This window comes from Telopea speciosissima, chromosome 2, assembly GCF_018873765.1.
Source record: "Telopea speciosissima isolate NSW1024214 ecotype Mountain lineage chromosome 2, Tspe_v1, whole genome shotgun sequence".
Taxonomy (NCBI): Eukaryota; Viridiplantae; Streptophyta; class Magnoliopsida; order Proteales; family Proteaceae; genus Telopea; species Telopea speciosissima.
In genome coordinates, this window is record NC_057917.1 from 16,940,517 (window position 1) to 17,082,492 (window position 141,976).

The window sequence follows — 141,976 nt, forward strand, 5'->3', positions numbered from 1 at the left end:
TGTATGTCAGGGTTTTGTTTTGAGGTAGAGAAATAGCATATCATGTTTCTTCTATGGCTTTCGAATGAAGAAAAATGTTTCTGATTTTGGATGAGTTGAGAAAACCACAACCAACAAGTGATGGACTCTCAAAGGTCAATCCCTATTATTGTAGGCTAGGTTCTTTCAATGTTGAGAGCTTTGTAAGAAAGGTAAAGAAGTGAAAGACTTGAGTAGATACTAGAGGGGTTAAGGAGTTTATTTGTCTTGAAAATTAAGCATGCCATATAATGCAGTGATCCACATTGAAATGGTGCTTTCCTGATCCTATAATGGGTGGTCATTTTTATCGTACGATTTATGTTCGGAACATTCCTTGTGATAAGTTAGACCATAAAATTAAAGACATATTTGGCAAGGTTTTAGTTTGATATTTTCTAGCATTCTTCTTGGAATGTGACATTAAACTTCATTATTATTGAGTGATATTTTGCAGAGTACTCATCTTTTTCTGTGTAGCAATTAAGTTTGGTGTAGAATGTTATACACTCATCTTGCTGTTCCTAGAGTGTTGTCCTACAACACATTTATTGACATTGGATGCTCCTATTGGTGGGTGTTATGCAACCTGATCGGATTGTGATAAGGAGTTCTCTGCTAATAGCTAAGCAGTGGAAGGGTATCTGATGCCGATGTTATGATAGATTGATAGTTAATGGTTCTTAATGTTATATTACAAAGTATAAATTATTGAAAGGTAGAGTATGCACTTCAAATTTTAGAAGCAAGCAAATAAGAGATATGAAGAGAGAAGATGCTCTCAAAATTTATATGAGCTAATGTGTATATCTAATATTATATTCTACATACATGTATTCCTTTTCCATGTACAAAGTGAAATCCTAAGGCAATTCCCTAGAATAAAAAAAATGTGGGTGCTTATGGAAGACAAAGTGTGTTACTGGTTGAGGATATTGAGGAGGGTGACTCTAGTATTGATCAAACTTCAATGATAGTGATGGGTCATCCCTCATTTAGAACGAGCATGACGTGAAGCTTTAGGATGGAAAGGAGAGGTATGCTAAAGCCAAGGTAGACAAGGACGATGCACTGAGGCAGCAGCGCGGCAAGGAAGAAAACTGAAAACCGCGGCAACGAAGGAAAGTAAGAATTGAGGCACTAAGGCAGCACCGCGGCAGGGAAGCATAGCTACTGCTTCTCAAAAATTCAGTAGCTAATCCAAGGTAGGCGAGGCGGCAGCAGCACTGCTTGGAAGAAAACTTAACGGGTTAAACAAAGGTAACCTCCACACCTTCTATGGATATTGCACTCTTCCAGATTCTGTTTTCAAATAATGTTTCTGCTGAGTAGTTGATCGAGTCCTACTTCGAGTAGGATTACACTTTTAAGACCTAAAACCCTGAATTCGGTACATGCTATTGTATGTTCTGTTGGTTCTGAAATTAATAGTGTACACTGATCTCCTATTGGGTTTATAAATTTTGCAGTCTGTTCTTTAATCTGAGTTTTAGTTGACTGATTTTCCCCTTTCCAAGTGTCACTATGAATCCTTTATATTACATTGCAACTTGTAAAAGAGCTGTCATCAGCTGATCCTTGTGATCTATTTGGATGTTTAGGATCCCATCTTCTTCATCCACAACTAATTAACACTCTCTCATATATACTGTCATTTTGTCAAGCAAGGAAGGGTTCCCATTGATTAACCATCATGAATGAAACTATTCCCCTTCTTTGGTTATAGAGGGATTTCATATAACTCGTCCAATTAGTTTGGTTCTCTATTTGATTTTATCCCTATTATGTGGCTTCATATATTAATTAGTCTCTATTTGCTTGTATTTTATTTCATTGAGTTCTAAGAGCTAGATTCATCTTATGTTCTATTTGTTTCCTGAAAACCAAAGTCAATTTGATTGGTTGATTAGTTCATAATGTCATTTGTTTAAGTTCAACTTAGCAGCTGAAGTTTCATTGTTGGCTGTTGATACCCACCATTCAGACTTTCCTCTTTCTTTTTCTTTTTCATGTTTTACATAGTGAACAATCAATGGGAAGCTTACTTGTTTTTTGTTTTGGGTAAGGGGAATTTTACTTGATACTTTATAGGTTATGATAGTCTACATATGAAAATATTGAAAAAGGCTAAACAGATCAACCCTCCCTTTTAAACTCATTTAAACATTATTAGGAAACTTAGGAAGAACAGACTAAGATTTAATTAGAAGAAGTAATCAACCAAAATCTGAAAAATAGGGCTGAATAGAGAAAACGTTTGATACCCACAGCAGAATAATAGAAGTAGCAGCAGTAGTGGGCAAAAGGAGCCAAGACTGAGTTTGAGCAGCCCTCTTAAAGGGTGGCATAAAACCCCAAAATCTTGTACAGAACAGAACTTAGGAGAGACACCAATAGAGGATCGATTTTTGCAGAAAAACCCCAGGTTATAGCAGGGCTCGAGTGGACTGAAAGCTGGAGTTCGGAGCTTGAACTTCAGCAGCACAGATGGAGGTCTTCTTGCGTAATAGCAGCGGTTTGGCAGCAGTTAACTTGATGGGGGGAAACAGCCTTCAATTAACAGCAACAGAGAACACAACACAAGAAAGAACTGCTAGCTTGAGAATTTATGCAATCAAATTTTCCCCAAAAATCTACTGAAACAATCTCCACTCTCTACCATGAGTTCATTGAAAAAAAAAAAAAGGAAACCCATTCAAGCAATTTATGCAACCAAACTACATACAGAAGAGCACTTATCGTTTTCAGTTTCAGATCTGAGATATAATATTAACCTAAGACAAAAGATGTATCAAAGGGGTGTTGATCCATACCTTTTCAGTTGTAGGGTGCTGATTAAAGGGGTGCTAATCCACTTCTTGAGACAAAATGGGAAACAAATTGGATCAATCTTCAAAGAAATATCCACACAGAGACAGTGAGAGCTAGGGAGAATATGAGAGAGAGAGAGAGAGAGACAGAGAGACAGAGAGAGGGAAAGAGTACAACTAGCACATTTGATGGGCATATATGTAAAAAAAAAAAAAATAGTGTTTATGCATATAGAAGCATGAAATAGTGATGCCAGAATGGAATCTTTTATGCAGTCTAATTCTTATAATTATCATAGGTTTTAGGCCTGAGTTGTTCTGTTATTCTACATTTTGATAGTTTCCAAAGCTGCTTCTGATTTGATTTCTTGTGTTGATAGTCAATTTATGATTGGTTTTAGGCCTTCTCTTTTTTATAGGTTATTGAGAAAGTTAGGGTACCATCATATGGATAAGAGTTGGATTCATAAGTCACGGGATCGTGGATTCCGTGCGGGCGATATATATGAAGCTGGTGTAAATGGCTTCCTAAACTTTGCTTTTTCCAAAGTACCCATAGGAGAGAAGATTTTATGCCCATGTGTAAATTGCATTAATCAACGATTGGGAACATGGGATGAAGTGTTTGACCACTTGATAGTTGATAGTTGATGGAACATGGGATGAAGTGTTTGACCACTTGATACTTGAAGTGTTTTGACATTCTTGGGAAGTAATATCGCTTCTGCACAGTAAGAGACCATAGACTGTGTTGGAATTCTGGGTAATTGTTGTGTTGTAAAATCCAGTACTGTTGATAGCATTAGAGGATCGAGAAGATAGAAGATGGTTGAAATTGTATGATCTGTGTTAGATTTGTTTTTTTGGACCTCCGGTTCAGCTTTCTCTGTGTATTTCAGTATTTGTGTGCATGTGTGTGCATGTGTATGTAAATGCATTTATTTCCTTGATTTTCATTGAATCTAAAATCGCTAGGCATTTGGGTATTCTCAGCATTTTCTGATTGAAGCATGATTCTTGTCTCTATGTAAGCAATTCCAAGGTTTCAGTAGGAAGTAATGCTACTTTTTAATGCTTACTTCTCCTTGAGACAAGCTTTAATTATCCAGTTAAGAACATCTAGGAAAGTTGCACAATTCAAGGCTTTGAGTGTGGGCTTGAGTGTGAAGATCTGTGAAGAGGTTTTATTTATACAAGCCAGTGAAGGATGGTTGATTGGATTGTTTATCTGTCCCTATAATTTTTTGTTTACTTTGTTATTGGTACTTGTGCATACCTCTTGTCACCTTCAGTCTTACTAATTAGTTTATATTGCTATTTGATGGTTTTGTGTAGGATGGAGATGGTGTTCAGGTCTTGGAATTTCACTTTTGGGCTTGGTTTCCTCACTGGGAGTATAACTTTGGTGGCTTCAGAGATCCATGAACTAATATTATTTTACTTGCTAATTGGGTTATGAATTTTTTATAGAAGGGGGTCTCTTTGTGGTCTTTTTGCAGTATCAGAACCTTAGTACTATGGATTTTGTGTAGGAGGGGATCTTTTATCTTTTTGTAGTATTGGAACCTTAGAACTATGGATTCTGTGTAGGAGGGGATCTTGTCTTTTTGCAGTATCGGAACCTTAGTACTTTAGACTCTGTTTTTATTTTATGTTTAATGGATATTTTACATAGTTCAATATATCTTGGCATTAGTAAAATCATTATTTTGTGGGATTTATGTGTTCTATATGAAACAAGTGGTCGAAAAGATTAATATGGATGAATGCATTATATATGAAATAGGTGGCAGAATGAATCTATTATATTTGAAACAGGTTAATGGAATAGATACAGAAGCTATTCTTAAATTTTAAAAAAAAAAATAGCACCTATAGCGGCGTTTTTAAAAACGTCGGCAAAAACAAAAAGCCAGGCCTCATTTACCGGCGTTTATTAACAAATGCCTCAATATTATTGCCTACAGCGGCGCTTTTATAAACGTCGTTTTAGTGTACTAAGCCCCGGCATTTGCTACAAACGTCGCAACAATTAGGAATTCAATGCCTACCTCGGCACTTTTAAAAACGTCGTTGTAGGACATTTTCCACGACGTTTATTAGAAAACGCCGCGGTAAAGGCACTTACACAGTCACTCTCAAAAAACGCCGTTGTACAAAAACGGCGGTACCTTCGCCGACGTTTCTACGGCACAAAGTAGAAACGTCGTTGAATGATACAGTGGCGTTTTTGGGATCTATAGCGGCGTTTAAAAACGCCGTCGTAGACCCAATTTCTTGTAGTGGGTCCCACATGGACTTGACAGTCTCACACTTTTCATACTGGCTAATAAGATCATAGTGCACCATACTTAGCATAAGAAAGCATGCACTACGATCTCTCTTAAACCAATTGTAGTAAGCCTTTTTTTCTTAACGGTGACGGGTGGTAGTACCGACTTCGGGTAGGGCCATCTCAGTGGTCAGGTGTTCTAGGTAATCTTGCTCATTAAGCAAGAACTTGGCCTTTCGGTGCCACATGTCATAGTTGGTACCATCCAATTTTTTGCCTTGGTTAAGGTCGACAACAATAGTCTTAGAGGTCATCACTATAATGTGCAAGGGAGGACATTTAGTATACATCCATAAATTCATAAATTCGTTCAAGAAACCCTAATTAAAATTAATGGTATCCTTCCCCACACGGTGAGACCAAAAACTTCGCTAAGCAGGTAATGTGTGAGTCTGGGGATGTATAACTTTAACTGATTTCGAACTAATGTATGAGAAAAACAAGAATCTCCTAACCACAGTTTAATGTGCCATACACACGGGTGTGCAAGGGACTCACATAAGAGACCTAAATTTAGTACTTGAAGTGGTATACCGAGTCGGTATGGGGTTGTGATATGTAGTGCAGTAGCTCCCATTACATGGCTTCTAAAAAATTATTAAAAATACAACCGGCTCTTTACATTCAAGATCCCTACTGCAAACTACTGGCTAGCACTGCACTTTATATCACTTCCAGATACCAACTCTAACGCACATCTATCCAAAAAGCACATCACTTGACAAGTACCAAAACCATCCCATGAGAAATAAATAATAATAAAACACATGGTTGGATGGGATGGGATGTTTGACAGCGATACCCTAACGGCAGCGTCAAACAGGTCTGTACTGCAATGGGGGGAATCATAAGTTTCTTTATTAATAAAGTGGCCTTGGGCGTTCTCCAATACACATGGGAAAAATATGGGACGATTTGGGGCAACACCCTATCTCCCATTTTTCTCCCATGGATCTCACAAAATGATTTCTCACTAATTGGGGGTGCACATGACATAAATAAAATACAGCCAAAAATGAGAAACCCTACAATGGAGATCCATAAAATTTGTTAGGGGCCACAAGAACAAATCACTAATACAAGATATTCTTCAATAAAGAAACCACATAATAAGCTATCATTGACAAACCCCAATGCATGCATAACAAAAATAAAGCATATGTATATAATAAAAAAAACATACCACATGCATGTAGTTAAGACCATATCATATGCATTTTGTTAGGACCAAAACCCCATATTATGCATATAGTTATAACAAAAAAACAAACATATATGCAGTGCTTTACAACTGAAATAAAACAAACAAAAGAATATGTTTTTTTTTTTTCCTTCTTTCTCTCTTTCTTCTCTTCTTTCGATTGTAACGTGCTGCTGCAGCAACTTCTTCCTCCTTTTTTTTTTTTTTTTTGGTTTGTTATGGCCGGCAGAGGGTGAAAAAGAAGGGATTTAAGAAAATCAATCATGATTTTTTTTTATACCAAACAAATCATAATGCAATCATTATTTTTTAAAAAAAAAAAACAATCATAATTACACTTCACATCTTCCATTAAAACCCTTTTTTTTTAATCTTCTTTTTCCTCTTCCTCTTCACTTTCATACCTATTGCAGCAGCCGTGCTTGGCCGCTGCCGAACATGGCTGCTGCCCCCTTTCATCTCTTTTTTTTTTTTTTTAACCATGTATAGCCAGGTTAAAAAAAAATAGTCATGGAACGCCGAGCATGGCCGCTGCCCACTCTTAACCTTTTTTTCCCTTTGAAATAAAAAAAAAACACCTGCAATCGACTCCAGCGCACCTTGCACATGGCAGCAACAATAGCCGTGCGCCATGGCTGCTGCCAAGGAGGATCGATCGATAGGTGAAGGGGAAGAGAAACAAATGCAAACAACAAGCCCTAACCGGCTCTGATGCCACTGTTAGCATATTAGCATTCCATTAATCACAAAGGTTTAGGGATTACCTGAACTGAATAGAATCGCAGCGGAAGGGATGATCGAATGCGGCTTGTAGTTATGAGCAGATCACGATCACGAACAATTTCGAAAGGTTTCTCCACGAAGAAGAACTCCACACCACAAAACCCAAGGCAACGATGGAAACCCTAAGAAACGCAGAACTTGAAAGGGAGGGAGAGATCTAATTAATTAATGCACACTTAGGTTTTATGCCTTATATCTATATATAGGCTAAAACCCTGGGATAAGCCAATCAGAGGAGGGATCGGTCACTAATGTGACCATCCCTCTCTCTCTCTTGTCTTTGGTTCAGCCGGCCTGCCCCATGTGGGCGGACCAGCTGGGCCTTACGCCCATCACCGATTTATAATTTTCAGTAAAAAAAGCTATTTTCATTACTCATTTTCTTTAAATAGGTCATAAACAAGAATAAAAACGATACCAAAAAGAGTCAGAATACAATCCAAAGTTCCAAACCAAGAGCTTAAAAAAGGGAATATACATCCAATATCGGCGGTCCTGATATAAAAACAACGAGAGAGAATGAGGCTTGGAGGGCGACGCAGGGAGCGTGTGTAATTCAGTCGCGATTAAAGAGGGTGAGAGAGGGTTTAGAGAGCACCGCAGGGAGTATGTGAAATTAAGTTGCGACTAAGAGTGGGAGAGAGAGAGAGATGCTTGGCCCAACATTAGATATGGAGCCAGTAGAACCGTAGTCTCTCAAGAAGCTAAGTTTCAAGTCCCTGAAAAGAGCTCTCGACCTCTTCTCTCCTATCCATGGCCAACACGCGGCCTTTGATCCTGAAAGGTATTGTTTCCTTTGATTCTTTTAATTATCTAAATGCATATCGAAGTCATAGTTCCAGTCCATAGTTCACCGGATGTTTTCCTTGAATTTGATTTTACGGGCTCGCTGTCTCGGTCTTGTTCTCAGCGTCACCCCCCCCCCCCCCCTCTTTTTCTGTTTCAGCATATTTTAAGTTTCAGTAATTAGTATAATTGAAGTACTGATGTAATATTTACCCTTCTTGACTGGCTTTTTCCTTTATTCCAGCAAGAAGATACGGATCAGCTACAAGGTCAATGATATTTTAAATAATTTATTCCGTCATTTGTTTCAAATTTAATTCATGCCAAATAACTTGTTCTAAAAATAATGTATATGATGGATATCCCATGAAAACGAAACGGATCAAAGCAAGTGGAGGGAGAAACCAATGAAAACCTAGCGTTTTGATCATTTCCTGAAATATCATAGGTGCATAGCCTACACATGATCCTAGCCTTTTCACAGTGAGTTCCATGAACATGTACAGTTTTGCATTCCTTTCAATGCAAACTCCTCCACGATCAATCAGATTTTCTCTAAAACCCTAATCACACACTCAAACCAGTAGAGAGGGGAGAGAGAGAGAGAGCAAAACTTATATCTGTTAGGGTTTCACAATGTGTGTATATATATATATATATATATATATATATATATATATATATATATATATATATATATATATTGTGAAACTCTTGCACATAGTGTTTAGGTAATTTTCAAAACTACCCCAGGCCTTTCCTATTAGGAATCAACATTCTTTTCCTAACAATCTCCTCCATCCTAATATGAGATCTTCTCTCATATGAGGATTCAAATATTATATCATGAAAAGAATTCATGATCCACAGCTTCACACATATGGGTTGAACTTAAAGGAAAGGGTAGGATCCTATTGGGATTCCACTCAGCATGCCATGTATCTTAAGTATACTATATTCTAAATACATGGTTAACCAAGACAGGTGCTGCTCAGTAGACGTGACAATCAATACTCAAAGAGAGTGGTAAATGCATGCATAAATCCCCCACTGGACATATCGCATGATTTACTATAGGGTGTGTGTAAAATACTGTCAAATTCCTAATGAACCAAAAAGTCATTTCAGAGATTTTATCAACCTATTTGGACCAAGAAGAAAATATTTTCAACCAGTTTGAGAAAATAGATGCCAGCTTTATATATATAAATGCTACCAGATCCGGATTTAAGTCCAATCTAATACAGAAAATCTCTCTCTTCGATATTTTACCAAAAGAATGGGCAATGGATCCCATGTTGGCCATTTCTTTTGAGTACAATCAAGTACTGCGAATCTAGTGCACCAATATATAGTCAACGAGACATCAACCTTTGGTACATCAAAACACACAATGCGTAACTGCATCGAAAAGGACCCCTTATGTCTAGGGACTAATCATAAACTACTTAAGAGGTTCATTTTCTTTATAAACTGATAATACACTACATTTGAAATTCTCGAGTGGTCTAGTTCAATGTACACATTATTTGTACGCTCAAACTTGTGTCTTGAAATCAACATTCCTAAATGCACACAGTATGACCACCATATGGACAGAGTGTTAAAATTTGTCCCTAGAGGTGAATAGTCTTAGGTTGACAAGCCTATGGACACATTGAACTCGAAATATATAATAATGCTCATCAAAATAAATTAAACAATTTAAATTAAATAACCAAGTTTGTACATCTAAGACAATCTCCCATATAAACCTTATGTCCATGTTCTGAACATGTTTATCAAAAACAATAGGCGATAAACCCCTTGTTAAGGGATCAGATAGATTCTATGCAGAGTCAACCTTAGCTATGGTTACATCATCAAGTCTAATTTCACGAATTAAGTGATACTTCCGCTCCACATGCTTGTTCCTTTGATGAGCTCTGGGTTCCTTTGCTTGTGGTATAGCTCTCATGTTGTCACAAAACAACGAAATGGGATGCCCAACGAGCTTAGGGACCACCCCTAGGTCTGTCAAAAATTTCTTGAGCTAGACCCCTTCCTTGGCCACTTTACTAGCTGCTAGGTACATAGCTTCAATTGTGGAATCGATTGTTAACTTCTGTTGGGCGCTCTTTCAAATTATAGCTCCACCACCCATCAAAAAAATCATACCAGATGTGGACTTTCTGTCATCTTTGTTAATTTGAAAATATGAGTCTTTGTAACCCGCAATTGACAACTGATCACAACCATAAACTAGGAAGTAATCTTTAATCCTCCTTAAATACTTGAGGATCCCCTTGATAGGAGTCCAATGTTCTTGTCCTGGATTGGATTGATAACAGTTCATAATCCCTACTATATGACAAATGTATTGTTTAGTACACATGTCATACATGAGACTCTCTACAACTGAAGCATAAGGGATTTTCTTCATAGCCTCAATGTCCTCAATAGTTTGAGGGCATTGTAACTTAAGAGTGATTCCATGTTTGAGAGGAACATTTCCTCTTGGAATCCTACATGTTGAACTTATCCAACACTCTGTGAATATAAGTGGATTGTGATAAGCCTAACATCCTATTCTTGTGATTTCTTACAAGTTTTATCCCTAGGATGTGATTGGCTTCACCAAGATCTCTCATTGAGAACATCTCGAATTATCACACTGTTACAATTGAAAGTAAACCCACATTATTCCCAATGAATAAAATATCATCCATATAGAGGACAAGAAAGCAGATGCTACTCCCACTGACTATCTTATAAACGCATTGATCATCTATGTTTTGTTCAAACTCAAACTTTTTGACAATTTGATCAAAATGGATGTTCTAGCTCCAGGAAACTTGATTGAGTCCATAAATGGACCTTAATAGTCTACACACTTTGTTTATTTCCCTGGGGAAAGAAAACCTTTTGGCAGATGCATATATATGACCTCATCTAAATGTTCATTGAGGAAAGCAGTCTGTGTATCCATTTACCATATCTCATAATCATAGTGTTCAACAATCGATATTAAAATCTTGATGGATTTAATCATCGATACTATTGAGGTCTCGTCATAGTTTATACCCTCTTTTTGAGTGTATCCCTTGGCCACCAGTCTTGCTTTGAAACATTCTACGCTACCATCCACGCCTTTCTTCCTTTTGAAGATCCACTTGCATCCTATGGGATTAACGCCTTGAGGTGGATCCTCTAGAGTTCAGACATGGTTAGAATGCATGAAATCAATCTCAGTATGCAGAGCTTCCAACCATTTGACAGAATCAACATTCTTTAGAGCCTCATAGTAAGTATGGGGATCTATGTTTGAAGAGTCAGACACCATGTGGAACTCTTCCACTTTCTAATCTTCTGTAGTAAGAGTCAAACGAGCTGGAGGCCTAATGGTCCTCCCACTATGTTGAGACTTTTAGGGTTGTTCCTTAAGTGGGTATGTCAACAAGAGGTACTATAGGTGCAGAAGGTTTTTGGTCATTATACACCTCTTTTATGACCACTGGATTTGATTACATGAAACATTTCATCTTGAAGAAATTTTGCATGTTCACTCACTATAACCTTTTGATCAACAAGGTTATAAAAATAAAAACCAATAGTAGTTTTAGGGTATCTTAGAAAGTAACATCTATATGTACAAGATTTTCACTTGTTTGTTTGCTACTTTCGAACATGTGCAATACAACCCCACACCCTAATATGTTGTAGACTAGGCTTGTGCCCATACCATAACTCAAAGGGTGTTTTGGATACAGACTTTGTTGGAACTTTTTTCAGGATTTAGATGGCGGTCTCCAAGGCAAAACCCCAAAATGATAAAGGTAGTTTTGAATAGCTAAGAATGGACCGAACCATATCTAATAGTGTTCGGTTTCGTCTCTATGAATGCCATTTTGTTGAGGTGTTCTTAGGGCAGTCAACTGAAATATAATCCCATCTTCCTCCAAATAGTCCCCAAATTCATCTGATAAGTACTCTCCTCGATTTGATCCGAGGCACTTGATACAGTCACCCAATTGCTTCTCAAGCTCAGCTCGGAATTCTTTGAACTTTTCAAAGGTTTTCGATTTGCGGAGCATTTAGTATATGTATCCATATCGAGAGTAATTATCAATGAAAGTTACGAAATATTTGTATCCATTTCTCGCTTGAACATTGATGGGTCCACATACATCGGAATGTATTAATTCTAACAAAATTTTGGCTCTTTTACCCAAGGTTTAAAGTATCGGTATCGGGAATTGTATCGGTCGGGCAATTTTAAGAGACGTATCGTAACGATGTATAAACGCATGAAAATGTTTAAAATACACATGGAAATACACTTTTGGACACAAAAACAATATAAACAAGCAATATATAACATATATCATGTATAAATGCTAAAATAGTGAATAATTATAACCAAACAAGTGCCTTAAATTGAAATTATTATAAAAGATGATGTTTCTTATATGTTGTAATCGTCTATAGCCTTGAAGAGTATTGGATGATGCAAAGGATGATGTTGTAGCACTCCTTGATTCATTTTTTAGTCCAAAAGTATGAAAAATCAAGATTAAATGTAAGATTTTAATCTCTTGGTTGAGAGTTTTCCTTCATTTTCTGTTAGAATATGAGTTGCATTGATTGTATGAGTGAATACGGCTTTTTTATGGAATATATCAATGGTATTGATACGTATCGATATGTATCAAGTCGTATTGGTCGATGCATATCAATACATATCAATATGTAATTATGTATTAAAGCACCCACATAACCCTTTACTGAACGTATCAATATGTATCGGTCGTATCCATAGCGAGTTGGGTTGGGGTAAAATTATTTTTCCAACTCAATGGGTGGTTTCGATGGGTTTTAGACCTATTTTGGGGCTGAAACTTGGGACTCAGCCTATTTTAGGCCATTTAAACACAATAGCATTATCAGATTTTGCAAAAACAAAGTCCAAATAGGAGTTTTACTTCGGACCCTAGGTTGGTAGGCAATGACGTACTACAATACTCTATTCTACACATAATTTAGTAATAGAAAACAATCAAAGCATTCAATTAATGTAAAACAATTTAAATAAGCATTAGAAATGTTAATGTACAATACATCAATTTGTTTAACATATTACATCTATGATCTATCATCCCATAAAATGTGCTGCATTCACTCATTCAGTACGATTTGGTCCACATATTCTTCCCATGTTATAATGTTGCTGTAGTGTTGCACATAGTTTGCCACAGTACTTATATAAGTGTTATCATCAACATATTCAAAGTCCCCTATCTTAGGGTATAGAAGAGTCGGTTGCCATGAGGCATGAGATCCACTGCTATTATCATACTGAGGCATGTATGGGTATGGCTGGTTTGGGACTGGGAATATATCCACAAAACTTGGCCCAGTGCTTTGATTGTCAAATTCAAGTGCTGACTGCCCAAATTGACCATAGCTACTATAGTCGGAACCGGTGCTCTTCTGGCCATAATCATAGTCATGATGAGGCTGAAATCCATGTGCAAAATGAGACAGCAACAGCTCACAGGGGAAAAAAAAGGGTTGAAATCTGGATCGGGTCGAGATCTCGACTCGATCGAGATTTTGCTCAAGATGGTGTATTTTTTGAACTCGCCTAGCTTCTCGTCTTGACCACCTCAAAAAGCAAGAAACTCGTCGAGATCTAGTGAGTTCTTTTTCCGTGGTCATATCGTATTGTATCGTCCCATATCGATTGATACATATCGATACAATCCAAGACAGTCCATTTAAAAAAAAAAAAAGAGACGTGTCGGTATGTATCATATCTGTACCAGCGGATATCGATACCTATCGGCCAATATGATATGATACATACCGATACTTTAAACCATGCTCTTGTCCTTGTTAGGAAAAGGTTTCTTGGTCATTTTTCCTTATAAATAGGATTTTATAGGTTGGATAAGATTTTACCTCTAGACTATCTAAAGGTCCATCCTTTACTAATCTATTTATCTTTTCTACTCCAATATGACCTGACCTAAGGTATCAAAGATAAGTACAATTATCTTGAGCTGATTTTGTTTTTAAAGGCATACTAGAGATTTCATTTTGTTTAAAGACAGATTTTAAGAGATTTAATCCGTTATCTAAGAAGCCAATAGTAATAAAAGAACCATTCAACTGAATAGATAACTTAGTTCCAAATCAAAAAGTATATCTATCCATAACTAGCTTTGAAACGGAAACAATATTTCTCATAAAAGTAGGAACAAAAAAATAATCTCTCACAACTAACTGTTTTATCACAGTACAAACTAAAATTTCCAATGGTCTTTGCAGCGGCCTCAGCTCCGGTACCCATCCTGAAAGTCTAAGACAAACCTCATCCTTACCAGCTTGAACCCTTGCATTATATTGCAAATATGAGTGGTAGAACCAGAGTCCATCAACCACGAATTAGATGGTTCTTTTGACAAATTAGATTCATATAGGACAAAGGTTTCATAAATACATTCTTTCGGCGGCTTCTTCAAAGATGCCAGGTAAGCAAGACAGTTCCTCTTCCAATGTTTGTCCTTTTTGCAATAAAAATAAAGCCCCTTTTTAGGTTTTTTGCCCTTCTGAACTCTTTGGTTTACCACCTTAAGGGTCTTACCCTTGTTGGTCTTTTTCTTTTTACCCTTAGGCTTAGAGGAAGGAAGTTTTTTTTCTGTCATTAAGACCTCCACCTTCTGTTTCTTTAATGTTGTCTCTACCTCTTGCAATATGTTGTCAAACTCTAGAAGTTTTACGTAGATTTTGTTCTTATTGTAATTCACATCAAAAAATTCGTAGATATTCTGAGGGAGAGAGTAGAGTATAACATCTGTCTTATAATTCAGTTTAAAAGATATTGCTAGGGTTTCAGTTCTTGGAATAAATTCCTCGATTTCATGACATGGTCAATCCCTGGAGTCATCTTAGTGCTATGGAGGAGAGTGACTAGCTGATGATGCAACTCTTCTAACTCCTCCATCATGTCCTTGGCTAAGGTTAGATTCTTAACAGAATTAGTAATGGTGTTATTAATAGAACTCAAAACTAGGAGTTTGGTCTTAAAGTTATTTTGATGAAACAACTCATAGGCTTCTTTTAAGTTTCATGGAATTCTGGCTCATCTTGCGCAATGACAGACAATAGACCTTTGACGGTTAGGAGTAACTTAATGTTCATCCTCCAGTCAACATAATTAATGCCGGTCAAAATTTGGTTTTTATGGAGGGTAGGGTAGTTGATTTGGGTTGACATGATAGTATATTTACATGATGTACAAAATAATAAATTAGCGTGATCTAAAACCATTAAAAGGAAGGGGCAAATCCTAAATCAATTGGTACCCATACCCTAATCTTCCCTCTAAGCTTTGAGGTGTGTATTGGAAAAAATAAATTCTTATGTACATTACTTAGCCGAACGGAGTTCATCACATGTATGTTTGCTGAGCGGACTTTTCTGTCCATCACGAAGGCTTCCAATAAATTTAAGCCACTTGAGTGTCATACCCATTCCTATCAGCTGACACACACTCAAGCCAATTGTATATCCTTTGTCTCGGAATGAATTATGACATCGTGGGTCTGATGTCCACTATTGTAATATATCTCCCATTAACCATATCCTCTACCTATAACATAGGAGATGATTGCAGACCATTCCTTTAAAGTTTAAACTATTGAAGCATTATCCTATCGATATCTGCAAGAGTAGGTCAATAGGACCTCTACACCCACGACTAAGGGAGGCCACGGGGATCCCACCAGTTAGGGTTTTCCACATCACACTTGCTTTAATAAAAGTGAAACAAGAACGCATACATATACCACCATTATACAGCCATCCATATATCCATCCATCACATGAAATAAAAGAACTAGTGGTTATAGAATTGCATCTACAATCAACAGGAGTTTGCATCTAATGCAAATTTACTTTGTTTGCAAGATGGGCGGGAGTATAGCCCCAATTGTCATTTGCACACGACATTAATTATGCGATAATGCAAATGAAAATAAATTACATCCACTATAAGACGTTCTGGGAATGGTCGAAGCCATACCCAATCGAAAAAAGATGTTATCCAAATGCATTTCAAGTAATTGTAGTAAAATCTGACTAGTTGACCCTTTTGCTTTTCCAGCAATACGAACGTATTTAAGTAATTGTCGCTCTGTCAGACCATAATGAAAATGCAATTTTTGTTTTTCTTCTAGACAAATACGATATTGAGATCCTTTCTTGGAACGAGATTGGTTTCTAGAATCACTTCCGGCTTTAGGCCTTTTACTAGTTAATCCCGGTAAAGCACCCTTATAGGGAAATAATTTAAAATAAAAGGTCTTGATCACTTGAAGAAAGCAACCAACTCCTTCAGTCTTCTCTCGATCATTACCATTAAAAAGACTTTGATCCACGATCACGATCTCATCATGATCAAATAAATTTAAAAGCTAATTCTATTAATTACAACCTCTTTAAATAAAGAAAACTCAGAAAACCAACCCACTACTTGGGCTGCCTAAGGGGAATTACATCCTTTACAAAAAGAGAGAGGGAAGAGAGAGAAAGCAGGGAAAAAAAAAACTATATACATCACCACATGCATGTCATATCATTCACATAATGCATCTCATGATTACAATTTTGTATCCCATAACCATAGTCATCATAATGTACATGATCCTCACAATTTAATTTCAATATATGCAAAAAGTAACAGTTACAAAAACACATGTGCATAAACTAACTTTTGATATATGTTTAATAATGACATCTCATGTCAAGACACAATACAAGTCTTATGTACATCTAAAAAATAGAGCATGGTGTATTTGGATTTATAAAATCCCAAAGTACCAAAAATAATGTTTATGTCACTAAGTAGACCATCTTTTTTAACATCAATGTATAATAAATGTGGTAAAACATAGGTTCACTCTAATTTTTACAGCTCCAATTTAATATCCTTATAGGCTTATGTATAAAAAAACATTTTTTAAATATCCAGCCCATAAAATTAAGAATGTGGGTGAAGAGAGGATCCTTTCACTCATCTTCTCCAATGGTCATCTCCTTCTTTTAAACAACAAAACCCTAATTTTTTTTTGGTTTGAACAAGTGCCGCCTTGAAGGGCCACACACACCACAAGGGCACGACCACAGGCAGGCACGATCAATAGCTGCATGCATCATGGGAACCGCAACAAAGGGAGATCGTGCTATCTTTTTAGCATCTATGTTCATGTCACTAAGTAAACCATCTTTTTAACATCAATGTATAATACATGTGGTAAAACATAGGTTTACTTTAATTTTAACATAAACAGAATTTTTAGAGGTCCAATTTAATATCCTTATAGGCTTATGCATAAAAAACACTTTTTAACTACCTAGCTCATAAAATTAAGAATGTCGGTGAAGAGAGGATCCCTTCACTCATCTTCTCATCATCTCCTTTCTTCAAACAACAAAACCCTAATTTTTTTTTTGTCTTGAATAAGTGCCGCCTTGAAGGGCAACAACACACACCACAAGGGCACGACCACAGGCCGCATGTGCCAAGGCAGGCGTGGCCAAGGGCTGCATGCATCATGGGAATCCCGGCAGAGGGAGATCGTGCCCCACAGGGGTGTGGCCAGCAGCTGTGTGCGCCACAGGGAGGTGCAGGTAGATGGTGGCACGCAAACCCGTACCTGCCTCTAAGGGAGAGAAGACTAAGTCGCCGGCCGGTGATCGACAACAACTTTGAGAGAGATGACCGGCAACGACATTAGAGAGGAAGGTCGGAGAAAGAGAGAGAATGGGAGAGGAGTGACGTTTGTAGTATTAGAGGGTTCAAGGACAAGTATGGATCCCAGACGTGCCATGAGTCCCAAATCTTTTTTATTTCTTGCGATTCTTCAGAAAGTGTTTTGTGAACAAAGAAGCAATTTTTTTTCTGTTTCTTTTCTACTCCAGATGCCCGATTCACTCTAGGAGAGTTCTAGGAGAGTAGAAAAATGATTTGGACATTCAAACGTGTTTCCACCCTTTTTCGACCCATGCAGAACAGAAAAACACTAGAAACACTTGCTAGAGTGTTGCCAAATGGAGCCTAAGTTACCAAATATGATTGCGGTATTTGATTTCTCAATTTACTTATGTAGTTTGAATTCCCGACGACAGAAAGTTGTCCTGGAAAAAAAATCTCTAGTACTGTATATTTATTACAACTCTTTTGGGGGTTGCAGGTAGTAATAGCTCTATCATAATTTTTCTTATTTCAAACTGTTTCTTTTTAATGACAACAGCATTATGCCTTCTGACAATATGTATGGTTCAATGAAAGATGCACGCTGAATATGGAGCAGTCAGAAACTTGCCAACCCAGCCGACTAGTCAAGTTAGTTCAACTCGACAAGATCAAGCTTCTGGAACTTCTGAAATACTGGCCCTTCCAGGTACTGGCTCTTCTCTCTTTGTGTATGTATGAGTATGGGTAACTGGTAATGATAGATTATGTTGATATCGAAGAGACTAAGGGCAAACCCCGTAAGAGAATGGCTGGCAACAATATGGGACATCCTCCCTCACCCCCCCTCCTGGTGGGCTGTCATTGCCTATTTGCCTCTTCTTTTACAATCGCTTATTTACACCTACGAAAGTTCTAATGATGAAGATGCAATTATGAGTTCCTATAACAATCATCTTAGGTTTGAAGTTATTATATATACATGTTCATTAACTTAAATGAATTTAATAAATATAAAATGTCAACTATATATATTTTCTTTTACTATCTTTGTTTCACATATCACGACCTATTTTCATGAAGTACTACCTTCTCTTTAGCCTTTACCATTTTTTGTGTGGAGCTACAAAGGAGAATAATGTAATTCTAGATTGGTAGGAGACCAACTAGAACCAATAACCAGGTGTAGACACCTTATTTTTGTCACCCTCCTGGCGATGACGACATGTGGAGGACCGGCGGCTTCTGTCTCAGACATGGCAAAGATAAGAAAGATGCTTGGACTTGGCCCATTCAAAACCCAAAAGAAAAGTAATGAAGAGAGTGTGTGGACTTGGCCCATGGAAAAGCCCATTGGTGCCAAGTCCATAAGGAGATGCCACATGGCATCCAAAGGGAACTAAATGAAAAGGGGAGGGTAAAAAAGGAAAACAAAAGAAGAATAAAACCTAAGGGGAGGGGGGTAAAATAGGAAAGCTATTTAAATATCTCTAAACCTAAAAGAGGGAAGGGGTAAAGTGGGAAGTGAAAAGAGATAAAACCTATTCCTAGGTTAGGAAAAGGGTAAAACAGTAAAAGCCTAAACCCTACATAGGGGCTTTAAAAAGAAAAGAAGGGAATGTTTGGTGAGGGAGGATAGCCATCATTCACCAGGGGATTCTCCAAAAAAAAGAAAAGACCCAGAAAGAGAGGAGGGTCAGTGAGGCAGAGTGAAAACCGAGAGAGAAAGGAGAGAAAACAGGAGCAGAGAGGGAGAGTACACTAGAACAGAGGCGTGACAGAGGATGTAAGAGAGAAAGATAGAGAGAAAAAAAGGAAGGGAGTGAAAACAGAGAGTAGAGATAGAGAGGAGAAGTGATTTAGGAAAAAGAAAGGAGCACTGAGACTATTGCTATTACAAGGAAGTAAACCTAAAATTTTGCTGAGACAAGAATTCCTACGAATGAAGAAGAAAACATTAATGTCCAAATACTCTCTTTTTCCCCCCAATTTACAAGGTTTATTTATAGACCTTAAAGTCTTGTTCCACTTCTTTACAGCTGGAACCCTTTAAGCCAGCTGGGCTTATTCTTTTGTCTTATTGGTCTGCTTCCAAAGTCTTCCTGCTGCATACGTGTCTCATAAGAATTCTGTAGTTGCTGGTCTTGATCAATAGCCTCATTAGTTATGCATGTATCAATGCCTACCCCATCAGAAAACACCTTGTCCTCAAGGTGTAGGTGAGGATATAAGGACTGAAATTCAATTGCATCTTCCCAGGAAGCCTCCTCAAGTGGTAAGTGCTACCACTGAATCAGCCATTGTTCTACATCCCCAGCGGCATGTGGAAGTACTCGCTTGCCAATGATGGCCAGAGGTTGAATGGCTGGTTGATTGTTGAAACTATCCATGGGTAGAGGTAGAGGAACAAGATTAGAAGTGCCAATACCTTTGAATGGCTTGAGGACGGATATGTGAAAAACTGGATGGATCTTAGAATACGGAGGTAAGTCGAGTTTGTAAGCCACTGCACCTATCTTCTGCAGAACTTTAAATGGTCCAAAATACTTAGGACTAAGTTTGTTGGATAGGCGGTTGGCTAGACTGGTTTGACGATAAGGCTGCAATCTGACCAACACCAAATCCCCTTCTGCAAAACTCAAATCCACTCTATGTTTATCACCTTCCGCTTCATAGAAGCTTGACTACTCGGCTAAGTGTTGCGCAATCGCTATAATATGTCGACCGGTGCCCAAATCCAGATCAAGTATCTCCAAATTAGTGCTACCTCGAGTATAAACTGGAATTGAAGGGAGAACTCTACCAAATACAGCTTGGTAAGGAGACATCCCAATTGAGGAATGTACTGTGGTATTATAATGGAACTCGGCCAATGCCAAAAATTTATACCAGGAATGAGGATTATCAAAAGTAAATGCCCTCAAATACTGTTCTAAATCGCTATTAACCACCTCGTCGACCATCCGTCCGAGGGTGATAGGAAGAACTCATCTTGAGTGCAGTTTTATGTAACCAAAATAATTCTTTCCAGAATTTACTGAGAAACACCGTATCTCTATCACTGACAATAGACCTAGGAAATCCATGGTGTTTGCAAACCATGTCGAGAAAAAGGGATGCAACCTTAGCTGCAGTATATTGAGTAGGCAACCCTCCAAAATGAGCAGCCTTGGACAATCTATCAAGGACCACTAAAATTACTGTGAAACCGTGAGAAGAAGGCAAGTGCGTTATAAAATCCATACTCAAATCTTCCCAAATGAGCTCTGGAATTGGCAATGGTTGTAAGAGACCATAAGGAGCTGCGTTTCTTGCTTTAACTTGTTGACATATCGCAAATCGGCCGACAAACCGCTGAACCTCTCGCTTTCATGTGCTTCCAAATAAAATTGGCACTCAATCTTAGAAAGGTTCTAAGAATGCAGCATGACCCCCCACTGGAGAAGCATGAAATTCTGTGAGTAACTTAGGCTTGAGTTATGATTGATTCTCCACAAACAACTTCCCCTTGTAATAAAGAACCCCATTCCTGGTGTGCCATAAAATATGTGCTTGAGGATTAGTCTCAAGTCTCCACAGCAGTCCTCATTTCAGTGATAAAAGGATCGGTGGAATGCTCTTCCTTCAATTAATCTAAGAGCTCAAACCGAGGGAGGGACAAAGCCATAAAATTGGACTGGTGCATGTCTGTCAAATGAAGTCTGGATAGGCTATCTGTGATAGAGTTTGAAAACGATAGGATTTGAGTTGTCCCTCACACCTTCTCTGGTGGTGTTGGGTGTTTGTATTTATAGAACAATTTGAAAGTCTTTATGACTGTTATAAGAGATAGAGATATACATGAGTTTGTTATCTACAAACTAGGATGGAGACGTTTGAAGAGTTTTGGTGTTTGAAGACTCCTCTTTGAAATCCTTAGATGACCGTTGAGGTTGTGCGTTATCACACCCCCTCAAGCGCAACTGGGACTCTTGAACAGTAAGCTTGTCCCTGAGAAATCTGAACCTTGAATGTGATAATGGCTTCGTCATTATATCAGCCGTTTGATCTTGGGCGCACAGGTACCGAACATCTAGTGACTTTTTGGAGACTTGATCACGAACGAAATCATAATCGATTTCGACATGTTTTGTCCGGGCATGAAGAACCGGATTGGCAGCTAAATAGGTCGCTCCAATATTGTCGCACCAAATTAACGGTGGATTTGGTAGCGTATAGCCCATATCACGAAGAAGGAATTGTATCCATATCAGTTCAGAAGCCGCATTTACAATACCCTTGTATTCGGACTCAGTGCTGGAGCGTGCAATAGTCGGTTACTTTTTGGAACTCCATGAAATCAGATTTGGACCAAAATAGACACAGAAACCACTGGTAGATCTACGATCATCAAGACACCCTGCCCAGTCAGCATCAGTGTATGCAGTGATGTCCATCTGTGGAATGGCTCTAAGTGAGAGTCCATAATTGATTGTGCCTTTGATATACCAAAGAATACGTTTGACTGCCATCCAATGGTCCGTTGTTGGACTATGCATAAATTGGCACACTTTGTTGACTGAGAATGACAGGTCTGGCCGTGTCAAGGTAAGGTATTGCAGGGCACCAACCGTGCTTCTGTATAGGGTTGCATCAGAGAATTCAGACCCTGTGTCCTTCGTGAGCTTCGAACCTAACAGAGCCATATGGAGAAATATTCTTCAATACTGGTGTGGGCATTCTATTAAGTAAATAAACTGTCGTGCTAAACGCATGATCCCAATAGGTTTTGGGAATATTGGCTCTTGTCAAGAGCGCAAGTCCAGAATCAACAATGTGCCTATGCTTTCTTTCAACAATTCCATTCTGTTCTTGTGTGTGTGGACAAGAATATTGATGCAAAATGCCATTTGCGGCCAAATAATCTTTGAATTTCCTGAATTCACCTCCACCATCGGACTGAAAGCTTTTGATTTTAACTCCAAAATAGTTCTCCACCTGTGCTTTAAAAATAAGAAAAGTAGAGAGAGCTTCTGATTTGGCAGTTAGTGGGAACAACCATGTGTAACGGCTATAATCATCCATAAAAGAGATATAATATTTAAAACCAGTGAGAGAAGGCAGTGGAGATGGAGCCCATAAATCTGAATAAATCGATTCCAATGGTGCATTACAACGAGAAAATGAATTACTGAAAGGCAAACAACTAGACTTGCTTAACTGGCAAGGTTCACAAAACTTAGAAGAGAAAGAAGAAGAGTCCATAGGTAAGGCATGCTTTGAGATAATTGAGGACACTATACGTTAAGCAGGGTGCCCAAAACGATCATGCCATACTGTTGTAGGAACTCTTTCACCAACACAGCCAGTGGTGGAATTGGAAGGACTTGAAATAGATGACCGAATAGCAGAGAAAGCTGATTTATTTGAAGCAGTTGCACCATTGAGAAGGTAGAGACCATTCTTACTCTGGCAGCGCATAAGGAGGTTCCCCGAGTATCAATCCTTTACACAACAAAAATTAGGGTGAAACTCAAATATACAGTCATTATCTTTGGTAAATTGAGACACAGAGAGTAGATTTTTCTGTATATTTGGAACATGAAAAACATCTTTGAGTGCAAAGGAAGATAAAGGAGTGCGCAAAGTAGAGGAACCGACATGAGAAATAGGCAAACTTGAACCATTTGCTACCCGAACTTGATCGGTGCCATTATAGGTGGAAGGGATGGAGAGATTGGCCAGGTCAGATGTGAGATAATGTGTAGCGCCAGAATCTGGATACCAGGAGGCATCAGGTGCAACAGTTGGTGAAGCAGCATACATAGCAGTAGGTTGATTCTGTTGTGTGATATGTGGATTGAACCTTTGATAGCATCGAAGCGCTACATGACCAGGTTTATTACACACTTGGCAGTGCACTGTGGGCCGACTTTCCATGTGATCATAGTAGAACCAACCACGGCCTCTTCCACGGCTGCGTCCTCGTCCTCTGTAGGAGGAAGAAGGAGTTGTATTATTCTCTTTTACAGCAACATTGGCACTGGGTGCTGTTGGAACTACTTCAGTTGCACGACTTTGCAAGACAACTTCTTGGTTGTTGAGAATGCCAAGAAAATCATCCAATGGTAGGGGTTCAAGTCATGAAGTGATCGACGTTACGAACCCATCATATTCAGGACCTAGGCCGTTTAATATACTAAGCACCATTTGATAATCAGGAACTGGGTGTGCCGCGGCAGCAAGATGAGCAGCCAACGTTTTGGCCTGTTGAACATATTCAGCAACAGTAGATGTTCCTTTCTTCATGGATCGAAGTTGGAATTCAAGTTGCATGACCCGAGCTTGTGATTGGGATGCAAAATGCTTCTCAAGAGCATTCCAAACCTCATGAGAGGTGTTTAAACCAACCACCAAAGAGAAGATTGATTCAGTGAGAGTAGAAATGAGGCAACAGAGGAGCATTTGGTCTTGTTTTTGCCATGTCACATATTCTGGATTGGCCACGGTTGGGGAGGCAGCAATGGTAGTGTCGGCAGCGGTAGTCGGCGCTGCCATGATAGTGGCGGGTGGACATGGATACGTTCCATCAATGTATTTGAGATAACCATGGAGCCGAAAGAGAGGTAAGAATTGAGCTCGCCACAACAGATAATTATTCTTATCAAGCTTGATCTGGAGAATATGAGAGGTATTTCCTTCGAAACCAAAAGGAGTTGATGGAGAAAGAGAGGTTAGGGAAGACGAAGCAGAGGAAGCCAATGAAGACAAAGTGGCCATGACGACTCTCTCTTCTTTTTTTTTTTGAAATTTGAAAGGAGAGAAAGAAGGGAGGATCGTGTGCTAAGCAACTAGCAGGCTGATACCATGATAGAGTTTGAAAACGATAGGATTTAAGTTGTCCCTCACACCTTCTCTGGTGGTGTTGGGTGTTTGTATTTATAGAACAATTTGAACGTCTTTGTGACTGTTACAAGAGATAGAGATATACATGAGTTTGTTATCTACAAACTAGGAGAGAGACGTTTGAAGAGTTTTGGTGTTTGAAGACTCCTCTTTGAAATCCTTAGATGACCGTTGAGGTTGTGCGTTATCAATCTGCTAGTCCATTTTCCCTTCCCGGTTTGTATACTATTTCATATTTAAATCCCAACAACTTGGTCAAGTAATGGTGTTGCTCTGGGGTTTGAAGGGCCTGAGTCATTAGAGCCTTGAGACTCTTATGATCGGTGCAAATAAGGAAAGTAGAGCCCAACAAATATTGTCTCCATTTTGCCACAGCAGCTGTGATGGCATACAGTTCCCTGATGTAAGTAGAGGCTGCTTGCATTCTGGGACACATCTTCCTACTGAAGAAAGCAATAGGCTGGCCTTGTTGTAGTAACACTGCTCCTATACCACACCCTGAAGCATTAGTCTCTAATACAAAAGGTTGAGAGAAACCCGGCAAAGCCAACACTGGAGCTTGAGTCATAGCTGTTTTAAGACACTCAAAAGCCTGCTGAGCCATCTCACTCCACTGAAATCCTACCTCTTTCTTCAATAGATCAGTCAGCGGAGAAGCAATCTGAGCATACCCTTTAATGAATTTTCTATAATAGCCAGTGAGGCCTAGGAACCCCCTCACTTGCTTTTGATTTGCAGGGACAGGCCAAGTAAGCATAGCAGCCACCTTTGACCGATCAGGCTCAACTCCCTTTACAGAAATAACATGGCCCAAATAGTCCACACTTGATTCAGCAAAATGACACTTGCTGAATTTGGCATACAAACAGTGTGTTTGTAAACAGGCCAAAACTTTTGTCAAATGTAATACATGCTCCTCGAAGCTCTTGCTATAAATCAAAATGTCTTTAAAAAAAACGATGACAAATTTTCTGAGAAAAGCTTGTAGTGTTCAATTCATGGTGGCCTGAAACGTGGCAGGGGCATTTGTCAAGCCAAAAGGCATTACAAGGAATTCAAAATGACCATGGTGAGTTCGAAAAGCTGTCTTATCGACATTCTCCTTGTGCATTCTCACTTGATGATATCCAGCTCTCAAATCCAACTTGGAGAACACTTGAGCTCCATACAACTCATCTAATAGTTCATCTACTATTGGGATGGGAAATTGGTCTTTAATAGTCACTGCATTTAACCCTCTATAATCAATGCAAAACCTCCAACTACCATCCTTTTTTTTAACCAATAGAACAGGAGAGCTATAGGGACTGGTGCTAGGTTGTATGATTCCCTGAGTTAGCATTTCAGCGACTAACTTTTCAATTTCATTTTTCTGATAATGGGGATACTGATAAGGTTTGATATTGACAGGCTTGGTGTTTGGTTCGAGAACAATTTTGTGATCAGTAGGTCTCTGTGGAGGTAACGTAATTGGTTCAGCAAATACCTGAGCAAACTGTTGTAGAACCTCTATAATAGCTGAATTTGCTACTGTCAAGCTAGGAGCTGCCTCGTGTTGCGTCTGCTGCTGAGCAATCAGTGATGGGGATGACTGATGCAAAACTTGGGTAGTGTCATGTTCGGAATGAATAGAGAACATTGCCAAGCAACAAGATATGTCATCCTTTAAGGATAATTTCTGTAGTTGAGATTGAGAAATTTGTGCAAGTAATGTAGTATTGTCTCCCTGCAAATGGACCTGCTTCTCATTCCACTCAAAGTCCATTGTTAGTTGTGAATAATCAGTGATTATCGGCCCCAAAGTCTGCAACCACTGTACCCCTAATATGACATCAACTCCTTGCAAGGGTATGACAAATAGATCAATGAAAAATGTCTGGTGTTGCAAGCAAATTTGTAATTTCTCACACAGGCCACTACAAGAAATGTACTCCCCATTGCCGACCAGAACCTTAAAATGAGGAGAAGGGGTGATTGGAAGGTCTAGAAATTTTGCAATCCTTTCTTGAATAAAATTATGGGTGCTACCCCCATCAATGAATACCTGTACCAACTTCTTGTTAATGCAGCCTTGTAATCTCAGAGTCTGAGGATCACAGTGTCCCATCAAGGCATGGATACTAATAGCTGGATCAGGGAAACACTCCTCTTCTGCACTTAATTCAGCTGGCACAAATTGCAGTCCCATATCTGAACAATCTTGAGCTTCCAACCATAGCATTGTGCCCTTGTTCTTGCATTTATGCCCCAGCTGGTACTTTTCATCATAGGTAAAACATAAACCCTTTTCCCGTCTCTCTTGAATTTGAGCAGAACTAAGCCTCCTCACCGGAATTTGTGATTGTGGAGGATGTTCTAATTGTGTTGTTATTTGTTTAGACCCTTGCAGAGTTGAACTTGAACCATTCTTGGACTGCCAAGATTTGTTGGATTGCCAAGATTTGTTGATGTCATTGATTCTATCTTCTTGCAGCCTAGCCAAACCAATAGCATGATGTAGAGTAAGAGGTTGATGTGCAAGAACTTCCCTCCTGATCTCAGGCTTAAGCTCAGATATGAAACAACTCCGCAAGAATTGCTCAGAGAGACCATAAACTTTGCTAGATAATGATTCAAACTGAGACTAGTAATCCAGAGCAGATCTGGTTTGAGCTAATTTGCTCAAAGCCCCTTGTGGATCCTCATATGCAGAAGGACCAAAACGAAATTTGACTGCGAGCTCAAATTCCTCCCAAGATCGTAGCATCCTGCTATGAAACATCCATTGGAAGGCCTGAAGGGGTCGCCGCTGCATCACTTTCTCTGCCTTCTTTCTTATTTTGCTTTCTATCTTTTATTGTTTTTCTTCTTTTTTTTCACCCTAGTCATGGCCATCGACCTCACCTACCTTCATTCCATCTCCATTTTCTGAACCCATCGATTGAAACCCATCTTCCATTCTTCTTTTCTTTTCCACTAACTTAAGCCCCACCATCCCATCTCTTCTCCATTTAAATTATTGTTTCTCCTTACTTTCTTATCCCACTTTCTCCTATCTACCCCTTTGACAGAACCCATTTCATTCCCTGGATTCTAAAATCTTAGTCCAATGATCTGATGTCACGAATGATGGATCGAGGAGAAGCGAGCTTGCAGGATTCCAGATTATATTTCTTATTATAGTTCTGTTTTGCTTTGTGTTGGACAAGTGTGTGTCCATCAAACCCGGTTCGGTCCGGTTCAACCCGGTTCATCTTTGTATTGAACATTTATACATTTTAGTTTAATATTGTCACATGTGATATAAACTTTTTGAGCATTATGTGTCCGTAAGTTATACTTAAAATGGTAGTCACGACTAGGGTTTGGGCTGGGCACCCTTATCATATGGTCGTCGCATTGGATATGCCTAGACATGTGATGTCAGGGTACGAATGCGAGTGCTCACATGTTTGATGTGTGCATTGGCGAAGAATCTACTTTGTTGATTCCCTCGTGTATTACTGCCAGATGTAGGAAGGGATAGACATGTGTCACCGATACCCTGTATCTGAGGGAACCCTGTCACTGCAAAGTGTGATCGCATTCTTTGGTTCATCAATGACTGAGACTCAAGCGAGACAAAGCCGGTGTTCTGGGAATACGTGAACACTTTGTGAGTGAAGGAGTTATCCAACACGGTCACCACTGTCCGATTGGGGAACACCACGATAGAGACTGTCTGGCATGGTCGGATCGTAACTGGATCCAGATCGTTTTGGAAATGGTTTTGCAAAATTTATTTTACATAAAATGATACATTATTTATAGTTATTTCAAATAAAGTATTTTATCGAGTTTTATGGGACCCGATCGGATGCACAGACGCTCTTATATGGACATGTACTATGGATTGGGGTTTGACAGTACATGTGTACATGCCCTAGATTCTATAATGATGGTGTTGATTAGCGGGGGGGTTGTATATGATAAATTGTTATCACATAGGGAGTTATTTGGAATTTGCTAATTTAATTGGCTCTTTATTTAATTAATGAATTTGGTGCTAATTGTAATTATCCATTAATAATTAAATAAAGAATATAATTAATACTTTCCCTATTAGATTCTGCTTCTTCACCTGTGTATCACTTTGAGTTTAAACAGAACTGTCAGACTGAGAGAGAGAGAGTCAGACTCTCACTAGGGCTCTATTAAATCTATCTAGGATTTAGTTAAACCCTATTATTATAAATAGGGGACCAAAAAACACAGAAGAAGAAGCTCTCCACGTTTTTGGAGCAGACACTCTCTCTTCTACGTTTTTGGTTTCTCTCTCTCCCTCTTGTGATCTCTCTTCTTCTTCTTGCTTCTCTCACCTGTGTTTGGAAGTTAGGGTTTGTGAAACCTTAGATCTGTGCTGAGGAGTTTGAGGGCATCTGGGACTGGCGTGTAGAACCTTGGTAGCACCATTGGAGGTTCAGATCTGTTTGCTTGGAGCGCTCGCTGGAGGAAGAACCACTGTCTATTGGAGGAGCAACACTTGAGGCTCACCAAGTTAACAGTTCTTCATTAATTCCTTCAGTTTATTGATTATTAATATTTATGGGATGCGAAAGAAACTCGAATCGACCTTTTCCGCTGCGCATTCGAGTTAGGGATGGATCCCCCTTGCCATGTGATGGACTAGGGATGAGTTTCTTCGTCCCTACTGTGATAATAAATTTTATGGGACACATGAAGGAAGGAGAAACCCTAACAGGGATGCACCAGGGTTCCCATGGGCGACCATGGGAAGTCCTAAAAATTAAAATGGGGCACCCATGGGACACCATAGGCTAACCCAGGGCGTGCAAAACCCTAAGAATAAATATCTTGGTCTCCCTAGGGAACCATGGTTTGATCCCTGGACCGTTGTTTGGCCGACACTTTGTTCCCTTTATTTTCCTTGTAATTTAATCCCTTCCCCCATTTAGCTATTGGATTGTAATTAAATTCCCTTCCCCTCTTGATCCCTAATTTGTAATAAGTTCCTTGGATTCCAAGTTCAGCCGGTTAGCATCTTGGAGCTCCAAGAAGACCCCAGGTGAATTTCTACCCCATTTCATTTTTATTTACTTTCTTTTGATATATATGCTGCCATGCCCCCAATCCCCTATTCCTCTGTTTCCGATTGAATGTTGTGATCTTACGTCTGCTTTGTTACCCCTATTACATGTTCCCCTCCCTCTGTTTGGAAGTACCCATCTCACTTTTGATCTGAGTATTTGATCCCATATTATCTTTATAATTTCTGATATTAGATCTCATACCTTCTATTTCTTTTTTTTTATTATTTGTGTTCTTGATATAGCTGAAATAGCTTGAATGTGAAAGTCATTTGAAATTTCGCCATTAATTCTGTGATGTTCGAATCGGGGCGGGTAATGCATGATGTGGCCCTTTGGGTCAAGCCAATCGAGCTGGGATGCATGATGTGGCCCCCATGGATCAAGCCAATCGGGTTTTAAAAGTTCGGTTTGAGATTGCAGACTTTCAGATTTTAAAATCAGTATGTCTCGGATTTGGCTGAACCATAGGGTCCATTTCAATGCCCGTCTATTAAAATGATTAATCCTAAAATTTAAGTCGGTCCATCGGAAATGGGCATAGTCTTAGATATTGGGCCATGTGATCAATTGGGTCGGGTTCTTATTGAATCGGGCCCCGAATACCACGATCGAGTCTTGGTTAGTCTTAACTTTGGTTTGAGGTTTATTTGTCCTTTGGGCCCATATCCAGGCTGAACAACATTTGAGCAAGGATCCATGCTATGGGGGAGTTCTAATAATTTAAGTTTTGGTTTTCAATATGAATGAATCGGAATGTGGGTTTGGGCCTAGATTCAGGCTGGGCCTCTGATATTAATAAGTCATTTAATCATAAATTGGGCTTGAGCCCGGAGCTATGAGATATGGATTGATTTAATTGGGATTGCGGGCGTGAGCCTCTTAAATAATAAAGCCGTGTGAGATCGATTTGGGTTTTTGGTTCGGGTCTAGAAGTGGACTTGGACTTCCCCATCGGCTGAGGATAAGCCATGTATGGAGAGTTTGGGCCCATTCCTTTGGGCCTATGAGTGCATTTCTAGTATTGACTTAGGATTATATAGGTACCTCCCTCAAATTCAAATCAATTTCGGATCGAGGTTATGGGATTCCAAATGAATTTTAAAAAACCATTTTGGGTAGAATGTAGAGTTTCATGTGATCTTGACATCATGCCGTGAAAACCAATGAGCCTATGACTTGTATCGGAATTTTAAATTCCAATCTTTCGGCATAGTTCTCATGTTGGTCCCCCACCCCAATTTGGATCACTTGAGACCCTATTTAGGAATCGTTTAGGTCGTGGGTGTCCAAGCACTAGCCCAATGACCAATTATGGATTTAGAGCGTGTGAGAGAGAGGGGGTCCACCCGGTGGCCGTGGGTTGAAGCACCAAGCATATTGGGATCCCTTGGGACGTAGTTACACGTTCTTTAGGACGGGAGTTGGGCTAGTCCGTCATTTAGCCCATGTATGTTTGGAATGTCTTATCTTCGGTTGATGCATGCTTAGAAACTTGTTTCATGTTTTATTGTAAGTCTCTCCATCCCATGCTTGATTAGATGAATCTTTTTAGTACTTCATACCCAATACTTTAGCCTAGAATAATTTAGAAATTTGGTTTAGGATGTAATTCTTTGTACATAGATACCTAGTCTTAGGTGCCCAGTTTTAGGATGACTTAGATCTAGAATAACTAGCTTTAGGGATTGCAAGCAAGCTTAGGCATAACAATGGTCTAGAGAAGGACGATCGGCTTTGGGCCGGACTGGGTGCCTAACACCTTCCCAGTCCGTAACTTGACACTTGCCCTATGATCTGGATAGACCACGACCTTTATCCATTGAGTCATTAGTCATTCCCCAGTGGGGAATATTTATGGGTCCTAGACCCTGTCTAGGTGGCGGCTTCCTATTTGCACGTTTACCCTCTGAGGAGGGATCTGGGTCATTGGTTTAGGTTTCACCGGCGAGATCTGGTTTGCATCGAGAACCAACCTCTTGACGGGGAATAGGGATTTTTCGGAATCCATGGTTCTTACACCAGGATCTACTATGGATTGGGAAAATCGACTAGGTCAAATTATGTGAAATTAGGGTTCCGGTTTGATGGGACCTAGGGTTAGATGTTAGGGTTAAGTTAGGAGAGTGTGGATTATATGGGAGAGCAGAGATGCTGAAAGTTATTGTTAAATTAGATGACTAAATCTGAAATTATTGAGGAATCCTAGTAGAAATAGGATTGAGGGGTAAAAGGGTAATTTTATACAATCGGCTGGATGGATGGTAATGAAATTTGAATCAAGTCTCTTTTACGATTGAGGAAGATTTGATCAAAATTTCAGCAGGTTCCAATGGTTAGGTTTGGCTGGGTAGTATTCTCACGAAAATCACCTTGCATGTGACCTTCTAGAAGAGAAGAAGAATAATTGCAGAATTTCAATTTCAGACTTCTTGTTGAAAATATCTTGGACCATGCAGAGAAATTCCAATAACTGAATATGTTTCTTCAACAGATCGGCTATGGCAGAATTGAAACTTGATTGGAGATCGATGGAGGGGGTTGGGGAAGGGGATGGATATCTCAGCTCACCCTAGGCATGTCATCGAACCAATCTCAGGATTTTTAACAAAGGCTAAAGCCAATATTTCATTTATCAAATTCATGTACAATGCTGGCCTCCCTTACAAACTTATATAGAAGACTCAAAAATAGACTTAGACACTAAAAAAGAAAGACCTAACCCTGTCCTTAACTAAAGGTAACCTAAATTGACTAAGAAAGGGAAATTATAAAGAAAGCAAACTCAAAATAAGACTCTAACTAAATTAAGGAAGTAAATCTTGTTTGTCTATTTTCTACCCATATTTTAGGCCCATTAAATTGGCCAATTACAAAATAAACCCATGCACCTACATAACCCAACCCCAAGCTTATTTTCAATAAAATAAACCCTCTAAGTGACTTATTTACATCAGAGTTAAAAACTAAAATCTTGTGTGAATGTATGATCCCATTGTTTCAACAATTGGAAAGAACATGAAATCAACCTCCAATCGGTTGACATACATCCAAGTCATGTACACACCTATATCATTAGTTAGAATCATGGAATCATGAAAGATGATCCACTGTTGCAGTGCCCTCTCACTAACTGTACCCTAACGTATCTAGATAGAGATAAATATAGATGATCATGTGATAATGAGTTTGGCAATGTCCTGTCGATGTATGCGGGCTCATATCATACAACCTCTGCACTAACCTATACGAATTAGATTAAGTGGTGGAATTCATCTGTCGTTCCAAGACAATTTGACTTCTTCTAGATCTGAGATTATTAATGAGTTCATCAAATACAATACGCGATTAAAAAGTTTCCTAAATAAAATAGAAGCTCGTTAAACCTATAATCCACGATCTACTTCATAAACTGAGCATCAAACACACTACCCAAACCACAAAGCTTTAACCAATCACACCCTCATAGTCAAATTCAAACAAATAACCATGTATACAATCTTAATCCAGGAATAGATTGCCAAACAAGAGATGAATAAGTTTGAACCCCCCCCCCCCTTTCTATCAAGCTATTCCAACATGAGATGAAGCATCTACTTGCACAATCCAGCAACACAATCTCAACCCAAATAGCCATGCCTCTTGTCAATCGCATCATGTGTATCATAAACCATATAATTAGGCATCCTATCCAACAAAACCTCCGTTAAAAAAAAAAAAGATTCACAGACAGATGAAGAGAACGGTCATATGGAAATGTATACTTATTCCTCGCAAGTCATATCCACCCATAACCTTGAGTAAAATTAATAATATCTCTTAGTAAAGAATAAAAATTCAAGGACTTTACATTGATTTAAATAACATTAATTCAGCTGAAATAAAAGGACAATCTGGAAAAGGACACCTGAATATCATCAAATCAGAGAAATAAATAAAAATATAAATGAGACCCCCCCCCCCCCCAATGATATGAAGCTCTTAAGACCTATAATCAATGATCTAATTCATAAACTAAGCATCAAACACACTCCCCAAGCAGCTGAGCTTTAACCAATGACACATTGCGAATCAAATACAAATAAGTAACCATGTACACAATCATAATCTCAAAAATAGAATGCCAAACAGAGATGAATAAGCTAACATTATCAATAAAAACCCCCTTCTATCAAGCTCTTCAAACATTATATGTGACATCTACCTGCTCAATTCCAGCAACAGTCTCAACCCAAATAGCTATTCCATTTGTCAATCACATCCTGTAAATTGAATCTCAATGAAGAAATCATATATTGAATCTACATTTGAAACCCATACCATATTCCAAACACAAACTCAAACATCTAAGCCATATAAACGAAGCAAGGGAAGAGAGTTGATTTAAAAAGGAACCAGAGAGCCACAACAAAAAGTTCTTAAACCCCCTTTCAATTTCTCTAACTAAATCTACAACAGAGAAGAATGTCATAAAAATAGAAAAAGAACTACTGAAATTTAAAAGCAATTCAAATACTGAAAGATTTTAGATGGAGCAGATTAATTGGTGGAATTAATCTCACGTTTAAGGACAACTTGACTTCTTGTATGGTAATTTTAGCTCACACTTTGCTTGGGATTTTTTTAGACCCCATGGCCCATCTATCCCAAGGCACAATCTTGTTTGGTCAAAGGCCACATTCCTAGACTCTCTTTCAATTTCTAGAGAACCATATACTTTTGCATCCCATCGAATCCGTCCTCATTCACCGCCACATCCTTGTCTCCCACTCCTACATCCTTTGTAGGAACGGTTTTGAGGACGTTGATAACCTTTTCTTTTCTTGCCCCCTAGGTTCCTCTATTTGGAAAAAAGTTGTACAATCCATTTGGCCCCGGAGCAGACGGCACCTTCCCTTCGCCCAAGAGTGGCTTTGGCTTGATATGTCCTTTTTTAGTAGCTCTATTTGCGACACTTTTGGCAAGCTTGTTTACGGGGCTACTATCTCTCACATCTGGATAGAGCGGAATCTTTGTAGATGGACTTCCAACTCCCGGTCCATTGACTTGATTTGGAAAGCCATCTGTTTTTTATATTAGCTCTAGACTTCATATGCTTCCCCATAGATCTCGTATAGACTCCCCAAGGAACAGACACATTGTTATTACTAGGGGCTTAGATTCTTTTCTTTCATTCTCCTAGCTAGGTTCCCAAGGCCTGGAGCTTATGTTTTTTATAGTTCCCCTCCCCCTTCTCTTTCCCATGTGTATCCCCCACCCTTTCTTCCTCCCCTGCCTTTGGGGTTTTGGTAATAAATTTTTTTATTCACCAATAAAACAACTTAACTTCTTCAAAACCTAAGATTATTTATGAGTTCATACCATATAGGATGCATCCAAAAAGTTTCCTCAATCAAATCGAAGCTCGACAAACCTATAATCAACGATCTACTTCATAAACCGAGCATCAAACACACTACCCAAATAGCAAAGCTTAAACCAGTCACACCCTACGAATCAAATTCAAATAAGTAAGCAAATACACAATCTTAATCCAAGAATAGATTGCCAAACAAGAGATGAATAGGTTAAAAATAGAAAAAATTACACTGTCACCCCCTGAGGTTTGTATTAAATACAGAACAATCTCCTATATTTTTAAATTATACAGCCACACCCCCTGAGGTTTGGTTAATTGTTACAATAACCCCACTCCATTATATTATTCCCATTAAGTCGTATGATATTGATAATTCATGATTTAAAATGATTAATATACCCTTAACTGCTTAATTTTTTTTTAAAATTTTACCCTTGAAATAGACTTAGTGGGACCCACCCCATCACCATCCCTCCTCCTTCTTCTTCTTCTTCTTCTTCTTCTCTGCAACCCCACTCGTCCCACCACCACCTGCAACCCAACTTACTTGCCCGGCTGCCCCTACCCTGCAACCTAACACCACCACCACCACCACACCCCACCCTCCCTTCCCTCTCCCTTTGTTCTTTCCTCGTCTACAACTCTGCGGCCCTCTCAAATTCAGAGTTTCTCGTCTTTAACGAATCAGAGACTCTCTCTAACTGAGTCCCCTCTTACCGTAGCAGAAATTCCAAACGGATATGTGAAAGGTCTGCTGGTTTGAAATAATCTGCGATTTCACAAATTTTTGGTCAAGAAGATTTGCCCTAAAAAGGAAAGGGAAAATTGAAAAAGTTTGTTGTCTCTTCTGGTTTAGTGAGGTAAGAAATGCAGACGGCGACACAGCTCTTGTCCAGATTCATCATCCCTATTCTTCAAGACCCATCTCTAAGATCCATCTCAAATGCCAAAATCCAATTTTCCGGATTGTCCTCAGATTTATCTCTTCTAGCCTGTCAAAAGGTTTTTTTCAGAACCAACAGCAGCAGATCTGAGACAGCCCTGGCACTTTTTGACACCTACGAATTGCCCAAACCCCAAATCTCAAAGCTCATTACCATGTACCCATCATTGCTCTAACATGGGGATTTAAGGCCCTAATCTTGCAAATATCCTCTACAGGGACCGAGCATTTTGGATTGCAGCTTGGAAGACCATGCCATCCGTTTGGTCAACTTCCTTAGATCGACCAGATTTGCATTTTTTTACTCATGTACGCCGTGTCGCCGTCTGCTAACCACCCCGACCAGTCAGAGACTCTCTAACTGAATCCCCTCTTCCCGTAGCAGAAATTCCTCCCTTGCAGATGGCCGGAGAAAACAGTGGAGTTTCTGGAGAAGAAAGAGGGTTTTGTATATAAAGGTCAAAGGGCAAAATTGGAATTTCTCACTGAGTATTAACAAGATATTAGAAAAGGGTAAAGTTGGTATTTAAAATGTATTATTTAACACCGTCCACTTACCGTTCACTTAGAAGGTGTGGTTATATAATTTAAAAACACAAGGGGTTGTTCTGTATTTGATACAAACCTCAGGGGATGAGAGTATAATTTCCCCTTAAAAATATCAATGAAACCCCCCTTCTATCAAGCTCTTCCAACATGAGATGAAATATCTACTTGCACAATCCAGTAACACAGTCTCAACCAAAATAGCCATGCCTCTTATCAATCACATCATGTGTAACAAAAATTCTTAAGCCTTTTAAACAAAACAAGGGAAGAGAGTTGATTAAAAGAAGAACTTGATAGCTGCTACAAAAATTCTTAAGCCCCTTTTTGACTTCTTTAACCAACTCTGCAACAGAAAAGAATGTCATAAGCCCAGAAAAAGATTTGTGAAATTCAAAAGCTATTCAAATAGTTAAAGGTTTTAGATGGATTAGATTAAGTGGTGGAATTCCTCTGTCGTTCCAAGACAACTTGATTTCTTCTAAATCTGAGATTATTAATGAGTTCATGCAGTATAGGACGCGACCAAAAAGTTTCCTCATAATAAGGGTGGTAGGCGGGATCACTGTTAGCAAAAACACGTTTAAAACTCCGTTTAAAATATGTTTCCCTTTTTTACTATTTTAAACATGTTTTGCCGTATGTTTAACTGTCACCCAAACATACGGTAAAAAATGGCAAACGGCAAGCATCACATTTTAAACGCGTTTAAATACCTTTAAAACACATTCCCATTTTTTTGGCATTTTTTAAGACCTTAAACTTAACTGACCATATCTTTCTCTTTCGAACTCTAATCGGGCTGATTCTTTCACTGACGTAAAGATGACTCGAAGGGCTACATTTTTCATGGTATCACCTTCAATTCAAGATCAATGCACGAATACCAAAAATAGAAGCATATATTTTAAATAAAAATTCCTCATTTTATATGAGAATAGTGCCTTTTTTGGTTTCTTTTTTTGAACTATAAACGTTTAAAACTCGTACCTTCCGTTTTCCATTTTTAAGCGTTCTCTATTTTTTGGACAGTTTTATTTGACCATCCGTTTGTAATTTTTTACCGTTTAAAATCCGTACCGTAGGATTCCGTTTTTTGTCATTCCCCTTTTTGCTAACTATGGACGGGTTCCAGAATGTGAACCCAACTCAGGGTAGCGATCCAGCTATATTTGTTAGGAGCTCCATCTTTACTTGTTTAGCAATAGCAACTTAGCAAAACCCCTCAACCCACACCACAACCAAAGAAAGAAAAGCTATAGACTTAGCAGTAGCACCAAGTGCTCCTGCTCGACCAAAGATCTGTTAGATTTAACCTGATGGTGTAGCGGAATCAGATTAGGTCACACACTTTTTGTTCATATTCAAGAGAAGGGAGAAACAATTTCAAAACAAAATCATTATCACCTTTAGAGTCGCAAGTGTAACTCCTCCTAAAGATAATAGGTCTTCTAAACTTGGGCAAACTTGGAGATTGATATTTGTTCAACACTTTGAAGCTTGTGATCAATCCTTACAGCTTGAAGTAGAAGACAACTCTCCAAAAACCTTGGGTTCCAAAGCCCAAGTTTCACTCCTTGCACACACCATCATAAGAGATGGGAGAGAGGAGAAATCTTGTGAAGGAGGGGGGGGGGGGGGGAGAGAAGCCACCAAAAAACTTTGGAAGGCTTCTCCCCCTTTCTCTTTTATATTTTTAGTGACCCATTGGGTCACAAGGTTGCCTTCCATATTGGTTTTGGTCTAACCTTCTATTTTAGTGATTTAGTGAATCTCTTTTTCTTGCAATTCCAATTTGCTATCAAAGTTAAAGACAAAGAATCTCAAAAGGGATGCAATCTTTCTAATTTATGGCTCATGAGATATTTTCATAGTATCTCTTGCCATAATAGAATAAAATAATTAATCATAAATATATTATTCTCTCATGTGATGTCATGTGTCCAATAAACTCTTTTAATGGCACACAAGCCCTTACACTTTCTTAATATCCCATAATAAACTATAGGGTATGTACTTTGAATGCTACTAATCCCCAATTCATTATGTACGTTAATTGAGAGAATATGTGATTTTGATCAGACGACCAAAAATTTGAAATAAAAAATTCAATATATTAAATATATTAATTTTTATATTAAAAACAAATTTATAAAACATTTTGAATAAACATGGGATCTAGATTTTATGTCTGACCAATCACTGACTTTCTCTATCGTGGATATTCACCGTAAACGGGCGTAAACGGGCAATGGATTCCATGTAGAAAATCGTCTTTGCTTACAATGCAGGATTACGAATCTAGTGTACCGGTTTATAGTCCTAATGGACATCAACCATTGGTTTACCAAAATCTGTAATTTTACAATGCAACAAATGAATCTCTCAGGTCAAAGGGCCATCGAGTGGCGGGTAAGTGTATCACTCATACAACTTGTAGCACTACATATGTTATACGTACCAGATTCATGTCCATACACGTTCTCGACGTGTACCCACATCCATGTACCAAAATCACTATTCTTTATGACATGCGATATGACAACCATATAAACGGTATGTCCAGTCTCATTCTCACTTGAGACCAATTTTAGGTTAAGACCTATGGAACATTCTTGTGAGTCCAAATAAAATGTAAATATTAAATTCAATAATTTAATAATCCGGATTTGATGGACACATTTTCAACAAGATCATCAATACATATAACAATAAGTAACAGCATCAGTAGTACCAGCAGAATAGAATGAGTTCACACACGTTGATAGAGGATGAAAATCCATCCATTGTAGTATTCAATTGTTAGAATTCTGAGAGCCTGATAGAGTCAAGAAGGGGCAAAAATAGAGACGAGTCTTACCGGCTACAGTTGATGAGATCATACCAACTGCGAGAAGAAAGGTTGCAAGGTCTAAAGACATGGAAAGCATAGGGATGAGCTTCCTTGCCCTCTGAAGAAATCTCTTCAACATAGCACTTCCCCATGAAAGAATCCTCCTCCCCACTTCTGCGAGCCTTCGATTTTTTTACATTGTATTATCTTGACTGTTGGTGGGTACGATGTCTTGTATTTCATCGCTTGTTTTGTGGGTTGATTCCGAAGGGACGTTAAGATGTCGAAGGCTTCGATTTTTAAGGACTATATGGGTATTTTGGTAAAATTTCTATATAGAGTTTTGCTGTAAATATTTAATGAGGGTTCTTTCTTTTTTAACACAATCTGAGAGAGGTGTGAGGACAAGTGACAATAACCCTATTATTCATTGATAGTGAAACAGATCTTATCTCACCATAGACGTAAGCAATCTTACTGAACCACGTAAAATCCTAGTGTTCATTGCATGATTGTTGTTTACGATTTGTATTATTTTCTTCATTGCATTAGGTTTGTTTTCAACACTTGACATGCTGAAACAAAGGAATCAAAGTTGAGAAACAGAAAAAATGGAGAGAGAGAGAGAGAGAGAGAGAATAGAAAGCAAGAGAGCTTTTTTGTTCGATTCTGATGCCGATGGATGGTCTAGAGCCAATTTGATTTCTACATAAATTTTATAAGATGAGTATTTAATTAGGATTACATGTAGGGGTTTTATTCTATTATCGTGTCCCACATGACCAATTAAGTGTTAATGACTTTCTAAATGCCTCATTGCTTTGTTTTGGTTTTGTACACTGACTTAGATTCTATTCTCTGTGATACCCATTCAATAACCAATTAAGGAAATTAGAGTCTTCGTACCAAAAAAAGAAGGAAATTAGAGTCTTAACCCAATTGCACTCCTTGATGGGAGATAGTGTAAAAATTCAGGGTTCAATGTCCTCCCTCTCTTTATCCCAATTGCTATTGATCAACAGTTCCCATTATTGAAATACTCCGAACAGGAACAAGAAAGAGACACCTTGAGTTTCCACGTTGTGTATTAGAGATGATCGTCAGTCATACCTCACAAAGATCAAACAATGGTGAACATTATGTGTTACCCTACTCTAATTTGATAATTTGTGATTAATTTGACATTGCATAGGCAAGATCCTATTATGTATGTTTATACAACAACAACAAACGTAGTCTTATTCCAACTTAACGGGGTCAGCTACATGGATCCAAATAAAAACAAAAAAGGGAAAATTGAGATGAGATGAGAAATACAAAATGGAAAATGACAAATGAAGGTTGGAAGATAAAAAGAAAAATGAAACATGTACAGGAATGAGTCACAACCTAGTAAGTCAGGAAAATCTTAGTTAAATAGGGTCTGCTTGCCCTCCAATAGACTTTATCCAAGATCATAGGCTATACAAATCCTTCTCCTATTATTTGTGATGATATGAGATGTAAATCTCGCACTTGGTATCGAAGAATTGGTTACGTCGATATACTCTTAAAATCACATATTGTGAAATCAATTTTGGGCCATTGAGACCCACATGAAGATTGTCGCCCAACCATTATTAGGGAGGTTTGGAAGCTATTGCCATGCATATGCGGGTTCCTGTCCTTCATTCAAATTCCCAGCTAGTCAGGGGCAAGTTTGACAGAAGACCTTGTGACTTGTTGCATATTGTTCAGCCACCGACCAACAAGGGCTTTTTGATGTCACTAAGGCTGTGTTTGGTATGCATTCTAGGTAGATTTCACATTCTTGAACGATAAATAGCTAGAATGCATACCAAACATAGCCTAACTTCTACTCTCGGCCACTTTTGTGGCATGCATGTTATTAAAAATAATTTATTGAAAGAGTTACAAGGACGGTGGGTTTTTTGTTTTTTTTCGGAAAATAAAATGAAACTTAATTAAACAAAAAGGAGGTTACATAGTTTTTCAAAACCATACTCGGAGATAACAAGATCATTTGTCACAAAAACGAAAGATTTATCCTTCTTAACAACATTTACAGTAGATAAGTGCTTTATAGAAGAGTGAATGTCCCACAAAAAGGTGAAGATCTCCCATGTCCAATTAAAAATGTCCTTTGCAAGTTAAAGAAGAGTGAATGTCCCACAAAAAGGTAAAGATCTCCCATGTCCAATTAAAAATGTCCTTTGTAAGTTAAAGAAGAGTGAATGTCCCACATAAAGGCAAAGATCTCCCATGTCCAATTAAAAATGTCCTTTGTAAGTCATCGAACCACATCCTCACAGTCCGTCTAGACCTCCAACCTCAGGGCTAGTCAAGCTTTCGATGAGTCTTAAATCTAATAGAAGTCCTTTTATTTCTGCCTCCTAAGCTGTCCCTGTGAATTCAAAGTCAATACAGGGGCGGTGGGTTTGATTTGGGAAGAAGATGATGAAAGTATGGTATCGCTTTTATGGATATAGACCATAAGAGTGGTGTATTAAAACTAAAGTGTTATTGCTATGGGCTTGGGCTTGGGCTTGTTTGATTTATTCGTGTGACATAAAAGTTGAATTCTGTTTACTTTGAAATTGTTGATGAATATAACTTATGGGCTCGGCCCATTGAGAAGCCTACTGAACTATTAGGTCTCATTAAACCATAGGGTATATTATATGGGCAGCCTGATTCTTGGCCCATAACGAACCTGTATGGTTCATTGACAGGCTAGACCCGGGTCGACCCGATTCTTCAAACCCATTTGACTGTAACTTACATAAACCGTTTCTTGTTCATAGAAATTTTCAGGAATCTGTTATGATGCTTGATGGTTTCTTTGTGAAAGTATCTTTAAGAATTAATCTTCAGAAATTATTTTAAGGGATTTCTATTTTGATCAATTAAGGCCTGATTTGGTATGATTCCTATTTCAATTTTAGATTGATTTCTTGAAATAGTCAACAAATAGTTTTTGGTCAAAAATTTGAAATTATTTTGATTGTATCAATATGAAATATTTCAAGAATAAAAAAAATCCATTTAATAGTTCAAATTCTGAAAATAGATTCTCTATATTTCTTTGGGAAGGACGGTGGTGGTGGTGGCAGGGTAGTGGCGGTGGTGGTGGTGGTGGTGACGGTGATGGCAGGGTAGTGGAAACGTGGAAGTAGTGGCGGTGGCGGTGGTTGTGGAAGAAGTGATGGTAGTTGTGGTGGTTGTGGAAGTAGTGGCGGTGGTTGTGGTGGTGGTAGCAATGGCAATGATGGTGGTGGTAGCGGTGGCAACGCCAGTGGTGGTGGTGGTGGTGATGGCAGGGTAGTGATGGTGGTAATGGGTAGTACTGGTGGTGGTGGCGGTGACGGTGGCAATGGTGGGAGTGCAGTGGTGGTGGTGGTGAGACCATTAGGAGAAGAAGGGTGGTGTTTTATTTTTAACATGAAATTACTACTTTGCCCATGAAATTAGCCATGTGCTCATTCAAGAGCAAGAGTGCCAAATCAAATGAAATAGAAATTCTGAAACAGCTCCTCAGCTATTTCAGAATTTCTATTCCACTTGATTTCTATTTCACTGAAATAAGGTGCGAAAATCAAACCAAACAATTTCAAAAATAGAAAGCACCCCCTGAAATTGAAATAGAAATCATACCAAATCAGGCCTAGTCATTAGGCCCATGTGCTCTATTAAATAAATTTTAAGCATTATTGATTTTATTATTTACAGACCTAAGGGCATGCTTGTTTTACTGATAAGTACACTTTTAAGGAGCTGTTTGGATAATTCCATTAAGGAATAAAAGTATATTCGTCCATGTCATTGAAATTTTCCTATACAGGATTAAGAGAACTTCCACAAGATGAGGTTATGGAATGTAGTGCCCGCAAATTTGAGTTAAAGATATGGGTGCTGGTCTTCACAGGTTGATGTGTGATAATGGCAAATCATAAATAACATACATTCTATAAAGGATAAAATAGAATACATAAACATAAATGATACAATGGAAGACAAAGGCTATCTTTGGTATCATTTTTCTTTTTTATTTTTGCCTATTTAACATAAATCATTAATGAAAATCATTTTTTATCAAAACATAAAATCGGTTTGGTAACCAACAGACATAAAATGGTTTTTTTTTAAGAAATGGGTTTGGTATCCCTATGTGCAAAATGGTTTTTGGGGAAAATGGGTCAAGAGATGTTCCCTTCACCCACCTTCCTGATACTCTCTCACCTCTCCTTCTTTAAAATCAGGAAGAACTTCAAGTAAAATCAGCAACGATAGAATGATCTACAAATCGAATTGCAACTAAAAACACCAAGATCAAGCATACAACAACAAACTCTTAATTTATTTAAAACCATCAGAGAGATCGAGAGAGAGGAAATAATATGTAGGTCACACAATCGTTGGGGAGATCGGTCAGAGCTGTTGCTCAAGTATTATAAGTTTCTCTATTTATCAAATATGTGAATGATAAAAGAAGTTGAGAATGAGTAGGAATACGGAAAGTAATTGGAGAGATCTTATTTTGAGGAACTTCCCTTTTTTGTTTGACTTGGGAATTGAATATGAATAAGGAAGGTTGTTACGTACTGCTATTCTTTGTTTTAGCAGTAAAGAATAGAGGGGGAGAAGGAAATAAGTAATCCTCTAGATTGAAGAATTTAGCCTCCTCCCTGCCGACAACATCTCCGGCCGATCTCCTCGATGATTGTGTGACCTACATTTTCAAGTTCGTACACTCCCCTGACCTGGAAAGCTGCTCTCTCGTCTGCCACCATTGGCTCCGAGTCGAGGGTTAGAATCGACATGGCCTTCTCCTCCTTTCCTCCTTGAAATTCTAATTGGGTTATTTTTTTTCCTAAAAAATATAAAAGCCATAAAGAAAGGGTTCCATGGGCAGAGGTGTAGGGTTGAAGAGGAGGAGGAGGAGGAGAAGAAGGAGAAGGAGAAGGAGATGAAGAAGAAATGCGGGTGGAGTCGCATGAAGAAGAAGATGAGGGGGCGCGTGGAGTACAGGAAAAATAAGATGTTGGGGAAGTGGCGGATGGTGTGGCAGCAAGAGGAAGAAGAAGAAGAAAATAAAAAAAGGAGGGTCGATCTTCTAATTAAACTAGAAATGACACTCCTACCCTTTGGTTTTTACGCTTAAGAGCACGTGCTTATTAAAGTCCCCGCAAAAATGACAAAAAGTGATTTTTGGCCAAAACACATAAGTGGGTCAGGACCTATTTTTGGTTTTTGGTTTTTTTCAATCTTTTTCAAATAGAAACAGGCTCCATAAACGATACAAAACACAACCAAAAATGTTTTTTAAGGCAAAAATAAAAAATAAAGATGGCCTAAAACATTATGAACCATCTACATATATTGGCTTTGGAGGGCCCCCAACATCTACTAGATTTAACCTCACATAATCGAAATCAACCCATTATTGGTGGCACTACGAATATGTGCTCAATAGATGATACAACCATCTTCATTTGAGGAGACACCACAAGAGTTCAAATCAAATAGGAAATATAATCCGTTCTTTGTGAATTGCATTGGAGCAATAGATGGAACACATGTAAGCGCATTACTTTCACTTGACAAAAAAGTACTATATAAATCAGGTAGAGAGAATGAAGTTACCCAAAATGTATGTACTACATATTCATTTGACATGTCTTTCACCTTCTTTGCACATGACAATCAAATATCATGGGAAGCCATGAACACTCCTCGTTTTGAATTCCCCCATCTGCCACTGGGTGACGTTTTATATGATAATTGTAAAGAAAACTATCAATTTTTTTATATGACTTGACACTTTAAATTATAACTTTATATGTTTAATTTTGTAGGAAATACTATCTTGTTGATTCTAGATACACACATACAGCTGGGTATATGGCACCTTTGAGGAATATTTGATATCATCAACATGATTTTAGGTGTAGAAGACCAAAAGGAGTAGAGGAGTTGTTTAATTTTACACACTCGTTGCTAATAACCGTTATTAAGAGAGCATTTTGGCGTCTTGAAGATGTGTTTTCCCGTTCTAAAGAAGAAGTCTTGGTATAGTTTCATGACACAAGTTTGGTTTACCAAAAAAAAAGACACAAATTTTTTATGGTGATTGCCTGTGTAACCATACACAACTTTATTAGAAAGCAAGCGGCATCAAATTGACTTTTTGATAAAGTAGAGAGGGGAGAGTTCGATGATGAAGACGATAGTAATAATTATGATGATGAGGTTGTGAACATTGCAAATGTGGTGGGTGGCACGTAACAACAACGATGAGAAACATATTGTAAAGAAATTGTAGATAAAATCGAGTAAGCGTAACGTGATTGAGGATGAACACAATGTCTATTGTGTTTTTTATTTTCATGTAACTTTTTGGTATCTTTTATTAAAAACTATCAAGTATTTGAACAAAAAAATTTAGGGCAAATTACATGCACCCCTGGTGTTTGAAACAATAACAAAACACCCCTTGTAGTTTCAACTTTTACATGGATCTCCCCTGGACGATTGTGGGGCCTACAAAAAAAACCCTTTCCATTAAGTTGAAACCGTTAGGTGTAGTTAAACATTTAAAAATGGTCATATTACCCTTCAAAATTGGATATTGACCATTTTACCCTTATGAGACATAACCCATAACCCAAATCCATCTCCCCCAAGACCAACGCTCCATTGTTATCTTCTTCTATCTCTTTCTTCTCCGGTGAACTGCTAAGAAAGAAATCATCATTGGGGATCTGCTAGTGAGGGAGCTCCACTCTACTGCTGCTATAACTTCTATCAAAGTCTCTCAACTCTGTCTTTCCCTTTTTGTTTTTAGAAAAAAAGCTACCAAGCTAGCATGAGAGCAAATAAAATCCAGAAGTTAAAAACTAAAAAAGAAATTTAGAAAAAAAACAAGTGTTTGTATGAGAGAGAGAGAGAGAAAGAGAGTACACGCGTAAGGGCGAGCATGTGAGTTGTCCTCCATGTTATTTGATCCTCCAGCAGAAGATTTTCCATTTCCTGGCTGCACTTGGGGGAATCTCTCTCCTTATGTTTAGGGATGTAGTGAAAAGGAAGCCATTTTCTTCTGAATTTTGGTTGATTTGGTGATAATTTCAATCCGTCGTCTCTTTTCCTCTTTGGGGAGAGATTTCTGATAATTAGAAAGCTTTCACCATTTTTTTTTGCTTTTTGTTTTTGATCTGCTGTGTGATTTTCTATTGTACTATTGATTTGTTTGCAATTCTACAATTGTATCAGGGAGTGAGGAGAAAAGGTTGCAGAGATGGTGAGAGGGAAGACTCAAATGAAACGAATCAAGAAATCTACCAGCAGACAAGTTACCTTCTCTAACTACCCTGCTGCTACTATACAGGGGTGAGCAGTTCCAGGGATGTGTGTTCAGGTGGATTCAAAGGTGTACGTCTTTGAAATTCACAAAAAAAAATTGAGAGAAAGAGGGCGATGGAGAGACCACCCTTTGCCGGATGGTGGTTGGGCAAGGGGAGGTCCGCCAGAGATGGTTTGGTCTTCTACAACTTCATCGAAGATGGTGTGTAGCAAAACCCCAAAAATCAATTTAGAGATTTTTTGGTTTGGAGAACGAGATGTAAATAAGGGTAAAATAGTACTTCATTTTAGTCATTGATGTAAAAAGGGTAAAACTATCTTTTGCCTTTCAAAACTAACACCTTACTCACATCTGCCAACCATCAGGGGGAAACACGTAAAAGTTGAAAACTACGGGGGTGTTCTGTTATTGTTTCAAACACCAAAGGGTGCATGTAATTTGCTCAAACTTTTATCATGGATTGTATGCCATTTCACATGGATAGTTTATTATTTTTTCTCTCCTCCCTTGACCATGCAAACCCTCTATGGATGATACCATTTCCTATTGGAGGTGTGGAGAACTCTCTCCCGCTAAAAAAATCCAATTGTGAATCTCTTCCTAGAAATTGAATTACCAACTGAATTTCTAATTCTTGAAATACTTCACATTGATGCAATAAAAACAATTTCAATTTGTTGACAAAATCCATTTGTTGACTATTTCATGAAATCAATTCAAAATTGAAATAAACACCATACCAATTCAGGCCTATTCCTAATAACTACCGGTTTAAATTTTCAAAAAAAAACTATTTGCATTACTTATTTTCTTTAAATAGGTCATAAACAAGAATAAAAACAATACCAAAGAGAGTTAGAATACAACCCAAACGCGGAGCTTAAAAAAAGGAAGGGATTTTTACAATTACCACCCCAAAAACTTTCAAACAACTGCTACCCTCTCCTATTGCATACTAATGGCTAAGTGACCCCCACCGTTATAGACCCGTAACGGAGGGGGTTAGTAGTGATACTGTGTCGTTATCATAAAATATGTAGGACCAAAATGCCCTTTGTCCAAAGTGAAATATAACAATCTTCAAAGGTTCCTCTTCACTTCCTCTTCACTTCACCTGTTGCAGCAAACTGGAGGAAGAAGAACTTCGTTAGCGGCGCTACAACACCCATCCCCTCTTCTCAACCGACTCTTTGGTTTCACTATCTCCATCGTCTCAGGTCACATTGCAATTTCCGGTGAAGTTAAGGTAATACATTCATGTCTTCTTCTCCTTATTTTCTCTCTTCGATTAGGGCTTAACATCACAATGTCTTGCTTCACCGGAAGTGCATGTACCCTTTTGCTGTTTGTTGTAGATGAAATTACCTTGCCCAACATAATCTCACAATGCCTAATTTTGTTATCCCTTAGTTTCCCCTGCAATTTTCGGTGAAGCCTCTGACCTAATTTCAGAGAACTCTTTGCATCCAAGAAATTTGGGTGATTTCCGGTGAAGCTTATGACCTATTTTCAGTACCCTATCTGGGTTATCAACCAATTTGTCATGGTTTTTCAATTTGTTTAGATCAAATTTTATTGACCAAATGAGCATGAGACAAAGGCTTGATGATAATGGCTGGATTGAAATGGTGGTCACATGACTACAGGGGAGGAGAGTTAAACATGAAATTACTAAATGGAATGATAATCTATGGCTTGTTCTCCTAGAATGTTTATAGGTAAGATGTCATCTAGGAGTGTGAATACTGGCTGTGAAAAGGTGGGTGAGGTTCTAAAACTTGGAATGTTATTGTCGGAGGAGATCTGGCGGGAGGATTTCAGAGTCAATGGACATCCCAGATAGGCTGTATTATATTTGTTTTAGCAGAGACAATGGTGGTTGTAGATTCTTCAAATGGGCAGTACCCATTGGTGAAACAAGCCAATCTGTGCATGCTAGGGATGCACCAAACAATGAGGGTGAAATAGAGCAGCAAAGAAGTGAAGAGATCGGTAGTCTGAATATTAGATTGAATACTATGGAGAAGACTGTAGCAATAATGAAGATCACAAATCAAGTAGTAATAGTTCTGATTGTATTGTACTATATTTGGAATATAGTGATTTAAGTCTGGGAACTTCAAAGTCATTTTGTTGAAGTCTATTTTGGTTAGTCTTGGGTTGTAATCATGGATGTTTTTTAGTTTTGCGTTGTAATGATGGATGTTAATTATGGTTGAATATTGTAGTGAAGTAGTATCTTGTGAACTGTTGTTTGTTATAAGAATATGGGTAGAATTAAGCATCAATGGTATATGGTCAATACTCTCTTGAGCATACTTCACAATTCGTACCATTTACTTGTAATGAAACACCGAAGGCTAATGGTAATTGACACTGACAAAGGCTAGCAGACCTAAGCCCAAGCCAGATTTCCCCTGTACAGAGCTTTCATAGCTTGGCTTCTCACAGATTTCCTCTCTCTATTTTCTAACTGATAGTTATGGATTTTCAAAAGTCTTAATCAGTAACTGTTGTCCTTATCAGAGGTAGTACTCATACAGCAAGTTAGGTACACTGGTTTTACATTTCTACACTTTATGAATTACAATTTCAATAAAATTTAGAAACCTCTGATCTTACATCTACATCCTAATAGGATAAAACAGATTGATAAGAAGAAACTCAGTCCGTTGAAAAGTCTGTCCTGATCCGGTATGCCGTTTCCCAATTCGGTATGCCGGATCACAGAATATATCCGTTGACCAATGGCTAATTTATAACAGTCATAACACAATTCGGTATGTTGGATCATGATTCGGCATGCTGGATTGTGATTCGGTATGCCGGATCAAGATTCAACACATTCCGTTTACTCTCTGTGAGCAAATCTTGAGATTGTGCTAAGCAGGCCAAAAGAGATTCGGCATGCCGGGTCTGGATTCAGTATGCCGGATCAGCTGTTTTTTAAGATTGTTATATTTCACTTTGGACGAAGGGCATTTTGGTCCTACATATTCCGTGACAATGGCACAGTATCACTACTAACCCCCTCCGTTATGGGTCTGTAATGGTGGACGTCACACAGTCATTAGTATGCAATAGGGGAGGATAGCAGTTGTTTGAATTTTTTTTTGGAGAGGGGGGGAGGAGTAGTAGTAAATATGAAAGTTTTTGGAGTGGTAATTGTAAAAATCCCAAAATGGAAAATGCATCCAATACCGGCGGACCCGATATAAAAATAACAAGAGAGAATGAGGCCTGAAGAGGGGGACGAAGGGAGCGTGTGAAATTGAGTCGCGACTAAAGAAGGGGACAGAGGGTGAGGCAGCGACGCCAAGAGTGTGTGACATTAAGTCGCGACTAAGAATGGGAGAGAGAGAGAGAGATGCCAGGCCCAACATTATATATGGAGCCAGTAGAGCCGCAGTCTCTGAAAAAGCTAAGCTTCAAGTCCCTAAAAAGAGCTCTCGACCTCTTCTCTCCTATCCATGGCCAATATGCGCCCCTGATCCTGAAAGGTATTGTTTACTTTGCTTCTTTTAATTATCTAAATGCATATCGAAATTATAGTTCCAGTCCATAGTTCACCGGATGTTTTCCTTGATTTGATTTTACGGGCTCACTGTCTCGGTCTTGCTCTCAATGTCACCCCCGCCCCGCTTTTTCTATTTCAGCATATTTTAAGTTTCAGTAATTAGTATAATTGAAGTACTGATGTAATATTTACCCTTCTTGACTGGTTTTCTCCTTTGTTCCAGCAAGAAGATACGGATCAGCTACAAGGTTAGTGATATTTTAAACAATTTATTCTGTCATTTGTTTCAAATGTAATTCATGCCAAATAATTTGTTCTGAAAATAATGTATATGATGGATATCCCATGGAAACGAAATGGATTGAAGCAACTGGAGGGAGAAACCAATAAAAACCTAGCATTTTGATCGTTTCCTGAATTTTTATAGATGCAAAGCCTACACATGATCTTAGCCTTTTCACAGCGAGTCCCATAAACATGTACAGTTTTGCATTCCTTTCTATGCAAACTCCTCCAAAATCAACCGGATTTTCTCTAAAACCCTAATCACACACTCAAACCAGTAGAGAGGGGAGAGAGAGAGCACAAATTTTCTGGAGAGGGAGGCTTCGATTTTTTGTGTTGTGCATTGTTATATCTGTTAGGGTTTCACAATGTATCTATATATATATATATTGTGAAACTCTTGCACACAGTGTTGCCTTTCCTATTAGGAATCAACATTCTTTTCCTAACAATCTCCTCCATCCTAATCTGAGATCTTCTCTCATATGAGGATTCAAAAGTTATATCATGAAAAGATTCATGATCCACAGCTTCACACATATGGGTTGAACTTAAAGGAAAGGGTAATTTCATATTGGGATTCCACTCAGCATGCCATGTGTCTTAACTATACTGTATTCTAAATACACGGTTAACCAAGACAGATGTTGCTCAGTAGACGTGACAATCAATACTCAAAGAGAGTAGTAAATGCATGCATAAATCCCCCATCGGACATGTCGCATGATTTACTATAGGGTATCTGTAAAATTCTGTCAAATTCCTAATGAACCAAAAAGTCAGTTTAGAGATTTTATAAACCTGGTTAGACCAAGAAGAAAATATTTTCAACAAGTTTGAGGATGCTAGCTTTATATATGAAAATGCTACTGCATCCAGATTTAAGTCCAATCTAATATAGAAAATCTATCTCTTCGATATTTTACCAAAAGAATGGGCAATGGATTCCATGTTGGGCGTTTCTTTTGAGTACAATCAAACACTGCAAATCCAGTGCATCGATATATAGTCAAAGAGACATCAACCTTTGATACATCAAAACACACAATGCGTAACTGCATCGATAAGTACCCCTCAGGTCTAGGGAATAATTATGAACTACTTAAGAGATTCATTTTCTTTATAAACTGATAATTCACTACATTTGAAATTCTTGAGTGATCCAGTTCAATGTACACAGTATTTGTACTCTCACACTTCTGTCTTAAAATCAACATTCCTAAGTGCACACAATTTGACCACCATATGAACAGAGTGTTCAAATTTGTCCCTAGTGGTGAATAGTCTTAGGTTGACAAGCCTATGGACATATTGAGCTCGAAATATATAATAATGGTAATCAAAATAAATTAAACAATTTAAATTAAATAACCAAGTTTGTACATCTAAGACAATCTCCCATATAAACGTTATGCCCATGTTCTGAACATGTTTATAAAAAACAATAGGTCACAAACCCCTTGTCAAGGGATCAGAAAGATTTTATGCAGAGTCAACCTTAGCTATGGTTACATCATCACGTTGTATAATTTCACGAATCAAGTGATACTTTCGCTCCACATGCTTATTCCTTTGATGAGCTCTAGGTTCTTTTGCTTGTGCTATAGCTCTCATATTGTCACAAAACAACGAAATAGGATGCTTGACAAGCTCAAGGACCACCCTTAGGTCTGTCAAGAATTTCTTGAGCCAGACCCCTTCCTTGGCCATTTTACTAGCTGCTAGGTACTTAGCTTCAGTTGTGAAATCGACTGTTGACTTCTATTGGGCGCTCTTCCAAATTATAGCTCCACCACCTATCATAAAAATCATACCAGATGTGGACTTTTTGTCATCTTTGTCAATTTGAAAATATGAGTCTTTGTAACCCGCAATTGACAACTGATCACAACCATAAACTAGGAAGTAATCTTTAATCCTCCTTGAATACTTGAGGATCCCCTTGATAGGAGTCCAATGTTCTTGTCCTGGATTGGATTGATAACGGTTCATAATCCCTACTGTATGACAAATGTATGGTTTGGTACACATGTCATACATGAGACTCCCTACAACTAAAGCATAAGGGATTTTCTTCATAGCCTCAATGTCCTCAATAGTTTGAGGGCATTATGACTTAAGAGTGATTCTATGTCTGAGAGGAACATTTTCTCTTAGAATCCTACATGTTGAACCTATCCAACACTATGAATATAAGTGGATTGTGATAAGTCTAACATCCTATTCTTGTGATCTCTTACAAGTTTTATCCTTAGGATGTTATTGGCTTCACAAAGATCTTTCATTGAGAATATCTCGAATTAACACATTGTTACAGATGAAAGTAACCCCACATTATTCCCAATGAGCAAAATGTAATCCACATAGAGGACAAGAAAGCAGACGGTACTCCCACTGATTATCTTATAAACGCATTGCTCATCTATGTTTTGTTCAAACTTAAATTTTTTGACAATTTGATCAAAATGGATGTTCTAGCTCCGGAAAACTTGATTGAGTCCATAAATGGATCTTAATAGTCTGCAGACTTTGTTTATTCCCCTGGGGAAAGAAAACCTTCTGACAGATGCATGTATATGACCTCATCTAAATATCCATTAAGGAAAGCGGTCTGTACATCCATTTACCATATCTAATAATCATAGTGTTCAAAAATCGATATTAAAGTCTTGATGGATTTAATCATCAACACTATGGAGGTCTCATCATAGTTTATACCCTCTTTCTGAGTGTGTCCCTTCACCACCAGTCTTACATTGAAATGTTCCACACTACCATCCACGCCTTTCTTCCTTTTGAAGATCCACTTGCATCCTATGGGCTTAACGCCTTGAGGTGGATCCTCTAAAGTTCAGACATGGTTAGAATGCATGAAATCAATCTCAGTACGCATAGCTTCCAACCATTTGACAGAATCAACATTCTTTAGAGCCTCATAGTAAGTATAGGGATCTATGTTTGAAGAGTTAGACACCATGTGGAACTCTTCCACTGTCTAATCTTCTGTAGTAAGAGTCAAACGAGTTGGAGGCCTAATGGTCCTCCCACTACGTTGAGGCTTTTAGGGTTGTTCCTTAAGTGGGTATGTCAACAAGAGGTACGACAGGTGCAAAAGGTTCTTGATCATTATACACCTCTTTTATGACCACTGGATGAAATCATTTTATCTTCAAGAAATTTCGCATGTTTACTCACTATAACCTTTTGATCAACAGGGCCATAGAAATAAAAACTAATAATAGTTTTAGGGTATCTTAGAAAGTAGCATCTATATGTATGAGATTTTCACTTGTTTGTTTACTACTTTCGAATATGTGCAATACAACCCCACACCCTAATATGTTGTAGACTGGGCTTGTGCCCATAACATAACTCAAATGGTGTTTTGGGTACAGACTTTGTTGGAACCTTGTTCAGGATTTAGATGGTGGTCTCCAAGGCAAAACCCCAAAACGATAAAGGTAGTTCTGAGTAGCTAACAATGGATCGAACCAAATCTAATAGTGTTCGGTTTAGTCTCTTTGAACGCCATTTTGTTGAGGTGTTCTTAGGGCAGTCAACTGAAATATAATCCTATCTTCCTTCAAATAGTCCCCGAATTCATTTGATAAGTACTCTCCTCGATTTGATCCAAGGCACTTGATACAGTCACCCAATTGCTTCTCAACCTCAGCTCGGAATCCTTTAAACTTTTCAAACGTTTTCGATTTACGGAGAATTTGGTATATGTATCCATATTGAGAGTAATCATCAGTGAAGGTTACACAATATTCGTATCCATTTCTTGCTTGAACGTTGATGGGTCCACATACATCCGAATGTATTAATTCCAAAAAATTTTTGGCTCTTTTGCCCAAGGTTTAAAGTATCGGTATCAGGTATTGTATCGGTCGGGCAATTTTAAGAGACGTATCGTATTGGAGATACATATCGAATGGTGTATAAATGCATGAAAAATGGTCAAAATACATATAGAAATACACTTTTGGACACAAAAAACAATATAAACAAGCAATATATAATATATATCATGTATAAATACTAAAATAGAGAATAATTATAACAAAAAAAAGTGCCTTAAATTGAAATTGCTATAAAGATGATGTTTCTTATATGTTGTAATCGTCTATAGCCATGAAGAGTATTGGATGATGCAAAGGATGATGTTGTAGCAATCCTTGATTCATGTTTTAGTCCAAAAGTGTGAAAAATCAAGATTAAATGCAAGATTTTAGTCTCGTGGTTGAGAGTTTTTCTTCTTTTTTCTGTTAGAATAGGAGTTGTATCGAGTCTATGAGTGAATACAACTTTTTTTTGGAATGTATCAAGGGTATCGGTGCGTATCGGTATGTATCAAGCCGTATTGGTTGATGTGTATCAAAACATATTAATATGTAATTATGTATTAAAGCACCCACAGAACCCTTTACTGGACGTATCGATACATCGATATCTGTCGTATCTATAGAAGAACTCGTCTCGAGTACAGGTTTCGATCAACCAAAATAACAAGTTGGGTTGGGGTAAAAAAAATTTCCCAACTCAATGGGTGATTTCGTTGGGTTTTAGACCTATTTTGGGGCTGAAACTTGGTACTCAGCCTATTTTAGGTCATTTAAACATAATGACACTATCAGATTTTGCAAAAACAAAGTCCAAATAGGAGTTTCACTTCGAACCCTAGGTTGGTAGGAGACGATGTACTACAATACCCTATTCTACACATAATTTAGTAATAGAAAGCAATCAAAACATTCAATTAATGTAAAACAACTTAAATAAGCATTAGAAATGTTAGTGTACAATACATTAATCTGTTTAACATACTACATCTATGATCTATCATCCCATAAAATGTAATGCATTCACTCATTTAGAACGATGCGGTCCACATATTCTTCCTATGTTATAATGTTGCTGTAGTGTTGCACATAGTTTGCCACAGTACTCATATAAGTGTTGTCATCAATATAATCCAAGTCCCCTAACTTAGGCTATAGAAGAGTCGGTTGCCATGAGGCTTGAGATCCACTGCTACTGTCATATTGAGACATGTATGGGTGTGACTGGTTTGGGACTGGAAATATGTCCACAAAACCTGACCTAGTGCTTTGATTGTCGAACTCAAGTGTTGACTGCCCAAACTGACCATAGCTACTATATTTGGAACCGGTGCTCTCCTGGCCATAATCATAGTCATGTTGAGGTTGAAATCTAGGTGCAAAATGAGGCAGCGGTACCTCATAAGGAAAAAAAAAGGGTTGAAATTTGGGTCAGGTCGAGATCTCGACTCAACCGAGATTTCGCTTGAGATGGTGTACTTTTTTGAACTAGCCTAGCATCTTATCTTGACCACTTCAAAAAGCAAGAAACTCGTCGAGATCTCGCGAGTTCTTTTTCCCTGATTGTATCGTATTGTATCATCCCGTATCAGCTGATACATATCAACACAATCCATGACAGTCCATTTAAAAAAGAAAGACGTTTTGGTGTGTATCGTATCTGTACCTGCCGATATCGATACGTATCGACCAACATGATACGATACTTATTGATACTTTAAACCATGCTTTTGCCCTTGTTAGGAAAGGGCTTCTTGGTCATTTTTTCTTATAGATACGATTCACAGGTTGGATAAGGTTCTACCTCTAGACTATCTAAAGGTCCGTCCTTTACCAATTTAATGTATCTTTTCTACTCCAATATGACCTAACCTAAGGTATCAAAGGTAGTATAATTATCTTGAGCTGATTTTGTTTTCAAATGCATATTAGAGATTTTATTTGCTTCAAAACCAGGTTTTAAGATATTCAATCCGTTATCTAAGAAGCCAGTAGTAATAAAAAAACCATTGGACCGAATAGGTAACTTAGTTCCAAATCGAAAAGTATATCCATCCATAACTAGCTTTGAAACGGAACAATATTTCTCATAAAAGTAGGAACATAAAAATAATCTCTCAAAACTAACTATTTTATGAAAGTACAAACTAAGATTTCTAATGGCCTTTGCAGAGGCCTCAGCTCCGGTACCCATCCTGAGAGTCTAAGACAAACCACATCCTTACTAGCTTGAACCCCTACCTTATTTTGCAAATATGAGTGGTAGAACCAGAGTCCACCAACCACGAATTAGATGGTTCTTTTGACAAATTAGAATCATAAAGGACAAAGGTTTCAGAAATACATTCTTCCGGCGGCTTCTTCAAAGATACTAGGTAAGCAAGACAATTCCTCTTCCAATGTTTGTCCTTTTTGCAATAAAAATGAGGCCCCTTTTCAGGTTTCTTGCCCTTCTGAACTTTTTGGTTAACCACCTTAAGGGTCTTACCCTTATTGGTCTTCTTCTTTTGCCCTTAGGCTTAGAGGAAAGAAGTTGCTTTTCTGTCGTTAAGACCTCCACCTTCTGTTTCTTTAATGTTATCTCTACCTCTTGCAATATGTGGCCAAACTCTAGAAGTTCTACGTAGATTTTGTTCATATTGTAATTCACATAAAAAAATTCGTAGATATCCTAAGGGAGAGAATAGAGTATAAACTCTGTCTCATAATTTAGCTTAAAAGAAATAGCTAGGGTTTCCGTTCCTGGAATAAATTCCTCAATTTCATGACATGGTCAATCCCTGGAGTCATCCTAGTGCTATAGAGGAGAGTGACTAGCTGATGATGAGCATGGCTATTCTATCTACCATATATCTCTTCCAACTCCTCCATCATGTCTTTGACTAAGGTCAGATTCTTAACATAATCAGTAATGGTCTTATTAACAAAACTCAAAACTAGGAGTTTGGTGTTAAAGTTATTTTGATGAAACAACTCATAGGCTGCTTTCAAGTTTCATAGAGTTCTGGCTCATCTTGTTCAATGTCAGACATTAGACCTTCCGCGGTTAGGAGTAACTTAATGTTCATCCTCCAGTCAACATAACTAATGCCGGTCAAAATGTGGTTTTTATTGAGGGTAGGGTAGTTGATTTGGGTTGACATGATAGTATATTTACATGATGTACAAAACAATAACTTAGCGTGACCTAAAACCATTGAAAGGAAGGGGCAAATCCTAAATCCATTGTTACCCATACCCTAATCTTCCCTCTATTCTTTGAGGTGTGTATTGGAACAAATCAATTCTTATGTACATGACTTAGCCGAACGGAGTTCATCACATACATGTTTGCTCAGTTGACTTTTCTGTCAATCACGAAGACTTCCAATAAATTTAGGCCACTTGAGTGTCATACCCATTCCTATCAGCTGACACACAGTCAAGCCAATTGTATATCCTTTGTCTCGGAATGAATTATGACATTGTGGATTTGATGTCCACTATTGTAATACATCTCCCATTAATCATATCCTGTACCTATAACATAGGAGATGATTGTAGTCCATTCCTTTAAACTATTGTAGCATTATCCTATCGGCATCTGCAAGAGTAGGTCAATAGGACCTCTACATCCACCGACTAAGGGAGGTCATGGGAATCCCACCAGTTAGGGTTTCCCACATCATACTTGCTTTAATAAGAGAGAAGCAAGAACGCATACATATATCACCATTATATGGCCATTCATATATCCATCCATCACATGAAAAATAAAAGAACTAGTGGTTATAGGATTGCATCTATAATCAATAGGAGTTTGCATCTAATGCAAATTCACTTTGATTGCAAGATGGGCGGGAGTAACATAGCCCTAATTGTCATTCGCTCACAACATTAATTATGCGATAATGTGAATGCAAATAAATTACATCCACTATAAATATTACAGGGAAATAATTTAAAATAAAAGGTCTTGATCACTTGAAGAAAGCAACCAACTCCTTCAATCTTCTCTTGATCATTACCATTGAAAAGACTTTGATCCACGATCATGATCTCATTATGATCAAAATAAAATTAAAAGCTAATTCTATTAATTACAACCTCTTTAAATAAATAAAACTCTGAAAACCAACCCACTACTTGGGCTGCCTGAGGGGAATTACAACATTTGCAAAAAAAGAGAGGGATGAGAGAGAAAGAAGGGAGAAAAAACCTACATATATCACCACATGCATACCATGCCATTCACATAATGCATCTCATGATTACAATTTTGTATCCCATAACCATAGTCATCATAATGTACATGATCCTCACAATTTAACTTCAATATATGTGAAAAGTAACAGTTACAAAAACACATGTGCATAAACTAACTTTTAGTATATGTTTAATAATGACATCTCATGTCAAGACACAATACACATCTTATGTACATCTAAAAAATAGAGCATGGTGTATTTGGATTTATAAAATCCCAAAGTACCAAAAATAATGTTTCTGTCACTAAGTAGACCATCTTTTTAACATCAATGTATAATACATGTGGTAAAACATAGGTTCATTTTAATTTTAACATAAATAGAATTTTTAGAGCTCCAATTTAATATCCTTTTAGGCTTATGTATAAAAAAACACTTCTTAAATACCAAGCCCATAAAATTAAGAATGTGGGTGAAGAGAGGATCCCTTCACTCATCTTCTCCAATGGTCATCTCCTTCTTTCAAACAACAAAACCCTTTTTTTTTTGTTTGGTTTGAATAAGTGCCGCCATGAAGGGCAACACACACCACAAGGGCACGACCACAGGCAGGCACGGCCAATAGCCGCATGCATCATGGGAACTGCAACAAAGGGAGATCGTGCCATCTTTTTAGCATCTATGTTTATGTCACTAAGTAAACCAGCGACAGGCAGCCTGATTCTTGGCCCATAACGAACCTGTATGGTTCATCGACAGGCTAGACCCGGGTCGACCCGATTCTTCAAACCCATTTGATTGTAACTTGCATAAACCGTTTCTTGTTTATAGAAATTTTCAGGAAACTGTTATGATGCTTAATGGTTTTTTTGTGAAAGTAATTTTAAGAATTAATCTTCAGAAATTATTTTAGGGGATTATTTCTATTTCCCATGTGATCTATTAAATAAATTTTAACCATTATTGATTTTATTATTTACGTACTTAAGGGCATGCTTGTTTTACTGATAAGTACACTTTTAAGAAGTTTTTTGGATAATTCCATTAAGGAATAAAAGTGTATTCACCATGTCATTGAAATTATCCTATGCAGGATTAAGAGAACTTCCACATGATGAGGTTATGGAATGTAGCACCCGCATATTCGAGTTAAAGATATAGGTGTTGGCCTTCATGGGTTGTTGTGTGATAATGGCAAATCATGTATAATATACACTTTACAAAGGATAAAATAGACTCCATAAACATAAATGATACAATGGAAGACTAAGGCTATCTTTGGTATCATTTTTCCTTTTTATTTTTGCCTATTTAACATAAGTCATTAACGAAAATCATTTTTTATCAAAACATAAAAACGGTTTGGTAACCAATAGACATAAAATGGTTTTTTTCAAGAAATGGGTTTGGTATCCCTATGTGCAAAATGGTTTTTTGGAAAAATGGGTTAAGAGATGTTCCCTTCACCCACCTTCCTTATAAATCTGTCAGCTCTCCTTCCTTAAAATCATGAAGATCTTCAAATAAAATCAACAACGATAGAATGATCTACAAATCGAATCGTAGCTAAAAAATATCAAGATCAAGCATACAACAAACTCTTAATTTATTTAAAACCATCAGAGAGATCGAGAGAGAGAAAATAATATATAGGTCACACAATCGTCGGGGAGATCGGCCAGAGCTGTTGCTCAAGTAATATAAGTTTCTCTGTTTATCAAATAGATGAATGATAAAAGAAGTTGAGAATGAGTAGGAATATAGAAAGTAATTGGAGAGAGATTATTTTGGGGAACTTCCCTTTTTTATTTGATTTGGGAATTGAGTATGAATAAGGAAAGTTGTTACGTACTGCTATCCTCAGTTTTAGCAGTAAAGAATAGAGGGGGAGAAGAAAATAAGTAATCCTCTAGATTGAAGAATTTAGTCTCCTCCCCGCCAACAACATCTCCGGCCATTCTGCCCGAAGATTGTGTGACCTATATTTTCAAGTTCCTACACTCCCCTGAAGGAGAAGGAGGAGAAGCAGAAGAAATGTGGGTGGAGTCGCATGAAGAAGAAGTGAGGGGACGGGTGGAGTACAGAAAAAATAAGATGTTGGGGAAGTGGCGGATGGTGTTGCAGCAGGAGGAAGAAGAAGAAGAATACAAAAAAAGGAGGGTCGATCTTCTAATTAAATGAGAAATGGCATTCCTATCCTTTGATTTTTAGACTTAAGTGCATGTGCTCATTGAAGTCCCCGCAAAAATGACGAAACGTTATTTTTTGCCAAAACACATAAATGTATCAAGACCTATTTTTGGTTTTTTTCAATCTTTTTTAAATTGAAACAGGCTCCATAAACGATACCAAACACAACCAAAAACGTTTTTGAAGGAAAAAATAAAAAATAAATACTATACCAAAGATGGCCTAAAACATTATGAACCATCTACATATATTGGCTTTGGAGGCCCCAACATCTATTGGATCTAACATCACATAATCGAAATCAACTCATCATTGGCAGCACTACGAATATTTGCTCAAGAGATGATACAACCATCTTCATTTGAGGAGACACCACCAGAGTTCAAATCAAATAGGAAATATAGTCCGTTCTTTGCGAATTGCATTGGAGCAATAGATAGAACACATGTAAGCACATTACTTTCACTTGACAAAGAAGTACTATATAGATCCGGTAGAGAGAATGAAGTTACCAAAATGTATGTAGTACATGTTCATCTGACATGTGTTTCACCTTCCTTACACATGACAATCGAATATTATGGGAAGCCATGAACACTCCTCGTTTTAAATTTCCCCATCTGCCACTGGGTGACGTTTTATATGATAATTGTACAGAAAACTATCAATTTTTTTATGACTTGACACTTTAAAGTATAACTTTATATGTTTAATTTTGTAGGAAATACTATCTTGTTGATTCTAGATACACACATACGGCTGAGTATATGGCACCTTTCAAGAATATTTGATATCATCAACATGATTTTTGGTGTAGAAGACCAAAAGGAGTAGAGTTGTTTAATTTTACACATTCATCGCTAATTAATAACTGTTATTGAGAGAGCATTTGGCGTCTTGAAGATGTGTTTTCCCATTCTAAAGATGATGTCTCGGTATAGTTTCAAGACACAAGTTTGGTTTAACCAAAAAAAGACACAAATTTTTTGTGGTGATTGCTTGTGTAACCATACACAACTTTATTAGAAAGCAAGCGGCATCAAATTGACTTTTTGAAAAAGCGGAGAGGGGAGAGTTCGATGATGAAGACAGTAGTGATAATTATGATGATGAGGTTGGAACATTGCTCGGATGTGGTGGGTGGCACATAACAACAGCGATGAGAAACATATTGTAAAGAAATTGCAGATCAAATCGAGAAAGCATAATGTGATTGAGGATGAACACAATGTCTATTGTGTTTTTTATTTTCATGTAACTTTTTTGTATATTTTATTAAAAACTATCAAGTATTTGAACAAAAAATTTTACAGCAAATTACATGCACCCCTGGTGTTTGAAACAATAACAAAACACACCTTGTAGTTTCAACTTTTACATGGATCACCGTTGGACGATTGTGGGGCCTACAAAAAAAAACCTTTCCGTTAAGTTGAAACCGTTAGGTGTAGTTAAACATTTTAAAATGGTCATATTACCCTTCAAAATTTGTTATTGACCATTTTACCCTTATGAGACATAACCCATAACCCAAATCCATCTCCCCCAAGACCAACGCTCCATTGTCATCTTCCTCCATCTATCTCTTTCTTCTCCGGTGAACTGCAAAGAAAGAAATCATCGTCGTGGATCTACTAGTGAGGGAGCTCCACTCTGCTGCTGCTATAACTTCTACCAAAGTCCCTCAACTCTATTTTTCCCTTTTTGTTTTTAGAAAAAGAGCTACCAAGCTAGAATGAGAGCAAATAAAATACAGAAGTTAAAAACTAAAAAAGAAATTTAGAAAAAAAAAACAAGTTTTTGTATGAGAGAGAGAGAGTACGCACGTGAGGGCGAGTATGTGAGTTGTTTCCATGTTATTTGATCCTCCAACGGAAGCTTTTCCATTTCCTGGTTGCACTTGGGGGAATCTCATTCCTCATGTTTAGGGATGAGGTGAAAAGGAAGCCATTTTCTTCTGAATTTTGGTTGATTTGGTGAGAATTTCAATTCGTCGTCTCTTTTTTCCTCTTTTGGGGAGAGATTTCTGATAATTAGAAAGCTTTCCCCATTGTCGAGGCTTTTTTTTTTTTTTTTTTGCCTTTTGTTTTTGATCTGCTATGTGATTTTCTGTTGTGCTTTTCAACAAAAAAGAAGACCTTTCTACTACTATTGATTTGATTTGCGATTCTACAACTGTATCAGGGAGTGAGGACAAAAGGTTGCAGAGATGGTGAGAGGGAAGACTCAAATGAAATGAATCAAGAACGCTACCAGCAGACAAGTAACCTTCTCCAACTACCCTGCTGCTACTATACAGGGGTGAGCGGTTCCAGGGATGTGTGTTCAGTTGGATTCAAAGGTGTAGGTCTTTGAAATTCGAGAAAGAGGGGCGATGGAGAAACTAATCTTCACCGGATGGTGGTTGGGCAAGGGGAGGTCCACCAGAGATGGTTTGGTCTTCTGCAACTTTGCCGGAGATGGTGTGTATCAAAACCCTACAAATCAATTTAGGGATTTTTTGGTTTGGCGAAGGAGATGTAAATAAGGGTAAAATAGTACTTCATTTTAGTCACTGATGTAAAAAGGGTAAAACTATCTTTTATCTTTCAAAACTAACACCTCACTCACATCGCCAACCATCTGGGGGAAACACGTAAAAATTGAAAACTATGGGGGTGGTCTGTTATTGTTTCAAACATCAGAGGGTGCAAGTAATTTGCTCAAATTTTTATCATGTATTGTATGCCATTTAACATGGATATTTTATTATTTTTTCTCTCCTCCCTTGACCGTGCAAACCCTCAATGGATGATACCATTTCCCATTGGAGGTGTGGAGAACTCTCTCCCCCTAAAAAAATCCAATGTGAATCTCTTACTAGAAATTGAATTACCAAATGAATTTCTAATTCTTGAAATACTTCAGAATTTAGATTGATGCAATAAAAATAATTTCAATTTGTTGACAAAAAATTCATTTGTTGACTATTTCATGAAATCAATTCAAAATTGAAATAAACACTATATCAAATCAGGCCTATTTCTAATAGCTACCGGTTTTTATTTTCAGTAAAAAAGATTGTTTTCATTACTCATTTTCTTTAAATAGATCATAAACAAGAATAAAAACGAGCAATTATCTGCTCCCTCTTTCATCGATCTAGTTACCTCCTTGCGTGGTTCCCCTTTTCTGGATAAGGCTTCTTTAGTTAATTTTTTTTTTCCAATTTTTATTATCACTTGTTATTTCATTTGGATTGTAAGAAACAAAGTACTTATGTGCAATGCTCCGGCTGACCCTCAGATGGTCATTAACAATGTTTCAAGCGATTATCGGATATGGATATCACCCCACCCGAACAGCAACAATCTAGCTCCTCCCCTTTAAGATTTAATCTATCTTTGCCACCTATTAATTCCAATATATCTGGTTTGCTGGTCGCAGGAAATTTTGAACTAGATCTTAATTTAGCCCGGTGGACTTATTATGGTTTGATAGATGGTTAGAGTGTTCTAATAGATGCAGGTAGATGCGCTACAAAGGATGTGAAGGAAGCGAAACTTGTTGCTTTGTGGGAAGGGTGGCATAGAACAAGACAAGTAGGAATACAGATTAGAGATATATGGCTTCGCAATATTATACTTTTTAACTTTCTAACCTTTCAATCCCCATCCCCTATATCTTGGAACATATTACCCCTCTTTCTTAACTTGGCTGAGGTGACTGAACACTTTCATAATTTAACTTTCCACATGTATAGGAACAGTAGTTAGGACATCCCACAGTTGTAATTTCTCATTTGGGTTTGGGTATGCACCCAATATTTCTCGTACCCCCCTAAGGCTCTGAAAAGTCCACATACCACCCCTGCAAATTCCACGTACCACCCCTACTTTACCCCCCCAATTCCAGATAAGTCCAAACCGTTAAGTTTAGCTGTTAAGTGCTAAAAAGTTGACCATTTTACCCTTTCTTCTATGTTTATATATTTGAAAAGACCTAATTGCCCTAACCTATTTATTCATAATATGAAAAGACCTTTTTGCCCTAACCTAATTTGACAAGACCTTTTTACCCCCACTATTTGTTCTTAAGAACCTAACCCAATCTAATTACCAAAGTGCCCTTGCTAGGGCATAATTACCAAAATACCCTCATCTTCCCCAAAATCCATCTTCCATTTCTGAAACTTCTCTCAAAATCCAACACAAACTGGTTTTTGTTCTCTGATTGGAATGACTGGAATCTCTATCTTACCAAACCGGACCTCTCCCCGGTGGAGGGGAAGGTCAGAAGCAGAGCTCAGAACTCAGAAGTGAATTATAAGGTTCAAGACTTTTCTTTTTTCTCAAGTTATTAAGTTCAGAAGATGGAGGAAATCATGGTGAACTATGAGATTAGCACTTGTGGCTTTGTGTAGGCTCTTGTCATGGAACCCTACTCAGCTGATTCATAGGGTTTCGTTCGTTCCTTCTTTCACTTCAGCTCTCTTCTTTTCTTCTCTACTTTTTTTTTACTATTTCTTTTGCCTGAAAAATGAGCATGGGTACTCGGGAGTTGATTGTTGGAAATTTGGAACCGGCGGGGAAGAGGAAAGGTGGCGTCAGGACGAAACAGGCAAAAATAGGATCGTGCCGTGGGAGTTAGACCAGAATCTGTCCGTCAGAGTATTCATAGATTCCGGCACTGAAGTTCTTTAGTTGTTGTTGTTCTTAACTTTACTATGCTCAGTTCACTTTTTGAGATTTCTTCGCTGGAGGTGATGGGGTTCTTGTTAAAAGAAGCTCCGAAGTGTCTCTGCTGCGAGAATCAGTGGTCGTACGCTGTTTTCTGGAAAATTGGTTGCCGGAATCCAACGTGAGTCTGCTGCATTTAGTTTCTCTTTTGTAATTTCTTCTGTGTTTTTTGCTTTTGGTTGGTGGACTGTGCACTTTCCGTTTTTTTACTTTCAGCACTTTGTGTATTGGAGAAGCGACTATGTTTCTGCTTGTTTGTTTTTCACTTTTTCTGCTGAGATAGATTCATATCTATTGTCCCCTTGCTATTTCCCTTGCTCTTTAATCATTACTATTTTTCCCTACTATTTTTTCTTTGAAACATTGATGCCTTTTTCTTTTTTAGGAATGTTATATTTTTGTTCTGCTTTGTCTTTGAGAACCTATTAGCCTGATGGGTATGATACTATGGCCACTGAAATAACTGAGAGGTTATCTATTGATTTGGATTTTTTAGTAACTGAGTGCCATTAGTGATGTATCTTTCATGCTTGATTCTTCTTCTTGTCATTATCTATTTCAAATCTCTATCGATAATGCAGTCTATACAGATGGATTTTGGGGAAGATGAGGGTATTTTGGTAATTATGCCCTAGCAAGGGCATTTTGATAATTAGATTGGATTAGGTTCTTAAGAACAAATAGTGGGAGTAAAAGGGTCTTATCAAATTAGGTTAGGGCAAAAAGGTCTTTTGATATTATGAACAAATAGGTCAATGCAATTAAGTCTTTCAAATTTATAAACATAGAAGAAAGGGTAAAATGGTCAAGTTTTTAGCACTTAATGGCTAAACTTAACGGTTTGGACTTATCTGGAATTAGGGGGGTAAAGTAGGGGTGGTACGTGAAATTTGCAGGGGTGGTACATGGGGGGTACGAGGAGTATTGGGTGCATTATAGGGGGTACATGTACTTTACCCTTTGTGTTTAATATACATTTTTTTCTAATTTCATTAAAAAAAAAAAAAAACGATACCAAAGAGAGTTAGAATTCAATCCAAACGCAGAGCTTAAAAAAAAGAAAAATACATCCAATACCGGCATACCCGATATAAAAATAACGAGAGAGAATGAGGCCTGAAGAGGGGGACGTAGGTAGGGGTGTCAATTCCAAACCCGCACCGGTAGAACCAACTTGTCCCGACCGATGAAAACCCAAAACCGACACGACCGAATATAAATGTGCCGGGCTTGAGACCGGCCCGATTGATATTCGGTCGTTCCCAGTCCGTGGTATGAGACCGACCGAAACATATTTCCTCTTGATACATATATATTATATAATGATATATTATAGGGTTTTTTACAATTACCATCCCAAAATCTTTCGTATTTACTATTACCCCCCCAACAAAACTTTGAAAGAACTATTACCCTCCCCTGTTGCATACTAATAACCAACTGGCCCCCACCGTTACAGACCCGTAACGGAGGGGGTTAGTCGTGAGAGTGTGCCGTTGTCACGGATTTTTCAGGACCAAAATACCCTTATGTCAAAACGAAATAAACTTCAAAGGTTTATTTTCTTCACTTCCTCTTCACTTCACCTGCACTTCATCGTCTTCACTTCCTCTTCACTTCACCTGTTGCAGCAAACCAGAAGAAGAACTTCGTCGGCGGCGCTAGAGCACCCATCCCCGAACTTCGTCGACGGCGCTAGAGCACCCATCCCCGAACTTCGTCGACGGCGCTAGAGTACCATCACCAAACCGGAGAGCTTCTATTTGTCTAACCCAAATTCACTGGAGGTGTGTTTCTCCACATTAATACAACCCCACTTGAAGAAGAACTTCGTCTCAACCTCCGAGTGGCCACGATTTCTTCCACCATATAAAAGGATAGAGAGGTGCCACCGTTAAAGGAAGAAGAAGAACATCGCAGATCTACTTTAGATTTTGACCAACAATATCAGGTGCATCTTAAGAACAATAGCTAATTAGTCTAACATCATGAACTAAAAGCATAGCTACAGAATAAGGTATTAAAAATCAAAGCATATCAAACAAGAAAGCAAAGCTAATCAAGCAGAAAATGCGAATATAAGAACATTACAAAAGCAAAATATGATCTCAAAAGGAGTATCCACTTAAAATAGCCCCAAAATTACATAGATAAGAAAGATCTAAATAAAAATTCAGTAGATCAGGGGTACACAAAATCAAAAAGTGTCCCTGCTAGTTTCATCATGTACTACTGTAAAACCTAATTCAACCAAGGAAAAAAAAAGAGGAATCCGCATCGACCTCAAAACCCTAGCTTAGTACGGCGCCAGTGCCTGCGTTTCGCGTTATACCTGAAACAAAGTGAAAGCAGAGATTGTTTGAGAAAATCCGTAGATAAAAGGGAAAATTAGTTAGATATTCAAAGCGGCATAGATTATAAGAAAGAACGAAGGCTGAGACGAAGTTCTTCTTCCTCCGATTTGCTACAACAGGTGAAGTGAAGAGGAAGTGAAGGTATCCCCTTGAAGAAGGGTTTATTTCACCACTAAGGGCATTTTGGTCCTAGAAAATCCGTGACAACGACACAGTTTCACTACTAACCCCTTCCGTTACGGGTCTGTAATGGTGGGGGTCAGTTAGTGATTAGTATACAACAGGGGAGGGTAACAGTTGTTTGAAAGTTTTTAGGGGGTAATAGTAAATAGTAAAATTTTTGGGATGATAATTGTAGAAAACCCTATATTATATGTTAAAAATGAGCAATAGTCCAGACCCATCTCATTTAAATTTAATGCAATAAGGCCAAAAGGGCACAACCCTTAAATCCCATAATATTGCATCCCTCTGGCCCCACCACCACATCTCGATTTGCTTTTTTTTATTTTATTTTAAACAATCCCTAACACTCCCCACTACAGCTGTGTCTCCATTCTATTGAAAATGACCCTCTCTGTGTCTCTCTCCCTCTCTCTCCTGTCTCCCTCCTGTCTCCCTCCCCTTCCAACTTCTCAAAGACGAAACTCTAAAAGCTCCCTGATGCAGATTTAAGACGGAATCGACTGTGTAGTGTGCAACGAGCCATATTTAACACCATTGTTGGTTATAGCCTCCCCCAGTCTGCCATCACCTTCGTATGCATAGCGTGAGAGAAAGATAGGGCAATATGGTTTCTTTTGAAACCTTGGTTTCTCATCTCATGTCTTCTACTCTTCCAGCAATTAATGGTGATTTCAAGCCAAGTTCTTGAACTTTTGCATATACTTCCGGTGTCCTCAAAGTATCCTTACCCTTGCCGATGCTGGCTTGCTTGCTTCCGTCTTCTCTCTGATTTTGCAATTCCTTTTGTGCAACTCTTTGTTTTAGCAAGCGAGATGTTCTCCCGTAAATTGGCGACGATTTGAAGAGTTTGATTTTGGCTTGCATCGATTATGGCCCGATGACCGACCGACCGATTGCTATTGTGTCCATGCCTAACCTTTCAAGGCCCAATGACATAAAAGGTCGGGAACGGTGCTAAGATTAAAAATGGTGGTGCCCGTTTAAGCCTGACCGTCACCGACCATCACCGACCGGTTGACACCATAGTTAGTGTTTTAATGAAAAACATCCCGTATGCCGTATAAGTCGTCAGATACGGGAAAAAACATGGATTTTAAGGTCTGACGTATTATACACGAATAAAACATGTATTATACACATATAATACGTTTAATTATATATACAAAAAAAAAAAAAAAAAGATAAAATCAATCTTAAACGTTAAACCAATCTAATACTAACCGTTGGATTCTATCTTAAATGTTACCAAACTAGCAAACCCTCGTCTCTTCTCTTCTCCAGTGGAAAACCAACCAATGACCAAACTCAGCGGCTGATTCTCCTTCATTCTTCTCTGTCTCTTCTTCCGGCGAGGCGGCGACTGTGCTTCTTGCGTTCTTCAGGCCGGTGATTGCAATGGCAGTTTCCTTAAGGTATTTTTTGAAACCCTTTCCTCTCCATTCTTCTCCATCTCTTTGCTGTCGGCTTTAGTTTTTAACGGTTTTCCAATTCTAACGATTGGTTGCTGCTTGCATTTTCTTCAACGATTGAACTAAAGCCCCACCGTCGGGACTCAAACCTGTTGGTTACTGCCTACATTTTCTTCAACCAACCTGAAATCTGGAAGGCTGAAACTACTTCGTTAAGTTTCCCGATTGGTCACTTGAGGATCCCTCCCTCACCATCTTTCTCTTGCGGCCATTACATTCCTGTCAGAATCTCTTTCATTTCATTCAATTGTGCATGTAATTTATCTCTGGTTCTCTAAGATGGGGAATGTGGTCTGTGAATCAGAATTTCTTTTTATTCGTTTTTCCTCCCTCTTCTTGACTTTCATAAATATAAAAATCTCTTCTCTTTTTTTTTTTTTTTTTTTGCAGTGTAGATCAGCTGCTCCTCTCTGCTGCTACTACTCTAACAAGCTTGGTTCTCTCGGTTGCTAATACAAGAAGCTATAGCCGAAACCCCCTTGTATATCTTCTCTTTTCAGCTCTTGTGTTGCTTGTGACAGTTTAATAGATTAGAAAATTGTTTATTATGATATTTTGTACAATTTTTATCTATGGTTTTTGAATTGAAATCTTGTCTTGTGTTTTTTGTTTAACATTTTTCTCTTGTATACAAAAGCCTATGTATATAATCTTAAGCAATATTCATTAAGATTGTAATGTGGTAGTCTATCTAATTCCTTTCAATCATCCCTTTTGATTGGTTAGTTTGGGTTCTACAATAAAGATTGTAATGAATCTAGGCTTGTTAACCAATCAAACTATATATTTAGGCACACCAGTAAATGCTATTATTATGTTTATTAGGTGTACAAGTCTGTTGCATAGTGAATATATGCCCGCATTTTTGCTCCCGGATTTTTACAGAGCAACCATATTATACACGTATTAAACACGTACCGCATTATTGTCGTACCATTTTATTGCGCTGGATTTTTTGAAAAGTATTATTGCCTTACAGTCCATTTGACTACCGTACGTATCCGTTCCCATATTGTTGCCGTTCCCGAACTTACTAACTATGGTTGACACTCCTAGACACAGGGAGCGTGTGAAATTGAGTTGCGACTAAAGAGGGGGGAGAGGGTTTGGAGGGCGATGCAAGGAGTGAGTGAAAGCAAGTCGCGACTAAGAGTGGGAGAGAGAGAGAGATGCCAGGCCCAACATTAGATATGGAGCCAGTAGAGCCGCAGTCTCTCAAGAAGCTAAGTTTCAAGTCCCTTAAAAGAGCTCTCGACCTCTTCTCTCCTATCCATGGCCAATATGCGCCCTTTGATCTTGAAAGGTATTGTTTCCTTAGCTTCTTTTAATTATCTAAATGCATATCGAAGTCATAGTTCTGGTCCATAGTTCACCGGATGTTTTCCTTGATTTGATTTTACGGGCTTGCTGTCTCGGTCTTGCTCTCAGCGTCACCCCTCGCCCCCCATTTTCTGTTTCAGCATATTTTAAGTTTAAGTATTTAGTATAATTGAAGTACTGATGTAATAGTTACCCTTCTTGACTGGTATTCTCCTTTGTTCCAGCAAGAAGATACGGATCAGCTACAGGGTCAGTGATATTTTAAACAATTTATTCTGTCATTTGTTTCAAATTTAATTCATGCCAAATAACTTGTTCTGAAAATAATGTATATGATGGAGATCCCATGGAAACGAAATGGATCGAAGCCACTAGAGGGAGAAACCAATGAAAACCTAGCGTTTTGATCGTTTCCTGAAATTTCATAGATGCAAAGCCTACACATGATCTTAGCCTTTTCACAGTGAGTCCCATGAACATGTACAGTTTTGCATTCCTTTCTATGCAAACTCCTCCACGATCAACTGGATTTTCTCTAAAACCCTAATCACACACTCAAACCAGTAGAGGGGAGAGAGAGAGCACAAATTTTCTAGAGGGAGGCTACGATTTTTTGTGTTGTGCATTGTTATATCTGTTAGGGTTTCACAATGTGTATATATATATATATATATATATATATATATATATATATATATATGTATTCTTTTCCTAACAATCTCCTCCATCCTAATATGAGATCTTCTCTTATATGAGGATTCAAAAACTATATCATGAAAAGAATTCATGATCCACAGCTTCGCACATATGGGTTGAACTTAAAGGAAAGAGTAGGATCCTATTGGGATTCCACTCAACATGCCATGTGTCTTAACTATACTGTATTCTAAATACATGGTTAACCAAGACAGGTGTTGCTCAGTAGACGTGACAATCAATACTCAAAAAGAGTAGTAAATGCATGCATAAATCCCCCATTGGACATATTGCATGATTTACTATAAGGTATGTGTAAAATACTGTCAAATTCCTAATGAACCGAAAAGTCATTTCAGAGATTTTATCAACCTAGTTGGACCAAGATGAAAATATTTTCAACAAGTTCGAGACAATAGATGCCAGCTTTATATGTATAAATGCTACCAGATCCGGATTTAAGTCCAATCTAATATAGAAAATCTCTCTCTTTGATATTTTTCCAAAAGAATGGGCAATGGATTCCATGTTGGGCATTTCTTTTGAGTACAATCAAACACTGTGAATCCAGTGCATCGATATATAGTCAACGAGACATCAACCTTTGGTACATCAAAACACACAATGCGTAACTACATCGATAAGGACCCCTCAGGTCTAGGGACTAATCATGAACTACTTAAGAGGTTCATTTTCTTTATAAACTGATAATATACTACATTTGAAATTCTCGAGTGATCTAGTTCAATGTACACACTATTTGTATGCTCACACTTGTGTCTTGAAATCAACATTCCTAAGTGCACACAGTATGACCACTATATGGACAAAGTGTTAAAATTTGTCCCTAGAGGTGAATAGTCTTAGGTTGACAAGCCTATGGACACATTAAGCTCGAAATATATAATAACGCTAATCAAAATAAATTAAACAATTTAAATTAAATAACCAAGTTTGTACATCTAAGACAATCTCCCATATAAACCTTATGTCTATGTTCTGAACATGTTTATAAAAAACAATAGGCGACAAACCCCTTGTCAAGGGATCAAAAAGATTCTATACAGAGTCAACCTTAGCTACGGTTACATCATCCTATGCAGAGTCAACCTTAGCTATGGTTACATCATCATGTTGTATAATTTCACGAATCAAGTAATACTTCCACTCCACATGCTTATTCCTTTGATGAGCTCTAGGTTCCTTTACTTGTCTATAGCTCTCATGTTGTCATAAAACAACGAAACGGGATGCTCGATGAGCTTAAAGACCAGCCCTAGGTTTGTCAAGAATTTCTTGAGCCAAACCCCTTCCTTGGCCACTTTACTAGCTGCTAGGTACTTAGCTTTAGTTGTGGAATCGACAATTGACTTCTGTTGGGCGCTCTTCCAAATTATAGCTCCACCATCCATCATAAAAATCATACCAGATGCATCATGGGATCCGCAACAAAGGGAGATCGTGCCATCTTTTTAGCATCTATGTTTATGACACTAAGTAAACCATCTTTTTAACATCAATATATGATACATGTGGTAAAACATAGGTTCACTTTAATTTTGACATAAACAGAATTTTTAGAGCTCCAATTTAAGATCCTTATAGGCTTATGCATAAAGAACACTTTTTAAATACCTACCTCATAAAATTAAGAATGCGGGTGAAAAGAGGATCCCTTCACTCATCTTCTCGTCATCTCTTTCCTTCAAACAACAAAACCCTAAATTTTTTTTTTGGTTTGAATAAGTGCTGCCTTGAAGGGCAACACACACCACAAGGGCACGACCACAGGCCGCACGTGCCATGGCAGGCGTGGCCAAGGGCCGCATGCATCATGGGAATCATGGCAGAGGGAGATCGTGCCCCATAGGGGTGTGGCCAGCAGCTGTGTGCGCCATAGGGAGGTGCAAGTAGATGGCGGCATGCGAAGCCGTACCGGCCTCTAAGGGAGAGAAGACTAAGTCGCCGGCCGGTGACCAACGACAACTTTGAGAGAGATGACCAGCAACGACATTAGAGAGGAAGGTCGGAGAAAGAGAGAGAATGGGAGAGGAGTGACGTTTGCAGTATTAGAGGGTTCAAGGACAAGCTTGAGGACAAGCATGGATGCCAGACGTGCCATGAGTCCCAAATCTTTTTTATTTCTTGCGATTCTTCAGAAAGTGTTTTGTGAACAAAGAAGCAACTTTTTTCTGTTTCTTTTCTACTCCATACTCTAGGAGAGTAGAAAAATGATATGGACATTCAAACGTGTTTCCACCCTTTTTCCACTCATGCAGAACAAAAAAACACTAGAAACACTTGCTGGAGTGTTGCCAAACGGAGCCTAAGTTGCCAAATATGATTGCGGTATTTGATTTCTCAATTTACTTATGCAGTTTGAATTCCTGACGACAGAAAGTCGTCCTGGAAAAAAAATCTCTAGTACTGTATAATTTATTACAACTCTTTTGGGGGTTGCAGGTAGTAATAGCTCTATCATACTTTTTCTTTTTTCAAATTGTTTCTTTTTAATGACAACAGCATTATGCCTTCTGACTATATGTATGGTTCAATGAAAGATGCATGCTGAATATGGAGCAATCAGAAACTTGCCAACCCAGTTGGCTAGTCAAGTTAGTTCAACTCGACAAGATCAAGCTTCTGGAACTTCTGAAATATTGGCCCTTCCAGGTACTGGCTCTTCTCTCTTTGTGTATGTATGAGTATGGGTAATTGGTAATGATAGATTGTGTTGATATCGAAGAGACTAAGGGCAAACCCCGTAAGAGAATGGCTGGCAACAATATGGGACATCCTCCCTCGCCCCCCCTCCTGGTGGGCTGTCATTGCCTATTTGCGTCTTCTTTTACAATCGCTTATTTACACCTGTGAAAGTTCTAATGATGAAGATGCAATTATGAGTTCCTATAACAATCATCTTTGGTTTGAACTTATTATATATACATGTTCATTAACTTAAATGAATTTAATAAATATAAAATGTCAACTGTATATATTTTCTTTTACTGTCTTTGTTTCACATATCACGACCTGTTTTCAAGAATTACTACCTTCTCTTTAATCTTTACCATTTTTTGTATGGAACTAGAAAGGAGAATAATGTAATTCTAGATTGGTAGGAGACCAACTTGAACCAATAACCAGGATCTACTATGGATTGGGAAAATCGGCTAGGTCAAATTATGTGAAATTAGGGTTAGGGTTTGATGGGACCTAGGGTTAGATGTTAGGGTTAAGTTAGGAGAGTGTGGATTATATGGGAGAGCAGAGATGCTGAAAGTTATAGTTAAATCAGACGACTAAATCTGAAATTATTGAGGAATCCTAGTAGAAATAGGATTGAGGGGTAAAAGGGTAATCTCAGACAATCGGCTGGGTGGATGGTAATGAAATTTGAATCAAGTCTCTTTTAGGGTTGAGGAAGATTCGATCAAAATTTCAGCAGGTTCTAATGGTTAGATTTGGCTGAGCAGAATTCCCACGAAAATCACCTTGCATGTGACCTTCTAGAAGAGAAGAAGAATAATTGCGATGAACCACACTCCTTTCATTTGTTCATTTAGTTATTTCAGGATATCAAGATATATTGTCTTCTCTTGTTAATATTAATTGATTTGCATGTTCTTATTCTAAAAAGCAGTTTCTGCTTGTCATAATATACTTGTTTCCTCCCCTTATGTTTGTTGTACAATTCCACCACTCTTTAAGTTATTAATTTTTGAAGTCTGCTATGAATTTAGGTTGTAGACTTCGTCATTTCTTATTAGTTCTCAAAAGTTTAATCATAATTAAGTTCACTTTTATACGATGTGCCTGTACCATTTTCTGTTTTAGACAAAGTGGCTTAAATTAATTTGCTTCATCATACTCTTGACTTGATTAATGTTTTCTTTGCCAGCTCCCAACCGAAAACAATCATAAACGCCATGACGGTCAATGAAGAGGGTGTGATGGTGACAGCAGGTAATTAACCTTGCCAACTCAATAGCTTCTAAGCTCTTAATTTAAGTAAGGTAAGTAACAAGGTTACAGATTGAGCCAACTAGCCATCTGTTATCTTGGTTTGATATGGTTAATAGAGCTTATCTAATGGTTTAAACAGAAATAAATTACTGTGACTTGGTTAAGTACAGAAGAACCTTAAGGTTATATCCATTCTGTTACCATAATATATCTCTTCTTACTTTTTGGTAGCCAATTTTTGCCCTGAATTGGTCTCTGTCATCTGTGCCACTCTTAACTTTTTGTATTCCTTTTTGAAAAATGGAAGAGACTGTAGGATCAATTACCAAATTGATCTCTATCAAGCCTCCGAAGGAATTCCGGCGATTCTAAGCAGTCCTCTACCACATGCGTTTCTAATGCTATTCTAATACTGTACATGTAAATTTATTTCCATGCTCTTTCTAGAGTGTTTGATAGAGATGATCATGTAGAGTTAAAACGGCTCTGCGCATTAGCAGCGGTCTGATAAATTCAGTAACAGAATTGGTTATTGAATAATTTAGGATTAGGACCACTAAATTGACAGTTAAAAGTACAGGTGAAGATACCAATTCATGAGAGGTGCCTGATTAGAGAATTCAGGACTGTGAGGCTGTTCACTAGTTATCTGCTGATAGGAATTGACAAATCATTCTTCCATGGGGGTAGGATTAGGTGGCTATTTGGAGAACAAAGCTGTTTATATTTCACTTTGAAGCCTTGGGTTTCACTAACATAAAGATGAATTAAATTTCCAAGCCAGTTAGATGTGGTGGTTAAACTGCCATTCTGTAGATCCCTTAGTTCTCAAATTTAGTGTGACTGTTGTCCACACATCTAGTCATGTCTTAGTTCTTAGAACAATTTGGTTTTAGCATGATGACACTGAATTTTAAAAAAAAAACAGATTGATTATTTATTAAGAATGTTGAAATAAGAAGAGGTATATTAGGGTTAGCATTTCTGCCTTTTGTGAGGGATGAGCATTTCTGCCTCTTATGAGGGATGAGGTAGTCATTTCGCCCTATGATGTTTTTGGGTGTAGGAGTTACACTTCTCGATGGTCATTTTTCCTCTCTCTCTCACAAAAGGAAGATAATAAGCTCAGTCACAGTTGAGCTAGTAGCTGACCCAATGAATTTGATTAGTAGAAAAAAGTAACTAAGGCTGTGCCAGTGTGCGTAAGTGAAGTGAAGTAGAAGAAGATGACACAATTTCACTTACCACTTTTAAGGTTTCTTACACTTCCAAGATTTCACAATGTTATGGATTGTTGAAGATGCTTATTGGAGTGTATGAAAAAAACTCCATACCTAAGTTCCCTACTTTTTTATGCAACTAAGACAGCTTAGAAAAGGTTTAAGTTTTCCATTCACTTGTATCGACTTGTGATGTGACCACGTGACAGGTATTTAAGGCTGTGTTGAATAGTCAAGCGAGTGTGGGGGAAGTGAAGTACTTGATTGGAAGAAAATGACACAATTTTGATGGATTGTTGAAGATGCTTTTTATTGAACTGTATGAAAAAGACTTCATACCTAAGGTCTCTATTTCTTTATACAACTAAATGTTTAGTTTTCTTTCGTATTTATTGGTGATGTGATCATGTGATTGAATTTTTATTATTATTAATTCTTATTCCTTATTGTACAATGTCAAAATTATTCTTCCCTATATCAATTCAACAATATCAATTGTAAGTCTAAATCCTCTTACCCATGTGAGAACCAATCAAACAAAATCTCCACCTCATCTGACATAGGGGTCAAAGAGAATCAGAGGTTTGAAGATTTTGTTTGATTTGTTCTCACCATGCGGGATGACACCCCCATGTGGGTAGCTAATTAATCCAGACTCAATGGTCATAGTGAGGGGATCCTTTCTTTGCCATAGGTGAAGGGAAATTCGGTCCCACAAAAAATATAAGAAATGTCCAAGAGGTGGAACTTTCATAGACTCTCATACTTTCTTGACAATAAATGTAACTTAAGATATTGGCTTTAATACCTTCATGTGATATAGCTCACTCACAGATGAGACGAGTAATAACCTTATTAGAATGCCCTTGAAATGTTTTGTTTATGTGTTGTAGAGTGGTAGTGTTCAGGAGACAACTAAACTGGTAGCCATGGATAAGGGTGTCAATTTAGAACTGAAATTGAAAACTGAAACTAAAAATGGTCGTTTAAAATCGAACTGAATTAAAGTAAATCGGTTTGATTTTGGTTTCAAGACTAAAAGTGTTGAATCGAACTAAATTACCTATTTTCAAACCGAATAAATAGTTGAATAAAATTATATTCTTATTGGGAGAAAGAATGCCACCTGGTTGCTTGCGGTACGTGACACCTGCACCCAAAACACATGGCCGTGCGAAATGACCATTGCCCTATATTTGGGAGCAAGAACCACGCTCCAACTCTGCACACGATCAGGTGGCATTCTCTTTCCCATTCTATTTTAATATTTCAATCAATGTTGATAATAAGTACTATTTTAATATTTGGGTGCAAGAACCACGCTCCAACTCTGCAAACGATCAGGTGGCATTCTCTTTCCCATTCTATTTTAATATTTCAATCAATGTTGATAATAAGTACTATTTTAATATTTGGGTGCAAGAACCACGCTCCAGCTCTGCACACGAGAGTTGTTACACCTGAATAATCATTAGTGGTTGTTAGCCCTAAATATTCTAACAAACATAATAATAATAATAATAATAATAATAAAAGATATATTATATTTTACCCATACCTCTCAACATCTAAGCTTGAATTTGAGGGCTTGTTAGTTGGTTGGCCCCTATCACTTAATGTTCCAATCAATCAAGATGAATGATATGGGATTACAGATCAAATGATAGGGATAGAATTGTCTTATTAGGTTTACGATCATTTCAAAAAAAGAGAGAGGTGACAGATCTAATGATAGGGATAGAATTGTCTTAATAGGTTTACGATCATTTAAAAAAAGAGGAAAGGGAGGAAAGAATCACGATGCCACGTCAGAGTACTATTTTCCTCTCATATGGGGTTCTTTATTATTTTTCTGACCATATAAATTTATGTAAATGATACCATTCTTTACATCACAATTGGTGTAATATATGGCATTGTAAAGATGATCATATGATGCGCCCCACTGATGGAGGTTAGTTAGTTAGTGGGGCCAATTCTGTTGATCCATGAGCTTGGAAACTGGACGGTAACATGGTCAGGTTGTTATGGGCTGATGGGCTATAGAAAAGAGGAAACGAGGGAAATTGAGTATTCCACGTGTAAGGTTAGGCGTCAACGTCGCTTCAAACCCAAAATTCCTTCTATCTTTGACTTTTCCAAATGGTCGGTTCGGTTGGGAGGGGCCAGCGTGGAAGGTTCTTTCAAATCATTACCCTTTTTACAGTTTAAAGTTTGTTGCTTTCTGCTTCCCAGGTTCCCAGCCACGGTTCTAAGAATCGGTATCGGATCATGGATTCCAGCCGAATCAGATTGGCAATTGATTGAATCCGGTTCTTGATTCAAGACGGTTCCCAATTCAAATGATCGACCTGTTTTAATGGTTCATGCCCATCCTGGTTTTTTTTGTTATTGGTTTTTCACTATTTTCAACTAATTCTATGGGCACGCGTGAATGAATAGTCCTGTTATCTAGCCAAAAAAAAAAAAACCCTAATTTTAATAGAATCTTGGTTTTAGTTATTGGTACGGCCGATACTAGACTGATATGGACACAGTGAAACGACTATAAACCCTAGATTATAGGTGAAAAAGTGAACTTCTGATCTACTATTAGAACAATACAAACTGTTATCATCGATATGTATCGGTGTCAACATCAGTATCAATAATGCAATACTGGTATTAGTCACCCTAATATCGTTAAATTGGAATTGATGGAATGATCACTTGCTTGCCATGCCATATTTTCTCATTTTATCTGATTTTTTTTTTACATTTTTCTCACATATTTGAAAATATTGGTCCCCTCCCTCTTTTTTTGTAAATGAGGCGAGAGGGTATTTAAGAAACATAATAAGAGAGAGAGCGAATCTTGTATGTGCAGTGAGCAGTGACAACTGAAAAGGACATGCATGATGAAGGGGGTGTTTGGTGAAATGGCAACAGTCTGGTCTTCCTGTTGGCCAAACAACGGTCCAGGGATCAAACCATGGTTCCCTAGGGAGACCAAGATATTTATCCTTAGGGTTTTGCACACCCTGGGTTAGCCCATGGTGTCCCATGGGTGCCCCATTTTAATTTTTAGGGCTTCCTATGGTCGCCCATGGGAACCCTGGTGCATCCCTGTTAGGGTTTTTCCTTCCCTCATGTGTCCCATAAAATTTATTATCACAGTAGGGACGAAGAAACTCATCCCTAGTCCATCACATGGCAAGGGGGATCCATCCCTAACTCGAATGCGCAGCGGAAAAGGTCGATTCGAGTTTCTTTCGCATCCCATAAATATTAATAATCAATGAACAGAAGGAATTAATAAAGAACTGCTAACCTGGTGAGCCTCAAGTGTTGCTCCTCCAATAGACAGTGGTTCTTCCTCCAGCGAGCGCTCCAAGCAAACAGATCTGAACCTCCAATGGTGCTACCAAGGTTCTACACGCCAGTCCCAGATGCCCTCAAACTCCTCAGCACAGATCTAGGGTTTCACAAACTCTAACTCTCAAACACAGGTGAGAGAAGCAAGAAAAAGAAGAGAGATCACAAGAGGGAGAGAGAGAAACCAAAAACGTAGGAGAGAGTGTCTGCTCCAAAAAACATGGAGAGCTCCATCTTCTGCGTTTTATGGTCCCCTATTTATAATAATAGGGTTTAATTAAATCCTAGATAGATTTAATAGAGCCCTAGTGAGAGTCTGACTCTCTCTCTCTCAGTCTGGCAGTTCTGTTTAAACTCAAAGTGCTACACAGGTGAAGAAGTAGAATCTAATAGGAAAAGTATTAATTAGATTCTTTATTTAATTATTAATGGATAATTACAATTAGCACCAAATCCATTAATTAAATAAAGAGCCAATTAAATTAGAAAATTCCAAATAACTCCCTATATGATAACAATTTATCATATACAACCCTCCCCCCCACTAATCAACACCATCATTATGGAATCTAGGGCATGTACACATGTACTGCCAAACCCCAATCCATAGTACATGTCCATATAAGAGCGTTTGTGCATCCGATCAGGTCCCGCAAAACTCGATAAAACACTTTATTAGAAATAACTATAAATAATGTATCATTTTATGTAAAATAAATTTTGCAAAAGCATTTCCAAAAAGGTACTGGATCCAGATTCTGATCCAACCATGCACAAACAGTCTCTATCTTGGTGTTCCCCAATCGGGCAGTGGTGATCGTGTTGGATAACTCCTTCACTCACAAAGTGTTCATGCATTCCCAGAACACCGGCTTTGACTCGCTTGAGTCTCAGTCATTGATGAACCAAAGAATGCGATCACACTTTGCAGTGACAGGGTTCCCTCAGGTACAGGGTGTCGATGACACATGTCTATCCCTTCCTACATCTGGCAGTAATACATGAGGGAATCGACAAAGTAGATTCTTCGCCAATGCACACATCAAACATGTGAGCACTCGCATTAGTACCCTGACATCACATGTCTAGACATACCCAATGCGACGACCATATGATAAGGGTGCCTAGCCCAAACCCTAGTCGTGACTACCATGTTAAGTATAACTTACGGACACATAATGCTCAAAAAATTTATATCGCATGTGACAATATCAAACTAAAATGTAAAAATGTTCAATACAAAGGTGAACCGAGTTGAACCGGACCGAACCGGGTTTGATGGACACACACTTGTCCAACAATCTCTCACTTATACATCAAAGCCAATTCCCCATACATTTTAAATCCATGCCTTCCATGTGTTTCTCACACACACCTGGTGACAAACCCTTTGTCATGGAATCAGACACATTTTCAGTTGTGTCCACTTTGGAGATACTCACGTCATCCTGCTGGATAATCTCTCTGATGAGGTGATACTTCCGCTGCTCGTGCTTGTTCCTCTGATGACCTAGGCTCCTTAGCTTGTGCAATGGCCCCTCTATTGTCACATAACAGGGGAATGGGGCCCTTGACAAGATTAGGGACTACTCCAAAAATGTTAGGAACTTCCTAACCCAAACACCTTATTGGCCGCATCACATGATGCAAGGTGTTCATAAAAATAGGGATCGGCTGTAGATTTCTATTTTGTACTCCTCTATACAATGGCACCTCCACTCATTAGACTCGTAACGACCCACAATACCTACTGTATAGCAAACGTCAAACCTCGTACGCAACATAGCATACATTAGACTTCCTAGTGCTGAGGCATAGGGAATCCTCTTCATCTCTTCAATGTCCATCAGAGACTGAGGACATTGAGATCTGGAAAGACTGACTCCATGCCTGAAGGGAACACTTCCCCTCTTGGAGTTCTCCATACTAAATCTGGCCAGGACTTTGTCTATATAGGTAGCCTGTGACAAGCCTAGCATCCTTTTCTGGCGATCTCTTTTGAGTTTGATCCCAAGGATATAGCTACCTTCACCAAGGTCTTTCATCGAAAACGTTGTGGATAACCACTGTTTTACTAATGAAAGAAAACCTACATCGTTATCATTCAGCAATATGTCATCTGCGTATAAAATAAGAAAACATACTGCCCTCCCACTGATCTTCTTGTAAACGCATGGTTCATTCATGTTTTGATCAAAACCAAACGATTTGATTGATTGATTAAACCTGATGTTCCAGCTCCTGGAAGCTTCCTTCAGCCCATAAATGGACCTCTGCAATTTGCACACCTTTCTTTCTTCCTCCAAGGAAGAGAACCCCTCTGGCTGTTCCATGTAGATTTTCTCTTGAAGAAACCCATTTAGAAATGCAGTCTGCACATCCATCTGCCAGATCTCATAATCAAAGTGTGCTGCAATAGTCAATAAAATCCTGATGAATTTCATCATCGCTACTGGTGAAAAAGTTTCCTCATAGTCTATACCCTCTTTCTGGGTATAACCCTTTGCTACCAGTCTAGCTTTGAATCTTTCGACCTTTCCATCTGCGCCCTTCTTCCTCTTGAAGATCCATTTGCATCCAATTGGCTTGATGCCAAGTGGTGGATCGACTAGTGTCTAGACCTTGTTGGAATGCATCGAATCAATTTCAGAGCGCATTGCCTCCAGCCACCTAGTGGCATCAACATCCTTTAGAGCCTCAAAGTATGTCATTAGATCATCATCCGATTCAACCGATACCATGTGGAACTCTTCCACAGTTTCCTCTCCGGTTAGAAGAGTCAGCCTGGTGGGTGGTCTAATAGTCCTCCCACTGCGTCGAGGTTCCTCAGGTGTTGGTATTTCAGTGGGTATGTCAGTTGGTCTCACTTCTGGAAGTGACATTTCTGAGCCATCTGATAGCTCTTTTATGACTACTGGTTCGGACCTCTGGGTCATCATTTCTTCGTCCAAAAATGTGACATGTTTACTTACAATGACCTTTTGGTCAACTGGGTCATACAAATAATAGCCTATCGTGCCTTTGGGGTAGCCTAAGAAATAGCATCTCGAAGTCCTGGATTCCAACTTGTTTGTTTGTTGCTTTCGCACATGTGCTATGCAATGTCTGGATTAGTTAGCTAACTAACTATCCCTTGGGATATGAGATGTTCTTTAAACTCATCCGATAGATACTCCCCTCCACGATCTGATCATAAGGACTTAATGCGTTTATCGAGCTGTCTTTCGACCTCGGCTTGGAATTCTTTGAATTTATCAAAGGCTTCCGATTTCCTACGCATCAAGTATATGTAACCATATCTAGAGTAATCATCAGTGAACATGATAAAGTACTCATACCCATATCTTGTTTGTATGTTTATGGGTCCACACACGTCAGTGTGTATCAACTCCAACAGATCTGTGGCTCTAGCACCTTTATTGCTAAAGGGTTTCTTGGTCATTTTGCCCTGAAGGCATGACTCATAGGTGGGGAATAGTTCCACCCTCAGACTCTCTAAGGGCCCATCCCTCACCAATCTACTGATTCGGTCCACATTTATGTGACCCAATCTTAGATGCCACAGATATGTTGAGTTCACTGGAGCTGCTTTCCGTTTCAAATCAACATTTGAAACAACATTCGTTCTAATAGGGCAATCTAAAAAATACAAACCACTTTGCATATATCCAGATGCCACAAAAGAATTATTAAAACGAATAATCAATTTAGAATTAAAAGAAAAACTATATCTGTCCAAAACAAGTTTTTGAAACTAAAATTATCTTCCTCTTGAAAGAGGGTACATAATAGCAATCCTTTAAAACTAAACTAGCAGAACTAAAATTTAAAATAAAAGTTCCCATAGCCAATGCCATGGTCTTAGCTCCAGTGCCCATCCGAAGACGCACTTCATTTCTTTCCAGGTTCCTTGTCTCCTTGAACCCCTACAAATCATTGCAAATGTGAACAGTGGATCCACTATCCACCAACCAAGAATTGGTCGGTTCAAAAGATAAATGAGACTTATAAAGAACGTGAACATCACATGTACCTTCTTTAGCAGCCTCTGTTTCATCCGGCTTCTTGTCTTTCAAAGTTTCTAGGTAAGCATGACAGTTTGTTTTCCAGTGACCCTCCTTCTTGCAATTGAAGCACTTGCATTTGCCTTTATTGCCAGACTTCCCACCCTTGGCTTTCAGGGTCTTGCCCTTATTTTTCTTTTTCTTCTTCTTCCCATTTGAAGAAGGCTTTGCCTCAGTTGCATTGACCTCAGCCTTGTCCTTTTTCAAGTACGCTTCAGCCTCTACCAGTGCATTAGCAAGCTCGGTGAGCTCCATCTCCTTCTCGGACATTTTGTAGGACATCCTAAAAGGTGCGTAGGCAGAAGTGAGTAACGCTAAGATCACATCAGTCTTGTATCACAGGCTGAAATCAGTCCCCATGGATTTCAGTTTTTCAAACAAATTAATCATTTTCATTACATGATCCATCACTGGAGTCCCCTGGGACATCTTGGAGTTATGGATTTGACTCACCGCATCAGAATGTGCATGTGTCAACTGCTTGTTGAACAATTCAGTAAGCTTATCCATTTTACCCCCCAGCAGTGCGTATATCCTTGACTGAGTCTACAACTGACTTTTCCAACGATCCTAGGATATAGAGTGATGCCTTGGAATCCCTCATGAGGAACTCTTGCATCTCTTCATTTGCCTCAAAATCGTTCAGGTCGGGTTGAGGAGGAACTTGTTCATCTAGAACTGTGTACAGTCGTTCAGCAGTCAGGAGCAACTTAATGCTCCGGTACCAATCGACATAGTTTGTACCATTAAGTTTGTATTCACTAATGAATGTTAACAGGTTAGAATTAACGGCAGCCATCGTATATTAATCTACACATGCACAAGTAAATAACCACATGCTAATTAATGACCATTGAAAATAATAAATTGAGCACACACACATCAATGGTCTTTCATGATTTGGGTTTTTCTCCTAACCCAAAAGATGAATTGGATACATACAACCCTTGCATGCATAACTTACCCTGTCGGGAGTCATTATACACACCATGGTAGTGTGCACTAAGCTGTCCGCCTCATGGGCTTCCAATATTTTCGGCCACCTGGGTGTCATGTCCAGATCCTGTCGGTTGACATACACCCAAGTCATGTACTTACCTATTGCATTAGTTAGAATCATGGAATCATGAAAGATGGCCCATTGTCGCAGTACCCTCTCACTATCCATACCCTAACGTATCTAGATAGAGGTAAATATAAATAAATGTGTGACAGAGGTCCTGGCAATGTCCTGTCGGCTTATGTGGGGTCATGTCACACACTTTCTACGTTTATCTTCAATAGGAGGCCATGGACATGTCTACCGATTAAGACTAGTCCATATCATACATGTATTATGAATAAAGAGGGATTAATTAACTCTCACATACATGGATGGATTTAAACAACATAATTAATCAACATTAATTAAAAGTGATTATGTGATGGCAGCATTTTTATCAGAAGCAATTAAAGAACCCTCCCAATAAAAATAAAACTAATAACTTTGGGTGCAATTATCATGCCATGGATGCCACGCCTCGATCATCTCCTCCGCCTGATTACGTCTTCAAAGTAGGTGACTTGCATCTCCATAAGCTTTGAGCACCACATGTGGATCACCATCAACATGCCCTGGGAGTCCTAACTCCTCTAAAATTGCAATGGAAACCTAGAAAAAATTCTATACACTTTCCTTTCCATAATAATAAAGAAACCCTGCATGGAGAAACCAACCCACCATTTGGGCTGCCCATGGGGAGGAGTACATTTGTTTATAAAAAAGATAGGGGGAAAAAGAGAAAGAGAGAGAAGCATCACATCCACCCATAGCCCCATGTATCACATACATAAACAATCCATCCATTTATTAGAATATCATTCCCATAATCACATCATAATATAATTCCATGCATGGGCATTAAAGCAAGTAAACCAAAAATTAAAACATGGATTCCTTCAATTATTGAACCACCACATCGCATGTGATAACATGTATCCAAGCCCACAAAATTAAAATCGCATTTTAATTGCAAGTGGGTAAAGAGGGAATTTCTTCACCCATCATCATCCTCCAAAAAACAAAACAAAATAATAAATTTTTGTTTTGAAAATAAATGTTTTTTATTTTTATTTTTTATTGTTAAACTGGAGGGAAAACAAGGGGGGTGCATGCAGCCCACATGCGCAGGCTGCTGGCACTCCCTGCGCAGCCCATAAGCACAAGGCCCACAGACAGTAGCCAGCAGGCCCGCAGCCAGCAAGCTTGCTGCCCGCAGGCAGCAGCCCCCAAGGGGATGCGCACAAGGGTAGGTTTATGGGAGAGGGCGTGCACAGAGGCTTGGCAGCGTGCGCTCCCCCCCACATATAGAATATGATTAAAAAATTTTTAAATTAAAAATTAGTAATCACAACCTAATTGGATACATGCTTCAATAATTGGAATAAATAAAACAAATCAAATCCATCATCACATGGGTAGGTTGTTACACTAACAACCTTGTAACTACCCATGTGCACATGGGAAGGTTGTTACAACAACCATATTCTAACCACCCATGTGCCAACTTGCATCCCACTCATGATAATTACATTAAACTATTAATTATCTAATATTCATGGGTGGGAAAGGTGGCTCTGATACCACACTATTGGCCAAACAACGGTCTAGGGATCAAACCATGGTTTCCTAGGGAGACCAAGATATTTATCCTTAGGGTTTTGCACGCCCTGGGTTAGCCCATGGTGTCCCATGGGTGCCCCATTTTAATTTTTAGGGCTTCCCATGGTCGCCCATGGGAACCTTGGTGCATCCCTGTTAGGGTTTCTCCTTCCCTCATGTGTCCCATAAAATTTATTATCACAGTAGGGACGAAGAAACTCATCCCTAGTCCATCACATGGCAAGGGGGATCCATCCCTAACTCGAATGCACAGCGGAAAAGGTCGATTCGAGTTTCTTTCGCATCCTATAAATATTAATAATCAATGAACAGAAGGAATTAATAAAGAACTGCTAACCAGGTGAGTCTCAAGTGTTGCCCCTCCAATAGACAGTGGTTCTTCCTCCAGCGAGCGCTCCAAGCAAACAGATCTGAACCTCCAATGGTGCTACCAAGGTTCTACACGCCAGTCCCAGATGCCCTCAAACTCCTCAGCACAAATCTAGGGTTTCACAAACCCTAACTCTCAAACACAGGTGAGAGAAGCAAAAAGAAGAAGAGAGATCACAAGAGGGAGAGAGAGAAACCAAAAATGTAGGAGAGAGAGTGTCTGCTCCAAAAACGTGGAGAGCTCCCTCTTCTGCGTTTCATGGTCCCCTATTTATAATAATAGGATTTAATTAAATCCTAGATAGATTTAATAGAGCCCTAGTGAGAGTCTGACTCTCTCTCTCTCAGTCTGGCAGTTCTGTTTAAACTCAAAGTGCTACACAGGTGAAGAAGTAGAATCTAATAGGGAAAGTATTAATTAGATTCTTTATTTAATTATTAATGGATAATTACAATTAGCACCAAATCCATTAATTAAATAAAGAACCAATTAAATTAGCAAATTCCAAATAACTCCCTATATGATAACAATTTATCATATACAACCCACTAATCAACACCATCATTATGGAATCTAGGGCATGTACACATGTACTGCCAAACCCCAATCCATAGTACATGTCCATATAAGAGCGTCTGTGAATCCGATCGGGTCTCGCAAAACTCGATAAAACACTTTATTTGAAATAACTATAAATAATGTATCATTTTATGTCAAATAAATTTTGCAAAACCATTTCCAAAAAGGTACTGGATCTAGATTCTGATCCGACCATGCACAGACAGTCTCTATCTTGGTGTTCCCCAATCGGGCAGTGGTGACCGTGTTGGATAACTCCTTCACTCACAAAGTGTTCATGCATTCCCAGAACACCGGCTTTGACTCACTTGAGTCTTAGTCATTGATGAACCAAAGAATGCGATCACACTTTGCAGTGACAGGGTTCCCTCAGGTACAGGGTGTCGATGACACATGTCTATCCCTTCCTACATCTGGCAGTAATACATGAGGGAATCGACAAAGTAGATCCTTCGCCAATGCACACATCAAACATGTGAGCACTCACATTCGTACCCTGACATCACATGTCTAGGCATACCCAATGCGACGACCATATGATAAGGGTGCCCAGCCCAAACCCTAGTCGTGACTACCATTTTAAGTATAACTTACGGACACATAATGCTCAAAAAGTTTATATCGCATGTGACAATATCAAACTAAAATGTATAAATGTTCAATACAAAGGTGAACCGGATTGAACCGGACCGAACCGGGTTTGATGGACACACACTTGTCCAACACTTCCCCCACCAATCAAATCTAAAATAGTAAAATAATTGAAAGTGTCACAAATCATTTAGCCAGAAGGGCAAGTCATGTTGATGACCTCAATCATATCTTAAGCTACTGGTAAGCCACACTATGGTAAGTTGGTGACCCTACCAGTGTGTGTGTGTTCCTTGGTGGCTTGGAGGAGATATAAAGCTTGACCTTGTGGGAGTACAAAGTTTGCGTGGTGTGTGGAACGATTGCGAAAGGGTTATCATCGATTGGAGGTCTTGCACTTGTGAGGCTTAGGTAATAATCGATCCCTGCTTAATTTGTTCTTTATTTTGAATGACTTCTCCATCGATACTGTGATCCTATTTACGCTTCCGTTGCGATCGCACTTGCGATGCCTTCAGTTAACAAAGGATCATCAAAATAAGATACATTGGATTTCGTGGATGAAGCATTGTAGCTCAAAAGAAACGGGAGGGCTTTCCTTACATATTTTTGTATTAAGATGTCTGTGGGAAGTATCAATGAGATGATAGATCTCTCTTGAGTTTGTATGATAGTTTTATGAGCCTAGTTGGGTAACCAAATGTTTAATATATATGTGTGTGTCCATCAGATCTATTTCAACAGAGATTGAATTTATTAACTTGCATTGATATTTTATGTGCGATGGTTGTATGACTTTAAAGTATTCACAACTAGGGAAAATATTGGGCATTATGTTTGTAAGGTTGTCATGATTTATATTATCAGAATGAGATTGCAGAATATAAGTATGAGCATTCATATGGTAAGTGAGTTGAACTCGAATATTCAAGATTCTTGTATAGAATACTACAATTTGTTTGTGCAACAAGAATCTCTTATAGTTGTTTAGTTCTTATATTTGAGAGGTTCTTACCATTGTAGTTGCACATTGTGCGTCTGTAGCGTACCAAAGATTGATGCCTAGACTGGCTACATATTAGTGCGCTCAACATACAAAATTCTATTATAGATGGAGCAGATGCTCAACATGGTATCCACTTCTCGAGAAGGGAGGATATCTTGAGAGAGTTGTCTGACTATGATTGGATAGAAATTTCGATAATGGTGGAGGTTTTGTAAATTGGATACAAAGTGATTTAAAATAGTATTATAAATATATAATTATATTTTAAAAAGTGTTTTAAAATATTTTGTATTTAGTCATTGGTTAATACTCTCTGATATTGGTAGTTCGACGGATTAGGATTTTTGGCTATGTTTGTTTTCATATCGTATGTCCATTATGTGATGTTCATAATTAGAGCGACTAAAACATATAGAAGCTTTCTATCAATTGAGGGATAAATGGTTACATCTTACATGGATTGCCCTTATGTATAATAACGGATAAGTTATGAGATCACCCTATTGAATCACACCACTCAACCCAATCATAACCGTATGTTTAAAAGAGGCTCACTTGTATTTGATGGCAAAGAAAACCCCAATAAAATTTAGGATAAATTACATTGTTACCCCCTGAGGTTTATATTAAATATAGCACGACCCTCTGTGTTTCTAAATTATACAGCCACACCCCCTGAGTTTAGGATACTTGTTACACTTGGCTCCCATCCGTTAGAGCATCTCCGTTAGTTGCTGATGTGTTGGCCATTGATGTCTTAAAATGACAAATATACCATAATGGGAATGGGGTGTGAGCTTACCATTTTGCTCTTAGGGAAGCCCAGACTTCACCACCCCTTCCCTTCCCTTCCCCTGCTACTCAAACTTACCTTCCGAGCTCATATTTGCTAAATAAAGCATTCTCCAGCAATAATTCACCAATCTCCGGCTCTGTATTGCCGGTTACCTGTTCGATTTCTGGCATAGTTAACCAGACACAAACCAATTTTGTAAAAAAGCTTCGAAGTTGCTTAATCTCTATTTTCTCGTTTGTGAGAAGATTTAGGGAAGAGAAAATCAGAGAGAGAGATGAAGACCTGGAAACCTGAGCTTTCGAGGTACTTAAATAGGATTGGATGAAGCGGACAAACAAACAAATAAAAAACAGTTGTCTGGTTTTTTTTTCTTATTTAATAATTACTTTCTGGAGAAAATAGAAATCCATTTGGCCATGGCAGTTTCTTCCTCTTCGTTCCATCTGTTCTCCCCAATACCACAATTCATTAAATCCCACATCCCAACCTCCAAATCCCTATCTACTTCAACGATTATTCCATCAAGACTCTTCTTTTTCTCCTCAATCTCAATCGATAGATTACCCACTAGGCTCCCCTCTTCTTCTCCGTCTTCTCCTATTATCTCTGCTTCTCTTCAATCCATCGAAGAGCTCCCACCAAAACTCCCAAGAAATTGTGAAAATCTTCCAATCTATAAATAATGTAATGGTATGGAACTTATCTTCTCTTCCATTGAGTGCAAAATATATAGGGAAATACAAAGATTGGGACGAAGCCCAAAAGAGTCATGAACGTTACAAACACAGTGAGTTAGAGTTACATGAAATAACGAAATCTAGAATTAGAGTTACATGAAATAACAAACAGATAAGGGTAACAGGTGGCAGTGTTATCCAATGCACAACCACATCTAATACTCCCCCTCAAATTGGAGAGTGGATATCGAGTACGCCCAACTTGCCCTTGAGTGCCAGAAAAGAATCCTTGCCGAGAGACTTAGTGAAAATATCTGCAATTTGAGAAGCACTTGGGGTATAAGCAGTGCGGATGAGACCCATGCGCAATTTGTCATGGACAACATGACAATCGATCTCAATGTGCTTAGTGCGCTCGTGGAAGACAGGGTTGGCGGCAATGTGCATAGCCACTTGATTATCACAAAAGAGCGGAATCGGCTGAGAAAGGTGTACTCCAAGATCGTGAAGAAGGGAGGTAACCAAACCAACTCACAAGTAGCCATAGCCATAGCCCTATATTCAGCCTCAACGGAGGACCGTGAAACGGTGGTTTGTTTCTTGGTCTTCTAAGAGATATGGCTGGATCCAAGAAATATGCAATAACCAGTAGTGGAACGATGAGTCATGGGGCAACTAGCCCAATCAGAGTCACAAAAAGCATGAAGAGACAAAGGGCTAGTGGAAGGAAGCAAGATCCCTTGACCAGGCGAGGAATGCAAGTATCGGAGCAAACGGGTGGTAGCACCCAAATGGGGCTTGCATGGCTGGTGCATAAATTGACTCAAGATATTTATTGTATGCACAATATCGAGACGAGTGATAGTGAGATAGATCAGGTGCCCAACTAAGCGACGATAGGCAGCAGGATCAGATAAAACGTCCCCATCCGAATCAGTGAGCCAAAGATTCTGTTCCATTGGAAAGTCGATAGGACGAGCACCCGTGAGACCAGCATCGGATAGAATATCTAATGCGTATTTCCGTTGATTGAGAAAAATACCCGTTTTGGAGCGGGCGACCTCAAGACCAAGGAAATATTTCATAGGTCCAAGATCCTTGATGCGAAACCAGCGGTGGATGCAAAGCTTCAAATCAGAAATGGCCACAGAATCAGAACTAGCAATGAGGATGTCATCGACATAAACTAAAATAAAGATAGCAGAATCACCACAACCACGATGGAAGAGAGAATAGTCAGCAGCTGATTGGAGAAAGCCAAGATCCAGAAGAGCAGCTGAAAATTTAGCAAACAAATTACGAGATGTCTGCTTTAAACCATACAGTGATTTGTGGAGGCGACAGACAAGATTCTCCCCCTTACTGTGATATCCAAGAGGGAGGGTCATATAAACCTCTTCATCAAGATCGCCATGTAAGAAGGCGTTGTTGACATCGAGTTGGTGAAGAGACCAATTGTTGATGGAAGCAAGAGCAAGAAGAATGCGTACAATTACAAGCTTGGCAACGGGGGCATATGTCTCATGAAAATTGATGCCCTCAATCTGGGTGTAACCCTTTGCAACCAAACGAGCCTTGTAGCGATCGATAAAACCATCAGAGTGCCGTTTAATCTTGTACACCCATTTACAGCCAATGGATTAAGTTTCTTGTCAGGCGGCAAGGGAACAACAAACCAGGTTTTATTTTCCTCCAGGGCGGCAATTTTAGCATGCATGCCATCTTTCCAATCAGAAGATAACATGGCTTTGGCAAAGCTACAGGGTTCATCAGAAGCAGAAAGTGACCTGATAAACTTAAGATGAGAGGGTGAGAGTTTATGATAAGACGTAGAAGATGCAGGGGAGTAAGCGAAATCCTGCAAACAGGAACGAGGATGGTGAGAGCGAGTGGAACGGCGAGGTAATAAGGCAGCGGGTGGGGGCGAAGGAGGGGAAGGAGGAAACGTAGGGTCAATGGGAGGTGGTGGGGGTGGTGGCGGTGTGGTCAGAGGAGGCGAGGGGAGCAGAGGTGTCAAGATCAGTAATAGGGAAAGGGAGGACCGGGGCAGGGGAAGGTGGGGGAGTGGTAATGCGATAGGGAAAATGGTGTTCAAAGAAAAGAACATCACGACTAGTGTAAACCTTGTGAGTCTTGAGGTCAAAAATTTTATAACCGTTTTGCGCAAATGGGTAGCCAATAAAAATGCCAGGAGAAGATCTGGGGTCAAATTTGTGTTTAATGGTGGAGTGATTATACCCATAACAGAGACAACCAAAAGTGCGAAGGTGGCCATAAGTAGGGGCCTTATGAAAGAGCAGCTCAAACGGAGATTTGCCCTTTAACAGTTTAGTAGGCAAACGATTAATGATGTGTGTGGCAGCGAGGACACAGTCAGCCCAAAATTCCTGAGGGAGGTTGTCCTGAAATAACAAGGCACGGGCAACATTAAGAAGGTGGCGGTGTTTGCGTTCGACAACCCCATTTTGCTGAGGGGTGTCAACACAACTATGTTGGTGAATTACACCATGATTGCGAAAAAAAATGGAAGCAGATGAATTAAAAAATTCCTGACCATTGTCTGAGCGCAGACGTTTAATCTGACAACTAAACTGGGTTTTAACCAGTGCAAAAAAATCATGTAAATGAGACCAAGTGTCAGCCTTAGAATTCATGAGAAAAACCCATGTACAACGAGAAAAGTCGTCAACAATGGTCAAGAAATATTTAGCACCACAAATGGAAGGAATAAAATAAGGTCCCCAAACATCGCAATGTATTAAATCAAAACAAGAAGATGTAGAAATAGAACTAGATGGAAATGGTAAACGACATTGTTTTGCTAAGGGACAAATATTGCAATCACATTTACTGGAAACTGAAATAGTAGAATTTAAACGAGACAAATAAATAGTGATGGTAGAAGAGGGGTGACCCAAACGCCAATGCCATAGGTCAAAAGCGGAGGGCTGAATGGATGTGGCGGCAGTGGCAGAGGGAATCAGCTCCAGGTAGTACAGACCACCATGCTCCCTACCTGACCCAATCGTTCGCTTCGTCTGTAGGTCCTGAAAGACACAACGGTTAGGAAAAAAAGTAACAGAACAGTTAAGGGTTTTAGTGATCTTGCTAACAGATAATAAATTAAAGTGAAAGGAGGGAACACATAAAACGTCAGTGAGAGAAATAAAAGGGGTGGGGGTGCAAGTACCCGAATGGGAAACAGGTGCAGTATGGCCATTGGGTAAACTAATAGGGGAAAAGTGAGGAACAACCGTAGCAATGTCAAAAAAAATCTAGATTGGAAGCCATGTGAAAATTAGCACCGGAGTCAATAACCCAAGGTGAAGAGGTAATACCTGCAGCGTTTGCCAAAGGCGTGACATTACCCGATTGAATCAGTGCCAAAAGTTGTTGATATTGAGACGAAGTGAAAGAAAGAGCAGTCTCAATGCCAGGAACAGAAGCCATAAAAGAACAGGCCGGTGGAGCAGATGAATCCGACTTAGGGCTCCTCTTAGGAGGATAACCATGCTTCTTGAAGTAGCGGGAGTCGGAATGGCCATCTAGTCCGCAAAAGTCACAATGATAAAATGGTTTCTGACCCGATTTAGAACCCGGGTGAGGTGTGGAAGCCGCAAGAGCGGACTGTGTCAGAGATGGAGCCGAGAACTCATGAAGAGAACGTTGTCGTTCCTCCTATAATAGGAGGGAATAGGCACAGTTGATGTTGGGCAATGGTTCCATCAATAATAGCTGGCTCCAAACAGAGGAATAAGAGTCATTGAGACCCATTAAAAATTTAAGGAGGTGATCTTACTGGAGAAGATCGGTGTGCTTAGAGATGAGGCCGCAGGTACATGGCGGGAAATTGTTGTAGGAGGCCAGTTCATCCCAAAGGCCTTTGAGTGTGGTGTAATAAGAAGCCAAAGAATTGGTACCCTATCGATGATTGGAAATAGTGCGCCGAATCTCAAAAATCCAGGGGGCGTTCTTCTGAGAAAATCGATCACGGAGATCGATCCAAACTACGTAAGCAGTAGTGGCGTAGCAAACGCTGTTAGAGATGTCCGGGCTGAGAGCATTGAAGAGCCAGGAGAGGACCATACTATTGGAACGGGCCCATTGAGAAGAAGGGTCGTCGGCAGGTTTAGGCGATGATCCATCGATGAATGCAAGTTTGTGTTTGGCTTCAAGAGCCATGCGCATAGCGCGGCTCTAGGTAGGATAGTTATCACCACGGAGGAGCTGAGTGACGAGGATGGCGCCGGGGTTGTCGGAGTGATGGATAAAATAAGGAGAGGAGCCATCGAGAGTTGGGGTGGTTAGAGCAGCGGCAGTAGCAGATGCCGCAGGCGAGAGAGCAGTGGGAATGGAGTCGCCCATGCAGACGATGAAGAGGAAGGCCTGCAGTGATCAATCTTAGACTGTTGATACCATGTAAATAACGTAATGGTATAGAACTTATCTTCTCTTCCATTGAGTGTAAAATATATAGGGAAATGCAAAGATTGGGATGAAGCCCAAAAGAGTCATGAACGTTACAAACACGGTGAGTTAGAGTTACATGAAATAACGAAATCTAGAATTAGAGTTACATGAAATAACAAACAGATAAGGGTAACAGGTGGCAGTGTTATCCAATGCACAACCACGTCTAATACAATCTGTCAAGGAACCCAAAGCCAAATACGAACAGCTCTTGTTCTATGGTCGGAACCTCTCCCCTCTCGATCCCAAGTTCAAGACCACTGAGAACAAGATTCAGGAACGTCTCTCAGGTCTGGGTTAAAGCTTACCTCGACCCCTAGACAGGATTGTCACTTTGAGGTCAACTCTGATTCGGTTCTTACTAAGGGACTCGCTGCACTTCTTGTTCAAGGGCTTTTTGGCAGACCCGTTTTGGAGATTTTGAAGGTTTCGCCTGATTTCATGAAGTTGCTTAGGCTTCAACAGAGTTTGACTCTGTCGAGGAATAATGGTTTCGTGAACAGTTAAATTTAAGGCCAAAGTGGATGCAAAGAGAGAGACACGTTTCTTCGGTTAGGTGAATTCGTCTGCTCGGAACTTCACCACTCAAGCCCTAACAATTCATGGAAGAAGCCTAAAGCTGCTAGAAAAGGCTGGGTTGGACTGACCCGAACTAAGACCCCATTTGACGAGGAAGACCTCTGACTTAAGGTTTCACAAATCAAACTTGGGGCCCTGAAGAGTGGCTTTCACCAACTCTTGCTCATCTCGGGTCAGAGCACCGAAGATTGATCTTCGGCCACCGCGACCTGAAGGGATTACCCGGGATGACCGCAAAAACAAATTTCCCCTTCCAAAACTTGTTGGACGTCGGGACTTCATCATGAATTTGAACTGCTTCCATGTCTCGCCGAGATCCCGGCGGGTAAAATAGTACCAACACTCGTTGTACTTCTTCAAACAATAAAAATAGGCGAAGAGAGGAATGGTCGGCTCACGACCACGGACTGATAGATAGATGAAAAAACTAAAAATCGCCTTCCATGAATTAGGCATGACCTGGCCTGGGGCTAACCCCCAGTGATCAAGAACATCAACGACAAAGGGGCGAACAGGGAACCTGAGGCCAGCCTTGAGGGCATCCATGTGAATACAGACCTCTGGGGCACGGGGCAAACTGGCCCTCCTGTGTCGGTTCGATCAACGGGTGATCACGTCAAATGGAACATAGTACTTCTCCCGGAGGGCGGCTATGGCAGCATCGGTATAGGTGCATTCGTAATCTTCGACTTTCTGTGAAACCCGCTTACGGGGTTCCACATAGGTCGCCACCTCTTCCACCTCTAAATCATCAGGATCGGAAGCACCATCGTCCTCATGGTCTACCGATCCCTGCCCTTCTTCTTGGTCAGGACGAACAGAAGGCACGGCGGCACCTCCTCCGTGGGCAAGACCAGAAGTTTCCGCCCCAGCCACGTGGGGAAAGTCTTGTACATGGTGGGTCATATGCTTGACGTAGGCTTTCAAATTTAACATGTGGCATGCCCATGTCTTTCTTTAACTATTAATGATCCAAAACTTAGTCCATATGGCAAAACCAGTTGCTTTAGTTTGAATGTCTTTTAACTAGTTGGCTACAATTATGTTCTTTCTAAAACAATAAATAAATAGTGTAGGAGAGAAAATATGATTTTTTTTTCTTCTTTTGGCAGTTGGGAGAAATGCCCCAACTAATTTTCATGAATAACAGAATTGTTATTGTACATTCTTGTTAAAAATTAAGTTCTAATGTACATCCACCCCAAATAGAAGCTAATGAGAACTGCTTTTAAACATCCTAAAAACAAAATGAAACCATAGCTAACTCCTCTAATTTGGCTTCCACAAGCATGGTTCAAATAAGACCAGAAACACTGAGAATTATTCATTTTCAGATTTGTCACATTCAAGTAAATAATTGGCTCCCCAGAGTAACTGTGGCATTACCCGCACCCATGACTCTGGTCAATGTCATCTCCTTTTCTAGAATTCGATCAAGCTCTGTTACAACCATTTCCTTTTTTAGTTTCTCTAAGCTCACGCACCAGGATGTCAACTTGATCAGATCCTTCATACCCTCCAAAGTGAAGTTGTCGGCCAGTCGACGGTCAACGAGATCGTTTGAACTAGCATGTGATTTAACCTTCACAATGTTGGAGATAAATTAGTAATGAAAACCAAAATCAGATTCCCCTTGGACAAGTTAGTGTTAGGGTGAAATGCAAAGCAGAAGGTACAGAAACAGGTCATACCCTCAGCTTGTGAAGACAAGCAATGGTCCCAATTATATAGAACTAGAGAAATTTAAACAAAAATTAAAAAGAACAAGTTAAAAAGGCTGAAGCTAGTACTACATGATGCATCTTAACCACTCACAACTCAAAGCAATGAATCGCTTGCGGATATGGACTGTGATGCACTTGCTATTTACTGTTATTGTAAACTTTCCTATCTCTATGTACAACCATCATTTTGGATGTTAAGTGCTTAAATGTTAGCTGCATTTTGCAAATAAAGTATGTACAGAGTATGCTTATTTACCCACTGCTCCAAGCTTTCACCATATCCCAGGTTAATTTGTGAAGCCTCCTGTCCAGTTATAAGCTCCAAAAGAAATATTCCAAAGCTGTATATATCACTCATTTCAGAGAATAATCTCGATTCTCCTATTCTGAACAAGTGCACCCATGTTTGATCAGAGAAAGATTAAAGAAGATCCAATCTGATTCTTCATAAAAAGGAACATGAGTGAAAGTAATGAATAAATGTTGCGAGCAATTGACCTTGATGATGGACCTGCTTCTTCAATCCTTTCAAGTAGTTTAGAAACCCCTGCATCTGCAACTTTAGCCATGAAGTTTTCATCAACCATGACATTAGCTGTTTTGAAGTTCTTGTGTATCACAGGAGGTTTTCATACAATGCAAATGATGGAGACCTGAAAATTCACATTTGGTGGGAATTTATGATATCTTCAGTTAATCTCCTTCTTGGCAAGGTTGAAAGAAGCCTCATTGGATTTTGTTGGTATATGTACCTTTAGCTGCCCCTAGAGCTATGGAAAGCCTTTGCTTGAACTCCAGTTGTGTATTTGATCCTTGCCCAATACCTGTTACAAAAAGGAATAAGCACTTATGTATCTCATGCATACTGACAGTCACAACCATTTCAAACAAATTGAGACTTACCATATAGATGATCACATACATTGCCGTTGTGTATATAGTCAAAAACTAACATTTGATAGTCATCTTCTTGGCAGTAACCAAGAAGGGTAACTAGGTTTCGATGCTGAATCTCCGATAGGTAGCATGCCTGTTTTACCGCATGATGGTGTCACATTCCATGCTAAATCATTTTGAGTTCTATGGTTCTTACAGTTTATCTTTCTTTAGATTTAACAAGCCTTATTTAATTAGGCAATTAAACTGAATCACCATTAAAGTCTTTTAAGAAGAATAAATCCAAATGACCACCAAGGCACAATGCCACTAAGGTCCATAGACCACCAAGGCGCAATGCCACCAAGGCCCGTCGGCCACCAAGGTCCGTAGACCACCAAGGCGTAATGCCACCAAGGCCCGTTGGCCACCAAAGTCCGTTGACCACCAAGGCACAATGCCACCAAGGTCCTTAGACCATCAAGCTCAACGCCACCAAGGTCCACAGACCACCAAGGCTCGAAACCACCAAGGTTCGACAACCAGCATGATGGGGATTTTAAAGGTTAATATCTTCTATGAATTTTGCTCCTGAGAAACTGTAATCAACCTGAACATCGTTTTCTTAACAGCTTTTGGTGCCTCTGAAGTCTCCGACCTTCACAAAACAATGAAAACATTGGAAAAGAAAATTTTGTTCTACGGACACTAGGACCTTGTTGGAGATTGACAAAGGACACGAGGAAAAGTAATCAGTGAAAACTGAAAACCACTCAACGGGAATTTGGAGAGCAAATATTCTGATGGATATCAGAATTGCTTGTCAGCCAGTATGGATGAGATGTTGATTGGGGTTTACAAGTCCTCTAATGGGTTTGTTTTATTTATGAATTATCCAGTACTTTCAGTTATTTAGTCAGCTCTGTTCATCAGCCAAACTGGACCATTCAGGGTCAAAAGGTTTTATCCTACACTTTTCAAAGGGCCGGGGGCCCGGGGCAGGGAACAGGAACCTTGTTTCTCATTTACCAGAAAAATAAACTTTCTCAGCATCAAATAACATGAAAAATACAGAACTCATTTATCAGAAAAGGGAAATACAATTTCTCAGCATCATAAAACATGAAATATACAGAACTAAAAAAAATGGTGTACATCTCCCATGAAATCTATTGTTTTTCAGAAAAAAAAAATTTATTAGAAATGATGCAAAAAGAATATTTTATTTCAGTTTGAGCATAAGTAAAGAGGAACTGTCATTCCAGTCCAATATCAAATGAAAGAAAATCACAATTAATCTATCATATACGAATGTGATTGTCCAAGATGTTAGCTCTCTTCTCCATAGTCGCATTCCTCCTCCAATTCTCAACTGCTCTTTCAACTATTGCCTTTGCCTTGTCTATCTCTTCAGCTGAAAACTTGTGTTCCACGATGCCCAAAGGCCCTGGCTGCAGTACCTTAATTACAGTCTCCATCTCTTGCTCCAGCTGCCTGTGAAACAACCAACAGTAGGTAAGCCAAGAGATACAACAAAACTTACAGGGATACAAACAACAGTAATCCATAAGAGGCGACTGGAGGAAAATAACCTACAACTTGAACTGATTCACACACCTAGCACATAAAAGACGAGCAATTAAAAGGAGACCAGTTCTGATATGTACGCTTAACTAAAACATCTACTCATCAACGTTCTTGCAGACACATGATACTTTGCTCCAGTGACCTCTTTCTGATCTTTTAAAAGTATCTTTATTCAAGGAAAGTTGTTATTTTTATGGCTGCCGGAGCCTTGAAATTGAAATTGGCCAGGGCCTTCTATGGCATCATTAATCAAGAGGGGGGCCCCCTTCTAAGGTTTCTAATGATGCATGTTCAGCGACCCTGATGAGTCCAATATAACTACAAATAAAAGGATACGGCCCATTTCTTCCCTCACTTCCCCCCCCCCCCCCCAAACAAAAGAAAACAAAAAAGAAAGGCAAAAGAAGTCCAGGGGGGGGAAAAAAAAAACCCAGGATAGAGTTCATTCTACAACAATTCTTCAAGTTCATCTGGCCATCTGGGTTCATTTGGGTTGAAATAACAAAACATGGATAAGGGTAAGGGAAGAATGTTGGTGGTAGCTTATCCACATCCAAGAGTTTTGTATTAAAATCAGTAAACAAAGGGAAGTATTCACAATTTTGAAGATAAAATCAAGCAATATTAACAGTTTAATCGAGTATCAAGTACTAGAGCGTAGTGACCCATAATAGTTCCTTCGACCTAGCATGAGCATCATTAACACTATAGAGTACATCTTTAACATCCCAGGTTTTGTAATAGCTAACTACTTCTGGGCTAGATTTATCATAAAAATCATACCTCGGTGTGGACTATCACCAAAATTATCAGTCATCAGTGAAAACAAGTAGGTAGAGTTTTGATATATCATAATAATCACAATATAATAACATCCCCGGAATTGACCTCCCAGATCCCTGCTTCCTCCTTCAACGACAAAGATCCAAAACAACAATACGAGGAGGAATCTAACTTTAGGTCATGTCATGAGTCAATCTTTAGCAGATTCAAGGTATTTCAAAGTAACGATACTAACAATTCAATAACTATCTACCAGCAACTGAACTTTTAAAGTGCAAAGGAAAAACAAGTAAATTTTATGGAATTCACACAACCCAAATCTCAAACGTGTATTATTCCTCCAGACAAAGAATTTCTAAAAAACATCCCGAATACCCTTAACCATAACAAACAGTTTCTAAACAGTTAACATAGAATTCCTTAGATCAAATGGGTAGGGCACAGTTGCTGAAGCTTTATCAATAATTTTTTGGAGAAAGGAATAGAGAGTACCTGAAGTAGCCGGAAAAAGGAACGAAGTTTCCAAGGAGGCGTGCGAATGACATGATATGGGCACTCCAGAGCCCGTAGAAGAAAAAATAAGATGATGCGAACAGTACGGAAATTTGAAAAAACAAAAACCCTTCACCCACTTGCCGCCCAAGGCAAACTGACTTGCATAGTAGAGAGAGAGAGAGAGACGTTTTGTGGGTGCTTCGCTTCCTTTCGCTTTAATTGTTGTGACAAGGTTTCAGTTACAGAGAAGCGGTTTTTCATGAGCAAAAACACTACAAATTATTTGACACCTTAGGTGGTGTCAATAAGAAAATACCTTTTGTTTATAAAGACATACAAAGTCTCAAAGTTTTTTACTGTGGGAATATTCTCAACAATCACCCCTTCATGTCTTGTCCCTATGTTGGGTGGAGTGGGGACTATCCCATGAGGGTATGATACATTAGAGGACAACATGGTAATTTTTAGTCTGGAGGAAAGAGATTGACACAAAGATGCTAATATACCATTTTTTTTTTTTTTTTTTTGTTATGAATCAAAGTGTAATCACACACCAATCCTAAAAGGTTAATCGACTTTTGGGATCATGGAATGGCGGATATACACAATACACACCACAACTGCTCGACTTTGATGATACTAAGCTAATATACTTTACTTTGGTAGCTCAAACAATCTTTTCTCATATATATAACGTGAAAAAAAAGAATGTTACTTGATCGCGTGGTCTCTGTGCCTAAAAACAAGAGCATGTAAAATTACCATCTAGTCTTCCTTAAAATTAAAAAAATATATCTTATCTATATTGATGCCTCTGTACACACTCTCAATAGCCTCCATGTTACCCACATATTATTCGTAGTAGGCCTAATGTTTTTATTGTCTCTGCATGGTAGCTTAAGCTTGTGGCTAATTAACCACAAAATTTGAAGAGGAGAGGTATGTAGATTGAGATTGAATGTTACTTACCACAAAATGAATAGTAGAGAGGTAGGTAACTCTTAATTGGAAGAATGAGTTGACTTTAGAGAGTTTAGTGATTGGGTATGTTTGTGAGTAGTGATTAGCCCTTTCCATTGTGGAAAGAAAGATGGTGGAACTGGTGCACTTGTAAAGATAATTTTGAATGATTGGGGGGGGGGGGAAGGAGGGAGAGAGAGAGAGAGAGGACCAGCATGAGAGTCAATGAGGGGACGTGCAAGAGCATCAACAAGGGGGGTTTTTCTAGACAATGTTCTTTTTCTCTAATACTAACAATGAGCAATGAAATATGGTGTAGTCCAGGTTGACAAGTCAAGGATGAATCTTCAATGGAGTTTGTTTGGCTCTACTGTGAATTATCGAGGATGAATCTACAATGGAGATCTAGAAACCCCATTTCCCAAGTATAATATAACTCTATAAATCTATTAATTTCTTTTGATCATTGAGTTAACTGAGAAGCCAGCATAAGCAATCAACAAAATTTTATGTTTAAACTTTGAAGTAAAAATATCCTTTTAAGACTATGTTTGGATACCAAGAAACAAAAAATAATTTGAAGAGAGAGATAAACACATAAATCAATCTATGCATTATTATGATTGTAGTCCTATTATATTTTGTCTTTTCTTGGTATCCCAACATAGCCTTAAAAAATTATATCTAGGAATACTTAGCTTGTTAATTGGAATTACTAGGCGTTGTTTTCATGTAGAGCTTCTTTTGTTTTGGTGTAACATTTTTCATATTGAAAACTTTTCTAATTTTTGTTTCCAAGACGTAAAGTATGATGTAAATTGTTCTTGTAAAGATTTTGAATAATTGTTTACCGTTTATTCTATACAAAAAATATTTAAAATAATTACATTAGATACCATTATAACAAATGTGATTAGGCTATAAGTAAAAAAAACCATGTATCCCCATGGGACTCACAAACACATAGGCCTTTACATTGTATATTCAAATTTGCTAATTCATATACATAATAACACACTTATTATTTATTAGTCAATTATAATTTCTACCTTTCTATGTAAACTTTTATTGAAGATTGTAATTATCAATTAGTAGGATTATAAAACACTCATAATCTCAAGGGCCATACCAATTTGAGTGGTCAATTAGATAAAGAAGCTCTAGTATGATTACAAACCCAATTTCTTAATCCACATTTACTATGGTACATTATCTAATAAATACCACATAAGGATGAAATTGTGCTTTTTTTCAATAAGATAACCCAAAAAGTAAAAAAGAGTCAAGCTAACCTTGGGTGACAAATTTACTATTTACCATTTACCACTAAAATTAGCTCCAAAATATATATCAACCCTGATACAACTGCACATTATCAACAATTGAGATCTATGGTCTCTCACATCATAGGTTAGAAGTGAATTGAAGATCACCTTCATCTCTAAAATTCTCTAATTTCAACTGCAGTATAAGACTCGTATAGGACATAAGTTACCCCTAACCCCTTAGCTATATGGATCTTTCGGCTATATTTGGCTGGTTATCGTCTGTTATTGAAGGGGGATAGACTGATATTTATGTAAGAAGAATCATTTTACATGATTCAAAATAGGTTTGTGATTGGACTTTATAACCAATCAAAATCTATTTATAATTCTATTTTATTTAGAGTAAAATAGGTTAAAAAATCGAATAAAAAATAGAAAATTTCTTTCGAATTGAATCCATTGGAGGGGAGGCAACTAAAAACTGAGTAAATGAACTCAAGGGGTAGTTCTGAGAGTGAGACATTGTATTGTGTCTATGTAGCAATTGAACAGAAGCGCTCTACTATGGCACAATTAGTTCAAATTTTTTCAAAAGAAAATGCTTTGTTTGGAACATTCCATTCTTGTAGCAGCCACCACTTCCGATCCTACTCAAATTTCCATATAGGCGCGAACCCCCTCCCCCCCCCCCCCTCTACCTTTTTCTCCTCGTTCCACAGAGAAAATTTAGGATCAGTGCCAATAGTTCATCACAGAAGAAAGAACCGTCTTTTCTATATACTTTATACTTTCTCGGTTCCATTGCTCTCCAACGGCCCAAAGATGGAAATTCGTTGTAATATTCTGAACCAGTCATGAACATCATAGAAAATATGATTAACACATTTATGGCTCCCACATAAATAACCTGACAAACAAAATTTGCCTCATTTTTTTTGGGGTTTTGGGGGGGGGGGGGGGGGTTCAAGGAATTTGCCTCAATTTCTATTCTTGTTCAGTTTCTCTGTTTATTATTTCATGTTTGGTTTGTTCTCTAGATAGTGAAAAAATGCCTCTAGCAACATTGGATGAGAAGATAAGACAGCTGATGCCCCACACTCCAACAACAACTAATCTTGTTTCTTGTCCAACACTACAAACTTTCCCAGTCTTACAGTTACAGTGAATGAATAAATAACCCAATTGTACAGGTCTCAGAGTATGGATGATGTGTCTATACAGTTCTGCGTTTGGCTTTCCTTGACACCTAACCCATCTGTATAATTTTCCTTGCAAATATATGGAGATAAAAGAATTGTAACATCTCACAGAAAGATTGTAATATATGTGTTCAAGTGTGTTCACACCATAGACAGCACATTTTATGTAACAGAACAATGACAATAATCATCCAATAATTCATATTTAACTACTGATTCAGAAGTTTTGAGAAACTACAATTTTGTAAAAAGTTTGTACACCATAAAAAACACTATCATTTCATTATCTCTACACCAAGTATAGAATCTGTGGGCACTTGCTTCCATGACTTATGCTGTATTTGCATGTTTACTAAACAACTCCCACTTTAGTAACATGCAAACACTTACTTTATCTCCAGTTTCCTGATTCAATTGTAGAAAGAAATAGATTATAAAGAGGGGATGATTAATGGAAGAAAAATAAATGAGGTAGGATTAGGGATGTAAATGAATAGTTGAAATCCGTTTCCGTATCCAAGTCCGTGTCCGTTTAGCACTATCCAAATCTATCCGAAAGCTAAACAGATATGAATACAGGTAGGCTATAGCTATCTGAAAAGCTATATTTGCATGTAAACGGATAAAATATCCGATCCGTATCCGTTTAGCACTATCCGAATCCTTCCGAAAGCTAATTGGATGCAGATGCGGATATAGCATTATCCGAGCCAAATCCGATCTGTTTACATCCCTAGGTAGGATCCCAAAATGAAGCCTTACAATTAGCATAAGTTACATCTAAAGTAACATTTTAGAATTACTTCTACTTGCCTCAGGTGGCATTACAGAAACTACTTCTAAGCTCTTGAAAGTATTGCTTCCAGACCCCAATAGAAGGGAAATGAAATTGAATCCTGATATACGAGCAACCGAAAAAAAAAACAAAAAAAGGCTTTTTGAGGAACTGCTTAAGCATTTTCAATTTCTGAAAAATATGCAAGCTATAAAGCAGAATACTAAATGCCTAAATTCTTATCCAAAACATCTTTCTAGTTCTGCCCTCAACTACTCATCCAATCAACTTAATCAAAAAAGAAATTGTATCTAAGGGTAAAATGGAAATTTCAAGCAATATATAATGGGTTGGGCTAAGTCGGGTTTGAATTGGTCGGTCCAATCAGACGCCTGACGGGCTAAGACCTTACACCAAGACCATCCGATTATTAAACGTGTTGGGCTTGGAGGTGTTTCCAACGGCCAAATTTTGATTTGAAATCCCCATCATCAACGAATTCTTCGCAGCAATGGCGTGATCAGCTTTAGACTTCAAATTGGAGAAGAAGAACCATGATCTTTGACAACGTTCATGGAACAATAGACAATTTCCTAACCTAATTCCACTGGATGAAGCCAGGTTTTGAGCAAGGTAGCCGGAGTTAAGTTACACTGATATCTAATTGACACATCTGCAATCTCGAGTAATCTAGAAAGATTAGGTACAAAGTGGTTTTGGTGATCGAATATCTATACAACTGAACCCCAAGATGAAAGCGAAGCCATTTCAATGGAAATTTTGTTATTGTATAATGGGGTTCGATCTAGTGTATGGGTGCTAGATTGGGCCAGCCTATTATTGGATAGGTTAAAGGGTTTGACTTAATGCGTTCTATTAGTTCTAAAGCTTTTAGTGTATCGATCAAGTACCTAACATTAACTCAGTAAATCGGTGATGAAACTTTATAGAACACAACCCCCCCCCCAATCAAGATCTTCTACGGCGCGCTTGCCCGTGGCGGCAAGAGCGGCGCACTGATAAGGTGATGTGCAATGTCCGCCTTACCCCTGCCCAAGCGGGGGTAAGGTGGTCATTGCACATTGCCTCATTTGTGCGCCACTCTCGCCATTACAGGCAGCGCGCCGTAGAAGATCAGGGTCCCCCCCTCCTCTTTACTTTCAAAGTCAGGACCAACTTTTCAATTCATACGCTAAGGCTCAATATCAAACATTTTAAGTAGTTCTAAAGATCCTTTGGAACTTTAATAGTAGGTGTGCTTACACAAAGACATCCAAATATACAATGGTGAAAAAAAAAAAAAAATTTGAAATTTATGGAAAAAAAAAAGTGTTGCTCTGTTTTTATTGAACTCTGCTTCATCACCTTCCCTTGTTATCTCCAAAAACAAACCCAAAACCCTCACCTATTTATTAAATTTTCTTGCCTTTTTCTATTTCCAGATCATTGTTGTTTGTTCTTCATTCCAAGTAAGAATCATGAGCTCAAAATTAAGTGAACATGGACAGCCTTCGGCTCAGCTTTAACAAGTTGGAAGATCACTTGGAGGTGGTATAAGCGATTCGTTCGGACCTTTACCATTGGCGACAACAAATGCCATTTTAAGTCCCCATGTAGTGTGCACTTCTAGATGACAATGCAAGAACCAAACACCTGCAAATACAGTATAAGAATGAATGCCATCAATGTTATTACTCTTTAATGAAAATTTTTATATCACAGATGAGAAATCTGAGTTTTTTTTTTACCTGGATTATCAGCTATGAATCTGATAGCAGTCCAACCACCTGATGGTACTCCAATTGTATTTCTCTCAACAGGATCAACGAGATTAAATTTTTTAGAATCATTTTTGGGATTGAAATTCCCAAGTCCTCTTCCAATTTGGAAGAAATTGAAGCCATGAAGATGAATAGGATGATTCTCTGGTGCTATAATCCCTGTATCTTGTAGTACAAGCTGAACAGTTGCATTGTAAGGCAATCTATAAAGTCTTGTACCATTCATGGTTGCCATGTTTGCAGGTGCAGTACCTGGTGGATTACCTGAGTAATTAAAAGTGATAGGTGGGTTTCCAGGGAAATCAGTAGTGAAGACTCCACTTTTATTGAAGTAATGTGCTTGAAGCAGAGCAAATGTTGGCATAACAAAGCTGACATTGTTAATGGCTGCTACTACTCTGCTTCCATTAACACAAGAGGGACATGGGTTAACACCCAAACCAACAGTGAAGAGAAGTTTATGATCCACCTTTAATGGTACCTTTGCTGGGTATTTTTTGGAGTTTAAGCTACGAAGAGAGTTAATGAAGTTATTGGCAACTGAGGTTGCATTCTGTGGGGGAGGGTTGGTAAGGGTGGTTTTGGAAGAAGATAGAGTGCCGGAATAGTGCACGGTGGCGGTTGCGGTCATGTTGTCGACGGCGATTGGTGAGTCCATGAAAGGAGAGGCGGTGATAAGATACTTGCCGGCTCGACGATCGGCGGTTAGAAGAACATTTGTGGTCTGGCCAGGGGTAATGAGTAGAGTGTCTATGGTGAAGGGTTTGGTGTAGGTAGCATCGACTTCGACCACCGTGAGATTATGGCCGGCGACTTTGAAGAAGAGCTCTTCGTTGAGTGCAGCGTTGATGATGCGTAGCATGTATTTCTTCCCACTCTCTACTTGTAGCTTCAACGATCCTCCTCCTGCCCCCGCTCATGATATATTCAAAATCAAGAATTTAGTGCCCAAAACAGAACTTGAAAAGGTTAGGGAGGGATATGTGTGTGCAGTTATTACTAATAGGCTAAATGTTCTCTGCTTGCGGCACAGAATAATAAGGGCTGATGTTCTCTGTGTCGCAGTGGAGGCAGGGGGGCATAGACATATGTGGTGGATATTTCTACCATTAGGGGGGGCATGATGGTCATTTCACTCACCCCTTTGTGTCTGAGCATAGCTTGCGCCCCTGGGGCATAGAGAACATTTGGCTTAATAATAATAAGAAGAAGAAGAAGAACCTTGAGAGGCAATGTGGCCCTTATGCCTGGATTTGGATCCTCTCTAGTGTCCTAGTGCTTTCTGTGTGCATCAGATGGTTGGGCGGGTGGCATGCACCCCAAGGATAACATCAAGTCATTGATGCACATTGGATGCGCTAGCTCACTGGAGAGGATCTGAATCTCTTACGCCTAGACACAAAGGAATGTAAAATAACCATCCCACTCCTCATGAAAGATGGAAATTCCACATCTATTGATGCTTTTGCAAATGTTTGCATTGGCCCCACACTGGCACAAGGGCCACACTGCCTTTCAGGAAACCCTTTTCCCTAATAATAATGTATAATAAATACCTTGTGAAGAGCAAGGAGATAGTGGCCCTGGGTGGCCATTGATTGTGTGTGCATCTGAGACATTCGGTGCCATACCGGCCTGCATGGCCTGATTGATCACTGCTTCGGTGTCTGATTTCCACCATTCACCTAAAATTACAAGAATCAAATCAAATTAAATCAGAATTGTCTAATTTACTTCCTTTCCATGCAGTCTATACTCTAAATGGTTCACATATCGCAAATTACTTTAGAAACTTCAGAGAAATTAACACAACCAGATGGACTAGACTGAACCGGACCCAGATCCGGTTACATAATTTGATAAAACCGGTTTTCAATCCTCTAATGCTTTGGTAAATCAAACCAACAGGTATGAGGAAACAACCAAGGAACCCGGTTACATGCAAATATGTCATAGAGAAGAAATGAAAGAAGTTGAGAGCTCACCTAGTATGACAACCATTTCCTTATCGGGTTTAGGGTATGGGTAAGGAACACCTCGCTTCGGCAAGATGACCAGGCCGCCGTGGACCGTTGCCCTTAGCCAAAGGATGTGTGCATGCCACAGAAGTGTGCCTCTTTGGCCTGTGATGGTGAAGTTGTAGGTATAACTTTGCCCCGGCTGGATAGGGCACTGTGTGATGTATGCCGGTCCATCGGCCCAACCCGTCCGAAGCTGTCGGACCCCATGCCTGCCAAAATTAAAGGCAATTATTTAATTACGGTAATATAAAAATGATAGCATAGGATTTTAATAGAATGATTTGGGGCAAAATGGTCATTTCATAGGTTTTCTCACCAGTGAATTGTAATGTTGTACTTGACGTGGTTGACGACCTTGATGAGCACGTTATCGTCTTCCCTCGCGTACAGGTTTGGCCCTGGGAAACGCCCGTTAACGGTAACAATAGGCTTTGTTGAACAAAGCCTAGTAGTGTTCTTCATCACCACCTGCGTAAAATAGCCAAAATCCACAGCCTAAGCATTTTTCGCACGCCATTAATTTTCTTGTTATTTGTTTTTGTCCTTTTTATAATTTATTTATGTATTTATTTTTTGGGAGAAAGAACTCGTCGTCCCTGCGTCCAGACATGGGTGCGCATAATGACGATCACATCCTTTGTAAAAATGGAAATGAACAAGAGTACGATAGTCATTTCACACACTCCTATGTCTAACACGGGGTTACTACGCGACCGGGTAGGCGGCGTTCTCTTCCCCTTATTTTTGTTTTGGGAAAAAGTTCTTTGTCCGAGAGTGTGGCCTACGCTAGTACTCCCATGAGTCTATCTCTCTTCACCCCCATGTGAAAAGACACCTCTGCCCCCTTGTTTTAAGGAGGAGAGAGATAGACACATAGAAGTGCAGGTGTAGGTCACACTCCCGTACAGAAAACTGCTTCCCTTTTATTTTTTAACTACCAACCAAGTTGTTAGTGGCTGTTGGGTGCCCCCAACCAAGCAGGCAAGCCTTCTTGTTTTTTTTGTTTTTGTCCTTATACATCACATATCCTGTACTTTCATATGCATTTTCCTATATATAAATTTTGAACCTACCATCTTGATCATTAATGATGAAAAGACAAACTAAGCTTCATGATAGCTTCAATCACAAGTAATAGAAAATATGCACTTAAGTGTAGGGGGAGAGTTTCCCACACTACTGATGTAGGAGGAATCTCTCACGTCACACCAATGGTAAAGCATGAAACGGGATTATTGGTAGAAGAACCACAATACTAAGGAGAAGAGATAAAACAAGGGATAGGTACACCGTTTGTATGTATTAAGCTAACGGATGACATCAATAGGAGTATGTGAAGGGGCATTATAGAAAAGGGTAGGAGAATCATTTCAAAGGGGGAACAGAGAGAGAAACGCAATGGATTCTAACTTATGATACACCAGCAGTGTGCCCAACATTTTTTCATAAAATAAATAAAAAACCTCTGAGATGATATACCATAGACGTACAGACAACATGAGTCTCTTTTTCCCTGTATTAAGATATATATACAAGTTTTAAAGGCAAATCGTTGTCAAATTAATGAAAATTCTCATCACGATCAAATATATATAAATAATTTAGAAAAAGGGATTCATGCAAGGGAGATTCCTCCCCATCAATGATTTATAAGATTGGGTTGGTTTTGGTATTCGCCGGGGGGGGGGGGGGGGGGAGGGGCTTGGTTTGTCCCCATTCAATGGTTTGTGCATGATCATGCACCATGTAGGGCCGTGTCAATAATTTATGCTAAAAATTTCTACACAAATAATATGCGAATAAATTTTTTAGCATAGACACTATGTCCAAAAAGCTTGAGTAGTAGTTCTAAGAAATAATGTAAGATGAGAAAAATAAGTTGTTGGTGTGTGAATCACTTCCCATATTTTCTACCAAAAAACGAAAAAAGAATCGCTTCCCATACTCCTGGTGTTGGAGGAAAACCCTCTCCTATAGTTTTTATAGAAAAATGTTTTTTGTCCAAGAACGTAGCCTATACTAGCGCTTCCCTGTGTGTATATTTCTCTTCCTTTCTCAGGAAATTACCACTCTGCTCCCCATCAAATGATTTCTCCCTGGGATAGTCCTCATGGACATGGATGTTTCCTATCGACATAGGCTACGCTTCCAGACAGGAAGCACTCTCTTACTACTCTATTATAACATGTTGGGTCATGCACTTGAATTACCACTATGGAGAATTTTGTATCTATCCAATAACAGGTTTAAGTGTTTTTAGGGAGAAAGAACGCTACCTAGTCATGCGCTAGGCATGGTGACACATAACCGCCTTGTGGCGTCTGAAAATGACCACCTTGTCTCCATATAAAGGCGGAAATTCCAAGTACCTTAAGGTGGTTATGTATCTAGGCATGGTCGCAACTACACTATTACACAATATTAATGTTCCCATGCATTCACTATCTTCTTCATCTCATCAATTCTAATAAGCTACAAGTTAGAACAAACATATATATGCTGTGATATTGTGCAGAAGTGAAGACATTCCCCTGCTTCTTTCATACTTACATTGAACTTGTAATGCCGAACCCTACCCTCAACAATGGCAGCAGGAAACAAGAAAGCCACCAACAGCAAGACACGAACCCATGCTTCCATCTCTCTACTACTTTTACTCTCTTTCTCTTCTCTGATATATCTCTTCTTTGCTTTCCTGTATCTCTCTCTGTCTCTCTCTCTGTCTCTCTTCTTTTGGTGTAGTCACGAATGAATGACTGGCCAGCGCAAGCTTATAAAGGGATAGGGTTTTCGCTACAATGTCGTTTTTGTTAGTTAGGTGAGTGAGAGATCCTTCAGTAACAAGATTTGTTGTACAAAGAAGTAGGAATTTGATCATCGCCGCCTGGCTTGTTTTCTTGCATATTACATAAAGTAGAGTTCGAATTTCTTCTTTTAAATATAATACCTTTAAGGTAAACCATTAATCTCTTCTTCTCATCTTCAAATTTCAATTCATTAATTAGACCCCCCCTTATTCTATATCTCGGACTATATGTGGAATGCTTAATTATTACATGTACCTAGAATAGCATAAAGAGGAGCCATTCATTCGGAGTCTCTAATAATTTAATTCTTCATGTTCTTCTATTTTATTTTTAATTCAAATTTTTTTTTTGAAATCTTTCCTTTTCAAGAAAACGAACCAAACAACTTCTCTATGAAAATCACCATTTTTTGACCCCCCATGGGTTTGCTCGGCTGGTTTAGGATGACATGCTTCGGTTACGCGGTCCCAGGTTTGAGTTCCCACGAATGATGCATTACACGGGGTGGGGTAAAGGTGTAAATCGATCCAGAACTGGGTATTCAATCTGGTTTTAGTTCAGTTCCAAGTAGTAGCAGTGGGATCCCAATCCGGACCAAGTTTGAGAACGATTCTAGAATTGGATAATCTAATGCACAATAGTTTCTATGGCTCCAGTAAACTAGAGACCACCCTACACGTTAGTGGAGAAATGAATATTCATGATGGAATATCATCTCCAAAGCACATTTTTTGTTGAACAACCCTTGTTTTGTCAAATCATCAGCCAACTCATTTGCAACTCTCGGTTTCCATTGAAACTAAAACTGTAATTTTATAGTAGTAGACTTGAAGTTCGTAGAATCATATTTGTAGGGTTAATTTAATGCTTAAGCCTTAAGATAGTTAAAAACTAAAAGATAAAACTATTAGGATTTTAACGAGGTAGGTAATTCGGTTCAGATTCGGTTAGATTCGTCGGTTTAATGGTTAGATTCGGAACCGAACCAAACCAAACCAAACCGAATAATAAACATATATTTCAGATCTAAGGCTTAACAAAATTATATTTGGTTGATCCAGATCGGTTCAGGTTATTCAATCCGGATCCGGATTTTATTTTTGGTTCTGGTTCCACATTGACACCCTTAGGGTGGCGAAGGATTTGTGTAATCGGGGTTTTCCCTTGGGCCTGAACTATAAATCCAGGTAGATTCAAGGGTTTTCTCGTTAGCCCAAAAAATAATAATAATAACCAAACATGGCTTGCTTCCTCCTACATCCACAGACAAACATTTAAGTCCCAAACTACAATAATTATTAGACCTAAAGAGACAACTTCATTGAGATTACAAATCTATACTATATAACTTGGAATAAGAAAATCCAAAGAAATGGTATTCATCCATGTTTAGGACAATCAAATAGCCCATGGTCCCAAAATCTACTAAAGTTGATGAATCTATCTCAGATATCATATTCTACCCTGTATATAAAATTTAGAATTATCTTATATAAAATTTTAAATTCATATTCCTATTTTTATATATTTATATAACTATCATGTATGATATTCTATTACTATTTCAGAATATCAAAATCGATTGTCTCATTTAAAATTAAGATTTCTAAAACCTCAAAAGCTAATGAGTATTGGATACTAGAGAAAAAGTTTCCCACGTAGCTAATGTATTCTACGTCCACTAATATGAGTATTTTAATTAGGATAAAGTTTCCCATAATGCCAGACACTATTTCCCTCTCACATGGGGTTCTTTTATTGTTTTCTCTCTCTTACTTTGATCATATACGCTCATGTCGATGATATCGTTCTTCACACTGTCATTGGTGTGACATACATATTCACCTTCACATTCTCCTCTCTTGATCATGTGGGCTCGATGTGGTTGATGTCGTTCCTTAAACCACTATTGGTGTGGCATGGGATATTCCCTCACACTTGTAGCATAGAGAAACTTCTTCCTTAGAACTATCTTAGTAAAATTCAAACCTTTCAATTCCCTAGCAATTGTACAAAAAACTCGAGTTATGTTATGAAGGGGGGTGAATGTTCACGTACGTGAACAACTCACAGCCGTTTAGATGGAACATTCCCACAGAATAGATTCCATCTGAACGATTGTGAGTTCACGTACGCTCACTTATGTGAACATTCCTTGCACTCTATATTATGTGCCTAATGGGGATCGATCTAGTGTATAAGCAGTAAATTAAACCAACTTAATATGTCATAGGTTAAAGGGCTTGATGTAACGCATTTCAACAGTTTTGAAGCTTTTGACGTATCGATCAAGTATCTAACAAGTTCCTTTCGGATTTCCTTCTTGTCATCATTTTGTATTATCACAACCATAGTAACATTTTATGCATATTGGGCACTACTTTAATTACACTAACAAAAACATTATATATCAATATGACAACACGCATGCATGTATACCTTCATAGAAAACACAAATACACATAAGAAAACATAGTTTATTAATTGAACCTAATAAATGTAGAATTTCTACTTAGAGATGTATAAGAAGAGCCATGCAACCATTAATTTCATCATTATCATGAGATGTATTTTGGTTGAAGCCTTGTAGATAGACTAGTTAGTAGCCGACCATATATATATACCAGCAAAAGATATGAAAGGGAAACTGGTTGGTAATGGACAACCTACAAGACATTCGATTTTTTTTTTTTTGGTTTTTTGTAGTTGAGAAATACTTTTCATGGGTTAGGATTTGATGAAGAAGGGTATATTGTGTGAAAGCTAAGACTAGAGGGGGTGTTGGTAACAGCTCATTTATAACATCTTTCAACAACTAATCCTACCCTCTTTATCTGTTACTCCTGTCCATTTATATATTCAAATTAAGTAGTTTCCATAATTTCCCTAACTCCCTCTTCTTTCAGAATCACTATAAAGACCTTTAATTAGCCACTAAAACTGTTGCTATCTAGAGAATGGAAGGGTCAGAGAGGCTTATTATGATCATAATCTGACTGTACTTTGAGGTATTGACTTAAAAGGCATGGTGTACCCATCCATCATCCCTGCAACTTACCTACTAGATGATATATTAAGGGTATCAATTTGGAATTGAAATCGAATACCGATACTGAAATCGACCATATAAAACCGTATTGACGAATTGAACCAAAGGGGAACTAGTATGATTTCGATATTCAAAAAAAGCATTTTCTCGGTTCGGTATGGTATTAGTTTCTAATGCATAACCGTTGGGTATGTACTGAACCGTATGGAATTGTTGTTTTTTAACTGAACCGAGAATACAGACTACGCATGTATGTTCCGTAAAAGCAAAAGACAAAACGTCAAGTCCCTAAGAAGGTAACACCTAACCAAGTAATCATTCTAATCCTATTATCATTATTTCGAGGACTGAGTTTCCCTCTACCCGAGCATGGGCCTTGGTGCAACGGTAAAGGTTGTTCCATTGTGACCAAGTGGTCACGGGTCCGAGTTTAGAAACAGTCTTTCTGCAAAAGTAGGGTAAGGCTGCATACATTACGACCTTCCCCAAACCCTGCAATGGCAAACCTTGTGCACTGGGTACACCTTTTTTTAGTTTCCCTCCACCCACGATGAATGGGATCCCATTCACCGCGGGGTGGGAGAGGGCGGGATAAGGTAGTGGGAGGGTATTTTGGAACATACTAAAATCCGAGGAGGGGTTTGTGAACCCTAGGATGGTAGATGAACCATCCTCTATGGGTGGAGGAAAACTTGGTCCTAATTTATATAAAGAAGAAGAAATTCGAAAGCTCCTTCATACTTGGTTGTGCGACGCTTTTCTTCTCTCTCATCCAGTCGACTCTCAATCCCTCTTCAATCTTCCCTAACCTTTGAGATAGAGTTGTGGAGTATTACAGTCTCATTCCCATATCAGCCTCCTGAAGCACAAAAACCGTATCTATATCGAATAAGAAACCGTATTTATATCGAATAGAAATTGTATTGAAATTGTACTGAATCGGTACAATATTAGTATGAAAAATACAAAAATATTCTCGATACGGTATGATTTTGAGATCTACCTTTTGTCTTCTGTACCTAACCAAAACCGTACCGATTGACACCCTTAAATTTTATATATGTGATGCATGCATAGGAAACTATCATGCATCATCTTTTTGACATGGTGGGCCGGGAAGCTAAGGTTCAAAGTCATATTGTCAACAGAAGGTAGCCCATCTACTTCAGACCCAAGTTTGCTGCCTAAATTGGATCCATCAGGGCCCTATCACTAAGCCCACAACCAAACAAGCAAAAGTATGAAAGTATGATAGACGTTGACAAGTATGAAGGTATTGGGAAACACTTCCATCAACAAGCAAAAGAATTCTAGAAGCTTCTCACCAGCCGGCCTCCATCTATCTCACTGATCAGTCACTGATCTTAACATGTTTTCAGTTTCATACCCCAATGAGTTTGGGTCTGTGATGAGAGGAATACAAGCTGTGAACTTGGATCTGATGGTTAAGTTAATTTATGGCTTTGGTTTTACGCTAGTAGTTTAATTCTGATACTTTTTTGTTCCTTTATTTCTACTCTTTACCATGTTAAAGTTGGGTGAATTTATGTACGGTTCCTTCATGGCCCCGTTTACATAATGAAACTTCTGCCCTAAATATTCACCCTTTTTTTTAAAAAAATTTGGTAAAGAAATATTCACCATTTTTGCAGCTTAATAGTTGAAGCCCAAGTTAATGTACATGACCAAATCAACATACACTAATCTAAGTGTTGAGGGTAGGGGTGTCAATTCCAGGCCCTCACCTGCAGGCCCGACTGCAAAAACCCAAAACCGATCCGGCCCGTTTATTAAACGTGTCGGGCTCAAGCCCAGCTTGACTAATATTCGGTAGTTCCCAGTGCAAGGGTGCCACCTGACGGGCACCCAACCAGGATTGACTGATTACTAGCCCCCGACATGTTTAAAACACGTTTAGAGCCAGCTGATAACTTTGTTTAGAGCTTGTTTACTTTGCCCGACATGTTTACAGCCCATTTACAAATAAATGTGTCATTAGCCTAGTTAGACCAATTATTGGAAGCCTGATTGAAGCCGACCAACCATTTATAAACCATACCATGCTTGCCATATGCAAGCCCGATTACATATTCGGGCGGTCATAGTGTAAAGAAAAAAAAATGGTGAGGCCCGGCTAGGCCCGATCGAGCCCGACCAGTTGATGTCTTGTATTGCGTTGCTTGCAGAAGTTGGCTGATTCTGAAGGGTCGTAAAGAGGCTAAGGGCCTGAAGGGCCTACCGCCTCGAGGCCCGAATTAATCAGCCCAACTTACGTGTTATTTTTCGTTATTGACGGGCCTCGATGAGCTGGTTGGTCCATGCGAGGTTTCGGGGTGGTAGCCCTTTAGAATTTTTCTTTAGGGCTTTATGGATATTTCAGTAAATTTTCTGTATAGGGTTTTACTATAAATTTGTAGCAAGGGTTCTTTCCTATAACCAATCTGAGAGAGGTGTGAGGACCATGGATTGAGGTATCAATATCAGATCATCCAGACGTATCGGTATTGGTCGAGGTCGATATTGATACCTGGCCTATCCTAGATTAGTAGGTATTGGTATCAGATCAAGGGTAAAAAAATGTCAAATATGTGATTTTTAATGAAAAATAGGGGTAAAATTGATTGATCCGAATCGATCTCGCAATAGAGACCAATATCAATACCTTAATTTTTTGTGAGAACGAACGACTATAACCCTATTCTCCAGTGATAATAAAGCAGATCTCATCTCATTGTGAATGTAGGCAACTTTATCGAATCACATAAATCTTTATATGTAATTGTGTGATTATTGTTTGTAATTTTCATTTGTTTTTGTGAATCATTTTACATTTTCCTTTTTTTAGAATAAGCTAGCTTAATAGCAACAGCAAATGAGTCTAGCAAACCCCTTCCCTAAATTCTATTGGTCAAACGGATCCACATCCTCTACTTCCATGGGCTGTACTTTCATCCTACTTCCACCACTTCTCAGTGCGCCACCTGTTCTTTATGAGCATCCAACGGCCTGTATTGTATTAATTCAAATTTTTTTTGAAAATCTGATGAGACCCTATTTGAAGCGGTTTAAACCCCTAAACCAAACCTACTAACCGAACCAAATTTCACTCAAACCAAACCCACTTCTAATCGAACCATTTTCACCCAAACTAAACCCATCTCCGTTTCACTCATCCCCATTTCATTTGAACGAAAAGCCCTAAAAGTTGCAGAACCTCTCCATCGCTCCATCGCTCAATGTTGTTCATATGCATCTTGTCTATGGCACCGTCTCAGACAATTGAAAACCCAAAGAGATGATGATGAGTCAAGCTCTGTAGAGCCTCTTCCATTTCTCCACAGCCTCGCTCCTTCTCCTCTTCTTCCGAAAAATCAGTGTTGTGGGTATCCCAAGTGTTGGTTAGATGTATGAATGATTTTATTTCCAATAGCTTTTCCCAGCTTATGTAATATCTCTTCCAATTGACCACTTCATATCCAACAGATAAAATGTTCTCCTTCATACTTGACTTTAAGAGTCCTACGGTTCCATTAGCTCTAATACAACAGAACTCGCTTGCTGATATTGTGAATGGACAGCAGCTGTTCAGGACAACCCTAATCAATATGATCGAAGGATTTGAATTCACTGTTGCGGTGTCAATTTTTTTTTGTTAAAGCTCTCTGGCTGGTGTTTTATAAATCTAATCTTGGTGTTCTAGTCAGCTTGTAGCTGATGAAATTCTTTTTCAAGCTCTCTGCTGTACATCCATATCTTCAAAAGCAGCCACTAAAATTTGCTCTTGTTAGGAAATTAAAGAGCTCCATTCACTGCTGGACTCTGGGCTGTGGAGGAAGCTTAATTAACCCGGTCTACACTACACTGCAAAGAGCTTCGTCCCCTTCCCTTCCTTCTCCAACACTAAAAACCAAAAATGGGTTGTTTGATTGTCATTTTCTCAGCCACAATCAAGTGTGCTCTGTTTCTCCTCTGCACTCAATTGATATTGTGGATTTGTGGCAGTAAATTAAGTTCAAAACCACTAACTGAAAAGGAGAACTTTTCTATATGGAAAATATATATATCTTCTCTAATCGGAAAAATACTGCAATAACATCTATTGACCCTTGTCCTTCAACATAGTTTACTGGTGTATTATGGGTTTGGTTTACTTAAAATCAAAGAAAACCATTGCTTAAGTCTTGTCCACTCCAAAAGCCAAGGAAAGGAAAGAGCTGAACACTGAAGCCTTGACAAGTCTATTCTTCTAGTACAGCAGTTGGAGAAAAAAGACATACTACAAAGACAAAGAGCTTTATACCAGCATTTTATTGTGATTCAAGTAACTTTCTTGCTATGAGCCTTACCATGTGTGATCCTCACAAGGGATTTCAGAGTAGGCCTAGGTCATGGTAAATATTTTCAAGTATCCACCATGGCTCTCTGCAACTCAAGAGATCCTAATCTCTTTTCACAATGCCCTCTTCTCCTTCACTTCCAAATCTCCTCTTCTTACAGTGACCCTCAACAGTCAACACTACTGTAAATACTGTGGTTGAAAGTAAATAAAATCTTGATTATGAGTCCACAAAGCTTGATTTATAAACACAAACGACCTTGATTAATAATCCTGAAGTGACTTGTTCACCAGATAGTGGTTAAGAGAACTGAATACTGGCTTGAATCTAACAAAATTTTATATGTAGATAGTAAAATAAAAAAAGAATACAAATCAGCGTCAGCAACTAACTGATCGAGCCTATGATAACTGAGTTTTCAAATAGAGCAAGGAAAGTGGGTTGTATATAGATAGATTATCATTTCAAGATTTCCACTTCTATGTTTGATATAGAATATCATTTCAAGATCTTCACTCCTGTGTTTGATACTTGCAGGGTGGTGAATGTGAAAAATGAACATTGAGAAATTCTCTCTTATTGACTTTATATTACCAATCATCATTGCTTGAGGAGGAAGAAAAAAAGATGAAAAGAAAATTCCCTCTTCAGGAATGAGCATGGAAAAGCAGGGATAGAGACAGCAACAAGAGCATATTATTCCCAACATATTATTCCTAACACTTGGAATTCCATGATTTTGACCCACCCAATTACTAATTCACTCAAGCCCCTTAATAGAACAGCAAGGATAGATACAACAACAAGAGCATATTATTCCCAACATTTTGTTGTTTGAAATAATTAAGAAATAAAAGGGAAGTAAAAAAAAAAGGACAAAATTAAGCAGAGAATGAACAAAACCCAACTTCACAAGCTGCAATCCTTGAGACCTGATGGATTCGAACCATCATAACCTAGGAAATAATTCCTAGGTGCTCTTCCATTTTGAGCTAAGGCCTCAACCTATAAAAAAATGAAGAATTTAAAAAACTGCAAAGATCTCATGCTTCCACCAGAGTCACCCTATCCTCCATCATTATAGACTAGGCTAAACCATCCTTGTCAACAAGTTAATTTTATTCTAGCCATCTCAGCTGCTTATTCAGTTTAGGAACACAACTTTTCAAACTGGTTGATAATTGAATTGATTTTAGTAGCATAATCACAATGCCACACCCTTGGCTTAGAAATACAAACTCTCCACTATTGACAACAACCTAACAGAACAGTATCCCCCAACTGTCCAAATTCAGAAGCAATTCCAACTTTTTTATAAGCCATTACCTGTTTTGATTTATAATATCAACCCAAACACATGTGCTCAATGATGTTCAAAAATCGTATGAAAATACTGCTCAAAACAGTAGCCATAACCAATTAGGGATCCATGGCAAATAAAGGTTGTTGGCCTTTGACCTCTAGTGAAGTCTTCGTTCATGAGTTCCATGAGCTATTTGACATATTAAAAAGCTCTCAAGTTGAGGAAGGGGGGGGGGGGGGGGGAACATTGGAAAGAGAAGGTGCTGCATCAGTGAATCAAGAATTTTTATTAACCTGTCATATGGTTAATTCGGAGCAACAGAGGTCCACCGAAACCCTAGAAAACGTTCTTCTCGATAGTCACCGTGAGAAAATTTTGGTATCCTAATTGAATCTCTTACAACAGTACCATCGAAAACAAATACATCTAATTAATAAAAGGCGAAAGGTTATAGCCAAAAAAATCATCTTGAGCATCAGAAGCCTAGAAATAGCAATTAAAAGACTTGTATAGAAACCAATAATCCCGTACCCTTCCCTTGACGATTCAATAAACCAGTCAGAATATAAATTGATGAAATTTTCAGTTGAAGACTCACTGTAATCATGGAGGAGACATTTTCTAGAACAACCACTAGCATCTGATTAGAAACCCCCAAGTTTGAATGAGACTTACATTTTTGACGAGTCTAGCAGCTTGCAGCAGGAAGAAGCTGAGCTCTGAGTTTGAAGCCCGATTAGCACTGATTTTTCGGAAGAAGAGGAGAAGGAACGAGGCTGTGGAGAAATGGAAGAGGCTGTACAGAGCTTGAATCATCATCATCTCTTGGTTTTCAATAGTCTGAGACGGTGCCATAGACAAGATGCATATGAACAACATTGAGCGATGGAGCGATCGAGAGGTTCTGCAACTTTTAGGGCTTTTCGTTCAAATGAAATCGGGATGAGCGAAACGGAGATGGGTTTAGTTTGGGTGAAAATGGTTCGATTAGAAGTGGGTTTGGTTTGAATGAAATTTGGTTCGGTTAGTGGGTTTGGTTTAAGGGTTTAAATCACTTCAAAGAGGGTCTCATCAGATTTTCAAAAAAAATTGAATTAATACAATACAGGCCGTTGGATGCTCATAAAGACAGGTGGCGCACTGAGAAGTGGTGGAAGTAGGACGGAAGTACAGCCCATGGAAGTAGGCGATGTGGATCCTGGTTTTTGTGTTTTTTATCCATCACCACAGGAATCCCGAGAAGGCATTATTGTGCTTCCCAATTGGTTTATCATATAAGAAGAACAAGGATCCACCTCCAATGTAAACTGTTGGTGGAATGAGTTTAGCATCTGTCTTGCTTTTGTCATTGGTTTTCAAATCAACTGGACATCCCTATCATTTAACTGTGGCTGATATATATTGAGTCAATTCCCACTTTGTCATTTGTTGGAACTTAGAACAAGACTTTAAATTTCATGTAAAAATTAATTTCATTTAAAGAACATGAATTCTTGAAAAGGGGATAAAAACCCATATTAATACATGGTGTGAACATGGTTGAGCTACCCACCAATTTGACCCGTGGGATATTGGGTAACTCCCCTCCTATTCTAAGAAGATAATGAAGTTGTGGATGAAAAAAAAGAGGAAAGTTAGACACGATAAAGGAGAGAGAGAGAGTGAGAGGACTGAATGGTTGAGATGTTTTCCTCTCCATTTTTTGGAAGTACTTGTAAATTTTGTTTTCTTCTCATGTCTGTGTTAATGGGTTAATGAGTATAATCGTCGGATTTCTCTGTGCAATAACATTTATAGTAGTGCAATTTATGTGATTATAGAGTTATTTTATCTTAAAGGTATATATAAACGCATGGTCAACCTAGATTGCACTAGTTAGGGTGTTTAACAACCTTAAAAAGAGTATCTTTTGATACGATTCAATTCTACTGCCTTCTAAACTGGTGACACAAGAGGACCTATATTGATACTGTTAATTTCTATTTCAACTTCTACAAGGATATTTCAGTGACGTACAAACTGCTATACAAAACAGATAAGTCTTATATTACTACCCATCTTATTATAATTCTAACAATCTTAAGGTTATTAAATTGAGTATAAGACTTTAGAATATGATTGACTAATCAATACTTTGTTTACCGATATGAATAATTAACCAATTAAGTTGAAGTTATACAACACTAATTAGAGATTGAATGTCGATTATATATCTCTAAATAGTTATGTGCTTTTGATGTTATAATTGAAATCAAATGTAAGGAGAGATACTTTATTTCTCTGATATCGTATTAAGGTAAAGTTACTTTTCCCATAATAGTAACTTTGGATAAGATAGGGTTGAGATTTTGAAATGCCCCATCAGGAAACAAAGCATTTAATAATATTTCCTGAGCTTTTATAAATTCATCACCCAACGATAACTAAACAAGATTGGTGTGAGATTTTAAAATGCCACATCAGTATTTTCGATCCCAAATTATTCCACCCAACCTAAATCCCCTCTAAACAAACGGGCCTAAAGGATTTGAGAGGAAGAAAGAAGTAAAGAGGCACTTAATTGTCGGATACCTCTCCTGTCTCTTCCAAAAAAAAAAAAAAGAGGCACTTAATTGAATACGCAAGGTGCAAGGGATGGGTTGTTTTTCTTCATATTAATCTCACTAATGATATTTATCTTTCAAAAGACAAGTCTCTTTTATCAATCAACACATGGGACAATATTTTCACTATAAAACGGTCATATCATAGAGTTAACTTTTGATACCTGGCATATCCTAAATTAGTAGGTATTGGTATCAGATCAAGGGTAAAAAAATATAAAAAATGTGATTTTTAATGAAAAATAGGGATAAAATTGATCGATCCGAATCGATCTCGCAATAGAGACCAATATCAATACCTTAATTTTTTGTGAGAACAAGAGACTATAACCCTATTCTCCGGTGATAATGAAGCAGATCTAATCTCATTGTGAATGTAGGCAATTTTATCGAACCACGTAAATCTTTATATGTAATTGTGTGATTATTATTTTTGTAATTTTCATTTGTTTTTTGTGAATCGTTTTACATTTTCGTTTTTTTAGAATAAACTAACAGCCTAACAGCAAATGAGTCCAGCAAACCCCTTCACTAAATTCTATTGGTTTTTGTGTTTTTTATCCACCACCACAGGAATCCCGAAAAGACATTATTGTGCTTCCCAATTGGTTTATCACATAATAGGAACAAGGATCCACCTCCAACGTACAATGGTGGTGGAATGGGTTTAGCATCTGTCTTGCTTTTGTCATTGGCTTTCAAATTAGCAAGACATCCCTATCATTTAACTGTGGCTGATATATATTGAGCCAAATTCCACTGTCATTTGTTGGAACTTGGAACAAGACTTTAAAATTTCATGAAAAAATTAATTTCATTTAAAGAACATGAATTCTTGAAAAGGGGATAAAAACCCATATTAATACATGGTGTGAACATGGTTGAGCTACCCACCAATTTGACCTGTGGGATGTTGGATAACTCCCCTCCTATTCCAAGAAGATAATGAAGTTGTGGACGGAGAAAAAGAGGAAAAGTGGACACGACAAAGGAAGGAGAGAGAGAGAGAGAGAGAGAGGATTGAATGCTTGAGATGTTTTCCTCTCCATTTTTTGGAAGTACTTGTAAATTTTGTTTTCTTCTCCTGTCTGTGTCAATGGATTAATGAGTATAATCTTCGAATTTCTTTGTGTAATAACATTTATAGTAGTGCAATTTATGTGATTATAGAGTTATTTTATCTTGAAGATATATATAAATGCATGGTCAACCAGGATTACACTAGTTAAGGCGTTTAACAACTTTAAAGAGAATATCTTTTGATACGATTCAACTCTACTGCCTTCTATTCTGGTGACACAAGAGACGTATATTGATACTGTTAATTTCTATTTCAACTTCTACAATGATATTTCAGTGACGTACAAACTGCTATACAAAACAGATAAGTCTTATATTACTGCCCATCTTATTATAATTCTAACAATCTTAAGGTTATTAAATTGAGTATAAGACTTTAGAATATGATTGACTAATCAATACTTTGTTTACCGATATGACTAATTAACCAATTAAGTTGAGGTTATACAACACTAATTAGAGATTGAATGTCGATTACATATCTCTAAATAGTTATGTGCTTTTGATGTTATAATTGAAATCAAATGTAAGGAGAGATACTTTATTTCTCTGATATCGTATTAAGGTAAAGTTACTTTTCTCATAATAGTAACTTTGGATAAGATAGGGTTGAGATTTTGAAATGCCCCATCAACAGACAAAGTATTTAATAATATTCCCTGAGCTTTTATAAGTTCATCACCCAACGATAATTAAACAAGATTGGTGTGGGATTTTAAATGCCACATCAGCATTTTCCACCCCAAATTATTCCACCCAACCTAAATCCCCTCCAAACAAACGGGATGGGTTGCTTCTCTTCATATTAATCTTACTAATGATATTTATCTTTCAAAAGATAAGTCTCTTTTATCAATCAACACATGGGATAATTTTTTCACTACAAAACAGTCATATCATAGAGTTAACTTTTGATACTTGGCCTATCCTAGATTAGTATGTATTGGTATCATATCAAGGGTAAAAAAATGTTAAAAATGTGATTTTTAATGAAAAATAGGGGTAAAATTGATCGATCCGAATCGATCTCGCAATAGAGACCAATATCAATACCTTAATTTTTTGTGAGAACGAACGACTATAACCCTATTCTCCAGTGATAATAAAGCAGATCTCATCTCATTATGCATGTAGGCAATTTTATCGAACTACGTAAATCTTTATATGTAATTGTGTGATTATTATTTGTAATTTTCATTTATTTTTGTGAATCGTTTTACATTTTCCCTTTTTTAGAATAAGCTAACAGCCTAACAGCAAATGAGTCCAGCAAACCCCTTCCCTAAATTCTATTGGTTTTTGTGTTTTTTATCCACCACCACAGGAATCCCGAGAAAACATTATTGTGCTTTCCAATTGGTTTATCATATAATGAAAGCAAGGATCCACCTCCAACGCACACTGGTGGTGAATCGATTTAGCATCTGTCTTGCTTTTGTCATTGGCTTTCAAGTCAGTTGGACATCCCTATCATTTAACTGTGGTTGATATATATTGAGTCAAATCCCACTTTGTCATTTGATGGAACTTGGAACAAGACTTTAAAATTTCATGTAAAAATTAATTTCATTTAAAGAACATGAATTCTTGAAAAGGGAATAAAAACTCATATTAATACATGGTGTGAACATGGTTGAGCTACCCACCAATTTGACCTGTGGGATGTTGGGTAACTCCCCTCCTATTCCAAGAAGATAATGAAGTTGTGGATGGAAAAAAAGAAGAAAAGTTGACACAATAAAGGAAGGAGAGAGAGAGAGAGAGAGAGAGAGAGAGGATTGAATGGTTGAGATGTTTTCCTCTCCATTTTTGGAAGTACTTGTAAATTTTGTTTTCTTCTCCTGTCTGTGTCAATGGGTTAATGAGTATAATTTTCAGATTTCTTTGTGTAATAACATTTATAGTAGTGCAATTTATGTGATTATAGAGTTATTTTATCTTGAAGATATATATAAACGCATGGTCAACCTGGATTGCACTAGTTAGGCGTTTAACAACCTTAAAGAGAGTATCTCTTGATACGATTCAACTCTACTGCTTTCTATTCTGGTGATACAAGAGGACGTATATTGATACTGTTAATTTCTATTTCAACTTCTACAAGGATATTTCAGTGACGTGCAAACTGCTATACAAAACAGATAAGTCTTATATTAGTGTCCATCTTATTATAGTTGTAACAATCTTAAGGTTATTAAATTGAGTATAAGACTTTAGAATATGATTGACTAATCAATACTTTGTTTACCGATATACGAATTAACCAATTAAGTAGAGGTTATACAACACTAATTAGAGGTTGAATGTCGATTACATATCTCTAAATAGTTATGTGCTTTTGATGTTATAATTGAAAATAAATGTAAGGAGAGATACTGTATTTCTCTGATATCGTGTTAAGGTAAAGTTACTTTTCCCATAATAGTAACTTTGGATAACATAGGGTTGAGATTTTGAAATGTCCCCTCAGTAGTTAATATTCCTTGAGCTTTTATAAGTTCATCACCCAACGATAACTAAACAAGATTGGTGTGGGATTTTAAAATGCCACATCAGCATTTTTCACCCCAAATTATTCCACCCAACCTAAATCCCCTTTAAACAAATGGGCCTAAAGGATTTGAGAGGAAGAAAGAAGTAAAGATGCACTTAACTGTCGGATACCCCTCCTGTCTCCCCCAAAAAAAAAAAAAAAAATAAATAAGAGACACTTAATTGAATACGCAAGGTGCAGGGGATGGGTTGCTTCTCCTCATATTAATCTCACTAATGATATTTATCTTTTAAAAGACAAGTTTCTTTTATCAATCAACACATGGGATAATTTTTTCACTATAAAATCGTCATATCATAGAGTTAACTTTTGATACCTGGCCTATCCTAGATTAGTAGGTATTGGTATCAGATCAAGGGTAAAAATAATGAAAAATAGTGGTAAAATTGACCGATCTGAATCGATCTCGCAATAGAGACCAATAACAATACCTTAATATTTTGTGAGAATGAGCGACTATAACCCTATTCTCTAGTGATAATAAAGCAGATCTCATCTCATTGTGCATGTAGGCAACTTTATCAAACCACGTAAATCTCTATATGTAATTGTGTGATTATTATTTGTAATTTTCATTTGTTTTTGTGAATCGTTTTATATTTTTGTTTTTTTAGAATAAGCTAACAACCTAACAGCAAATGAGTCCAGCAAACCCCTTCCCTAAAGTCTGGATCCTTCTTGGTGGTGCACTCAGCCTGGGAAGGGTTGAGGCAAAGAGCAGCAAATCCGGAGTGGACTTGGGCAGTTTGGCTTCAACATCTCCACCCCCGCAGTTCCATGTTTGGCTGGAGACTAGTTCACAAATCACTCCCTACTGATGAGAATGTCCGTCGTAGAGCAGTTCCACTGGTGTCCAGATGTGAGCTTTGTTGGGCTGAAGAGGATTCAAGGAATCACATCTTCCTCAATTGCATTTTCTCGAACCAGATTTGGGTCGAGGTTTTAGGTCTTTTCAATGAGCATTAGAACGGTTTCCCCTCCATGGAGCTCCTTTTCTCATGGTGGCGGAGAAAAGCAAAGATAGTTTTGGTGGCTGATATCTGGAAGGCACTCCTTATAATTGTATGCCAACAAATTTGGGTGGAAAGAAATAGACGAAGGTATGACAACCAGCGCAACACTCCAATGCAAGTCATGCAACGTTGTATCGCTGAGATTGCAGATTGCTCTATAGCCAAAGGAATCCAAATTAAATCAGTAAATGATCTAATGCTAGCAAAATTCTTCAAGGTAGACACTGCAACGCCCAAATTGAAGCAAAATCTTGAAATTCGATGGAAGGCGCCCCCTGTGGGGTGGTGGAAACTGAACATTGACGGCTCTTCCATTGGCAATCCCGGCTATTCAGGTGCAGGGGGGATTTTCAGGAATCACCTTGGTGTAACAAGAAGATGCTTCTCTATTTTCCAAGGAATCGGAACGAACTTCCAAGCTAAGATGGCAGCCTTTTCTATTGGCATAAATGAGGTGAAAGATCTAGAGGTCGAGCGCCTCTGGGTGGAGTGTGATTCAGCCACGGTGGTTACTGGCATTCTTTCCTCTAAGATCCCATGGGACTTCCTTCAACGCTGGTGGACTGCTGAAAATTACCTAAAATCAATACAGTGGCGAATCACCCATTGTTATAGAGAGGGTAATGCCACAGTCGATGCCCTTGCCAATCGTGTAGCAAATTCCAAAACTTCTGAGAACTGGAACGGATCCCCTAACTTCATTGCTCATACTACTACGTGGGAAGCTTTGGGCAGACCGTACTACCGCCTCTCCAAACCTGTAGTGAGGCTGCTACGATCTTGATTGTACTTGTAATTGGCTGTTTGTGCTCTCAAGCCACATCAGCTGTTCAGTTCTTTTATTTTTGTAATTTTCATCTTACTTTCAATATATACTTGCTGACCTTTAGCAAAAAAAAATATCCACCACCACAGGAATCCCGAGAAGGCATTATTGTGCTTCCCAATTGGTTTATCATATAATAGGAATAAGGATCCACCTCCAACGTACACTGGTTGTGGAATGGGTTTAGCATCTGTCTTGCTTTTGTCATTGGCTTTCAAATCAGTTGGACATCCCTATCATTTAACTGTGGCTGATATATATTGAGTCAAATCCCACTTTGTCATTTGTTGGAATTTGGAACAAGACTTTAAAATTTCATGTAAAAATTAATTTTATTTAAAGAATATGAATTCTTGAAAAGGGGATAAAAACCCATATTAATACATGATGTGAACATGGTTGAGCTACCCACCAATTTGACCTGTGGGATGTTAGGTAACTCCCCTCCTATTCCAAGAAGAAAATGAAGTTGTGGATGGAAAAAAAGAGGAAAAGTGGACATGACAAAGGAAGGAGAGAGAGAGAGAGAGAGAGAGAGAGAGGATTGAATGCTTGAGATGTTTTCCTTTCCATTTTTTGGAAGTACTTGTAAATTTTGTTTTCTTCTCCTGTCTGTGTCAATGGGTTAATAAGTATAATCTTCGGATTTCTTTGTGTAATAACATTTATAGTAGTGCAATTTATGTGATTATAGAGTTATTTTATCTTGAAGATATACATAAACGCATGGTCAACCTGGATTGCACTAGTTAGGGCGTTTAACAACCTTAAAGAGAGTATCTTTTGATACGATTCAACTCTACTGCCTTCTATTCTGGTGACACAAGAGGACGTATATTGATTCTGTTAATTTCTATTTCAACTTCTACAAGGATATTTCAGTGACGTACAAACTGCTATACAAAACAGATAAGTCTTATATTAATGCCCATCTTATTATAGTTGTAATAATCTTAAGGTTATTAAATTGAGTATAAGACTTTAGAATATGATTGACTAATCAATACTTTGTTTTCCGATATGACTAATTAACCAATTAAGTAGAGGTTATACAACACTAATTAGAGATTGAATGTCGATTACATATCTCTAATAGTTATGTGCTTTTGATGTTATAATTGAAATCAAGTGTAAGGAGAGATATTTTATTTCTCTAATATCATGTTAAGGTAAAGTCACTTTTCCCATAATAGTAACTTTGGATAGGATAGGGTTGAGATTTTGAAATGCCCCATCAACAGACAAAGCATTTAATAATATTTCCTGAAGCTTTTATAAGTTCATCATCCAACGATAACTAAACAAGATTGATGTGGAATTTTAAAGTGCCACATCAGCATTTTTCACCCCAAATTATTCCACCCAACTTAAATCCCCTCTAAACAAACGGGCCTATAGGATTTGAGAGGAAGAAAGAAATAAAGAGGCACTTGAATACGTAAGGTGCAGGGGGATGGGTTGTTTCTCTTCATATTAATCTCTCTAATGATATTTATCTTTCAAAAGACAAGTAAGTCTCTTTTATCAATCAACACATGGGACAATTCTTTCACTATAAAACCGTCATATCATAGGGTTAACTTTTAATTCTTACCCAAAAAAAAAAGAAAGAGTTACTTTTGCTAGTGTTTGAAAATAAAATGATTGTTTTTCTTAATAAATTATTTGTGATTGTTTATCATGGGAAGACGATCAATATCGTTTTTGTGGTTGTGTGAAAGGTTTGTACTTAGGCTTGTCAATCGGTACAGTTTTGGTAAAATGGTACAGTTTCAGTATGGTACCAAAAATAGATATCCAATACCGATACCGTACCATACCATTTAGAAGTCCTATTTTCAATATCGCAACAGTACCGTGAGGGTACGGTTTCAGTACGGTATGAAAAAGGTATACACACGATACGATTTTGGTATGATATAAAAATGGTATGCATACCGTACAAAAAATGGTATGAATTCTATTTTTATAAAAAATGGTATAAAAATACTATAAATTCGACATGAAATAGTTTGAAAATCATATTTTTTAACTGCAGGGGTTCTCAGTTGTCAAATAGGATATATTTGTTAAAGTTCCCATCACCATAAGGAGAGATGTCTTTCCAGTTTCAACTCTTGAGTGCATCTACAGGAGCTCTCAATGCCCAGATAGGCTACATCTGCAGTTCCTTCCAACAGTTAGGACTTTTTAGTCCAAAATATTTATCGTAAGCCATTAGCCATGACCAAATAATCATGACCACTCAAGCAGCTGCATTCTGTTGGTATTTCAGAAACATTATGAACAGATTTCTGCTGCTTTGGTCATCACATATTTCAATATTCAGGGCTTTATCAGTCTAAAAAGTATAGAAAATAGAGAGCGAGAGAGAGAGAGAGAGCAGCAGCAGGAGCAACAACAGCATATCTTTAAACACACCACATAGAGAGAGAGAGAGAGCAGCAGCAGCAACAGCTTTGAGGAAATAAATCAGAAAATAGAAGAAGCCAAATCACAGAGAACGAAATCGAACTGAAATTTTTCACAAATTTTTCAGTGATTCACTCGAAAAAAACCACAACTACACTCAAAGGTAACCAAGAACGAGAGAGATTCATTGTGTACCTGATAAATCTCCACCTCCGCTGTTAGGGTTTTCGCTACACTGAAGAAGACGACCCTTGTGAGAGGAGTTGTGTTTGAACTTTGAAGAGGTTAAGGTTACTCCATTACTCCATTACTGTGAGACTGAAGTCTGAAACTCTGAAAATTGAAAGCGTGAAATGCTCCATTACTGTGAGACTCAAAGTCTTAAACTCTGAAAGTTGCAAGCGTGAGAGGACGAGAGGCTAAGCCGTTAAGAAATTAGGGATTTAGGTTTAGGGTCTTAGGAGTTAGAAATTAATTTTACAAATATACCCCCAAAAACGATATGATTTCGGTATGAATTCGGTATAACGGTACGGTAATGGTACATACTGACGGTATTGTACCCAATACCGATACCGTACCGTACCATGGTCAAAACCATTTGACTATACCATACCGTACCATTTTTGCAACGGTGCGGTTTAATACAGTTTTACACGGGCAGTTTCGATTTCGATTTTGGTACACGGTTTCGGTTCCAAATTGACACCCTTAAATTGTAATGGAACAGTTGTTATTATATATTTTGTGCTTTATGTAAATTTGAGAGAAAGATAAAGGAAAAATAAATTTAAAGCTCAAACATTTCCTACATGAAATGGTTCCTTATATTACTTGCAAAATGATTTCTATAGCTGCCTATTGGAAAGAATGGTTACTTTATATTACGTTTTGGACTGCACCTTTGCACAATCATTGGGGTCTAGGTTATATTTTTCAAGTGGTGGCTTTGGTCTTTGGTGATAAATTATTTTGTAGACTTTTCAAAGGGATTGTTGGAGATATAGCAGTGGTGTTGTCATTGTTGTCAGTACTATCACGATCAACACTCTCACATAGTTGTTGTATTGAGGTAATATGATAGTGTTAATAGGTGTAAAACTTTGAGTGTTAAAGCCAAGAATTTATGAGCTTTTATTTGAATTTCTTGAGATTCCAAATGTTGGAATCCACTTGGGCACCATAGCAAGCATACCATGTGCAGCGTTGTGCGGTCGCAAGTCTCAAAGCACAAAGTTTATGAGATTTTATTTAAGTTATTTCGTGATTCCATATGGTCTAGTAGAGTCTAGGTAAGTGGTCAGGTTACGAGAGTGGAAAGGTAGAAGCACCTCTTTTTGCCCGATTAAACCGGTCTCTATACAAGATGTTCGATTTTGAATGTTCTCCCTTAATATGATATCCTATACCAAATGTGGAAGACTAAATTGATATGCATCAAGTGTGTGCAAAGGAATTACTCATGTTAATTGCAAACGAAAATACTAATTATGCATACTAAAATAAATTACTTTAATAAACAAAAATTTAAACAAACTAAGTATACCCAGGAGATAAACAGATGCACTCAGGGTGGAAATGTAATTTTGAAGTTGGACATGGCTAAGGCATATGATCGCATGGAATGGGGATTTTTGGTGGAGGTGTTGTGCAGGTTTGGTTTCGGTTTGGAGTGGGTTTGCCTAATTGAGAAGACTTTGCAGAATTGTTGGTTTTCTATTCTCCTTGACACAGAGCCTACGGACTATTTTAAATTCAAGAGAGGGCTTAGGCAAGGGGACCCACTCTCCCCCCTCTTGTTTGTTTTGGCGGAGGAGGTGCTCAGTAGAGGGCTTACTAATTTATTTGCTGCTGGCAGGGCGGGCTTCTTCCATCTATCTCGAGGGTGCCCAGGTATTACTCATAGCCTTTTTGCTGACGATACTTTAATTTTTTCCAAAGGGAACAGGTCATCCATCCGTCAGATTATGAATTGCATTGCGACTTATGAAGCATGTTTGGGCCAGCTCATGAACCGTTCCAAGAGCTGTTTCGTTTTTGACCGCAAGGCTTTGCCTAGACTGTGCAAGAGGTTGATGGAGTTGACTGGATTTGAGCGAAAATTGTTGCCTATTACCTATTTGGGGGCTCCCTTATTTACAGGAAGACTAAGAGTGGCATACTTTGAAGATTTTCTGGCCAAAGTTCGAAAGAAAATTGCAAGGTGGAAAGGAAAGCTGCTCTCGGCAGGGGGGTGCGTGACTCTACTAAAGTATGTTCTCTCCTCGCTCCCTATCCACATCCTTGCATGTTTGGACATCCCTCGAACTGTAATGCAGCATTTTAACACTTTGTGTGCGAATTTTTTGTGGGGTGAACCGGATTTTGGGAACAAGAGGCATTGGGTCAGCTGGCATAAAGTGTGCAGACCTTTGCAGGAGGGGCTTCTGGGGATTAGGCCTCTAATGGAGATGAGTGTAGCCATGAGACTTAAAGGCCTTTGGAGAGTGCTTACTGATTCTTCTCTGTGGAGTAGATTCTTTAAGGCAAAATTCATGAAGGGGGAGCACATAGCTTTGGTTCAGTATCCAGCAATAGGCACTAAAACTTGGAAGGCGGCGTTGGCTTTAAAGGATCTCTTGTTGGAAAATTCGATCTGGTTAGTTGGACAAAGAAATGTGCTATTCTGGTTAGATAACTGGAGTGGTGAGGGCCCATTAATCAATTTTGTGGATGGGGCGATTCATGTAGACACTGAGCTGCGGGTAAAGGATGTTGTGTAGGGGATAGGGCATTGGGATGAGGAAATCATTGAAAGAATTGACAATGAGGGGGTGTTGGAGAGGGTGATCACTACCAATGTCCGCCTTTCGTTAAGGGATGATCGGTTGGTGTGGTCCCTAGCAGCAGATGGGAGGTTTACTCTTAAATCGGCTTGGGAATCAGTAAGGATGAGGAGCGCAAATGTGCAGTTTACGCGCTGGATCTAGAATGGGACGCTCCGTACCAAGATTGGGTTTTTCACTTGGCAAGTGTTGGTTGGCAGTATTGCCACCGATGACTCAGTAATGCGGACTGGGATACCATTGGCGTCGAAGTGCGTATGTTGTCAGCACCCCAGGTAGGAAACGGTGGCACATGTGCTGGTGTGTGGGACAGTGGCAATGAAGGTGTGGCTGTATTTTGCTAAGCTTCTTCTTGATGTGCAGGTAATTCACACTCAGGATGCAAGGGCGAGAGTATGTTTTTGGCATTCCTGCGGCACTTTCAGCAACGTGTTTGGCTATGTCATTGGGGTGATTCCTTCCTTTATTATTTGGGAGTTATGGAGGGAACAGAATAATAGAAGGCATGGAAATGGGGGGTGATCTGCGAACATGATTATTGCAGGAATATGTAGATGGATGCAGGAGATTCCCCTTCCCAAGTTCTCTTCATCGGACATGAGTTTTAGGGAGGAACTGGCTATCCAAAGTCTGAGGATTCGCCCCCCCCCACGCCAAAGCCCAGGGTGCCTCGTCCAGTGTATTGGTGCCCTCCCTTTAGAGGCGTGAAACTGAATGTGGATGGCGCCAGTAAAGGCAACCCGGGTCCGGGTGGAGGGGGAGGGATTGTTCGTAACCATGAGGGAAATCTGATTATGGCCTTCTCAAATTTTTATGGCGTTTGCTCCAACACTGAAGCGGAATTGAGGGCAATGTTGGAGGGGCTGCGCCATTGTGAAAGACTGGGTCTTGTGGGCTGCCAGGTGAATTCGGATTCGAAGACTATTGTGCAGTTCATCACTACGAAAAGGTGTGAGATATGGAAGTGCTGGTACTGGTTCGAGGAGGTTATACAGCCGGTAGAGGCCCTACAAGCAAATGTGGTTTTCTCCTTTAGGGAAAGTAACCGTGCAGCGGATTGCTTGGCTAATTTGGCTTGTGATTCAAAAGCCCATAGAGTGTTTTTATCGCAGGGGGAGCTACCCCCTAATCTGTTCAGCATTATTAGAGAAGATAAAGCAGGTCTGCCAGTGTTTCGGGTTTAGGGAGATTCATTTCTCCCGCTTCAGATGTATGGGGTTGGGTACGGTCAATCCGGAGTAGTTTTGTGAGAGGATCTGTACTCTTGGGTTTGGGGTAAGGCGGGCTATATCCCCCCCCATGTATTGTGTTTGGTTTTTCTAATAAAATCTCAGGGGCCAGCCCGGGTCCCAGTTAATATTCGGGTTTAAAAAAAAAAAAAAAAAGAAGTATACCCGGAGGAATTAAAACATGTTACTTTTATGAATGCAACTTATTATGTACACTAATGAAAAATATTTTAATTATCTACATTGTGTTAAAAAGGAAAAAAAAAAAAAAAAAAAAAAAGAAGAAAATATATCTGCATGCAAAAATGCGAAAAACACAGAGTACTGGTTTTCTCCCTGTTCAGGTGGAGACGGACTGTCGACTCACCTTCGTCTTATCAGACAGAGTAAAGGTATGAATAAGGATTTTGATACTTAGACTTCAGGTAGAATAACGAATGTAATAAATGTTTTGTTACTCAGACTTTGGGTAGAGTCATGACTGGAATTGAGACTTTCGCTACTCAAACTTCAGGCACAGTAATGGTTGCAAATGAGATTTTTGTTACTCAGTCTTCGGGCAAAGTAACGGTTGGAAATGAGACTTTCCCTACTCAATCTTCGGACAGAGTAACGACTAGAAATGGACTCAAATGTGGCCAAAAATGGTTTAAGAAAAAGGGATTTTGGTGATTTGGGTTACGGACAGGGTAACGGGAGTACGAGTTTCAAATGGAGAGGGATAAGGCTTGGAAAAAGGCTCGAAAGGGAATTTTCTTGCATGAAAACATGGAAAAGAGTAGGGGAGACACGAATCCCGAGATTGGAGCTCCTCCTCCAAAAATGGGGGGAGACTCCTATTTTAGGAGTTCTCGACACTGCAGACATCTGATCGCGGTTCTACGATCTACTGATCACAAGGTAGTGATCTTGGCCTGGTTGTGATGTCGTGGTCGCACTTTTGCATTCTTGGGGGGGGGACTTTTCTTTGGTTTTGTGAAGGTTTTGGCTTTCTTTAGGGTCCGTCCAACTGCAAGTGAGGTACCAATGATTGCCCATGTTCTGTTGTCGTCATCGTCGGGAGGGGTGGCAATTTCCAGTGTTTACACATGGCGACTTGGATGAAGAGGTATACATGAAGATCCCACTTGGTTTTTCCAAACAGGTGAGCATCGTGTTCATCGCCTTCACAAGTCTCTTTATGACCTCAAACAAGCATCTTGTAACTGGTTTTCGAAGTTCTCAATTGCCCTTCTTGATGTTGGTTTTCACAGTCCAAGGACTACTCCTTCTTGACCTTATGTGGCAGTTTATATTTTACAGTTGTTTTGCTTTATGTTTACGACATCATCATCACTAGTTATGATCCTAATTCTATCAGCATCTTGAAGCTCATCGTCCATTCCCATTTTAGATTAAAGATCTAGGACCATTGAAGTATTTCCTAAGCATTGAGGTAGCTCGCTCCAAAAATGGCATCCATCTCTCTCAACGAAAGTTTGCTTTGGACATTCTCGTTGATGTTGGTTTTCTTGGTGGTCGTCATTGTGAATTTCCCGTGGAACCCAATATCAAGCTCACACCTGACGATGGTGTAGTTCTTACTGTACTTTTCTTGGCACAAGCTCTATATCTTGTAAGTCCAAAAAACAACGTACAGTCTCACAGTCCTCTGCCGAAGCTAAATATCGTGCTATGGCATTTGCTTTGTGAAATCACTTAGCTTCAACAATTACTATCTGATTTTGGCATGCCACGCCATACCTCTATTCTTTATTGTGACAATTAGGTGACTCTACATATTGCTTCAAATCCCGTCTTCCATGAGAGAACAAAGCATATCGAACTAGTTGGTCATCTTATCCAAGACAAAATTCTTTATGGCCATATCAAGACTTCTCTCCTCCCCTCCAAACACCAAGTTGCAGATGTTCACACCAAAGCTTTGAGACGATCTAAGCTTCACAGCTTGATTGGCAAGTTAGTGTGGGATCTCCACTCTCCAACTTGAGGGGGAGTATTGGACATATTTTTCACATGTGTACAAATCTCCATTGTAATCTTTCCATATTTGTTTATATTCATTATTTGTTGTACATATCTTAGTTACCTTGTATTGGGGGATTCTTCTCCATCACTTTTGTATTTAAACATACATAATCAATGAAATAATTATTCGACTTCGGTCACAAATAGAGTTTCTTACATTTTGAGTACTGAAGGCCTCCATCATCCCTCTTTATTTTTTTTGTCCATTGATGTACATTGATTTGCTATTGCATCTGTCACCTTCTACTTTATATTGCCTCTTCGTAATCTTTTAGAGTTAATAGGAAGCCACCCAACCCTTTACATGTTATTTCTAACATTAATAGATGGATTGTTGACCTCAATATTTTGCATCAATGTGATGGTTCAGAGGCTTTCAGCAAGGATTGGAAAGGACAATGACACTGTAATTTGAAGAGCTAGACCCATGGACAGATTTTGACGATTTCGCAAAGTGGAAGTGCTGGGCTTGGGAATTAACTTTTTGTGCTATCTTTTTAACACTTCTAAGACCTTAACTATGCACAGGTCTGTAAATATTCAGGTTAAGGAGAATCACTATGTGTATATAGGTTATAAGTTAGCTACTATGGCATATAAATCCTAGGTCAGGCATGGTTTGGATTGGTGCAAAGTGGTGGGGTTCACGGAGGACCAGGGTTGTCGATCATAAAAAATAGGATAAATTACATGTCACCCCCTGATTTTCAAACCAAATGCAAATCACCCCTTGTATTAGACCCCAATATGATAAATTAGTCCCTACCGTTAGTTTTATGTTGTTAAGTGATGATGTTAGCCAATTAAATAAATTTAAATCCCTAAACTACCCTTGACATCCAAACATAGATTTTGAAGGGTAGTATTATAAATTTGATTCTAATGTTTTAGTACAAGGGTAAAATAGTCCTTTCACACCAATAACTAACAGCGGACTAACACCATTATTGTCGAGGGGGACGGATGAGTATTTTCAAAAACCAGGGGTGATTTGAGTTTCGTTTGAAAACCAGGGGGTGACGTGTAATTTATTCTAAAAATAATTTTAATACATGGAAACAATTTTCAAAATTTTTTTTTTATATTTAATTTTCAAAAAATTTTAAATTCTTTTGTTGAGAAAGGAAGGAAATGGGCCAGCAAAAATATGTTGTGACGTGCATAAATTCATTAAAAATAGCAAATTTCACGGATACCCCCTCTAAGTATTCAATATGTCACAGACACCCCAAACTTTAAAAAATATCACAGACTGCCCTTATTTTATGATTGTATTTCAACTTAGTCCACTCCGTTAGTTAAGTTATTGTTAACTCTTTTATAATGATGAAATTACCCTTTACCACATGTGAACTTCCCATAATACCCTTAAAGTTAGAACCCCAAGTACAAATCATTCTCTTCATCTTCTTCGCTCATAGTACAGCCCTTCTTCACAACGTTGTCTCTAACCATAGCAACCAGTACCGGTGGTGCGCCCGCCATATGTGTGATCTTAAACTTCCCAACCGCCCTCCTCATCTTCCCCAAATCGAACTTCCTCATCACCACCACTGTTTCTCCGACCGCCACTGATTTCACAAAGTACAGTAGCGTCGCCGGCGGTGCTACTCTCTTGGCGGACTTTGATTCTGATCACTGAAATTCTGTTTCATTAAATAATTGTTGGAAATGTAGGCTACTATGATGTAATGTAGAGGGTTCATGGTGGATCTGATTTGAAGCAAAATAACTTATTATCATATTATTGTCGTAATGCTTCGACTGCTACTTGGAATGGAAATGGCATCTGATACATTCTCTGCAGAGACACCACTTTTTCCTTGGTAATTAGGTTGGTAGTATGGAATATTCTAGATAATGCGTTTGGGATTCCTTATAAAATTGGGGGAAAAAGTACACATTTTATTGCAAATTTGTGCCATTTTTGGGTGCAGTATAATCTTCTACAGTAAGCCCTTTCTCACCTTTGTGCTCCATTTGGATAGAGTGAAATCAGTGGTGGCGAAGAGCGTCGCCGGTGGTGTTATTGCTCACCGTGCCGTCCTTTGATGTTTATGGGCTTCTGTACTGTGTGAAATCAATGGCGGTCGGAGAGACAGTGGTGGTGATGAGGAAGTTCGATTTGGGAAGATGATGGAATCTTAGTAATTTTTATTTAAATTACTAAGAAGGTAAAATTGACATTTTAACTTTGGGTGGTAACCTTGCTTAACGTCAGGGGGAAGGTTGCCATTTTGACCAAGTTTGGCAAGTCCGTGACATATTGAATACTTAGAGGTGGTGTCCATGAAATTTTCTCAAAATATAAATAGGGAAAAGTTTTCATACACGGTTGTGTAAACCCTGAATATGAGAGGGTCTCTCACAAAGAGTTGCACAAGTCATAAATCCGCACCCATTAATTAATGTCTTGAAACTCTCACCCTCTCACATACACGGTTTACACGACCGTGTATGAAACCTTTTCCCATATAAATATAAACCACCACTGAAGGCTGGAAGAGCTATTCTGATTTTATATAATAGAAGGGAATCAGACTGTGACCTGATTCCATCTACTGGATGTATAATCTTTTATTTCTCATGATGGTTTTGATGGTTAAGAATTAAAAGAAAACAGAAGTTGTGGAATGCATAAATGAATTAAGAAAGGGAAAAGGTTCTTGAACCGCTGGGAGGGTATGCTGACACCAAGGTTTTAAAATGCAGAATCAGAAACCAATTCCGATTCAGATCGGATTGGAATTGGTCGGAATCGATTCACAGATCCAAAAACAGTAAAATTTCTAGGATTTTGAGTGTGACGATTCCAATATGAGTTGGTCGATTCAGCGATCTGATTCCCAAATTTTAGAACTATGGCTGACACCCTTTATTTCTCTCTCTTCCTCTTCCTCACATGAAAATGACCTATATTGGGCATTGCAACCTTATTTTCCTATTTCATCAAAACATATATATGGGAAAAAGAACACTACCTGGTCACACGGCTTCTGCCTCTGTGTGTGTCCCCCCCGTCCCCCCCTCTTCCCCTTCCCCTTCCCCTTCCCCTTCCCCTTTTAGTAAGTGAAGTTAAAGAGTTTGAGAGACAACTGGGTTCATCTCTCCCCCCTTTTTTATTCTAAGAAGTGAAGTTAAAGAGTTTGAGGGACAACTGGCTGGGTTCATATGATCTTATAAGCTAGTCAGTTTTATGGTTTTTGTTTTGATGGGTGTGATGTCTTCATGACACTATAGCAGCTGTACAAATGGGTTCAACTTCCACATTGCTTCTCAACAAAAATGAAAAACCTTTAATTTGTGCACTATATATAGCTCGTTTGAACTTCTCAATAATCGGTTAAATGAGGCATAAGAATGGGAAAAACAAGCTTATTTCATCTTCCAATGGCTCTCCAATTGGAAGAAGATCTGATGGTCTGAATTTGATCTGGGCTAGCCATGAATCAAGTTCACCTGAGAAGGGTATCTCTCATACTATAGAGCTTAATTTGGTTTTGCCAAGAAAGGTAGGCCTCTCTGGCATAAGTTAGGCTTACTAAAGAGGAGAGGAGGTGCCAAACTGCCAACCCATCATAAGTTCATAACTTCCATTAATAAATAAGAGGGAAGCAGTTTTCTGTACGGGAGTGTGGCCTACGCCAACACTCCCATGTGTCTATCTCTCTCCTCTTTAAAATAAAGGGATAGAGATGTCTTTTCAATTTGAGAGGAGAGAGATAGACTCATGGGAGTGCTGGTGTAGGCCACACTCCCGGATAGAAAACTTTTTCCCTAAATAAAAATAGAAAATGAAATTGAAATCCAATGATAGAAAGCTTTAAATTTGGGTAAAAAGTCAAAAATTCTTATTTCTTTTAACTGGTCACTGACAATAAAAGTGTCCAGGTTCATCAGAGGAAGAAAGTACCAGAAGAGTAGTCAAAAATTCTTATTTTCTTTAACTGGTCACTGACAAGAAAAGTGTCCACGTTCATCAGAGGAAGAAAGTACCAGAAGAGTGTCCAGCAAATCATATATGTAAGCCAATACAATTTGGGAAACAAGAGATTTGCTGGAAAAAAAAAAATCTCTTTAATGTTAATGGTGACAGAAGGTAAAACATCCAATGGAACAGTGATTTCTAATTTGACACACAAATTAAGACACAAGACAGTAACTAACAAGGGGGATATGCGGTAGAGCTACACCCTTCCCCTCGTTTCTCTCGCCTGTATTTTCGCATCTTCTTATTCTCTCTCTCTCTCTCTCTCTCTCTCTCTCTCTCTCTCTTACATATCTACTACTTAAGTCACCGTATCAAGAACCTTTCTTTACTACTTGACCTCTTCCGTGCAGATTCCACTGGGAATCAGGGATCTCTCTGCTCTTTCTCTCTTGGGTCCAATAGTGTCTTAAGGTATTCTCCCATTCTCAGAACTCCACACACAGTCTCTGTCTCTATTTGCCTGGTAACTCTTTTGTTGTCTCTTCCAATTGGAATCCCCCATTACAGCTTTCTGGGTTTTCTTGTCTGTAATCACTCTGAAAAGGATTTCATTAAGAACTATATATTCTGTAAGGCTTACATTTTTGTATTTGTTTTATGGTTCTGAGGATTTTAAACTATCTGATAGAATTCATATTTCCTTGTCTGCAATATTTCTGTTCCTTTTTCATTGTGAACTTTTGAAAGGTTGTGG

At 38.5% G+C, this 141,976-nt stretch overlaps 4 protein-coding genes, 2 long non-coding RNA genes and 1 pseudogene across 8 annotated transcripts; 5 read left to right on the top strand and 2 right to left on the bottom strand.

Moving 5' to 3' along the window:
• The first annotated feature begins 864 nt into the window (after nucleotides 1-864).
• Nucleotides 865-19,957, top strand: LOC122653077. The gene is made up of 3 exons (XR_006331702.1): nucleotides 865-971; nucleotides 7,691-7,693; nucleotides 19,947-19,957. It is a non-coding gene; the product is annotated as an uncharacterized LOC122653077 (long non-coding RNA).
• On the top strand, nucleotides 7,909-18,376 carry LOC122653076. Its single transcript, XR_006331701.1, has 3 exons — nucleotides 7,909-7,928; nucleotides 8,175-8,199; nucleotides 18,264-18,376. It is a non-coding gene; the product is annotated as an uncharacterized LOC122653076 (long non-coding RNA).
• A 30,025-nt stretch (nucleotides 19,958-49,982) lies between the features above and the next one.
• Nucleotides 49,983-74,127, top strand: LOC122650504. The gene is made up of 3 exons (XM_043843914.1): nucleotides 49,983-50,158; nucleotides 50,399-50,423; nucleotides 73,984-74,127. The coding sequence occupies exons 1-3, from the start codon at nucleotides 50,007-50,009 to the stop codon at nucleotides 74,125-74,127; spliced, it is 321 nt and encodes a 106-aa protein (XP_043699849.1). The 5' UTR covers nucleotides 49,983-50,006.
• A 16,311-nt stretch (nucleotides 74,128-90,438) lies between these two features.
• LOC122650505 lies at nucleotides 90,439-95,684 on the top strand (annotated as a pseudogene).
• A 1,228-nt stretch (nucleotides 95,685-96,912) lies between these two features.
• Nucleotides 96,913-98,067, bottom strand: LOC122650506 (probable LRR receptor-like serine/threonine-protein kinase At1g69990). The gene is made up of 3 exons (XM_043843915.1): nucleotides 97,979-98,067; nucleotides 97,737-97,896; nucleotides 96,913-97,338 (listed from the first exon to the last, which is right to left on the bottom strand). The coding sequence occupies exons 1-3, from the start codon at nucleotides 98,065-98,067 to the stop codon at nucleotides 97,102-97,104; spliced, it is 486 nt and encodes a 161-aa protein (XP_043699850.1). The 3' UTR covers nucleotides 96,913-97,101.
• An 8,560-nt stretch (nucleotides 98,068-106,627) lies between these two features.
• LOC122652492 (laccase-4-like) lies at nucleotides 106,628-111,957 on the bottom strand. 3 transcript variants are annotated; one of them, XM_043846248.1, is made up of 7 exons: nucleotides 111,939-111,957; nucleotides 111,776-111,871; nucleotides 109,542-109,693; nucleotides 109,190-109,434; nucleotides 108,761-108,889; nucleotides 107,172-108,110; nucleotides 106,628-107,076 (listed from the first exon to the last, which is right to left on the bottom strand). In XM_043846248.1, the coding sequence occupies exons 2-7, from the start codon at nucleotides 111,863-111,865 to the stop codon at nucleotides 106,946-106,948; spliced, it is 1,686 nt and encodes a 561-aa protein (XP_043702183.1). In that variant the 5' UTR covers nucleotides 111,866-111,871; nucleotides 111,939-111,957; the 3' UTR covers nucleotides 106,628-106,945. The 3 variants fall into 3 exon arrangements, with proteins under 3 accessions (XP_043702183.1, XP_043702182.1, XP_043702181.1); XM_043846247.1 differs by having other exon boundaries at nucleotides 107,172-108,107; nucleotides 111,927-111,945; XM_043846246.1 differs by having other exon boundaries at nucleotides 111,927-111,945.
• A 15,982-nt stretch (nucleotides 111,958-127,939) lies between these two features.
• On the top strand, nucleotides 127,940-128,755 carry LOC122650507. Its single transcript, XM_043843916.1, has one exon. It carries the CDS (start codon nucleotides 127,940-127,942, stop codon nucleotides 128,753-128,755), a length of 816 nt encoding a protein of 271 aa, XP_043699851.1.
• The last annotated feature ends 13,221 nt before the right edge of the window (nucleotides 128,756-141,976 follow it).

Excerpts from the sequence above, each read along its gene's own strand:
- LOC122650507 (XM_043843916.1), top strand. The coding sequence starts at position 127,940 with ATGGAGCTCCTTTTCTCATGGTGGCGGAGAAAAGCAAAGATAGTTTTG.
- LOC122650506 (XM_043843915.1), bottom strand. The coding sequence starts at position 98,067 with ATGGTTGATGAAAACTTCATGGCTAAAGTTGCAGATGCAGGGGTTTCT. Across the intron at positions 97,897-97,978 it reads GAAGCAGGTCCATCATCAAG|CTCTGATCAAACATGGGTGC; the intron begins GTCAATTGCTCG and ends TCTTTAATCTTT. Across the intron at positions 97,339-97,736 it reads GTGAAAGCTTGGAGCAGTGG|GTTAAATCACATGCTAGTTC; the intron begins GTAAATAAGCAT and ends AACATTGTGAAG.
- LOC122652492 (XM_043846248.1), bottom strand. The coding sequence starts at position 111,865 with ATGGAAGCATGGGTTCGTGTCTTGCTGTTGGTGGCTTTCTTGTTTCCT. Across the intron at positions 109,694-111,775 it reads TTCGGCATTACAAGTTCAAT|GTGGTGATGAAGAACACTAC; the intron begins GTAAGTATGAAA and ends TATTTTACGCAG. Across the intron at positions 108,111-108,760 it reads ATCTCCTTGCTCTTCACAAG|GAGGAGGATCGTTGAAGCTA; the intron begins GTATTTATTATA and ends GAGCGGGGGCAG.
- LOC122650504 (XM_043843914.1), top strand. The coding sequence starts at position 50,007 with ATGGGAGAGAGAGAGAGAGATGCCAGGCCCAACATTATATATGGAGCC. Across the intron at positions 50,159-50,398 it reads TGCGCCCCTGATCCTGAAAG|CAAGAAGATACGGATCAGCT; the intron begins GTATTGTTTACT and ends CCTTTGTTCCAG. Across the intron at positions 50,424-73,983 it reads AGATACGGATCAGCTACAAG|ATGCATGCTGAATATGGAGC; the intron begins GTTAGTGATATT and ends GTTCAATGAAAG.